At 46.0% G+C, this 114,521-nt stretch overlaps 2 protein-coding genes, 1 long non-coding RNA gene and 1 pseudogene across 8 annotated transcripts in view; 2 read left to right on the top strand and 2 right to left on the bottom strand.

The window, feature by feature from the left end:
* The window catches only part of LOC146178132 (ABC transporter G family member 23-like), a 16,706-nt gene extending 7,185 nt beyond the window's left edge, over positions 1 to 9,521 (top strand). The window contains exons 2-4 of the mRNA XM_084579637.1: positions 6,814 to 6,991; positions 7,602 to 7,705; positions 9,516 to 9,521. Coding sequence (XP_084435763.1) covers positions 6,814 to 6,991; positions 7,602 to 7,705; positions 9,516 to 9,521 — 288 coding nt within the window. The remainder of the gene's footprint in view (positions 1 to 6,813; positions 6,992 to 7,601; positions 7,706 to 9,515) is intronic.
* Positions 9,522 to 19,507: 9,986 nt separating this feature from the next.
* On the top strand, positions 19,508 to 29,513 carry LOC146178131 (uncharacterized; annotated as a pseudogene).
* Positions 29,514 to 32,087: 2,574 nt separating this feature from the next.
* Positions 32,088 to 105,472, bottom strand: Asx (transcriptional regulator additional sex combs). 5 transcript variants are annotated; one of them, XM_084577955.1, is made up of 15 exons: positions 105,244 to 105,472; positions 104,601 to 104,683; positions 104,069 to 104,174; positions 99,962 to 100,070; positions 91,659 to 91,813; positions 86,472 to 86,562; positions 82,908 to 83,020; positions 81,667 to 81,700; positions 63,954 to 64,033; positions 63,198 to 63,481; positions 59,995 to 60,124; positions 57,803 to 57,923; positions 52,242 to 52,489; positions 50,284 to 50,910; positions 32,088 to 34,108 (listed from the first exon to the last, which is right to left on the bottom strand). In XM_084577955.1, exons 1-15 carry the CDS (start codon positions 105,316 to 105,318, stop codon positions 33,560 to 33,562), a joined length of 2,805 nt encoding a protein of 934 aa, XP_084434081.1. In that variant the 5' UTR covers positions 105,319 to 105,472; the 3' UTR covers positions 32,088 to 33,559. The 5 variants fall into 5 exon arrangements, with proteins under 5 accessions (XP_084434081.1, XP_084434079.1, XP_084434082.1 ...); XM_084577953.1 differs by having other exon boundaries at positions 104,069 to 104,177; positions 105,244 to 105,471; XM_084577956.1 differs by lacking the exon at positions 104,601 to 104,683 and having other exon boundaries at positions 104,069 to 104,177; positions 105,244 to 105,456.
* Positions 105,473 to 106,720: 1,248 nt separating this feature from the next.
* LOC146178129 (uncharacterized) lies at positions 106,721 to 113,859 on the bottom strand. Of its 2 annotated transcripts, none has more exons than XR_014700564.1 (3): positions 113,671 to 113,855; positions 112,147 to 112,272; positions 106,721 to 107,161 (listed from the first exon to the last, which is right to left on the bottom strand). It is a non-coding gene; the product is annotated as an uncharacterized LOC146178129 (long non-coding RNA). The 2 variants fall into 2 exon arrangements; XR_014700565.1 differs by lacking the exon at positions 106,721 to 107,161 and adding an exon at positions 107,533 to 111,657 and having other exon boundaries at positions 113,671 to 113,859.
* Positions 113,860 to 114,521: the final 662 nt, after the last annotated feature.

Genomic DNA, 114,521 nt, shown 5'->3' with positions numbered 1-114,521 from the left:
AAGCTATTCAACGATATACGACGTGTAGCTATAGCATAAAGTTTATTTTTATTCATAATTAGCTAATTAGCAGTAATTAATTAAGACCTACAATTTGCCTAGTGCAATTATGCTCGAAATAAGCTAGCTAACGACATATGACTCGGCGATATCGCATAAGGTCCTAAGTATAATATCGGGAAATTAATTCACTATGTTTAATTAAGATGAAATTAATCCAGTGCTATTCACTCGACATAAGCTACGCCACTATGCAATACTAGCGTTGCTACTGCTTGACTCAATAATAATAATTGGTTCATAGGAAGGTAAAGGCGCAGTATCTCTCACACTTGTTTATGTGGACACCTAAACCGCACCGTAAGGGAAGGGAGGAAGGTGGGAGTGAAAGTGAGGTTTGGTTGGATTGTGGGGTTTAACGTCCCAAAGCGACTCAGGCTATGAGAGACGCCGTAGTGGAGGACTCCGGAAATTTCGACCACCTGGGGTTCTTTAACGTGCACTGACATCGCACAGCACACGGGCGCCGTGCTTTTCGCCTCCAACGAATAGCGGCCGCCGAGGCCGGGATTCGATCCCGCATCCTTGGGAGCAGTAGTCGAGCGCCGTAACCATTGCGTCACCCCGGCGGGGGAAGGTTTGACATTGAGGTTAAGCTGCGACTTATGCGCTGAGTTGTGCTAGAAACGCCCCCTGACTCGGATATCGTCGAGATCTTTAAATATACAGGTGAGTGGAATCGATCGAGGAAGTTCCAGTATGTGGAGTGGAAGTCGCCTATACCGGCCAATGGGATAGAGTTACAGGGGCTATTCTAGCAACTGTACTAGAGTGAAGCCTGCGGCGGCCATCTTGAGGAGGCAAGAAGCGGTCCGCGAAGTGCTTGGTAGCGCTGTTCGCCGGTGTTGCCGGTGTGTTTGAAGTGCTTAAAGGAAAGGATTTTGAAGTTCTTGCAACGTTGTGGGCTATCAGGTGAGCCCAAGACTCACACTTGCCGGAGAAACTGCGACAGATACTGCGCCTTTCCTTTCCTCTATAACAATTATATATATATATATATATATATATATATATATATAGCACTGCAACGAACTCCGATAAGAGGCAGACGATGAGAGGTAAGTAATAGGAAAGGCAGGCTTTCGCCATTTTCCAGACAACTCAGAGACCTTTTAATTTCTGGTTATTTTTTTACGGCAGCAACTGCAGAACATATGCCTCTATTCGAAAACTTCATGCACGCATATCAAACTCGCGATGCGTGTGCCGAAGTGAACTTTCACGAGAATTCTCAAGGGCTGTCTGTGATGTCACTGACTATGAGCCATGACTATTTGTAATGACTCAACATGATACATTACGTTACTTTGTATTGCGATCAGTCATGCTACGTTGCACAACGGCTATAGCATAAGTCATGTTATTGGCTTATTAGTCATGACTGTTCGCAATGCTAGTACAAATTCTACACATTATACTGTGATACCTGTTCGTTGCATAATTACTGAGTCATAACCCGCTGGAGTGATGCAGTGGTTACGGCGCTCGATCGAGCTGTTCCCAAGGAAGCGAGATGGAATCCCGGCCTCGGTGGCCGCTTTTCGATGGAGCGAAAAGCAAGACGCCCGTGTGCTGCGCGTTGTCAATTCACGTTAAAGAACATTAGGTGGTAGAAATTTCCGGAGTCCTCCACTACGACATCTCTCATAGCCTGCGTCGCTTTGGGACGTTAAACCCCACGAACCAAACCAAACCAATTGACTGAGTCATGACTACCTGAGGTCAGTGTGCGCTAACTTTTTATCATTCATGACCATATACATGTCCCCTTTATGCATCACGAGATCAGACACCATCGTGGTCGCATCGTGGAAATTTTGAGCCAAGGACTCTCGCCGGCGGACGGCATTTTAAGGCGAAAGCTTTTAATGGCTAATACTCGCGGTCATGACCCTGTTCGTCCGACCACGACCATGTCACACTTTAACTAGTACTAGTGATAGTTATGGCTAATGACCTTAACTGACTGCGCCACGTCAGAGATCGTGAAACGCACATCATAATTCGCATTGTCTGTAGTGAGGAAGATAGTTAAAATTGATAAATAAATCCTGTCTTCACTGGGAATTGAACCTCCATCCCTTAAATCCCCAGCCGAGCGCTTTAACCAACAGAGCCAGCCACACCCGGAATCGTGAAACGCACGTCATAATTCTCCTTGTCTACCGTTAGGATGACAGTAGCCATGAAAATGACGCTGACGCTGCAATTAGTGATAATGACAATGATGCGATTAGCAATGATATTGTAACGGTTGAAATGATGGTGCATTTAGTTGATTATGATAATGAGCGCGAACGAGATGCACCGTGTGCACCAGCAACACCTAGGCTTTCGCATTCCTGCAGTGTAGATTCCACCGTTATCTCAGAATCTTTTTTTACTAATGCGACATGAAATTCTTTCGCAGTTAAGCACGAACTCAACTCCAAAATTCACTTAAATCTTCAGACACAAGCTCCGAACCACCACTACTGCGCCATATATACTTCACACTGAAGCACAATCACCACCCCAAATGTTTAACTTCACTGTAAATTTCTCGCACAACACCAAACCGCCGCCATAACCTTACGAATACCAACACCTTTCCACATTTCTTCTGCCGTGCACTCCAGGTGCTTTCATTCTTTGCCTCGGTACAGTTTGTGTCGATTTGATCAGTACGTGCATTGTGTATTTTGCCTTTACGTCGGGCTTTCTTGACGTCTTTTAAGTTTGACGCCTAACACTGCAAATACAACTTTGAAATGTATACAACAAACGGCATGAGCACTCAGACCGCGTTTCGAAAAACGTGCTTTACGCAGTCGTGTTTATAAGGATGTCCAGGTTAGTATTTCGCGGGTTAGCACGATTCTGTATGTGACACGAATCAGTATATTTTATTATGTAACGGGAGAATCCAATTTTTGGATGATCTGTCTGTTTTTTTTTTTAAGGTCAGCAGGTGTGCTGGTCTTTTTCACCAAGGTCTTGTAAGCCATTGTTAAATTTTTCATCAAGCCATTCGAAGTTCATTAAGAACGGCATTGCTTCTATTGCATTGAGTTCGGCCCTTACCAAGCCATGTCCCCATCAAACTAACAAAGCTTTCGCGGATCAGGTGACCAGGCTACAGTGGCTAGAATGATAAAGTGCGATTACCGCCAAGCGGCGCCTATGGGGAGCATTGAAGCCGCCTGGTGATGCTTCCGCTAGACGGCGCACCTTCTCGCTTACACGTCAGGTCGGCGCATGAAACGCGTGCTTGAACCCTGGAGTGCGCACGGGATGTGGGCACTTTGCGTTGTTTTTTGGTGCAAATTCTGCCTCACGGTGTATGATGAGCCGGCGACAAAGCCATTGTTTTGTACCTCGTTACAAAACCGAGTACAAATCGTACTAGATATAGTTGTTCGGTGTGCGAAATTATTGAAAGGCGCAACGCTGCTGTTTTGCGAGCTGCTTTTGAAAATAATTACTGTCACGTCAGCTTTGGCACGTTATTTATGGCACAACTGCTATGTTAATTGATAGAACGAGCGTGGGTGGCCCCTTTGTACGGCGTATTTCGGACCATTGTTCTGATTGTGCCTTGATATGCATGTGTCAAAAACCGTTTCAAGGAAAATTTCAACAGCACTTAGGAAGCCAGGTGCACAGACTACATCATTCGAAGGCTTATTCCAGTCCAGAATTGTTTTAGGGAAAAACGAAAACTTAAATACATTAATGCGGCATTGATAACTCAATCTTTTTCATGTTGTCTCGAATTCCGGTACAATCATTACAATCATTGTAAATGCTGTACAAGAACTTCAGTCAGCAGATTTTTCTACGGGTTGCTAAAGTCTTCCACCCAATACGGTCGCGAAGTTCAGAGCTCTTGATACAAAAGTGATAACTGCCAGTTATTTAAATAACGCCACTGAAGAACTGAAAAGAAAAAAATGGCGGTAATTAAGAAATTTTCCCATTGCTTCAGCGCCTGCTAATCAATTATAAAATGAAATTTGTTGTGCAGCAGAGGTGTTTTTTCTTGTCTCACAGAAGAAAAACAGCCAAATTAAGCAGCCCAGGCAAAATGAGTAGCGAAGCAAGACAGTAACTGCAAAAACAAAATTACTACTATCCCCAAGTGATTCTTCAGCTGCTCACCTATCTATTCGAAAAACAAAAAATTCACGGCAAAAAAAAAATTCAGGGGTGGTTTACTAGCATGGATATACATGCAATGTTTACAGCTCATGTTTAGAAAAGTATTGCTTCCTTTAGCTTTTGTTATGCCATGCCTTGCCACGTTTAGCTAAGTACTTAATTAGGTCTCCTTAATCCTAATGAAAACCCAAGGAACTATTTAACGTCTTTAGTGCCACTGTGTCCTATAGGATGAAGTCAACGACCGTCGATCAAAGCGCAGCTTGAATGACTGGCAGCTTAATACGTGAAAAAAAAAAAAAAAGAAAGAAAAACTGGGTACCGAAATTGCGGAGTGGTCTATCTAGCACTGTGGCCGGCAAAGTTAATCTTTTTACCTCGGCCAGTGTCTGGTGGCAGTTACTGGCGGCAAGTGTTTCTTGGAGTGATTGCTCAAAGGAGGTTTTAAAGCCACCCCGGCGAAGTCCCGCTTAGAATGCTGGTTGTAATTCTTCCGCTTAAAAATGGCCGCTGCATAGAATAATAAAATTACATCGGCATGACTTAGATAGTTGACAAATAAATAAAAATGCCGTGTAAAAGTGGAGGTCGCAGTAAGAGCAGAAAGTATGCATCGGATCTTGAAGGGACGTCTCAAACGTGGCTGATTAACCGCGCGGCGAGCAGACGACACGCAGTGAGCGGACGTGTAAGCGTTTGTCAACGCCCCCTGGATCTCCCGCTCCGTAGCATCACGGAAGGGCTTCAGAGTCGGTAGCGCGGTCTGCACACTTCCCCTATTCTAGCCACTGTAACCAGGCTGAGAAACGCAGGGTTTCGAGACTCAGTGTTGGCAGCGGCAGCGCAGAGAATCCTGAAGCGACTGAAACTAAGCCTAATGACCGTAAGGATACAAAAAGAAAGAGGCCAGGAGAAGGAAAAGTTCGCCGTCATCCCGTACTTTCACGGTGTTTCCCACGGCCTTAAGAAGGTGGCTCGACGTTACGACATGAACATGGTGTTTTCGTCTAGAAATAAACTAGGTCGATTATGTGCTGCTATCGAGCGGAGAGACACTCCGCGGGTGAAGATGATTAATGGGTGTGGTGTTAAGCACTCTGATCCGTGGGTGGAGTGTGTCTGCGAGGTGGTTTACACCATTCAGTTTTCCTGCGGCCTGACGGGGCAGACGGGGCGCTGTATTAATGTGCGCCTACGTGAGCATGCCAGGTCACTCGAAGGCGGGTCGGGGACACACTTCTTCAAGCATGTCAAGGGTCATGATTGCACACCGCTGTTCCATTAATCACGCGTTATCTGGAAACATAATGACAAGACAGCCCGAGAAATTGTGGAGGCGTTTAAAATAAAAGAGACACCCGACAAATGTGTAAGCGAGGCGTCGTTATTGCTGCTTGATGCTGAATTTGACTATCTCGAACATTTGATACGGTGATACGGTTGACACCAGGTCGGTTTTGATATGAGCCTTGTAACCATGGACCGGAGTGCGCATGTGTTGCCTATTGTTTCTTTGTGTATTTTTTTGGGTTTTTTCGTATATATTACATGTCCCAATAAATTTTGACAGTTGATAGTGAGCACTTGGTCTGTCTTTCTCCGTATCTGTCCTCGTCCCTGTGGCGCCACTACAAGATGAGTTTTATTATGTAGTTCGGGGACAAAGCAGGCCATCAAAACTGCACACGCTACTTGCGACGAACTTGCGTAAAATTTGTTTTTGTTTTTTTTTTGCTTTTTGCTGGACAAAGGCCTCCAACTATCTCGGTTTGCAGCGGTTTCAATGCCATTTAGTTTGATTCATTTTAGAGCGTAATACCTACTTCTCCTATGCCAAACCTCAAGGTCATCTGGCTCAGAACATTTCACTATAGAGTGCACTCTAGTTTCACCTTGAACTCTGTGATGTGCAGCAAATATTGTCGGCTTCATTATCCAAGGTGATTAATCTGCGCATGTTAGGTACTGTGCATGCGCCAGCTCTGGGTTTCGAGCCCACGCCAGAACTAACAGATCAGCTTCTGTAGACCAGAAACGAGAGCACTATACTATCTCCGCAGCCGATCACGCCTCGTATAAAACAGCAGCACACTCTCACGCTGTGCAGCGAACATTGTCTTCTTCATGGCGCTTCATCTGCGCCACTCCTTCATTTAACTTAAGTACGCCATACACTACATCATATTAGCGAGTGCGGGCGAAATCCGCGAACCTAGTTTCGTGCTTATCCACCAGGCGGCATGACAAAAAAAAAGTAGCGTGGCGTAAAGCAAGCCACTTTCGCTAAAGACAGATACCGCAGCCATTCAAGAGAGGTTGCCGAGACAATCGAGCAATGAGCTACGGCTGCGACCGATGGCGTACGCTTGTGAACGTTCGATCATGGATAGTTTCTCTGCACTTTTTGTCTCTCTGCCAGATCGCACGCTTGTGCATCTGTGCGGGTGTGTTCGTGTGCATGTTTATACGTGTGTGCGTATGCTGGCGCCCTAGAATCCAAGATGCGTTCTTTTAAGAGCAATCGAGCTAAAAGCACTACGTTTTCGCTACCGTTCTCACGGTTCGTCCTAAATGCAGAAGTTCCCTAATTGCTCAGCGTCACCTTGTATGCAGATTAGCTATGGCACACTCGACGAGGCCATCGACTCGGTCATGTCGGGTCTGACGTACGCCGTTGTCCACGCAAAGCACAACCTCACTAGCAGCCTGATCGCCCGCTTCAACCCCACGGTGCCGCTCACGGAGTCTCTGCTGGACTTTGCTTCACTGCATGCCTGCCTTGACATGTCGAGTGAGCACTCACCCTCTTTTCCTACCCCCGTGCGCTAATTTCGTGTGTCGCAATTATATCCAGCTGGTTCTATGCTCCCTGTCGAAATCACCGCAGGCCATGGCAACAAGGGGGCTTCCTTTGAAGCGCATTGGTAAGGTCGTGCTCCAAAGGTCTTCAGAAGGAGAGATATTGTAGAGCACTGCCGTCTAATCACATCGCGCACCCTAATTAACCGTTCGCAGTTTCGATCGACGCATGCTTTTAACCTGATGGGGGAAGTGGGGAGGGGGGGGGGGGGCGATTATTTGACTGCCCTACAAAAGCGCCCTCAACAAGCACCCTCAGAACGAAATGGCAATTAAGTATACCTTGTGCAGCTGAGTACAGAGGAACTCCAGCCTAGTGAAAAATGTTCTGTGATGCAATAACTTCATACAGGCTTTATCGTTCAAAGTTATTCAAATTTACGATGTCATGTACTATCATAAAATATCTTCCATACTTTATTGTAATGTTATGGCATCGTATGATACATCCTTCAACTGTTTTCAGTGGGCGTGTTTAGGTGCCTCAGAACTACCTCGGCACCAGTCGAGTATCAGCTGCGAATGCATATCTTTCATCGCAGACCAGCAGGTGTTCAAGACAATCGAGTACTACATGGCTAAAGCACTCGAAGAAGCGTTGCCCTCGACGTCCGTAAACGTCCTCCACTTCCAGAGCGTTCTAATGGTGAGAGCGCACATCAGCTGCGTTACCATTCCTCTCTTTGGCAGATTTAAAGGCGCAAGTAGAGAACACATTTCCGCGGTTTTCTTCTGTCATAAGGCGCTGCTAAATTAAACAAGTACAGCTGCCGAATTTTGGTGCCTATTTTCTCTGTTAGGATGTGTCAGAAATTGTCATAGCCTCGTAGTACTGACCTACGGTCGGTAAATAATTTCCATTTTTCTTTCTTCTCTTTTTAAGCTTTCTATTTCAACAGGCGACCGGTGGCTGTGACGTTATATGTCGCGTGTACGTGGCACGCATTATAGAATGCGCAAAATAATCACTGACGTGCAAAGGGTGCCGACAGCCACTGACACCAGGGAACGCATATATGTGTGTGTGTGTGTGTGTGTGTGTGTGTGTGTGTGTGTGTGTGTGTGTGTGTGTGTGTGTGTGTGTGTGCGTGCGTGCGTGCGTGCGTGCGTGTGTGTGTGTGCGTGTGTGCGTGTGTGTGTGTGTGTGTGTGTGTGTGTGTGTGTGTGTGTGTGTGTGTGTGTGTGTGTGTGTGTGTGTGTGTGTGTGTGTGTGTGTGTGTGTGTGTGTGTGTGTGTGTGTGTGTGTGTGTGTGTGTGTGTGTGTGTGTGTGTGTGTGTGTGTGTGTGTGTGTGTGTGTGTGTGTGTGTGTGTGTGTGTGTGTGTGTGTGTGTGTGTGTGTGTGTGTGTGTGTGTGTGTGTGTGTGTGTGTGTGTGTGTGTGTGTGTGTGTGCGCGCAGGGGGCAGAGGGCAGGGGGTTGTGGGTTCCCAGAACTCTAGTTGACTGTAAGTAGAACTGAAATTCAGAGGTTGTGGGGGTTCGGATCCCACTAGCGATATGTTATTTTTTCTTCTACTTCCGGATTCCTTATGTCCACGACTACATTACTATTTCACATTTATCAACACCCATTAGAGGCCCTAGGCGTTTCTTGGCGGCAGTTGGGTATCTCACAAAACGCCCCCTGTTTTCCCTCCATTTGTTTCTTTCTTCATTCCAGCTCTTGAAAAGGGCTGGTTTAAGCGTTGCAATGAAACATTGAACGAAAATTGAGCCATCATTTGTGATAACCCAGATAAAGCTGGTACGCTGCTAGTCTGGAGTTACAAAGTATTTACATAAACGATTCCATACGTTCATTAATCTGAAAACAGAGAGAAGATCCTGTCATTGGCAGCAAGGAACCGACGTTCAGTGAATTCGTCGCTCCCGGAATGATTTTGACGTAAGTGTCGCTTGTTGATGTCCCTATTACTCAGGGCTGGGCAAGATACTTCAAAAAAGTATCTTCGATACGATACTCGATACCTTGAAAAACTGTATTTCCGATACCAATACAAGATACCGAAGCGAAATCGGTTTCAGTACAGATACTCGATACTGTATCTTCGATACATCTCTGAAATCCCAATATGGCAAAGGCGGTAATATTATTGGCGAAGCTGGGAAATTATACCATGCTTTCTAGAACTTTCAGTGGTACCTATATTGCCGTTTCTGTTTCTCTGAAAGGGCTTAAACGAATCCGACAGCACGGATTTATTGAAGCTCCGCTCTCTGGCCTTGTCACAACTTCCCATCGAATTGAAGCCATGATTACAAAGCTTCCACAAGCAGCCTAGCGAACAATTTCTTTAGGTTAGTGTTCTTTTCACGAACCAAACTGTGAGCACTTGGCTACATCCGATTAAATCTGGAACTTTCCATTCCATATATTACACGTTACTTACGCGTGGCCCGCCCCTCCGTTTTTTCTTTGCTATAAGGCTCAGTGCTGCGTGCGCTTGGGTGGTGCAGCGGTAAGACGCCCGACTACTGTGCCAGAGTACCTGGGTTCGAACCCGACCTCGGCGGCTGCGTTTCCATGGAGGCGAAACGAAGGGGCGTCCGTGTGCTGTGCGATGTCAGCGCACGTGAAAGATCCCCAGGTGGTCGAAATTACTCCGTAGCCCTCCACTACGACTCCTCTTTCTCTCTTTCCACTTTCACTCCCACCTCCCTCCCTTCCCTTACGGTACGGTTAAGTGTCCACAGAAACCAAGTGAGGCAGTTACCGCGCCTTTCCCTTCCTATAAATCAATCACTTTTTTTTTTTTTTTTTTCTTGGGGAACTCCAAAACAGCCATCCGAAATTTGGCGAGGGGCAGAATATCTGTCACAGCGGCGCGATTGTTGAATCGGGCCACGGGGCGAGGGACTACGGAGGCGGAAATTGTCTGGGTACCAGCACACTCTGGGCATCCTGGGAACGAGACGGCTCACATGAATGATCGAGGTTTCGTCAGCCGAGTAGGTGAGCCGGACGTTCCGGGAAGGTCCACGAGAGATGGGCTGGTATCCTTTCATGACATTACTAATCATTTCAAACTTGAGCGGAGGATTTACCCACCCCCGGACAAGCAATTGGTGAAGGCGCAGGAATGCGTCTGATGACGATTGCAGACTAGATGTTTCTTCAATCCATACGTGTTGAGCAAAATCTACCCGGACATTCAGCCGGAGTGCAAATGGTGTCAGGAATTGGCAACCTATGACCACATATTATGGAGCTGTAGCATAGCACCGCCACCGGCGGATATTATGCGTGATCCTTCCCTCGAGCAGTGGGAGACCGTGTTGGCCAGCTCAGACCCGGTCGTCCAGACCAGGGCCGTGGAGTGGGCCACCCAGGTCGCCGTCAGCCATGGATTGATGGCTATCTAACACGGATACGTCCACACATGCTCTCTAACGAAAATAAAGTTTTTTGCATCCATCCATCCATGATATTAGTGCGATAGCAGAAATTTGAACCTCGCATTCTGTGTTAAAAGCTAGATGATAACAAAAAAAAATTTAGAGGGTCTCAGATGTCTCTTAAGAGGAGAATGGCGAAAGCCTACCCTTCTTATCTTATAATTTGCCTCCCATCGTTATCCTCTTGTCGGCATTCGTTGCAGTGCTACATATATTTGTACTTGGTTTACAGCAAAGAAAAGGCGCAGTGTCTATCACACTTCCTCTGGCAAGTGTGAGTTTGGACGGTACACCATCGCTCCTGTCGCGTGGCGTTCCTTGGCGCGCGTTCAACTATTTGTTGTTATTGTTGTGGCTGCAGGAAGAAGGAAAGGAAAATGCACGGGCCTGCTACTGGCTCTGTAACTGAGCCACCTCCGCTGCCTCTTGCAGACAGAAGAGAAAATAAAGAAAGAAAAGGAAGAGGAAAAGAAAGACGCGCGTCGCCATAACAGCCGTCGTCCACCACCGAAGCGGTGGCAGGTGCAATGACGGCCTACAACTGATAAAAATTCGGTGGCAGTCCCCGCCGTAAGCGGCGGTGACCTACCTGTCCCAGCCCCATAAGGGGAGCACTACAGTGGCTAGCCACTGTAGGAGGACTGCTTAACTGTGGCATTGCAGATGGCAGAGACGCATCCCGCCTCGGCCAATCAGAACGCCGCAAAAGCGGGACAAACTTTGTACACGACAGCATGATCCGTTAAAGGCGTTCGCCTTAATAAAACAGCTGAACGTTTTTATCAGTTACAAAACAGTACCGCAATGTGGGCGTTCTGTAAGCGAGGCAAATAAGAAAAGTATCTCTATATAATTAGACGAGCACGCCGCACTGTCATATTTGATGAAGGGGCCCTTTACCGGAAGAGCGAAGCATAGCCGCGTCGACTCGAGGATCTTGAATATAGTTAACAAAGCCAAGATACACTAGCGTCTCTCTTGGGAACCTAGTCTGGTTTAGATAAAAGAAAAAAAGAAGTGTTCTTTTTAAGAGAGAGTAGCTAATAATAGAGCGACGACCGTAAGATCCAAAGCGTGTTTTTTGCGCTTGAAGACTCCGCTAGGACGTGGTGCGAGAACCATGAGAAAAATTTGTCCACCTGAGAGACATTTCGCCGAAATCTCCTAGCTACATTCCCCAACGTAGACCGCCGGGAGAAAGCGGAAGCTGCGCTCCACTCCCGCAACCAGCGGACTAACGAAAGCGTCCGCATGTATGTGGAGGACACGACCCCTCCATGGCGGAGAAGCTTCGCCACCTCATGCGTGGGGTCAAGCAGGAGTTTTTTGCCGGTCTTGTGCGCAGTCCACCGCGTACGGTTGCCGAATTCCTCACTGAGGCGATCCGACCATGGAAGCAACGCTTTTACAACGAGCCCGGCAATACAATCGGCATGAGAGCATGCTTGGCCCCGCTGTTTGTTGTTGTTGTTGTTGTGGCTGCAGGAAGAAGGAAAAGAAAATGCACGGGCCTGCTACTGGCTCTGTAGCTGAGCCACCTCCGCTGCCTCGTGCAGACAGAAGAGAAAATAGAGAAGAGTCCATCAATCCAAATGACGTCAGTCAATTCGCACATTTCAAAAACATTTTAACAGTTTATTGCTTTATGAAACAAGGGTATCTTCACAAGATTTATTCACGTTTCGTTGAAATGTTTTTGGCATAAAATTTTGTCGACCATGGATTTGTTATTCAAACTGATGGGCTTGAAAAGTGCAGTTACATTGCTTTTACGTCGTGTATTTCTTAATATTTTAGACGTGATAGTTTTTATATAAAAAGCCTAGTAGAAGCCTCTTCCCGGCGCAGTTACAAAGAAAGGTGTTTTTTTCGAATCAAACGCTGTAAACTGCAAGAACGGTGGTTAGCCGACTGCATCGTGGCCGACTGAGGCCTTAGACGCTCATGTTCTTGCCGCCAAGCAAAGCCGACAAGGGTCTGGAGAGCTAGGGTGGAGCATAAGTGACTGCGTTCGTCAGCACACTGAGCATGCTGCTTGACAACAATCGCATGCCTCAGAGACGGACAAGGAGGCGGATTGCAAAGGGAGGGAGAGCAGCTAGGGATGAAGTGCGCGTGGTCTCTAATCCCTGTTTGTATTCTCTGGTGTTTCTTTGTCGATTTTGTTCTTTGTTTCTGCGTGTCTGTTAACGGTTTCGGCTTCGTGGTACACACTCAGTGCTCACAAGTAAACAACTTCATGAGCACCTACTTGCCATTGTCTCCTTTAGTTTTAAAGAAAGAGAATATGGATAGATAGGGCGTCTGAAGGAAGCTTCGAGCAGGAGGGAAATCAGGATCACTGCAAGCAAATATGCCTCCTGGTTTGTACTAGCGCCTGAGCGAGCGCCGTCAACCAAATGTCTGACAAACAGTGGCTTCAATATTTTGCAGAGTATTGAGTATAGTTAAAATACACGATACACCAAAAATGCATTTTCGATACCGATACTCCGATACTTTCATTTTCAGCACCTGATACCAATACACAAAATGTATTTAAAGATAGTATCGAAGATACATGTATCTTCGATACTGCCCATGACTGCTATTACTGTGGTCGGTATACTAGAAAGTGGAATGTTGAGTCCGTCCTGTTTTCGATGAAGGCTTTCAATGTGATTGCCACTACAACGCAAGCTCAGTTATTCGCGGTTTCGGCTTTGTTCCCGGCTCCCATTTAAAGCGCCCATTTTTATTTTTTGAGTTGCTCAAACTGTCCTCGCCTTTTCTGCATAAACTTACACTGCAGACTTTTCAGTAACGAGAATGTGTGTGCGTGCTTGCCTGTTTGTGTTATAAATGTCATGGTTTTTACCCCCACTCATTTTAACCAATTGTAAAGACATATCGGTCTGACTCATGGGTCTGCGGTTAACTCTGTATCAATCCACAAGAACTTAATCATTTTCTTTAGAACTGCTAATTTGGTGTTAATCTAGCGACCTCAGTGCCATAACCACAATTACTTCGAGAACTTTGAGTTATTGCGCGCGTATTTTGACATAACAGTGAAAAAGGACGTAAAGTACATGCACATAACGCTGCGGCTTTTTTTCCAAGTCCGCAAGACATTTGGCGTGCATACATTTGGTGCCGACTGCTCTCCTCTGCGCAGGTTCATCTATTTCATATCGGCAGCTTTATGCGTAAACACGCTTCTCGGCGAGAAGAGCGACGGCCTCCTCGAAAGATGCATCGTCGCCGGTGGGTGCGATAGCGTACGCCTGTGGAACAATCTTGCAGCCGAGACGACTATACTGGCGGCTACTCTGGCTACAGTGCATCCACTACTATTAGCATCATTATCATTGCCATCACGATTAACATTACCTGATAACCATGGTAGTAACAATAACAACAAGGCCCACCCTTGATTAAGACAATGACGCAATGCCGTTTTTAACATCTCTTGAAGCTTTCGGAAAGTATTGAAAAACAAGGTAGGATAGCAACGTTCGCTTTACTTTTGAACCTTCGACCAGCAGGTCATTAAGGCCAAAGCCTAACTGAACTCATCAGTGGGTGGACAGGAAAGGTCCGCAGCAATCGGCAAAAAAAATCCCGTCGTGCATCCCTCGCAACACATTTGCCAATTGTGGTTCGACAACTGCTGGCGTCACAGTTGCTGTGGCAGCTGTGAGGCACTATGAATGTTGGGCGAGCAGTGAGGCACGACATGATTCCTCTGCCGTTTGCTGCGAACACTTCCTTTCCACGCCACTCATAAACCAAGCAAGGCTTTCTCATTAGAAAAATATTTAGAGTGTGAGCGCCGAGAGCATTCTTTTAGTGCTTTTAGCAAACAAAAAGGCTCCGAAATCACATTTTTTTGCGGTGTTCTTGCACCTTTGCCTCCACAAAAAACGATCTAAACACTTTTGTTAGAATTGTTCATTCGTCAAAGCAAAACTACAACTGCGAAAGTTCGCTACAGTGGGGGGACATCACAAGTTGACACCGCATGCATCATCTCAGCATTATGCTCACGGGTCCCCCGGCCTTGGAAGACGGAGACCCTCACATACTATATACGGACATAGGGGCCTACCTCGAACCCAACAGGTTCGCAGTGGCAGTTGTGAACTAACAGCTCAAGGCGGTCATACAAGCCTCAATTTGTGCGAATCACCCACAGGAGGCAGAAACCACAGCAATGGCCCTAACTACCAGATATAGCAAGAAAGAGATCTCACACACTAGTCACGCCGAATACAAACAAGCTCATTATGTCATGTGGATCCCTGGGCAGAAGGGCTAGAGGGAAATGAGGTGATTCATGGCCTAGCCCAAGGATTTAGTTAACCAGGTAGACCACCAGCCCCACTCATGCCCCCTTCCTATGCCCGGCCTATATGGAGACCGTCTGGAACATCTGAGGCTGGACAGACGTAAATACATCCCTCCACATAAGAAACTGACAAAAGCAGAGGCAAATTACTGGTCTCTTCCGAACTAATACACTTCCTCACTTACATGTCGGGAGTAAAATACATTCCACCCACGACAGCTCTGTTTGCCCCTGGTATGGGGCCTGCCCCACTCCATTCTACACATCCTGAGGGTGTACAACAAAACGGCGCCTCAGACAGAACACACATACGAGCAGTGGGAGGCGGCGCTGTCCAGCGAGTCCTTGGACGTCCAGCTAAGGATCGTCCACCTTGTCCGTGAAGAAGCAAAAGCAAGTGGAGCCCTAGACCAAGGGAGCCGACTTTCTTGTCACTTCCACATTTCCCATCCCCTTTTTCTTTCATAAGATTGGCCTCACCTCACCCGAGTCTGGTAATTTGCAATTCTGGAGTGAAACGCTTGAGAAGAGGGCATTTGGCCAACGCCACTGCTTCCACAGTTCGGAAATTCGACCCGCCGTCAAGTTTAAACCTACTTATGGAAGTAAAGTTCACTTGTGACCTTGCGTATACTTTGTCACACTATACCGTCGGTTCTTTTTCCGTTGCGTTTTAGCCCGATAAAGCTATACATGCGACGCGCTCTTTTTAAATATCAGCTGTGTCACCTAATGAGTGACTAGATGGCCTGAGTCCCTCGTCTGAAAGAGGCGGTGGCGAATAAGGATCAAGCTCGTGTATATTAATGCCTTATTCTACAAATCTTTGTCTCCAGGCGTGCAACCCTACGAAGTGGTGCTGGCGCACGTCTGCTCGCTGTCGTTCGTGGTGGTCGCCCAGGACCTGTTGCTGCTTTTTGTGGGCTTCGTCATTTTCGAATTGCCTACCAGAGGTCCCATCTACGCCATCGTCATCATCGCGATCATGCAGGGCATGTGCGGCATGTCGCTAGGTATCGCGTCTTTCCTTTTTACAGCGACAGCTGCATCTCTTGCTGTTTATAAGGGGTATCGAGCGACAAACCTGTCCGCCGGGCATGGCAACTGGCATGACGTCACGGTACCGCCTCACCATCAGAGGGACCAGATGTGATGGGCGTGGGGCACTGTGTGTGTCAATAGGTGTGACTTCACAGGGTGGAGAAGCGAGAGCGCAGCTGGTGGCAAGCAGCTGCGTGGGCGCCTAGGTGACGTCAAATCAGTTTTACTATAAAGGCCGGTCAGGAGTTCACTCGCAAATGTGATGCCATCGTCATTTTAGCAAGAATGATCGTTAGCAGCAGCAGAAGGAGGGAGAAAAGCTGTACCACATAAGAAAGTAAGCATCTACACATACAAGCTGGTATTTAACAGAGAGATAAACCAAAGCTTATCTTGCGCAGTATTTTTTTCCTCCACATACAAACCACATATTTCAGCCTTCGTGATCTGGTGCGCAGAGTACGCTTCGATGCTTTTAAACGGTTGGAGTATGTCAATGTTGCCTAGCCATGCAGCCAGCCTCCTTTTCTTCTTGGTGCTTAGCGTCTCATTCAGAGGCGCTGACCTCCTCCTGACCGTCTCACTGCATAAACGAGGTTTTTACAAAACTAGGAAAGCAACTGAGTCACCGCTCAGCGATGAAGCGGAGCCATTATCTGGGCGCTCACAGCAAGTAGCGCATAGCTCCCGGAAACCAACTATTGCTTTCAAGAAATTCGCGATATTTAGAAGCATCAGAACCTCGAGAGCAGGCAAGCTTTTAAAATTGCATGCTAGGCCTGGCCGCTATATTTAAGCTATAACCACTGCCCACTTAGTTATCTCCTATTTTTTCAAGCTCAAATATACATCCAACATTGTTATATCATGAAAGAAAACGAAACGCAACTTCTGACGAATATGACTACTTTACGCAGGGCTCCTGTGCTCTGCAGCCCTAGACAGTACGACAACCGCTGCCCTGGTCATCGATGGTGTAAACTACCCGATTATGATGATAAGTGGTGAGTCATCGACTGAGGGGAGAGGAGGGTTAAAGTAGCTACGACTGTTTCACTCAATCTGGCTGCCTGTGCTACGGCGTGGGCAAGGGAGTGAAATTATTCAAGAGAGATGATAGTGCAGGTTGCATAGCTGGGCACCAAGTCACTTGCTCTCAAGACCGTAATGTAGGCACGTATCTTGCCTGAAAGGCAAATAACATAGAGATACAATTAGCCGATGATCGGTTTGGCCCGTAATTAGAGAAAAGGCCTTTTAAGACAGGAAACCGCATTTTGCAGTGAGGGAATTTCAGAACCCCTAAGCCAACAAGACCTTGGGGTTTTTCTCTTTCTGACGTTATAGCTCTTGCGGGTGCTTGGGAAAACCATGCGTAGAAATGCAGCAAAACATTGAACCCCGCTTCGGTCACGCTTTCAGAGGTCCGTCTGTGTTAAACCATATTTCTTATTTCATGTCTTCATAGACACGAAACAGGGGAAATTACAGAACGGACGCTTGTTCAAAGACCATTGCAGGTTCAAGGGGAGGCTTGCGAAAGGCACATCGTCGGAGTGCTTAAATTGTGCTGACTTGCAAGCTAATGTCAGCGGTATAAAGCCGGTCGCGGTCAGAGGAAGGGGATAACTCAAGTGCATAGTGAGTTGCCTCATCCGTCAGCCATTGTGCGACAGAGACTCCCGTATACTCCTTCAAAAGTCGGAATCCGTATATGCGGCCGTCCCGCCGTCGATCTGTGCGTGTGTCCGCCCACTTTAAAGTTGGCACTTGTCACCTTTCTTCCTCCCGGACCTCTCATGCATCATTCGGGACGAATTCATAGACTCAGGAACCTCTGCGATCCTCTTGATCATCACGCATCATTCGGGACGAATTTATACAATCAGTATCCTCTGCGATCCTCTTGATCGTCCTCGCGCTGCCCGCATACTCTACCCTTATACGAGTGCGTCCTATGGTTAATTGCAACGTTCATTCATACTGAATGACATTTTGGACTTCTTTAAATTTAATTCTGTTGGAGATTCCTAAGTCCACGAGTTTGCAGTTGCAGGTGTGAGATGGTAGACTGAGTTTCTTTTGTGTTTATCGTCGGATGGTCTCCCCTTGATCTAGTTCTTTCTTGTTGACGTATTGATACGGTAATGTTAGGTAGCCGTATCTTTAACTTGCCTTCGTTAAAGAGACGCTGAAATGATAACTGCGGTAATATTTGAATACTAGAAGTTCAAGGGGTGGTTCTTCCGAGTATTCGATCGAAATCTGAAACGTCTGTGTGGAGTTTCTAATATATAAATAGTTTAGAACTACATCTCCCTGTGTATCCGCTTCTTATTAATGCCAACTAGGCTTTCTGTGGGCGCGCACTCACTGGGCGCGCCGGAAGGTGGGACGGGGCGCGGTGGGATGCCGTCCGAATTGTTTTTTTTTTTTTTTTTTTTTTTTCTAGCGCACCGGACTACGTTCAGTTGATAAGGGAGAGAAGCGTCATTAGTGACGCTAGCTTAAAGATTCTTTCGTCGCAAAGACGACTGATGGAATACCTGTTGCTCGTGTCCGTTTCCTAGTTTTAGTAAATACGTAGCTTTCCATGGTACTTCAAGTGCTCTAAGAGGTTCGTGACCCGGCAGGTCATCCGGACCACTTGTGCCGCACAAACGTTTAAGGCTGCATTTTGCTCGCCCACTGAACACAAAACCACACCGCAGCAGCTGTGGAACTTGCATTCCTGATACGGTTTTAACGCGATGGTGATGCAGACAATCGGCTCTAACTATTTTAGCCTGTGTTCCGAAAGGACTGCCACCAGACTCGATTTACAACCAAAATAAACTCAAAGGCTTTATACCCAGATGGTACCCAGATGGTACACGTTATTTTTGGAAATGAATAGAGACATTCACTGCTTAATCGGCGTGAACTTTCGATGGTACATCATTCTGCCTTCAAGAGCAAGGTACCGGCCAACATGCTCTCGCCTTCATTTTTTTTTTTTTAATTGGTTCAGAGGAAGGGAAAGGCGCAGTATCTGTCCAACACCTTCTCGACTTTTACAAGGCCTGCTCACATCCTCCTCTCCCAGCCGTCTACGTCACGCTAGTTGTCCTGTTCTCCCAACAGCATTGGCGTTTAGACGCAACATCGCTCCTGTCGTGTGGCGTTCCTTGGCGAGCGTTCCAGTGTGTGATTGCAGATGGCAGGAACGCTCCTGTCGCGTGGTGTTCTTTGGCGCGCGTTCAAGAGTGGGATTGCAGATGGCTGGAACGCTAGAGAAGATGAGACTTATGGTTGGTCGCGAATTTAGTGGCTGGTGACGTCACTTCTTTGTCGACCAAGTCGACCAATCAAGTACGCCGCTCACCCGGGCAGCTTTTTCCGACGGCAGTATGAGCCAATAAAAGCTTTCTCCGAACGTTCCCGGAAACAGGTTAGAGCGAAAATGTTTGAGCAACTCAATACGAGCTTTTTAGTCGTCGCTGCCTACTCTTTTGGTTAGGTTTGGTGCTGCACTGCTCCGCCTTGACGTTATTTTTGGGTTGCGTTTCCGCGCTCAAGTGTGCTTTCAATCGTGTGCATGCATTTTTGCATGTGTGTGAAAAATATTGGTGTGACCAGCATCACCGGTGCTTGAAACGAGAATGTGGCATTGAGCAGAAGACTACGCTTGACGTGGCGTAACATGGGGCGGTGTTATGTTCCTGGATGTCGCGGGAACTATAACAGTGGTCCCAAGGTGCGTGTTTTCGCGTTTCCAAAGGATTCCAGTAGGAGGGAATCGTGGATTAGAGCCATCCCGCGGAAAGATTTCACACCCAGCGTGCATTCAAAGGTGAGCAATTGAAGTTTATGCCGTCCCCCTAATGTTCCGCGGGCTCAACCAGAAGGTCAGGAAGCCTTAAATAATTTTTGACGTGAAAAGACTGGCAGTCTTCGTGAACGTTGACCAGGGCAGGGCAGAGATGATGAACAGAAGTATGCAGTACTGTGCTGGACTGCCTAATAACGCAAATTATGTGTGTCCATATACGGGAAATAAGTGACTAAATTATTTTTATACATTGCGCAGGTTTGTGAACTTCACTTTCAAGAAAATGACCTAATCAAGAAGCTATCACACTTCGATGCAGCAACAGGAAAGACTTTGACAGTTGGCAGTGAGAGAATTCATCTAGTGTCCAATGCCGTACCATCTATTTTCCCGAACTGCCCAGCTTACTTGAGCACGAAGCGCACTCGACGTGAATCCCCAGCCTCAAAACGAGCTCGAATAGAAGACGAGGCCTTGAGCAGAGCCATCAGGAGCTCTATGGACACACACAAAAACGAAGAGCAAAGAAATGCGATAGCATCATTTCAAGACCTCAAGCACAAACTTTGTGGAATTTGCAACCGTGACTTCTGGACCATCAGTGTCAACAGTCGCTGTGTGATGTTTCTACGCATCGAAGATAATCATTCGCCACATGTTAGGTTTTCCGTCACAGTATTTGCTGATCTCTCCCTTTCAGTGTCAGCAGCAATGACCAAATTAAATTTCTTACCCTGTGGAGGGGCAATTCCAGAAGACGTGCGTGACACTTGTACATTGTCTCTTCTGCTAGAGCAGTTAGAAAAGCACATGACTGAAACATCAGAAGAAACAACAACGACATTGTTGCAGCACATCGGCTCCTTGCTGAATGACCTATCAGAAGAGGGTGACACAACAAAAGAACAAAGTGCCTTGATTCGACTGCTAAAGGAGCAAATCACTCTTTGGTCCCATTCGTCGCTATAGTGCTAATAGTTTAGTTTTTTGCAGCATTCTGCACTCAATTTCTCCCCACGCTTATAACTTCGCGAGATCAGCGTCTATGTTAACATTGCCTCATCCTTCCACTTTGCACCGCGTTTGCTCGAAATATGGGGGTGACCCGTTGAAAGAACAAAGTGAAGCCCACTTTTTATGCTACATCCGCGAAAGGGTGAAGTTCATGGAGTCCCACGAAAAGACGGTGACTTTAATGATTGATGAAATTCACATTAAGCCGTACTATGACTATAAAGGAGGAATCATAGTAGGATCTTCGGCGAATTCACCAGAAGCAGCCACAACTGCCCACGTTTTCATGATACAGTCGCTTCTCTCAGCAAACAAAGACGTTATTCATATTCAGCCAGTGGCTAAAATGAACTCTGAAATCCTGCATTGTTACTGCAAAAGGATCATTTTGGAAATGGAATCACTCGGCCTTAAGGTAATTGCTGTAATCACTGACAACAACTCACTAAATCGAAAAATGATGTCGTTTTTCTCTAAAAAACGAGAAGTGAGCATTGTATAACCCCACCCAGCCGATAAAAGCCGTCCCCTCTTTTATGTCGTTGACCCTGTGCATATACTTAAATGCGTGCGTAACAATTGGCTGAATCAGAAGAACCAAGGAACATGTTTTTACTTCCCTGAAATGAGTCTCTCTGGAGTACTTCCCGATGGGCCTCCCAGAATGAAAGCTGCATCATTTGATGGCGTTCGCCAGCTGTATGAATTGGAAAAAACGTCGCTTCTAAAGCTCGGCTACAGGTTAAATTCCAAAGCTGTTTATCCAACTCCCACGGAGAGACAAAATGTAAAGTTGGCATTAGACGTCATGAACCAATTTGTCTCAAACGCACTTGAAATGCGGGGCGAAGCGCTTGAAATTGCGAATTCCAGCTTAACAGCTCTCTTCATTAACATCATAGCAACATGGTGGAAGATAGCGAACCCCTTCCAAAGGTCGTCGTCTGAATGACCCCCTTCAGCATCCAATCAGTTCAGTCCATGATCAACAGATGATATTTCTGAATGGTATCGTAGACTGGCTGGACGCCTGGCGCAGTGTTAATATGACCAGTGGCTGCTTGACGAAAGAAACCCCCTGTGCTTTGAGACTGACGTGCTACTCCCTTATTGAGCTGTCGCGGTACTGCCTACAGGAACTCAAACTGAAGTATGTTCTGCTAGGAATGTTCCAGACGGACACTCTTGAAGACCGTTTCGGTCGCTACCGGCAGCTTTCTGGGTCGCAGTACCATGTTTCTGTGAGGCAGCTTTTGGAGTCTGAAAAAAAAAAATCTGTTACAAAAGCTACTGATGCTTCCAGAGCCAGACCACAACAGCGAGAGCGACGAAGAAATGCCACCGCACAACTTTTCAGTGCTCATATCAGAGGAAGAAATCTCAAGCCCAGAGCATGACATGGAAGTCGTTGCCTATATAGCTGGCTACTGTGCCGCCCTAAAGAAACTGCCCTGTGAATTTTGCCGCAGCGCACTCATTCTGGAAAATAAGGACATAGAAATTGAATCTTACAGAATGATTGCCAACCTATCGAGAGGTGGGTTAAAGTTTCCACAACCATGCACTGTGCACATGGTTCTGCTTACGAAGCTTGTTGTTGAAAAACTCACAACGGGTGAAAATGGAAAAGTATTCCTTGCATCCAGCAACCAACAAGCAATTGTCACCTCCACTGCCATTTCATTTCTGCGAGATGTCGCCTTGGAAACCTGCAAAAATGGTCACACACCAGAAACTCTAGTGCGGCATGTAGTGCGTGCTGCAACAAACGTTGTTTTGAACAACTTTTGTAAAATGAGAAACGATAAAATTCAAAGTGCAGCGCAAAGAAAACCTGCGGACAGAAAAATTAAGACATTAAGCAAAAAATGAAATACCCTTCCTGTCAATAAAATCATTTGTACAAAAGCATTTGCGACTCTATTTCAGAACGTACAAGTCTAAAATCTGCCGTAGATATTGGGGGTGATGCCTCGGTGGTGCAAAAAAAAAATAAACTAGAGTGTTAGTAAAGCTCCCATAATAACTACCGAACGCACAAAGCCTGCAACAGACGCAACCTGGGTGTCATAACAAGCAGCCGCGACAAATTCAACGCGAACGCCAGGCGGCCGAAAGCAGCGTTCGGGGTGCCGAGGGCAACTGGCGTGACGTCGCGGCCTCCGTGGAAGGGCCTTAGTCAAGAGGGTTTTGGACATAGTGGAGGGCTACGGAGTAATTTCGACCACCTGGGGATCTTTAACGTGCACTGACATCGCGCAGCACACGGTCGCCTCTTCGTTTCGCCTCCATCGAAACGCAGCCGCCGAGGTCAGGTTCGAACCCGAGTACTCGGCACAGTGGTCGGGCGTTACCACTGCACCACCCCGGCAGGGCGGACATAAGAGAAAATAGAGAAGAAAAAAGAAGAGGGAGAGAACGACGCGCGCCGCAACAACGGCCGTCGTCCACCACCACCGAAGTGGTGGCGGGTGCAATGACGGCCTACAACAGATAAAAATTCGGTGGCAGGCAAGCCCCCGCCGCAAGCGGCGGTGGCCTACCTGTCCTAGCCCTATCAGGGGAGTGCCTCGCTGGAGGCGAAAAGCGTCCGTGTGCTGTGCGATGTCAGTGCGCGTTAAATATCCCCGGGTGGTCGAAATACCCTTTAGCCCTCCATTATGGCACCACGTTCTCTCTTTCCGCTTTCACTCCCACCTTCCTCCCTTCCGGGCGCGGGTCAGGGGTCCACAGAACATGTGTGACAGATACTGCGCCTTTCTTTACCTGTGAACAAATATTATAGTTTAAGAAATTTCATAAAAACAGACCAGGTGTTTTTTAAACATTTTGTAGAAAGGAGTAGCCGGAACCGCTATGCGGCACCAACCTCTCTTTTATTGTTCATGTAAATAAAAAACATCTACTCTTCCCAAAAAAACAAAATTATCTGAATACAAACACAAGCATGCATATTTTTAGTGAGACCATTTTCAGCTACCTACCTTTATTATACTTTCTGTATAAAGCTGTCAAAAACAACAGAGAACATAAGCGCGGCACTCCACTCTTTCGTTACTATTAATTTCCTATGCCCCCCAAAAAACATCGGCAGCAAAACCAATTGCAGACATCTTTTTTCCAGTCATCCGACAACAATATTTCAAATCTTAAAACCAATTTATAGGGTCGGCCGACCATCCTTTGTTTGATCTTACATGGAATCGCCCTACAGCATCCTACCTTCAAATTGTGCTGTAATGCATGACACCCACGTGTACTAATAAAAAGAAATGCGAGCAAACGCGCGCCTACGGGTTCTGCTGTTTAAATTTTTTGCGTCATGATTGCAGTTGGGTTGCAGCAAACGCCTTCTACAATTGTCCATAATTTAATAAAACAGGACATTAACGTGTTTGTGTTATCAACCGGGAAACATAACGGCGAGAAGAAATTCAAACAGCGGAGTGCGCGAACGTAACTGTGCTCGTTTTTTTTTTCTTTTTTTTTTTTTTTTTAGCGCGACAGTACCTGAAGCATTGCACATGTTAGCAGCTGTGAAAACTATCATAGTCATCTTGCACTCCTTTGGATGCTTATTACGCGCCGCTCACAAGAGTGCTTTCAGGAAATATTGTATTATTCGTGTTTGTCGTAAACCGCAAAGCTGCGTAACAGTTAAGAAATCATTCATACGGCCCCGAGTCGAAATGTAGCCCTGAAAATGGACAGAAATATAAAGGTACATACCTCCAACCAAAAAAAAAAAATGTTTCAAGTAGGCGGGCGCCCCTATGTGCCAAAATCAAGCGTCTGTCCCAAGCGCGCCCATAGAAACGCCAGCGAAACGAGCGACGAGACAGGCTGGATGGATGGATGAAATATAGGAGCGTCCCCTTTGAAACGGGGAGGTAGCAGTAGCTATCATGCTCATTTTTCTCCCTATGTCTTAATTATTGATATAGAATGGTTAACTAAACCACCATTCCATTTATTAAATTTTTGTTCCTACATTACTAACATTATGTCACTTCTCTGCCACAAATCTTCCAATCGTTTTTTTCCTACCTTCCACCACCGGTTTATTCACCCGGCCACTGGTATCTCTAAACCCCAGAGCTTCAGGAACAGTGACTGCGCCTTCATCAACTTCCGGATGGATACCACTACATTCAAGTATAATATGGTCAATTGTTTCACTGGAGTTGCCACATACAGCACATGCGTCATCTTCACTGTTAAATTTCTTTTTGTAGCTGCGTGTTCTAAGGCACCCTGATCTAGCTTCAAAAACTAGGGCACTGCCTCTTGAGTTATCAAAGAAAGCTTCCTTCTTAATCTACATTTTCCACTTTCGGTATAATTCCACACTCTGTTTCTTTTCCATCGAATTTATCCAATTTTTACCTAGTGTGTTTTTCACCTGTTGCTTAATGCTCATTATTTCTCCGTCCTTGTGACTAGCATACTTACTAGTTATTTTCCTAGTTCTTTTCCTCCATTGTGAGTCAACGCTTTTTAAGTACAGGTATTTAAATACTTTAGCTGCCCATCTATTACTGTCCAATTTCCTCAGTCGTTCTTCATATAATATTTTACTCTGAGCTTCCCGTACTTCGAAAGATGCCCAACCCATATCTCCCTGTACCGCTTCATTTGTAGTTTTGCCGTGGGCACCTAGCGTACGGGGGCGCTAGGTGCCCACGGGTACCCCCAGTACGGGTACTGCCCCTGGCGGCCGCGTCATGCGTAAAAGTCACACTAAGCGGCCGCTCCTCGCGGCGCCATCGGAGCACCTCTTTCTTCCACCGTGGTCAGCATAGAAAGAGTGTTCTAGATCTGGAATTTGTTCTAATTTGCGTGCAAGTTTGATTAAAGTGATATTAAAGAGAAATGGGGACAGTACTGAAGGGGGGGGGGGGGGAGCCTAGCGGTGTGCCCCTGTCTCCTAGAGGGAATTTGTTAAAATGAATAGATCCTAATTGAATTCTGCTATCCTACCTGTTGAAGGCCTTGATGTAATTATACATCCTGGCGCCCACCTGCAGCTCGGATAGGGCACCTATGATAACTTTGTGGTTCACGTTATCGAAAGCTTTTGTGAGGTCATGAGCTAATATGGCTCTTAGCCTGTTATTCATCTCGGGTGCCAAGTTTTCATGCTTTAATCCTTGCCATTGTGTCCTGTGTAGACAAAAGGAGTCTGAATCCCAACTTGAGGGTACAGATTACACTTGTCCATGTATGACTGAAGCCTTGCCAAGGCTACGTTTTTCAGTAATTACCAAGGCACGAGGTGGAGGGGGGGGGGGGGGATCGGTATCAGGTTTTCTATTGAAAGTTTCTTCCCTGGTTTCGGAATAAAAGTTACCTTGACGTGCTTCAACGTTTCCGGTAATGATCCTTAATTTATTCCAACATTCGTTGGCGAAGTTGGTAAGTTGGGAGATGAAGTTTTGATCTAGGTTTCTTATATACTATTTGTGATCCTATCCGCGCCGGGTGCCAAGGGCGTGCGGATTTTATGAATTGCTGCTCGGAGTTCCGCCTCCGTAGTGTCGGAGTCGATGTGAGGGTTCGGATTGCCTTTAAATTCCGGTAGGGGTTCTTTGCGATGAGAGATGTTGAAATAATGAGTCTTAAGAGCATTAATGATTTCTTCGTTCGTGAAGTCATTAACGTGAAGTATTCTTTAGATTTCCTGCTTCTTAACTCCTTAATTCCAAGATGATGTCGCAGTAAATCCCACGCATCTCGCGTACCCATATGTTGCCATTAAAGTCGTCGCATACCTGATGCCACTGTTGCTGAGCCAATTGGCAGGCGTGACGAATTTTCTTGTTTAGGTTGGCTATTTTGACCCTAAGTCTTTTTTTACCCACAGTAAAATATTCGATTAAGTCTTTGTTGTGTTTTTGGAGTCATTGTACCAGATTTATTTTGAATTAGCCGTGCGAGGTCACGTGGTTGTGACCTCACGAAACTGTTAAGCCAATCAGAGCGACAGCACAAACAAAAGATTCTTTGTCGGCGGTGGTGAGTGCATGGATGCTTTCTCCCTAATAGCTCTTTACCTGAAATATAATTCATCATCATCATCATCAGCCTGACTATACCCACTGCAGGGCGAAGACCTCTCCCATATTTCTCCAATTAACCCGGTTCTGTGCTAGCTGCATCCACTTGACCTCTGCGAACTTCTTAACCTCATCCGCCCACCTAATTTTCTGCACCCCCCCCCCCCCTGCTATGCTTTCCTTCCCTTGGAATCCAGGTTTTTATCCTAAGCGACCATCGCGGTTATCCTCTTTTCGCACTACATATGTCCTGCCCATGCCCATTTCTTCTTCTCGATTTCCACTAGAATGTCAGTAACTTGAGTTATTTCTCTTACCCACTCTGCACGCTTCCTATCTCTTAATGTTACCACTACCATTTTTTGTTCCATAGCCCTCTGCGTTGTCCTCAACTTAAGTAGAACACTCTTGGTCAGCCTCCACGTTTCAGCCCCATAGGTGAGTACAGGTAAGACGCAACTGTTGTACACTTTCCTCTTGATCGATACCGGTAAGCTGCTAGTCATAATCTGCGAGTGCTTGCCAAATGCACTCCATCCCAATCTTACTCTTATTTCCTTTTCATGGTCCGGATCTGCGGTTACTACTTGTCCTAAGCAGACATATTCGCCTACTACTTCCATGCTTCACTACCTAACATAAACTGCTGTTCCTTCCCAAGGCTGTTGAACATTACCTTAGTCTTCTGCATATTGATTTTCAAGCCTACCTTTCTACTTTTCCTGTCTAGGTCACCAATCATTCTTTGCAGTTCATCTCCCGAGTTACTTAGCAAGGCAATGTCATTAGCAAATCGCAGATTACTGAGGTATTCTCCATCTACTCTTATCCCTAACTGCTCCCATTCAAAGTCTCTGAATACTTCGCTAAGGAAGCTGTGAATAGTACTGGTGGAGATCGTGTCACCTTGCCTAACACCTTTCTTTATGGGAATTTTGTTACTTTCTTTATGCAGAACTATGGTTGCTGTGCAGCCAGCATATATATTTTCCAGGACTTTCACGATGGCTCGTCTACCCCATGATTTCGCAATGCCTGCATCACCGCCGAGGTTTCTACTGAGTCAAATGCTTTTTCGTAATCAATGAATGCTATGTATAAGGGCTGGTTATATTCCGAGCATTTTTCTATCACCTGGTTGATGGTATGGATATGATCGATAGTAGAGTACCATTTCCGAAAAACCTGCTTGATCCTTTGCTTAATTGCAGTCTGAGGTTGTCCCGATTCTATTAGCGATTACCTTAGTAAATACCTTATACGTAATTAACAGACAGTAAGCTGATTGGTCTGCAATATTTAAGGTCTTTAGCGTCCCCTTTTTAATGAATGAGGATAATGTTTGCGCTCTTCCATGGTTCCGGTACCGTCGATGACACCAGGCACTGCGTATACAGGGTTGCGAATTTTTCTAGCACGATATCCCCCTGTCCTTCAACAAATCTATCTATAGTTGATCCTCTTCAGCTGCGTTCCCTCTTTTCATAGCTTCTATTGCTTTCTTAACCACGTCCTTCGTCGCTGGTGGAACTCCCTACCACCAATCTCATTACAGTCCTGACTACTTTGGCTACTGTATAGATCAGTATAGAACTCCTCAGCTACTTTGACTATCATGTCCATATTCGTGATGACGTTGCCCGCCTTGTCCCTTAGCGCGTACATCTGATTTCTGCCTATGCCTAATTTCTTCTTCACCGCTTTAAGACTTCCCCCGTTATTTACAGCATGCTCAATTTTCTCCATGTTATACTTTCTTATATCGGCCACTTTACGCTTAGCTTTGATGTCTCTGCCAATTCTATCTGGTCTGTTCAATTGGAAGCTGTCATACCCTGGCATTTCTTAATCAAATATTTCGTCTCCTTAGACAGCTTACCGGTATCCTAACTATCCGACCGCCTTCTTCTACAGCGCACTCAGTAATGATATCTCTGAAATTACTGTATATTTCTTCTAGGGTTTCGCTATCGTCAGTTAGAGCTGAATATCTATTATGTAGCGCGATCCTGAACTCTTCTTTCCTCCCCCTCACCGCTAATTCGTTGATGGACTTCTTTCTTACTTATCTGTTGCATTCCTTCCTCAGATTTAGACCTCACCATCCTGTGGTCACTGCATCGCACTTTCCCGATTACCTCTACATCTTGCATAATGGCGGGGGTTGAACACAGTATGAAGTCAATTTCATTTTTAGTCTCCCCGTTAGGACTTTTCCATGTCCATTTCCGGTTCCTTCTTTTGCTGAAGAAGGTATTCATCATTGCGCTCTGCAAACTCAACTAGTAACTTCCCCCTGCTATTCCTAGAACCAATGCCATAGTCACCTACTACCTGGTCTTCTGCTTGCTTTTTCCCTACCTTGGCACTGAAGTCGCCCATTAGTACCGTATACTGAGTCTTTACTTTTTGCATTGCAATAGAAGCTTGAAAAGAAAGCCATACGCCGTCGGTCAGGTCTGCACTCACAACCTAACCTAAATATTATACCTAGCCTGCCTCCTCTATCAAGCGCATACGTTCCGTGAATCCTGTAACGGTTTATTTGTAAAGACCGCACGCCGCTAGTGACGTCACATTTGTTTTTTCCTTGTCACGCAGGCATCCTTTGGCCCCTGGAAGGCATCCCCAAGGTCATCCGATACTTCAGCTACACGATGCCGCTCACGCTGCCTGCGGACGCGCTGCGCAGCGTCATGTCCAAAGGATGGGGACTCGGTCACCCCAACGTGTTCATGGGCCTGTTCGTAAACACCGGCTGGGCGACCTTCTTCCTCGTTGCCTGCATGCTCCTCTTCCGCCAGTAGACGCATTGTGAACATCACGGCCTTTCACCCACTGGTGTCACTTCTCAACTACAGAGCGAAAAAAATGCTGCTAAAGTCAGCATCATCTCCATTAACATTTCTTGGGGCACTGCGTAACGCAAAACTTAAAGAGAATAGCGGGAAAGTTTGATGTAAACATTTTCACGGCACCTCGAAAAAACTCTCTAGTCTTTGCACTCTGACGAGCCAAAGCCACAAGAAACCGGCATGTAGTGTAAAGCATGTAACTAAGTTCGTTGCCTGCAAAGTAGGTGTTGTGTATGAAGTCCCTCTAAGCTGTGGCCACGTCTATATAGGCCAGACTGGCCGATGTCTTAATGAGCGCTTAAGGGAACATGCTGCATCGTTTAAATCGCCCAACCTAACAACCTGCCTAGACACTGTTCAAGCTGCAAATGCCATCCACTCTTCAGGCAAACAAAAGTTCTTGGTCGGTCTAAGGTGCAATTAGCAAGAGAGCTTCTTGAGGTGTCATTTACCCATAGATTGGGAACCAATAAGTGCGTAGGTGAAACGTCGGTTGTTCTGTTGAAAAAAGAAGCTTCGTTTTTAAATGCTGTGCAAGTTCTTTTGCACATTTCCGGTATTTCTTCTTTATTTCTTCTGTTTTACCTGCCTTTGGGTGGCCCTAGATTATCTTCGTTCAGTTTGGATTATCCTTCCAGTCATGCAAATTCAGCGCTTTATAGAGCATGCGCATATTTTTCCTCGAGTTCGTACATTATCATCCCCTTCCAATTTCAGTTGTAAGTTAGCGCTTGTCCGGTGTGCCTCTCTTGTCCTTGTCTGTTCCGCGCTAATCCCAGTAATAAACATTTGAGTGAACCCCACGAAATCGTGGACACCCACACTTAATTATATCAAGATTACTTGAAGAGAAAATTTAGTGTCACGTGAAACCTGCTATTATACCTAGCGTAGTGAAGCTTTCGCTTCCATTGAAAATTCGTTTATAAGAAAGGCGCATATCTGTCAAAGTCACTTGAAGGTGAAGGCCTTCGTGACGCTGACGGCTTGAAAAGCTGCGTAATGAAGCTTTCGCTTCAATTCTTTTTTTTTTTTTTTGCAAGATGGGGTATGTTGCACGGAAAGCACCTATGCCGCCGGCCCGACCGCCTGCGGCTATGTTTTGATGGAAGCGAAACGAAGAGGCGTCCATGTGCTGTGCGATGACAATGCACGTTAAAGATTCCCATGTGGTCGAAACAACTTCGCAACCCTTCATTACGGCTCCTTTCTCCCTTTCCGCTTTCAGTCCCACCTTCCTCCCTTTACTAAAGGCGCGATCCAGGTGACTACATAAGCAAGTGCGACATATACTGCACCTTTTCTTTCCTGTAAACCAATTATTATTATAGCTGATTTCAAGACACAGCCGCTAGCGTGCAAGAAATTGAATGCGAAGTGTATCAACGAATTAGAATGCTTGTATTTCGCACTCCAGCCAAAAAGAGCCTACTAAAGAACGACTAGAAGGAAAAACAAAGAAGAGGTAAACTTAGGGCCGCGGCAACAGCGGATTTGCTGATAAACCGAAATAACAGCTTGGATTGACTAAAACGCACCACGTAACCTTCGAACATTGTGTTCACACCACTGGCAGCCTGGCTAACCAAGCGGTTGACAAGCTGGAATTGGAATAGAGAGCCTAGATGAAGAGGCACACCCAGGAAGCAACCAAAAAAGCAATTCACAAGTGCAGACAAGGGCGCTGGACAGCTATAAAGCAGAAAAGGAGAGGAAACTCGAAGCAATTGCCATAGAACAGTCATGTTAAAAAGGACGACCTAGCATATGCACCAGGCCAGTTAGATTTAATTTAGTCTATCAATTTTAACAGCATGTTCTGAAACCCTCTCATTTTTCTCAGTTTGCACTTTTTGCAAGATCACAACCATCGGGAAAACTACTATTTTAAAACTCTTTTGCCAAAAGCTGCTTTCAAGGTCGTTTCTGGACCAAAATTTTGTAAAGAACAAGATAAGGTACTTTTTGGATTCCTAATTATTCTTCGAGATAGAAAGTATAATGACGAAAAAAATGTTTACTTCATTAAAATGCTGATTTTTACAAAATACTACAAATAACATGCAATTGGTTTTATCCTACACAGTAACCTACCTAAGAATTATCCAAGTACAGACGATTAGAACATCTTAATTAGTTTTGAAATGATAGTTTTCCTAAGCCGACCCACTTAATCTATGCCTTTTTTTCTATTTGTGCTAAAGTGATGAAACTTCAATTATGTTCTAAGAGAAGGATAAGCCAACCCTGAAAATTTTATCGAAATTAGTGCAATAGCTCAAAACTTGACCCTTTAGCCCACATTCCCCCTTAAAGTTAACCACAAGAGCTGACAAAGGTTCGAGCCATTTTAAGAACGATCAGCCGCATTTGATCGAAGATCCAAAGTTAGAGAAAATGTCAAATGTCTCCAGATTTACTATACGCCATAGGTTGGGCAACTGTCTGTAGAACTTTACACTGTCAAAAAAGTAAATATGATTGTGTTCAAAAAATGTTTTCATCTCTCAAAAAATAATCTTTACCTCCTTACGAAATAACATAAAAAAAAAAAAGTCTTTAGAATTTTATTATACAAAAACACATGGCAAAACTCTGCCTTACTTCCAGAAGCCCGATCTGCTGTTTCATCCACATAATGCAAACGAGGATATAGCAAAGGAATGGTGTGTGACAGTCATGTTCGTTATGAGCTAGCTGGGTGGTATTTGCAAAACAGCACACACAGCTGTACATGTAACAACTACTCAGAAGGTCACAAACTGACCTAAAAGGTACAAAACACCCTGGAAACAGTGTCGTTTAGCATACTAAATGGTATAAAAAAACAGCATTAAAAATAATGGTGTCGCTGTGAAGAAACAAAAAAATATCAATGAGCAACTGTCATACAAACCCAATGGCTCCTATATCCACAGCAGGAGGGATGCACCTGTGTTAAGTACTATACGCCCCTTTTGATGAAGATCTGTCGCTACTTTTATGCACACAGACAGAAAGGCTGCTCTATCAAACTGGAAATATTTATTTACAATGAAGAAAAGAGCCTGTATATTGGAAGTAGCCAAACTGAAACCCCAGCAGAGCTGGCCTATGTGTGTATGTATATATATATATATATATTTATATATTTATATACTAGAAGTAACCTCATGCGACATGTCACAATTTTTGAACATGCACGCCTGAGGAACTTCCTCTTAGCAAACAGCATACAGTTGAGTCTCCACTTGGAACCCCTTAGCCCAAGTGACACTTCAGGAACCCATTTCAATAAATAGTCTTTCATACCTCAAACATGCCATCTACTTTCAACCATGTACACATGAGCCATGTTAGGAAAGAAAAATTAAGCCATGGGCTATTCATTCATCACACCATTTCGTCTCGCTGCTGAATGTGCACACCCAATGACTGTTCTACAAAAAAATGCCGACCATCCCAAACTATGTGGACATCCGGCACAATTGTGACATCCTACACATAGTGAATGTATACCGACATGGCAGAGATGCAGAAATACAGTTCTAGACTTTGGCAACCATGGTGAAACCTGCTATTCTCATCCAATCAGCACAACAACAAAAAAACAAAAAAAGCAGCGCCTCTTAAAACTGCTTGCACCACAATTGGAGTGTTTTGCGTTTCTTGCATCCGTATGACCAGCTTGACAGTGGCAGCAACAGCAGTGCTGACACGTGAAGCTGTGACAGTTGTCCTCTGTTCCCCTAGGACAGAGCCAACAAAGCTTGGCTCAAATAAATATTACGCATCAGGCAGCCCACACCAAAATGCCGCAAGTTACAAAACCAAACAGGCCATCCATGGCAAAGTAAAATTACAGAGGCGCCATTGTTTGCAGTCACTTCATTGTGCCTTCGGCAGGGCGCCCTCAGCAACACCGCCGTGCTGGGTGTCACATGCACCACTATCACGTAGCTAAACTGCTTGGTTAACACCACAAATGGCGGCAGGCAACATGGTCACAGTTCACTCTGTCACCGTATCAGACAGGTGACACACAGGTGGGAAGGCCCTATGCATCCGTCGTGACAAAATGCTCCACACTTGCGACACACTGCCATCGGCCGTAAGCTGCACGCACACACACCAGTTTCATCGCGGCCACACCCGGCACCGCCTTCACCGTGGCTGCGCCGGCGACCGTTGCCAGACACTACAATTGGCACAAGCGCCACACCACCCCCTTGGTTAATGGAGACGCACACTTGCTGAGCTGCACTGCCAGTACCGTGCGAGACCGTCGACTGCTGGAGAGCAAGGAGGTCACGACAGCTCAGAGACTTGCGGGCTGCTGTCCTCAGCAACACCGTCTCTGGTCCGGTCACAGGGGCACTGGACGGGCGCGAGACAACCATTAGTGGCTGCGTGCTGTGGATGAGCATTGCGGGCTCCGGCGTTGCACTCCGGGAGCTTGGCCTGACCAGAGCCTGAAATACCAGTGGTGGTGAAGGCTCCGCCATGTCAAAGTCGAGCGGGACTTCTTCGACTTCGACCACTTCGGCTACAGCCTCCAAAGCAGGTTCCTGAAGTGAGCAGAGTCAAGGTTTTTAACATACATTCTTTAACAGGCGCAGGGAAAAAGTGAGGGGGGGGGGGGGGAGGGATAGGGGGGTACTGAGTGCACAGTGACATTTGCACTGACTGCAGAAATTCCCATTTCACAAATAATCTAGTACCTCCGCACAAACTTTTACTTGCTACAGTTGAACCTGCATATACTGAACACGGATGTTTCATATTGCTGGCTATACAGCTACACAGATTGTCCCCTTAAAAAAAATCCTGCGTAAAACAATAAGAAATTTGTACAGTATACTTAACCCCAATTTCTCGGTCTTTCTATGTATCAAATGACCATATACCACTAATAAGTGGCCTTGCTCCCAATTGCCCTGTTCTGTGGAATTGCCCTCTAATTGTCCTTTTCGCTGCTGAAGGCATTGCAGAAGCGTCTCTGATGTTCCTCCCTCTCGGCAAGTGCTCGCAAGGTGACCTCGTGTGAGTCACAGGTAGCTCTATTCACCAAAACAATTGTGCTGACTAAACTCTCAAGTGAACCCAGCTGTACCTTAAGTGCAGTGGGCTAATCACGGTGCACTGGCAACAGAATTGGACATCGTATGAAGGACTTCAGTAGCGCCTAGCAAGTGATCTACTACCACCACGCCATGCGGCATATCACTCGAAGAACCACATTACTAACATGGGTGCAATGTATTCTTGCATTAAGGTTAGTAATAACCTCACCTCTAAACATTTTTCTTTTACATTACTAACATGGGTGCAATGTATTCTTGCATTAAGGTTAGTGATAACCTCACCTCTCACCATTTTTTTTTTACCAATATATCGAACTACTACGTAATTCCCTCCTAGTACGATACACCCGGATGTGACGGTATTCAAATACTAGTCCTGTGTACAAAATTACTGAAAATGAAGAGAACCTGTCACTCTGGCTGATAAATAGCATGATAACAACATATAGGCCTTATGCGAAATTGCTGCCATCTATCAGCCGCCACACGCGTTTCCGCCATGTTCAAGGGTAGCTGCATTGAAGAGCGGCAAGCGGCATAGGGGGTTGCGCAGCCGATAATATCGACATACTGTCGTGCCCCTTGTTGTACGCAAAATTAAAATAAGGGTGTAGAAGAAAAGAAGCAGCAAGTTATATCTCTTGAGGTTTTTTTTTTTTCTTTTTTTTTTTTCGTTTTTTCTTGAGGCTTGTGTTAATCTGCTCTCGCGTGGTTGTCACGCTAGGCGCACTTTCGATCAACGGCGAGCCTGAATTGTAAAATATCTTATTTAGCGCGCATTGGAAGATTGCAAATCAGTACCCGGTGCTGAGGCAGACGAAATATATCGCCCACAGTGCGTTAAATTTGCCTGTAGGCGGACTGCACATCACCTTTTCGCATAAAATATGTGCAAGTGTTGTTCCTGATTTCCTCGTTGAGCCAAATTATCTCAGCTTTTAAGGTTTCATGCATACAAGCTGTCAATAGATTTTGCCCGCATGTATAGTCCAGGTATCCAGATAGAACAGGTTTCGGCACTTCAAAGGCGCCAGACTGCTCTCTTAAATTTCAGCGCAATATTTAATGTCTTTAAGCATTCGATTCATCGATGAATTGAATATAGTCGACTAGTTCAGGCTTCAGTTGCTGAGATGCGTCTCCAGAACACGACTGGCAAAAGAAATGACTCAAGAGTATATACGTGGCAGCCATTGCCCCTACCGTTTAGCTGCTCTCGTCTACCGCGAGTTCGCATGATTGTTGTTGCTATAGTGATGGCGATCACCGCGTTGTTTTTTTATTTATTTATTATAGCGAGATTTTTTTTCTGCGAGTTTTGTGACGTGCATCAAAAAGGAGTTGCACCTTAATTTGGACCACGCAAGTTTTTTTTTCTCCTATCCATATCACTGAATAATGCCGTTTCTTCGTTTAACCTTCATGGCACGCCATGTACAGTGTAATGAGGTAGGAATTGAAACTGCCAACCATTTGACACTACCCAAAGAGCAATATCGTTTGCAGCGAGCCTTATCGCGCTTAGCAGTGAGGTTTGCTACTGCGGCTATCACAGTAGAAGCAAGAATGAGCGCACACGCCTTCCAACTTTATTATGTCTAAAAATACTCAGCCCTATGTATGCATCATGTTTTCTGTATGCCCATTGCTTGGTACAATCTACTATTTCCCTGAATTGCTGCTGGCAAATAATGTTTGTTGTTTTGCAATATGGCAAAAAAAAAATCCCATGCATCACAGCTCCACACTGAAAACATTTGTGTTCTTTCAGGTGTAAACTGACTGGACGCCCCATAAATTCGGACTTTGCAAAACACGTTCGGCAGCTATAGAAAGAATACCGCCATTTAACATTAGACAGCCCGTATACGTTCACTACTTTTTCACAAAACGATTTCGTGAAGAATGTAGCTAGTGCCGCATATTGCATGAGAACGCAGTACGATTAGTTTTTTCATTCAATATCTTCGCAAGCAAAGAAAGCCATTAAACCTAGTTTGACCCCCTCCCCTCCCCCCCTCTTCCCCGTCTCACTACTGAGCACATCCTTGACATGGACAACGAAAAACAATTGAAATATTTCAATTCCGTCAAGAATTACGGAAAGAAAAAAAAAATGAGGTATTGGAGAGGAGAAAGACTTTGCTGCATGAACTGCGCATTGCACAAAGCACTGCTCGAATTTGCGTCCACGAAGGAGCGTAACATTGCGTCTGGGTATAAGGCAGACCTCTGCTATGTGACTTTGCAGGCAGCAGTATCTGCTATATATTGATTTTCACGAAACAGAATCACGATGTGACGGCAACGGGAGCTGCATATCTGTGGAGGATCAGCGTGCACGGAATCACGTCGTTGACCTGTCGAGTTTCGCCGGCAAATTCACCTGGTTGGGGGTTTTAGCCAGTAACATATAGAATATGGGATCTGCTATATGGTTGATTACATGCTAACGAGATACATCAGCTGCTAAATGTTCAGACAGAGGATGGGAACAGTAGTGCGCGTGCATCACTGGGAACTGTGAAGGTCCATCAGAGCGCAGTGTTTATTAGGCATAAGTCGTATATTAAAAAAAAAAAAAAAAAAAAAGCAACATTAGGCTCCTTCGTGTACACATATTGACATCGCAGACATGTTTTACACCCGGAAGCAATATCAACATGTTTTGCACTTTCATGGACGAGTATTTGAGTATCCTATCAAGGAATGTCCCGGAGCAACAACGAAGGTTTTGCCATTTGTAGCTACGCTGTTACCACCGTTCACAAGAAGTTTTGGCAGCGCAGTATCGCTTCACTATGTACAACTGGAACGAAGGCAAGTCAATCGTCTATTATTCCGTATATTTTGCTTTGAATGCGAACAAATACACAGAAATCACAGCACAAAGTAGATGCAGCTAACGCAATGGCAGCAGCCGTAAGCGCAGCCGACGCACTCAACCCTTGAACATGGCGTCGCACAGCGCGGTTCGCTGATGGTCTCACAGATGGCAGCAATTTTGCATAAGGTCTATTGATGGGAAATTTTGAAAGTTTGAATATGAATCAAACGTGTTTGTTATTAGATTCGTATTCGAAAAATTAGTTGTGGTTATCTCTGGTTAACCATAGCTGAATTGCAAAAGCAACAGCGGAAGCTTCTTTTGCCTGCTACATTATTCCCCTAGTGTAAGGTACTGCCACGGCCGCTCGATGGAAGCGCGCTAGGTGCGGCCTGCTACATCGCCCGAAACCGGCGGGAGGCGCTATACTTCCAGACGCCACCGCCGCGGCGCCACCGTTCGGGGACAGCCGCGTGCGGAGAGCTTCGCCTGGCTGCACTTTGAGGGAGGCGTCGGCGTGGTAGAAGCCTTTTATTTTAAGGATATAAGAGCTCCGCTTCACACAATTTGGCAACACGAATTAGTATATACTGTCATGTCTAGTGTGACCATGTCAGCACTTAGCGCTTGCTCGGCAAGGATGTATACTGGAGTGTACCCCGAAAAACTTCTAGTGACGGTGGTTCAAGGCCACTCGATTGGAGAGTTCGCATTACCGTGATGTTGCATTCGAATCAAGTTGTTTGTCACATGAAAATGTGACCCGGCAGTGAACAATTCGAAGCTTTTCAGCTGCCATGGTAGGGTAATGATAACCACTTAATTAACTATGTCGCGAATTCCGTGTGTCATTTTCATACCATTTACTCATTCCTGCATACAGCTTTTATACACAAATTGATGTCAACCTGTTCTAAGCTGCCAGCGCTATCCAATGAAAAAATGTCCTACTATGAGCAACCTCTGTGAAAATGCGACATGTAACCAACCTTTCTATCTCATTCTGACAAATGTTACAGTGGGAATATGAAGATGTTTATTAGGTTAAATCTAGATGATAACCTGGGATCTTCGACTCAGTTGGAGACCTTAAACTTTGTACGCCAGAACGCTATCCGTCGTGGCTTCCCGCATTTTGCATGACCGGACAAAGTAAGCGCGCTTGATAGAGGCTGTCTGCTTCAACGTGCTACGTATATGCGCCGAAAGCTTTTATTACTATGTTTATTGGCTGCTCTCAAACCCATACAATTTTGCTGATTCGTAATGTTCAATGGAAGAAAGCGCATCGAGTGTTCTTGTTGTGAAACTCTTAACTGCGATCACAAAAATGTTCACGCTTCAGAGCGCAACTACAGCCGATATCCAGCGAACAGCCGAGTACGCTTATTTAATGGCCACACAAAAAAAGAAAGAAAATCACCAATCGCAGACGGAAAACCTTTCTTGAGAGAGGTTTATGCCATATCCATAAACGTCGCTCCACTGTTGAGTTGACATTTCCAGCCCAGCTCGCTATCAGTGGGGGCAGCAACTTAACGATATCTTGCATAGCGCCTTAGCATGGGCACGATCATTGTTTTTATAGATTAGCTGCAGGTACTGTGTACAGTGAGAAAACAATGATGAAATAAAAAGTTTACACAGCTTGCTACTTCGCCGGACCTCTTGAGACTTCATCATCCTGTCAATGAAGGTGCTCGTAAGCTGACAAAGCTTGATTACTTCCTTTGCGGGATACATCAAGCCTCCATTGTCCTTGGTTTTCATTAACCTGTAACTGGTCCAGTTGACTCATATTTCCTGCAACAGGCGCTTGCACGACTGACATGTCGCCTCAAAACCATTACCAAATATCGCATAAATTAAGCAACAACCTGGTAGTGATAAACAAAACTTGGGGTTCTTAAGTCTCCTTGAGGAGCCTCGTTAGAGTGCCCGCACTTTGCTACCTGCTTATTTACCGTATCCCGTAATTGCTGCCTCTGTCGCATATCATTAGAATGCAGCCTTAAGACACCGCATTATATGAAATAGCACCCTACACATATCTATATAAAGTCCCTCTTTTCCGAAGCTGTACGAACGTGCCCTATAGGAGTATAGTGTGCCTGACTTGGGATCTAAGGGTCCCGCTTTCAATAATTCCCATTTCACCCTTACACCTTATTGGCTTTCTCTGGTTTGGCAGCTCCTGCCACATTGAGCATGTCATGTGTTCTCATTGCGCCAAAGGTGTATGGCCATATCACCAACGAAACCTCTTACCAGAGAGGTTTCTTTCGATTTTCCACCGACATAGCGGGCGCCGGATTTTCTGTGGAACGTGGCTTTTCATTTTATCGCATCGGCTCAAACAGTCTCAAAAGTATAAGCAAATGTTGCATGCACAGGCTCTTTTACTTGCAAGGCCACTCAGATTAGCGCGGCAAAATTTAGAACAAATTGCATGCTTAAATAAAAAATACCCTTCGTAGCTTTTTCTGATGTGTCCTCGCAACATAACCTGCGAGAAAAGCTTCTTGGTGCTACCTCATCGTGTTCACCTGCTTCACAACACATCGTAAAAAATCCTAGTTCACTGGCCAGCTCCCTGGTAACTAAATAGGTTAAACAACGTGACGGGAACACAGGAAAAGAGGCCGACACAACTAGCGCGGTTATGCCGTCTTCTCCTGTGTTCCCGTCACGTTGTTTGCACGGTTAGCCTATAATTAATCACCAACAAGTCCAATCTGCTGTCCTTTGTAGCAAATTTAATGGCAGCTGATAAGGTATTATGTTTCAGCATCTGGACTTTTTAACCTCACAGGAAGCGAGTGCATTTCCACTCCTCGCTGCTGTCTTTGCCTGAAGCGAGCTCAGCAGATAAAATTAGAGTATCTCTTAGATGTCTCAAAAGCGGACGACGGCTATCATTTGCCTCATTGTTTGCCACAGTTTGTCATTTCAAGTCGTTTGATATACTGATCGTTTCCCAGTCATGATGAGTCTGCCTGCGTAGTCATTGTAGCCCTTATCACTCATAACTAAGCAGGTCACTCATTAGAATCGGCAGTGGTCATTACATGTCGTCGTTTCACATATTGGTCATTTCGTAGTCATTAACAGTAAGGATTAGTCATGTCTAGCTATTATAGTCATTATCACACATCGCTAAGCACTTTTACTCATTTTTGATCAACTGCGGTCATTGCATGTTGCAGTTAGATATACTGGTCATTACAAATCATTTTAGTCATTATTAACCATTATTAGTCATTAGCATTAGTCATTACCTCTATCAATGTCTATTTATAACTTTTATTGATTACCTATCATCAATGTCTATTTATAACTTTTATTGATTACCTATCACCACCAATCATTTTCTTTCTTAATTTTCCTCCTTGCATGTCCGCTTTTTGCGACTGACACACCAGTGCACAGATGCGACGCACAGATTACAGGCACAGCTTTTGCGCACAGATTTTTGCTCCATGAGCCTAGAATGGCTTTCGAAAAACAAACGCATCCCATCTCAACGTTAACGTGCTTGCACACGCGCACACAAAACAATTTGCGCTAACCACGCAGACGTGAGGCGAACGCGCCCAGAAAAGAAGCAAACCGCGCGCTCTGAGCCGGCGACCCCGGCGGCTACGTGTCCCTGAACAGTGGCGCCCTCAGCAGAAATAGCGGGCGCAACTGTAAACTCCCCAAGGACGCGCTTTCCCATTGACGGCGGCGCGACGCAGCAGGCCGCACCCAGTGCGCTTCCATCGAGCGGCCGTGGTACTGCATTATTGGGGACACTTAAGCTCATCCTTTAAGGGTATGACGCGAGAGCATAAGCTACCAGCCCACGTATAAAGTCCCGCTTCAACCAAGCCGTATGGACATGCCTGCATGTCGTAGGGGTAACGAGAATGCAAACGGTTCTGGCAGGCTGATTCTGATATGGCCCTTCCATATGAAAGGAGCGACCCGAGCTGGCAGCTCCTGCCCATGGCATAGGGGTAACGTGAATTCAAATGTCATGGTAGGCTGAAAGTAGAACGACTTCTTCTAGCTGCATCTTCGTTACGACACTTCTCGAGTCGTGCAGCGCATTCTTCTGTCCCTTGAGCGTGTCGTCTCTTTCTAGCTTCGTTCTGTTGTTGTTGCCATTCTTTAGCACCCTCCATGACGACTAGGTTCCACCGAGGCGAAGCGCGCTTATATCTGCGAAGCGTCACCTCCTCTCCTCTGCCTGCAGAGCACAAATCTGGCGTGAGCGGAGCGGCGCCACTTGGCTAAGCAGTTGCTAGGCGCGGCTGTTCAAGGTTGTCGGAGCTAAGACAAGGAATAACCAGCTCCGACAGCGTTCGAGTTCGAACTGCTTTTTTTTTATTGCGCTGCTCGGGCTGAGGCGCCTAGTGCCAACCTCTTCTTCTTTGTCCAGCACCCTGCCGTGGCTTGCGATAATAGCGTGGCGCGAGGGGCACTACAGGGCTCCCCCCTGTAGAGCGGAAGCAACGGCATCTGCCCATGCAGCGGACGAGTTTGGTGGCAGAGTCGAAGTGAGAGTGAGTGGAGGGGTCCCGGTTGGAGGAGTGGCAATATAGGCAGGTTTCAGCCTGTCAACAGACTCATTTTCATGACCTTTAATGTCTAGGATGAATGTCTTCGTCACACGCTGGAGCACACGGAATGGTCCGTCGTAGGCCGGTGTTAGGGGGGGGGACAGACGTGGTCACGGCGAACGAAAACGTAGCTGCAGGAATCCAGATCCTCAGAGCAGGGATGACCGGAGTGATGTGTCGAAATGTGTTCCGCAGGTAGGGTGAAGCTTCATGGATGAGTGAAGGGGACGAAGGAGAGAAGATTTCCCCAGGAAGTCGCAGGAGAACGCCATAGACCAGCTCAGCAGAAGAGCAGCCAAGGTCAGCCTTTAGTGCTGAGTGGATGCCCATTAGGATGAGGGGAAGATGGCTGGACCAGCGTTCCCTCGGTTGATAAGTGCTAAGGGCAGCCTTGAGTTGGCGACGAAGACGTTGCACCATGCCATTTGCCGAAGGATTTTAGGCGGTCGTAGGAATGAGGAGGACACCCAGTATGTTGGAAAGGGTGGTAAACAGGGCAGACAAACTGGCGGCCGCGGTCGGTGGTGACAACAGACAGGCAGCTGAAACGAGACACCCAGCCGGCCATGAAATTCGTAGCAACTGTCCCTGCCGTAGTGTCAGAAATGGGTATAACCTCGGGCCAGCAGGTAAATCGATCCACACATGTGAGCAGGTACGAGGCCCCACGTGACAATGGAGAGGTCCAACAATGTTATATGTGGACGTGGGAGAACCTCGCATGGGGAGGCCGAAAAGAAAAGGCAAGCGTGAAGGTATGCCGTTGAACTTTCACACGCTGATATTGAAGGCAGGTTCGCGCCCAGTGACCAAGGAGGTTATATATAGAAGTTCTATATATAATCTCCTTGCCAGCGACGGACATCGGCATTCATGCTCGGCCAAAGGAAGCGCGATGTAACCAGCTTTTGTGTGCACGAATACCAGGGTGGCTGATGTGGTGCAATTTGTCAAAGATCACAATCATCATCATCATCAGCCTGACTATACCCACTGCAGGGCGAAGGCCTCTCCCATATTTCTCCAATTAACCCGGTTCTGTGCTAGCTGCATCCACTTGATCCCTGCGAACTTCTTAACCTCATCCGCCCACCTAACTTTCTGCCACCCCCTGCTATGCTTTCCTTCCCCTGGAATCCAGTTTGTTAACCTGAACGACCATCGGTTATCCTCTCTTCACACTACTGCCAATGCCCATTTCTTCTCCTTAATTTCCACTAGAATGTCAGTAACTTGAGTTATTTCTCTGACCCACTCTTGTCAAAGATGGCGCGACGGAAAGCCAAAGGTACGTAGGGGCACGTAACACCAGTGGATGTCTAGCACATAATCAATGTGGAGAAAAACGGCAGCAGACATTCAGCGAAGGACAGGGACATGGATGAGGAAAGAAGGCGATGCAGCTGTGGGTCATAGCACTGTGCGGCTGCTAACTCCTCCATGTCTAACTGGCGAGTCTGATGTTACGGCACCGAGACGGGAAAGTGCATCAGCAGCAGCATTTTCTGGTCCTTGGAGATGACAGAAATCCACTGTAAACTCTGAGATAAAGGACAGAGGACAGTTGGCGAATCTAGCATTCAGTGTAGGTGCCATGATTCCGTTGGAAGGGAGACGTCAAGGGCTTATGGTCTGTGACGACGTGAAAGTCCCGACCCTCCAGGAAGTGGCAAAAATGCTTAATGGCAAGGTACACCGCGAGGAGTTCTCGACTGAAGGTGCTGTGTTAAGCCTCTGGTGGCTTTAGCTTTTGTGAGAAAAAACCGAGAGGCTGCCAGCTAGAGACGTGCTGCTAAAGTACTGCGCAGACTGCAATGCTAGATGCATCAGTGACAAGACGCAGGGGAGCGTCAGGAACGGGATGTATTATCAAAGTTGTGCCTGCGAGCTCCTTCTTTGCAGCAGCGAATGCAGCTGCAGTGTCGTCAGTCCACTCAAGTGGCGCAGCTGGATCCTTTTTGGTAGCCAAAAGGTTGGTTAGAGGCTTCAGGAATTTGGCACACTTGGGGAGGAAGCGGCGATGACGATGAAAGTTCAGAAGGCCCAAGAATTCTCTGAGCTTCTTAACACTTTCCTGTCCGTGCCTATTCCTATCAATAGCCCACTATCGATGGTTTCATGATTCAAATTTTCCTGCTTTCAAAGCGCTCCTTGACAAGTGGCGTCATCCAATGAAAAATAGAGGAACCCTTATTACAGTTTTGCTTTTGATGTAATTTTTCCGCTGTGCCGCGCCCGTCCAGATGGCATGCCAGATGGTCTCCGGAGTCAATTATCGGCGCTTTTGTTTACATCATGGCATCGAAGTCGCGCGCTCCTGCTGTCCAGAAACGGGCATTTCCGTGGAAGCTGACAGATCGGAAAGCTCGTTTTTGGATGCGAACAGCAGCCGTGATGACTCGGAAGACGAATTCAGCTCTTCAGTCTTTAGCACTGACAGCGAAACTACGTCAAACCGACCCGGAATGTCAATAAGTGTCACCCGCTATCGATGGTCGAATTTTCCCGCTTTCGAAGCGCTTCTTGATGAGTGGCATCATTCAGTGGTAAATAGAAGAACCCTTCTTTCAGTTTTGCTTTTGGTTTTATTTTTTCCGCCGTGACGCGCTCGTCCAGATGGTCTCTGGAGTCGAGTGATCGGCACTCCTTGTTTACATCATGACGTCGAAGTCACGCGCTCCTGCTTCCGCGCAGTTCCGCGGAAGTTGAAGCATCGGAGACCTCGTTTTTGGATGCGAACAGCAGCAATGATGACTCGGAAGACGAATTCAGCTCTTCAGACTTTAGCAACGACAGCGAAACTACGTCAAACTGATCCGGAACAGAGACAGCCATGCCTCGATAAGTTTCGCGTTCGCTCTCCCGAAAATTTCCGCTTTTGCTTCGCGCTGATCGAGAGAAATCACTGTTCTGAAGGTCGCAACTGTTATCTGCAGGATGACAACATCTTTTGGGTAGTATTACTTGCCGCCAGCAGCGCAGGGAGTCATGTTTTCCGCTAGAGGACGGCCAGGGGTCGACCTCAGCTACTGTTTTCGTTCCTAACTCAGCGAATACTGTACACAGAAAGCTAGAATTTACTGCAATGTTGCATTGGTCCCTGTTGTAAAAAAATGTATATAAAAAATTGTTTTATTTGTATCAAAAAAAAATTCGATACTTTTTTTTTTTAACCCAATTTTTTGTGGAGTTTTTTTTTCATCACTTACAAAATAAATATATGGATTGTCACTAATACCATTGTGAAGAGGAATTCCTTCTCTACAATTTGATACTAGACACTCCTGTACCAAACAAGTTTTCTTAAAGAAAAAAATATATTATTGACACCACCCAAAAAGCACCCCTTTTCCCGCGGACAGGAAAGTGTTAAGTGATGTAGGGGGTGGAAAATCTTAAACAGCCTTTACTTTGCTATCAAGAGGCCGGTTACCTTGTGGAGTGATAAGATGGCCTAGAAACTCAATTGTAGCGATGCCGAAAAGGCACTTGTCCGGATTGATAACGAGGCCGTATTCATCAAGGCATTGGAAAAGGGCGCGCAGGTGAGCTGCGTGCTCATCCTCGAAGGAGCTTGCGACGAGATCATCGATGTAGGCAACAATGAAGTCGAGGCCTCGCATAACCTCGTTTATAGTTCACTGAAAGGTCTGTGCAAAGGCATCTTCACATACTCGAAGAGCCCGAATGGTGTGGTAATGGCCATATTCGGAATATCAGTGGGCTCCACAGGGATTTGATGGTAAGCCTTCACTAAGTCAATCTTAGAGAAGATCGTGTAACCAGCCAAATTTGATAAGAAATCCTGTATGTGAGGAAGTGGATAGCAGTCTAGTAAGGTGTGACCACTGAGGGCGCAGTAATCTCCACATAGCCTCCAGGCGCCCGGATCTTCCTTTGGCATCATGTGGAGTGGCTATGCCCAGTTGCTGAAGGAAGGGCGCACAATGCCGAGTTCCAGCGCGTGTTGAAACTCTCGGCGAGCAATAGCGAGGCGTTCTCCATACAGGCGGCGAGGGCGAGCAAACACAGGTGGTCCAGAGATCACGATGTGGTGGGTGATCGAGTGTTTCACCAGTGACTCTCTAATGTGCGGCTTCCTGATGTTCGGAAAATCGGCAAGGACTTTCCCGTACGGCGAAGCAGGGACGACAGCTCTAAGACCTGTCGCCGAAGAGGTGGAGAGTACGCCATTGACAGTGAGAGCACCGAGAACAGCTTGCGAGACATCGGCGATGGTGAAAATGCAGCGGTATGTCCGGCGCAATTCGAGTTCAAGTGTGTAGGGCTCGTGGCGCGCCACGCATTCAAAGGCCGCGCCACTATCCCAATGCCCCCTGCGCGGTGCCTGTTTCCCTCTCCCCGCTCGTTCGGAGATAACCGGTCCCGCGCGAGGGGGCTATAAAGGAAGCCTCGCGCCGCCGTCGCTCTCTTCTTGGTCCCTGGCTCGTCGCTCCTGCTTCGCTCCCGGCTCTCTCCACGGAAACGACCCGCAGCCACCCGGACGACGACCCCGGACAGCCTCGACGACGCCCGCGCTTAACGTGAGATAAAGGATGTTTGCTATACGGCCCATTGTGTGTTTGTCGTGCGCATGCCTCGGGCAGAGGAATCGCCTACAAGTGTAAGAGACCGGTGGCCGTATGTGTGGATGGGGGAGTTGTTTATGGCTTGGAGCGGGGAGGTCAGTTCATTGCGACGACGATCCGCTTAAGCTGCTTTTATTACACTGACCTGTGCTCCTGTGTCAACGAGGAAGCGAATGCCAGTTGTCTTGTCCAAAACATAAAATAGGCAGCATGTCCGTCCACCAGTACCACTTGCCGCAGTCAGTGACCAGTCACAGCGTTTCCCAACCAGGAGCACAGGTGGGTGCACTTGCGGGCAGAGCTGCTGAAAATATGGTGGTACCAGTACACAGCCGAGGAGGAGGAGTCTTGCCGCGCTTTGGATGGTTGGAGTTCTGGAGAGGGCGGTGCCTGGAACCTCGGCAGAGAGCGGCGTGGCAGGGGCACGAGGACATCAAGCCCCCTAGCTAAGGCATCCAGTCGCTCTTCTATGCTCCCAAGCTGGGAGGCTAGTAGTGGAAGGCGGAGCGGTCACGGTACTGAGGCTGGCGTGCCTTGAGTAATACGCAACAAAGTCCGCGAGTTCGGCGAGCTTGTCCAGAGTGACATCACCCGCAGCTGCGAGAACGAAGACCATGGTCTAGGGAAGTCGCTGCAGAAACAACTCAGTTAGTAAACTATACGACCCCTGCAGCTGTCACATGCGACGGAGGAGCTGCAAAGGACGACTATCACCTAGTTCTGTAGTGATGAGGAGCTGCTGAAGTCGGCTGCGCTCGGACGCTGATTTGCGGCCAACAAGAGCCGCCTTCGTGTCAAAAGGTCGAGCCATGTCCAGCGAGGCGATAACGTCCCCCGATTCCTCAGCGACGTCAGGAGGCAGGGAGGACATGAGATGGAGGACCTTGGTCTTCTGGCAGGTGATACGCCGCAAGTGGAAATGCGCCTCAACCTGGAGTAGCCAGGCACGAGGGCTGTTGGGCCAAAATGGTGGCAGGTTGACTGGTTGAAACGCGGCAAACAAGGCGCTGTTATGCCGAGCGTCCTGGGCAGGTCGCCGGCTGTAGGAGGGGTGAAAGAGCCAGCGGAATCCATGTAGGAGGGCGGGATTGCGTGGTCGATGCCAGGTCACCAAATATGTTGGAGCTCAGACGAGGAACAACCAGCTCCGACTGTGGCTTGCGATAAGGGCGGGGCATGAGGGGTGCTACAAGGTAATTCGTGGCCGCAACCAAAGCATACGCTACGAGCTGAAACCTGGCATAATGTTGCTTTCACAACAAAAACTGACTCAGAATTTTCGAATATTCGAAAATTACCGAATACACCGAAAATGTTCGAATTCACTGCAGTTTCACTGCAATACTCGCTTAACTGCAATTCTTGACCGCGTGCACTTGCAGTGCAGGGAAAGCCCCGCGACGAGGCTGTTTTGTGAAAAGGGCTTTCCCGACAGTGCACAAAAGCAAAGCACTTGACGAGACCGAGTAAAAAATGCCATTCTCACTTGGATTTCATCTCAGACGCAGGCAACCATCGTGCAGGTGTTCATCAGATAAGAATACTGTGATGCAGATGTTTTTTCTAGGCCCATTTGATGGACATATTTTCTGGCCCCTGAAGGCTGAATTTATTTAAAATTTCGCCAAGTCAGGAAAAATGGCACGATACATTCTGCAGTGCATTTTCATTTTAAGCTGACGCACAGCAAGTATGTAATTCATGCAGTTTTTTTTTTTGTTTTGTTGTTTGTTTTTTTTGCCGAGCGGGATGGGCCCGCTCAGCAGCCCTTTTGCTCGGGGTCGGGCCAGGCCCGGGCCAAGTTATCTTTCTCTCGGGCGGGCCGGGCTGAGTACCCCGATCACGAACACATGCAAGTAGCCTCCCCCCTTAAGGGGGGAGGCTACCTTTGAATACCAACTTTGTTGTTTCTTGAGATAATTGAATGAAATTTTCAGGGTAGACTCATGGCACAGCCATTTGAATAACTGCGAAGTTTCATGGAGCTGTGCACATTGGTACTCAAGTTAGAGAAGTATATCAGAATGGTTCACATGGGTTCCTTGTTCCATGCCTGGTGAACTTGCAAAATGTGTTGGCACTATGAAATTCATTATGAAGGTTCCTGAATAGGTACCACAGGGCAAAACAGAGCCCTATTTTTTAATTTCCCTGCTGAAAAATTTTACCAGTGCATTGAGGTTAATGCCACTAATTGGACTTGCATTAGCTTAATTTTGATTGTTTATTATAAATTCCAGACTCAATAATTTGAAAAAATGAGCTTGTCTTGCCCTCGCAAATTTATTCAGGCACACAATAAAAAAAAACCAGGTGGGAATCCGATTAGGGGTTCCAGAAATACTGCGGGAATAAGCAACCATACCATGAAAAAAATTAATTCTGAGAAAATGGCCCTTGAATTTTAAAACAGCATTTTCAAGTCTAATGTTTGTTTTTCAGTGCAGCACGTTGTGCCTCCACCTCCCCGATTCCCTCGGAAATTGAATTTTCATGCGAACAGCGAACAGCGGACGACGCTGACGACGCGTTATCGCTTGCGATCACAGACGCGATACAGGAGGCCGAGATCGCAGAGGTTGATATGGTCGGTAGAGCAGGCACGCTTCAAACGCCGGCTCCTTACGTTGACGCGAAAGATACAGTTGGAAGTGGCAGCGCAGTCGGTCTAATAGTGGTGTAACAGAGGCAGCACTAACAGAAGCGTCTCCGGGACCGTTGGCAACGCGCTTCGCTAACTTCGCGATTCGGACGGCATTCACAGAATGACGACGTATGCAGTGTTTTGAATTTCTTAGCGCGCATCATGGCCGACCGTGCGACAATCCACAAAGTGCAGAAAACCGTACAAAACACGCCATCAGAATCTGTAACGAGCGATGATCACGGCGATCTCAATAATGATGTAACGTGAAGCGATTCAGCGAGCACACAAAGAACGCCAGCTCAGAAGGGAGGCAGAGCAGACGACGTGCTGGGGAGGGGCCACCGCGTCAGCGCGCGCAGCAGCCAATAGCAGTCGCGCGATCCCCCGCGTTCTCACGGAGCGCGCGCTTTGTCCAATCACAGCCCGAATTCGAGACGCGGGAAGCTCAACAATCCCTGTGAGGCCCCCAATCACAAGCGAGCCATGCTTCTGGTACGCCGCAGGCGAAGGCCACATGGAAAAGGGCAAGCATTCACAAACAAAACAAGACCAAGATGGCGGCGCTCGGTTCAGCGGCAGAGAAATGGCGCGCGCGCGAAGTTTGGGTACTTTTGCCGTTCGCTCGCGACTCTGAGGCTGCCGCGCCCAGTTGTATATTTAATTTAAAGCAGTTCCACGATGAATTAGGCGTTTATAATTATAGGAAAGGTAGTTTATAACATATACAGCCGAGATATGTACTTTTTGAAAAGCCGACTTTTTCGCGATTTTTCGACTTTCAAAGCCCGCGTCCCCCCTTAAATTTCACCCCACAATTAACAGCACCATCTCCCATTGTGCGGGTCCCCTTTTAAATTTGATTTTGAAATAACCTTTAGCCAAACTTGGCATTTAGAACACTTAGAAAGCGAGACAGCAGGCATAACTGGAACCAAATTTGTTGAACTTAAAAAAAAAGTTAAGCACGCACTGTTCCACGCACTGGTCCTCACCTCTTGTGCGACCACTTCCTCCAGGGCGACCTGGTCAGGCACACTGTCGTGCTCCACCATGACGTCGACCGTGCACTTGTCTCTCCTTTCTTCCTGCAACAGGAGCATGTTATTGGCTGCCACAAGGTCTCTGGACATGTGCCCTTCCTCCTCCACCTCCTCTTCGTGGGCCTCAATTAGAGGATGGTGCTCCACGGGCGAGGATAGGTACACCACCTCCTCTTCGGCCCCCACTGCAGGCGGCACGTCAGTTGCCAAAATCACCTCAGTGGCTACCTCGGGTGCCACCGTGAGGGCGTCCATCGGCTGAGGCACAGCATCTTCCTGCAAAAGGTCCTCAACACTGGCTTCGGCTGCAGCATGATCCTCTCCCACCACCAATACATCGTCGGCCTCTTGAACGACAGCTACGTAGCCCTCCGACGGAGGCGCCGGTGATGCCTCTTCGGACTTGTCGTCGTAGACCCTCAGAAGAAGCTGCTCTGCCGATAGGGGCTCACCATCTTCGTCCTCACAGTGGGCAACCAGATCTTCAGGCCCAGGAATAATAACGCACTCCGGAGCGTTGGGCATTGGCACCGTGGTGCTGGAGATGTTCTCGCAGCCAGCAAGCTCCTTGGGGATTCGCTGCGAAATTGCATAAGGAAAGCAATGCGTGGAATCAGCACTTAGTGTCGGCCCGTTGCTATATGCCACACATACAATCCATGCACAGCTGAACCTCAATATGATGAAGTTCCCAATGCAACAAACTTTTTTTTTTGTTTCAGTTTCTTGCTTCCATTGAAATATGTGTATTTGTCTCTCCTCAATTCAACAAAATAGTTTCGGGCTGCAGTTTCCATGCAACCAAGTTTATGAAGCACATAGAGTGAATTTCGACATACTCAACCACCCACCGCGGCGGCTCAGTGGTTAAGAAGGTTGGATACTTACTAACTACAAGTAAAAAAATTGCTTGTTGCAAAAACCTGAAGGCTGTTTGTAAGGCAACACATGTTAAAATAATGTTAAAATAAAATAAAGGGATCAAATGGATGCAGCAGGCACAGGACTGGGTTTAATGGAGGAATATGAGAAAGGTCTTTGCCCTGCAGTGGGTGTAATCATGCTGGTGTTGATGATGACGATGAGTCACATTTACAACTCGCATCCCCCAACAATAGCCCAAAACCACTCCCAACTTGCATCCACTCAACCATTCACACTCAGAGCCTCTCACTCACACTCACCAGCCTTTGTCCTGTGTTATTCTTCCTTGTGTGTGCGTCTTGTTTGGCTGGCAAAATAATCCTTCAGCATGCCACATCAACTGACCCCCATACATCATTGCATACACGCATGTCCACTCACTCACATAAATGTACACTCATATTCACAACCACTCATACTGGCGTTCACATTCACCCACACTCACGACCCCCCACCCACAAATGTGAGCGTGAGTGGGTGGACTATGGGTTCACTCATGAGTGACTGTGCTGACTCTATGCATATAACCCAGTAGCCATAACTGTCTCCAAGCATACCACAGGCCTGTGACTACAGAGTTTTGAATATTTGGACAATACAGCTGGCGAGACAGAAAGGCAGAACATGAACAGAATTCAAACCAACCAGATGCTGGATTATGAAATTTGTGAAAAGGGGCATAGATTTTCGCTTCAAAGTCAAGCCGGCATCTGCCACAAATGCGAGTGAGGTTGCGGCATCGTTTTCTTTATTGCGACAAAAGAGCGGTTGCAATACAAATTGGCTGCTGCCAGTGAAAGGATTCACTTCTTTGTTGGAGCATGAAAATCTAGCGGGAGTTACAATCAAAGGCAGTGCTTTTGTTTTTTCTCACCATGAAATACCACAGCATGTTACAGTCAAGGGCATAGAATCAAGTGGACACGGTTATTTCGCATTTAGTGTCCCTTCAGGTTGGGAATAAAGTGAGAGGAGAAATGACATACCTCGGGTGGTTCCTCAGAATGCGAGTCCGTGAAAGAAGGCGCATCTTCCTGCGCCATTTCCACCTCCTCTTCGTCTTCTTCTTCCAGGGTTGGCAAAACGAGGCGGCAAGCGTTCCTGATGCTTGCCACCAGCTGTGCTGGCTTATTGGCTCCTCCTTTGACATCTGCCTGCTGTAACATATGCTGGAACTGGCTGGCGTCAGCTGCTTCGACTTCTAACCTCCTTTCCTGATGCGCTGCGTTGAGAGCTGCGTGCGAAACACACAAAAGTTAAGCATTCTTGAGCAGCAACATTTCAGGCTGTTAAAGGCAGATGGATACATTTAATTCATGCTCTAAAATTCTTCATGTGTCCAGACTACGGCAGGATTCTTTACAGGTCACTAAAACAGGTGAAAAATCCCATTATTTATCATCCAAATGATGAAAATCAGATGGACAGCCAGTTACAAGTTACTATAACCACAAGTGCTTGCTTCTGCAAGGTCACCAAGCTGACCACATTCCGTGTTTACCCGCGTAATGAACGCATTTTCTTTCCGAAAAACCAAAGCAGAATTAGAAGGTGTGCTTATTATGTGGAGTAAATTTCACAAAAACTTTTTCGGGATGAGCAAAAAAATTTGACAGTGCAAAAAGTATGCATTGACAGCTTACCCTTCACAGTTAATTAGTCGACGACTGATTTTTCGGACACCCAATTTTTCGGACATGCTTGATTACTTGGACTTTTTCCCGGACCCAGGAGATACCTTATAAAGTTATACCATATGTAGGGTAATTATGCGGATCAAAATTTCGGACACTCTAGGGAGGGCTATTCGATTTTTCGGACATTCCAAGCGTCAGCGCCACACATTTTGAGCGGTGTCACCGCCATCTTGTTTGTTTACTTTTTCTTTCGATAGCCTCTAAACCGGTGCCGGCCTTGCGTGCCGCTCCTCAGCTAAACTGACGCTGGACTGAGGCTATATTATTTGCCTAGCAGCTTCCGCTTCTGGAACAACGTCGCTGCTTGCTGGGAGAATGTTTTTGCAGGTCCTCGGTGCGCAATCACGTGACACATGGGTGACGTAGCCTACATGTCACGTACGCATATTTTGCGGAGTTTTTTTTTTTTTTCCATTGTGAGAGAAAGCGCTTGCGGCAATTGTTTTGTACCGGCCATGGCTCCTCCTCCAACATAGTCTCCTCCCTTCCCCATGGCTCCAAGCAGTGCTGACATGACTATGGGCAGCAGAAATCGAGCCTTTATACTCCTAAAGTAACAGAACAGAATTTTCCTCCCCCGGGGGAATGAGTGAGCGCAGATCCTAAGCATTTGCAGTCTTTTGCTTTCTTTCTTTTTCTTCCGGAGGTCTGGCGAACGCAGGGACTTAGAGTCACGAGTCTGCTTCTTCGCAACGCGCTGCAGGGATTGTGAGTTTGCTTCCTCACTACAATGAAAACGTGCAAGAGTACTGACCTTATGCGGCGCCACAAATATATTGAGTACCTGCACATGAGTTATTTGCACACATGTACGTGCGCCCACAAACATGCAGTTTTGTAGTGGCAAAAAAGAATAACTTTAACTGCATGAGAGCATCTTCTAAGGGCGCCTAAGTTGATATTTAGACACCAGCCCATACCTCGCAGCTAGGGGAAAAAAAATAAGAAAGAAAGCAGCGTGCATACTGCTTTGCCAAGGCCAGCTCCAAGCGATCACTCGTTTGAAACCATGTTGGACAGCCTGCCCGCCCCTCCTTTCAACCTTTCCGCACTAATAGGGGAAAAAAATACAGAAGAAAGCGTGCGTGCCGCGCGAGTGCAGACGGCTAGATGCTCTCCCTCCTCCAGCTCGAAGCCGCGCTCCAATGGCCAAGCGCTTTTCTCACTACCCCTAGTAGAATTGGTCGCTGCGACTGGCACCATTTTCTTTTTTGCTCAGCTAACCACCGTGCACATTTCTTCCCTCTCTTGCAATTGCATCAATCGCTCTCGTAGTTGACACTGATCTTTTCGACATATGCGTGTCAAGAGTGTATAAAAAATCGAAAGCGTGCGGGGGACGTGCCACTGAAGAACGAGGAAGACGGCGCACCACCAGAGTCTCAAGTTGCGTCTGATGTGGCGTATTCTCAGCCTAGCTGCAGCACGTCTGGCAGCATAGATTTGTCACCGAGCGCTTCCAGAAGCATCCAAGACAGCATGAATACATGTACCGTTCAGTTGATACTGATCAACTCCACCCACGCCCCCATTCGCAGCTTTTTCATCACACAACTCCTGACAGCAATACTGATTGTCCGCGATCCTCAGCCGCGAGTTCCGTGGACGATTTCATTTTTTTCTCTTTGCAGAGTGCAAAACAAGCGCAGCAAACGGGAAGTTTCGCACCTCAATGCGCAACGGAGTACGAATAGAAGTTTTTGCTTCAGCGAAAGACCCTGCGTGAAGCTCTGCATCAGCTGTACAGCAAAGTTTCATTATGGGACAGTGACCCTTTTGTTACGTCAATTTGAGAAATATATGCCACTGTGTTTTAGCCCTAATCCTTGTAAAGGTTTATTAATATGGTGACACCATGTTATTGCAAATCTTTAAGTATCCCTTTACCTTGTAGGGCACTTGGAACAGGCATGTGGAGGGATAAATGTAGTTTCTCATGCTGATTCTAGGGGTAGTACATGGCTTTATGACAAGCTTTTGCAATTTTGGGGGTGTGCTACATCACATATTTAGTTTAGACTTTCTCTTGAAGAACAGAGCTACACATTGATGTCAATCATATTGCTGTAGCTGTACTCAAGAAAATGTTACAATTGTTTGAATCTTCAAATGCGTTTTTCTCATTTCGATTTTCTTGGGCACCGCACTCAGTCTTACTGGGCTTTTTTCTAAGTTGCTTTTAAGTAACACTGACAAATTAGGTATCACTGTAACCGTACTAAAAGGATCTAGACAGTGATGCTATTCATAATGCTGTAGTGCAATTGTGCTAATTGCAAATTACTATAGTAATGAGAGGTAATTTAACAAATGTGTATGCAATAAGAGTTGTTGGTCCGTTTCCTTGCCTATGAATTGCTTTCGAATGAATAAAACTAGCATCACCCCCTACAGCACACTTTTCGCATTGAGTCTATGTACTTACTTTTTGTGTTCGGCGAATCGAAATCACGAAAAAGCCCCGTAAGACGTACCCTTTAATAATTTGTCTAAACTTTTGCAGTCCCTGAACCAGTGTAGCTATAAAAAAAATCCAAGTACAGATTTGAAATGCTTGTTAATTCGTGCCGTTCTTTATTGTCTGACAAATTTTCTAATGACTCGAGATAGTCCACAGTGATTGCTTCGATCTCACTTCTCTCACCACCGACGATTCAAAAGGGGCTATGTCAAGTGCACAGAACATTTTTTTCACAATTATTTTCCTCCTATTGCTCGTGGCTTGTTTTAAATTTCCTTGCAAATTTATTACGCTCCATGCTTTTCTATTTTATGAAAATTTTATGCGCATTAGGCTCCAGCACAAGGTGCATTATAACTTTGCCACCGAAGTGCCGCTATCGTTTCATCTAAGGCAAACCCTATAAAGTGTACATGCAACTCACAGCATGCCACTGCTCTGCTGTGCCTCTCATGGCCACTTAATCGAATTGCATCGGATCGCAGCCTTTCTTAGTCCATATCAGTAATGGCCCACTCTGTAGCAAAAATCTTTGTTCTGCTAAATTTGATAGGAGACCATCGAGGCAGCTGGTTTGGAGCAATATTGCGTTTTGGAGCAGCATGAAGCAAGGAAAGCAGCTGGGAGCAGAATAGAGCAAATGAAGAAACCCTTCCACCTCTTGTTCCAAACTTGTTCCATTAGAAATTTCTCTGGCGTGTCCATATAGCATGTTACATGAAAACAATGAATAACCTAGTCATCCAAAGGGAGGATAATTGCAAATGAAGCATTCATTGCAGTATGCGTGAAGTGAACCAAGAGCATGATGCAAGCTCATGTTATCCTACTTACCAATGGCACTGGTGCAGTCCACTTATTAACCATCTTTTTCATCTCGCTTTATCCCAAAGGAGCTACTATTGGTTTGCGCTAAACAGTTTGCCTTAAGCAGCTGGTTTTCTCTTCTTTCCTTCTTTTTTTTTTCTTCTTTTTTTTGCACAGTTTTATAAAGAGGGAACCAACCAAATGGTCTCATACCGTCCCACTTGTCTAAAAATTCATCTTAACCTGGCTTGCATAGATGGAAATCTACTATATATAATCCACCAGCACCCCCAACAATGACTCCTTTGCGCAAGGAGCAAAAAGCCTGTGAGCTATACACACTTTCAGCGTGGTGGAAGAACAGCTTAGGGAAGCGAGTGAGGGTAATGCATACACAGGTCGGAACGGCAGGGTTGCTCAAAAAGCTCACAAAAAGGAAAAAAGCTGTCAGCAAAGCAGCGCACAGCCAGGTTCAGACGACCCGTGGCGAAGCCGAAGCAATGCAGCCAAACCATCTTTTGGCCTCCTGAAAGGAGCCTCTCTAACTCCGTTATGTGCCCGTTCACATGAGCTGTGATGCACCACGCAATGGGCAGGATTATTACATGATACCATATTAACGCGTATAAGGGCCGCACTTTTTTTTCCAGATTCGAGGGCCGATTTTCAAAATGCGGCCCATACACGCGACATACGAAAAAAAAATTCTTTTTCCAAGTAAAAACAGACGAATTAGTGAATGTGCGGTGTTTACCATTCAACTGTCATTCGCGGAGTCCTCTTACTCCGAGCTGGTGCTGTGCTCCGGTTCACATTCACCCCACAAGTTGTTGTCTTTAGTCTCGTCTAAACTGTTTGAAATCCCGGTCACCTTGAGACTACGGGATACAATGTCCACAAACACTGAGTTCTACGCGAACAAAATCCAGCCAAGCACAGCCGCGATCAGTGCTCTCTTAATCCACTCGGACAGCATCTCGTCGTATGCTGTTTGCCATCCGTCTGCTTTATTGCCATTTACAACGAAAAATAAAGCAGAGAGCACACAAGAGCTGCAACTACGGTGTGCAACCTAGCCAACCACGCTACCACTACTCATGTGCCTTTGAGATCACAAAACAAAGCCAGAGCGCCGGGGTGGCTGGGGCTGGCGATACCGATGCTAATACGGATTGCAGAAGCTCACGGCAGATGGAAAATATGATAATGATGATGATCCGCGACTTTGGGCGCCATCCGTGGGCGGCATCTGGAAGCTCCTACGCGCATGTATTTTGAAGACTGTTCCCACATGGAAAGTTTGGGTGCGGCCCTTACACAGACTTTTTTGTTTAACATTTGCTTCGGGAAATAGGGGGTGTGGCTGATACACGGGTTTATACGGTATGTTATCTTGCCGGCAACATCTAAACGCCTCATGGGAAAGTAAGCTTTCATCCATGCAATAGGCGACCAATCAGAGATTGCAGAGCTAACGCTACAAGTGACAAGACAAGCGCCGTGGGCCATAGTGTGGGCACTGAGCAGCGATGACACAAAAAGAAACAAAAGACAGAAAACTGAAGAAGAGCCGCCACGTTACCAGAGTTTGCCGGCCCCTCTTTGAACCGCTTGGCCAGAGACTCGTCCTTCACTCGTGCCGCAGGGGTAGCTCGCTTGAGAGAACCACTTCGCACTGGGTGACTGCAACGACTCCTTGCAACCTGAGGAAGCACACGATACACATTGACCGAACGACCAGCATACTGAACAGTTGGCATCGTCAGTAACTGGGCTGGCCAGCACAGATCAGTGCACCCACAGCAAAGCCTATACAATAGCAAACTCATTGAAAAGAAAAATCTACCCAATAAAAGAAAGATCTTTGGGTCCCACAAAACATGGCAACATGTTGGCCAGTGCTGCAGAAGCAAGGATCAACAGGGCACCTTGAAACATACTGCTGTCAATCCACAGAAACAATACACAAAAGTTTACACACAAGACTAGAACACATCAATTTCAGTCAACGCCCAGCAACCAACTCATTTAACCGAAAATGATGGAGAAAAAGAATTAAGTAGCATTATGTAGTTGGTTTCATGCGCTGCAGTAAAGTTTTTCGGTGTAGTAAAACTCTGCTACCTTGCACCGCCTAGCTCAAGGCACAAAGATAAACATTTGTAATCTACTCGGGTGTATTTTCACTACCGCAAATGCCAAAGACAGTCTCACAACTATGTACGAAGAATTCTTCACAGCCAACACTATACTTGCGACAAATCAATCCAGTAGTCATCCATAAGCCTCCCGACATTTTTCCCTGCCGCTATTGCCCTGCGTTAAGGCTACGTGCAGTCAGCATTTTGGTGTGATGGAGAGTCGAGAAACCGCCACGCAATGTGCTCTCACTTGAACAAAGATTGCCCGTTCTGCAGGAGTTTGGGCGAAGCAGCCTGTCTTACACCTATGCTTACACAAAGCAAATGCGAAATGCCTACGGTTTATATTCCTTGAAGTAGTCCACTTCCAAACGCATAGGAAATTCGCAGGTTTACTCTGCCTGCATGTGCTGAGGAGCTAACCCACAAAAGCAGCCACAAAAACATCAAACGTGAACGCCCTCTTCCCGCTCTGGAGCTCTGAGCTTGAACCCAAGACAGTGCCTTGCAACCACTGACACGAAAAGAATGGTGGCTAACATCCCTCTCATGCCGAGGAAGTGATGCTACTTTGTTTAAACTAGGAGCAATGGTCACCTTGCCTGTTTTTCCACAAAGCTGTCAAAGAACTACACTGAAACTTCATTTGAATGAACTGCAAAGGACCTTGGCAAAAAGTTTATTAAAGTGTTAAAGTTCGCTAAACTGAAATAAGTGTGTGGCAGTTTGTTTCCATTAGCTCCAAGAAACATCAGGTGTCCAAATCATGTCTCAACCGGTTTATTTGTCACAGTGCTCAAGCAAAGAATGCAGTAACATTTAGCAGCACATCTGATCTTAGAACCGCAGTGACCTTAAATTCAATCACTTAGACCAAGCTGTCTGTTGGGCAGCACAGGCCTTCACTTTCTAAAAGCGGATCATTGCTTTAGCAGAGCATGCATGCATGCATGCACACACGTGTGTGTGTGTGTGTGTGTGTGTGTGTGTGTGTGTGTGTGTGTGTGTGTGTGTGTGTGTGTGTGTGTGTGTGTGTGTGTGTGTGTGTGTGTGTGTGTGTGTGTGTGTGTGTGTGTGTGTGTGTGTGTGTGTGTGTGTGTGTGTGTGCGCGCGCGCGCGCGCGCGTGCGCGTGCGTGCGTGCGTGTGTGTGTGCGTGCGTGTGTGTGTGTGTGTGTGTGTGTGTGTGCGCCTAGTAGGGCTGAAGCTCTGGTTATGGCTGTGGAGCCCATTGAGCTTGCAAAGCCAGCTATGGGTTCGGTTGGCTACAAGCTCGTTTAGATAGCCCGCTCAATTTAAAGCTTAATGACAGTCACTTTTTCTTGCATGACCATGAAACAACATAAAAATATGCAACAAAAAGTGTGGATTGCACTTGCTGAAGAGCTCAGCAATGACATGGGCAAAGCAGGATGCCGCCACAGAAAATGTTTGTAGAACTGACATGAGCAATAACTGAATTCAGTTAAAAAGAAGGGCGTTTGCATAGCATTCAATGGAGCTTTGGTGGGGGATTTAAAGAAAATTCATACAACTGGATACTTGGTTTAAATGACATCCATTCAAGTGGTATTCTACTGTATGTTTGCGCACAAGTTAACCAAGCACAGTAGTCTGGCCAGAACAGGCACTCACGGGGCTGGTGCTGTTCCCAGGCCTATGCGGCCTCCGTAGCGGCCGCCCTGTTCTGCGGTTGGCCAGGGGTGCAGCCAGGGGAACACCAGCTGCCAAGTTCAGGGAGGCGACACGCTCTTCAGAGGGCAACCTATTATGCGACGAGAGAGTTAACGCCCGTCACATCGCCGCGTGTTGTGCACCAAGATTCCCTGTGAAGGCACATCAGATGCATGTAGGCATGTTTAACTAATTAACAGGGGGCACTACTACTCACTGCTGGTCAGAGGAAAATTTCAAATTTGTCAAAAGTACAAAGAGGCCAGCAAGCAAAACTTACCCACTAGGCACTGGCCCAACAACCCGTCTAGATGAGAGTGTACAAGGCAACTGACGAAACCTTTCCGAGGTATCACCATCTTTATCCAACGGCTGAAAAAGTCCCCCACCAAGCTTTTACGATAGTCATTGACTTCAAGCATCACCAGCTTCTCATGCCAAAAAAAAGCACTAAACATTTCTGTCAAGTACCTTTTTTCCAGAGATAATCAAATGTGTGATTATCTTGAAAGAAAGTACTTGGCAGAGATGCTTAGCGCTTTTTTTGCAGGAAATGTTGACGATGTTCGAAATCAATGACCCATTTTTAGTTGTGAATTCCACACAGGTTATTGAATGGTTACATAGTAACAAGAATAGGAAGGTGTCTGCCTTCTCAATTGACATCAAGGACTTGTTTTATCCTTTATCACAAGATGCTTTATTACTGTGTGTAGAACAAGCCACTGACATGTTTGGTACTGTTTCTTTTCCAAGAGAGAGCAACAAACCAGAGCTCTCTGACCCTGAACTTTCCATGAAGCCTACAAAATGAAATCTGGCAACAATGCAACACATGAGAGGTTGTCATGACTCCAAAGAGTGATAATCGCACTCCCGCCTGCCAGCAAAAACCACGAAACAGATTTCACACCCCTGAATTTTCGCGGATATGCCTGACTATTTGCACTTTTTTTTTTTTTTTTGTGGCACTGTAATATACCCCACAGGTCCAATGCATAAGAATGCCTAAAATTTCAGACACACTGCAACTGATTGCATGATTTTTCAATACCTCATTCTCAAATTCCCCCACTCCATAATGCTTGTAGTGGAACCTCGTTGATTCGCTCTTCAAGGGGGATCAAAATCTTGACCAAAAATGAAACGGATGGCGACAACGAATTTGAGGTTTGCTATTCCTCTGCTTCAAACCTTTGTTATACCGCTGTCAGACGGGCATTTCAAAGGCCCTCGAACCGATTGTCTATTGACTCGAACGCCTTCGAGCGCTGCCACATGGTCATTTTCAATGGCCATTGAGACGATAGTCTATCGATTCAATGGAACAGCTCGGAACTCTATCGAGTTCTCAAAGGCCTTCGAAAGTCGCGCAAGGTTGCTAGCGTTGATCCGAGAAGCACCATGCACACTCTCGTGCACAGCACGTTTAAGATACAAAAACATGAACAATGTTACTATTTATATCTTTAATTTATGCGGTAAAATATTAGTGTGCATAATCATTTAAAGATAGCATCGCTTTTTTAAGACGCATTATTTTTGTACTCTTTATCACTGTAATGTGCGCCGCCAATACTGTACCGCCGAGGAAAGCAAACACAATGAAAAGCACGGCCGTATGAACGTCAACACGCTTCAAAAAAAAAAAAAAAAAAAAAAAACGTCTTTTAATAACAACTAAAAAAAAGGTAACAGTAATATTTTATTTTGCAGTTATAGAAAGCAACGATAATGGCACCACAAAAGTTTGGCACCAAACATCAGAACTACAGTCGAACCCAGATATATCGAACTCGAAGGGGATCGCGAAATAGTTCGATATATCGATACAGTTGAACCCCTTTATAAGAGACACGTACGGGAGAGCAGTTTTTGTCTCTTATATGAGAGGTCTCTTATAAGCAGGGTACCATGTTTTTATTTTCTGATCAGCCCTTATTTCAAAGTAGGTACTTTTAGTAGGGACAGGACACCTGTGATTTTTGATTGGAAGCTGTGCGAACGAGAGTACCCACCTCATGCTCCCGGTATTGCTGCCTCGGGCAGACGCCCGCACGGGCAGTCGCACTCGTACCCTTGGCGGTAAGTTTGAAGTGCTTTCCTATGTTGCATTCCCATTGCAGGGGCTTCTTGTCAGTATTTTATAGCTGACCGACCCAATCTGGCTTTGCTGAAGTTACAATAAATAGTGACTGCGCACTTCTATCGTCCCCCTTTGCTTCCACAATGGGCGCAACTGCGATTAGCGACCGATGGCACTGCATCGAAGGTTAAAGTGCCTGCTGCAAGCGAGATTGTTGACCAGAATGCAAGGATAACTTGTCCTTTATAACCAATTCTCTTCTATGTCTGATGTCTGTTACAAAAGAGGTCAAATTAATGGGAGAGATAGGGCAACCAACCAAGTGGGTGAAGAGTGTCTCCTATACCCGATTGTCTCTTACATCCGTGTCTCTTATAACGGGGTTCAACTGTAATTCGATATAAAAAATCGGCTTGTGACGGCACTTATGATGCCAAAAAACGATACCGTATTTGTCGCGTAATCAACCCACTCACATAATGAACCCACCCTGCACTTTTGCACGGAGAATTTGAAAAAGAAAAAAAGCGTTAAGGTCAGCTCGCTCACATGCAAGCGATTGAGCGATCTCAGCGACGAGCGGCAGCGACAAAGCGAAAAATTTCAAACTTGTTGGAACTGCGTCCCTCTCGCTGCTCGAGCCACCGCGGGAGCTCTAAACAAGGTTTCTGCATTGCCGCGGCAGGCTCACACAACTGCAGGCTCCAATCATATTTTGCTATTACACCATGCTCCATACAAGTTTGGTATAGCACTGATAAGTAGAACTGACACTGATAAGTTGAATTGATATCAGAATAGCTTGTATTTATCCATCACACTTCAGATTAAGTATATGCGGAATTTTGTTTGTTTATCTACAACAAAAATAAAAAAAGCTGCCTTCAATCTCATCTTCCTGCCTGTAGAGTTGAAACAAGCACCAGATCAGAGTTGAAGTTAATGGCGACAGTTTTTATTTGCTGCTCCTAGCTGGCGCCTTCCATGAAGTGGTGACTGTAGTGACCAGCCAGGCTTTGAAGCTTTGTTTCACAACCGGTATGAACAAGCAGCTCTCGCCAAGCGACCTTGCACGCACCTGAGGCCCCAGACGTGCTCAAAGTGGCGCCCTTTCCAGGGGTCCAGGGTGGCCCGGTCCTGTTCCGCCCGCATGCGCACCTGGCTTTCGTGGGTGAGCTCCCCGTCGGCGAGCCGCTCGCGCCACTCCTGGCAGGCCCGCGCAAAGAACTCATTGCTCAGGGCACTGCTGCTGAGCCGCACGGTGCCCGCATCCTGCCAGCAGTCTACCGCCGGCAGCAGGCTGGCAAGCCGACACTGGTACGACCAGGGCAGCGAGGCCATTGTGTGCCGCGTCAGCAGGTCCTGCCAAGATGAAACCCCAAATCTTCAACAAGTCCAAGCTGCACTGTGGGCTACACACTGCAGCGGAAACTCTCAGGGTGGGCTTTGCAGGAACCGAGTGGTCGGTCCAATAAACCTGCCACGACCAAGGATTCCTCCAAGTGTAGCTCGAAACCAACACTGCCTCACCTCAAATTACATTAGACTGCACCATACGTGCATTTTTTTTCCTAGCACTTTCTTTTCATATTATCTGATGGTATGGGCATTCACCACATGTACTATCCAGAACACGAAGGTCAGGCAGCAGCACTCGTAGGCAGGTTGCACCGAGGGATCTCTCATTGTGACATAGTTAAAAGAAAACATCACAAACCCCATGCCAGGCAGAAATAGTAGCAGGCAAGTTAACTGTAACTAACTCGGTCACAAGACATGTTCGGTTAGCTAGGGATGAATTCCAGCAATGTTATTCATGGTTGCATTCACTCACCTTGATGTTAGTGTTCACCAAGATGGAGTCTGGTGTCTCTAAGTCCACCAGGCCTCTGCGGGTTTCAGCAATTTGGGCGGCTGCAAGAGCAGGGCAATTTAGGTAAATATGTACCGGGCAAAGATCGACCACATATTGCTAAAAAGTCAAAAGAACTTCTCTTATCTAAACGATCCGAACTGAAGGTTAGTGGCACAAGCATGAAAAAAGATTTTTCTGCATCAACTTGCTACGCTCGTAAAAAGTTGATGGAATTCGGCCTTAGCTTAAACACAACCTTCAAACTACGGTACAAAAGGCTGTATGCAAATAATAATTGCTACATGTTCAATGCTTCCGGGAATTCTGTTTACCACACTTCCTTGCACAACCCCCAACTGTTTCACCAAATGCCGGTGCTGCTTCCTCGAGGGAGACCAGATCAGGCCGCATCTACCCTTCCACGAGCTAGGATCACGCGAGGGGTGGCGGCATACCGTCAGAACTATCTATTCTGTTCACCAACATTCGCAGTCTCGTTCCAAAAAGAGACAGTCTGAGCGCTTTAATTAATGACACAGATGCTGATATAATCTTATTAACTGAAACTTGGTTTTCTAATAAAATTACAAACAGTGAACTTTTTCAGTGCCAGAAACAATTCAATGTGTATCATTGTGACCGAAATGAGAGCAGGTGGTGGTGTCCTCATTGCCATGAATGAATGCATTGATTGTGCTTTTTTGAATATATCAACCAATTCTGAAATGGTGTGGTGCTGCTTAACCATTAGTTTTAGGAAGATCGTTTTTAGAATTTGTTACCGTCCGCCTGACTCAAACAGCTGTTTTTGCAAGGATCTTCACGACAGCCTAAACCAAGTACTGGTACAATTACCTGGTACACCAGTTTTCCTTCTGGGCGATTTCAACTTCCCTTCAATTCAATGGACTCATTCTTGTCCACTTGCAAAGCCGGCTTCCGCTGAAACTACTAGCTTTCTTAACACTTGCTTAGATTTCAATCCATCTCAACTAGTTCATCATCCTACACGTTTCTTCTACCACATCTTGCTCCAAAAGCCGGCTTCCGCTGAAACTACTAGCTTTCTTAACACTTGCTTAGATTTCAATCTATCTCAACTAGTTCATCATCCTACACATGTTTCTTCTACCACATCTTCTTTACTTGATTTGATACTAACGTCATCACCTGATATTACATCACCAGTAATCCACTTGCCTGGACTCGATGATCATGACGTGTTACATTTTTCTGTTTTCGTACCAGCCTCTAAAAGGTACAAGCACCTGAAACTTATCAGAGATTATAATAGAGCTGACTTTGCCGCTATCAATGCCAATCTTTCTTCTTTTCTCGACAGCATCTTATTAAACCCTAATGCATCAGTCCATGACCTATGGGCATCTTTTAAAGGTAAAGCGTTACACCTAATAAAAGCATACATTCCCTTAAGGAAAGTCTATCAATCATCTAACGCGCCATGGTACACAAGACACCTTAACCGTTTATCAAACACCAAAGATAGGCGTTTCCGAGCAGCAAAAAAATCGCCGACTGCTGACAAATGGTCCGCTTACGCCATTGCAGCAAAAGAATACACCAGAGCTTTGAAGGAAGCAAAATTTAATTTCCTTAACACCACCCTCCCATCGTTACTTAAAACAAACCCAAAGAGCTTTTGGGATGTCGTGAAAAGCCACGATAATCTATTACCCTCACTAACGAATCAGGTGATGTAATACCAAGCAGTCATTGTGCTTCTGTACTTAACCTTGCTTTCACCCATTCATTTAGCTCCGAATCCTCTAGCAGCTTTCCCCCATTCAGTTCCCCTAATTTATTTCCAATGGACCCGTTCGTATTTGATTAATCAGGTATACACTCATTATTAACAATCTAAAAAGATCTTCGTGCGGCATCGATGGCATTACGTCCAAACTCTTGCAGGGGACTGCAGAATATAGTTCCATTATCCTATACATAATTTTCACAAACTCCCTTAACTATAGCTCCTTACCGAAGGACTGGAAAACAGGCAAGGTGGTTCTTCTTCACAAGTCCGGTGAGAAACGTAACCCCTACAACTATAGATCTATTTCACTGACATCAGTTCCATGTAAAATCTTTGAACAAGTCATTTTCTTACATCTTGCTACAGCAGAATCTCGATGATACGATTACGGCTGGTACGAATATCGGGATGATACGAATTTTAAGAATGCTTTAAACGGACTACATTGTATAGAATACGTTAAGATTCGGGGTGATACGAAGAGTTCTGAACCCGTTGCGGTTGATACGAACGTGCAAACCAGTCGCGCATGCGAGCGGGCCGGCGCGGCTGGCTTCAAGAGGGTAACATAACCGACGCGACCGCCGCTAACTCCTTTCCACCCCCCGCCGCGAATGATACGAACGAACGTTGTACAAACGCACAAAGCCACCGAGCAGCTCAGCGCAAGAACTCACAGGGGGAGAGGGTACTCACCGCGGCCGCTGCCTCTCCTTTCGACCCCCCTCACCCCACTAGCCACCCTACCCCCCCCCTCCCTTTTTGTAGCAAACCGACGAGCACGTGCCCAGTCGTGTACGTCACTCATTCGCTGGCAGCTCATTGGTCTATCGAAAAGTTGTCTCGCCGGCTGTTCCCACAAGGCCTGTGACACTGGCTGCCGCTGCAGTTCTCCACTCGCCGCTTCTTTCTGTCGTTCGCTGTGACGTGAACTGTCCAAATGTTAGAAAGAGGCAAGCGTTCGCTGAGATGTCATCTTAAAGAATGTGCAGCACTTCGGTGCGAACGTGAAGCAGGCTAAAACAGCGACCCATGTCAAGCTGGAAGAGGTTCTGCTGACTTGGTTCCGCGAAGTGACAGCGGCCGGCATCAACGTGGACGGCAAGGTGCTACGTGAAAACGCCGACACCGTCGCGCTTTCGCTTGGAATTGAAAATTTCCAAGGCCTGGGGGATGGCTGCACCGGTTTAAGGAGCGGCACGGACTTGTCTATCGGGTCGTCTCAGGTGAAGGCAAGAAAGTGGACCAGTCAGCTGTAGATGAGTGGCTAAACACGCTGCCGGCGCTGATTTCGGAGTACACGCCACGCGACATATTTAATGCCGACGAGGCGGGCCTCTTTTTCAACCTTCAACCGGAAAGAAGTTTGTGCGTAAAAGGCCAGGCATGCCAGGGCGGCCAGAAAAGCAAGGCGAGAGTAACAGCACTCTTTTGCTGCAACTCTGATGGATCCGAAAAACTCCAGCTTACAGTCATCGGTAAGTCGGAGAAACCGAGGTGTTTCCGATCGGCGGAGCGTTTGCCTGTCTTTTACAAAGGTAACCGAAAGGCGTGGATGACTGGAAATTTTTTCCGCGAGTTCTTGACAAGCCTTGATTGGAAAATGGCGTCCAGGAACCGGAAAATTTTGCTTTTCGAGAACCAGTGCTCTGCCCACCCAAAGGAAATGACATTCAATAACGTGAAAGTCAGGTTCCTGCCGGCGAACACTACCAGCCATCTTCAGCCACTGGACGCTGGGATAATTAGAAATGTGAAACATCATTTCAAAGGACTTCTAGTGAAGCGTCTGCTGGCGAAAATTGACCGTAAAGAAGCAAACTTGCGGATCAGTCAGATGCTTTGCACTTTCTAGCCATGTCGTGGGATAGTGTAACTTCACACACAATATCGAACTGTTTTAGAAAGTGCGGATTTGCCACCAGACTTGATGCGGCTTCGGCAGGAGATTGTCAACAGCCAGATGAAGACCTCACAATTGATGGCTGAGACAATCTGGAAACTGAAGCTTCGGCTCGGGACTTCGTTACCGCGGACGACAACGTCGCGACCTGTGGGCTGAGGTCTATTGAAGACTTGGTCAATGAAGCGAATGATTGCGAAAATGAGCCTGACAGCGATGGTGATGCTGACGACGAGTGTGATCAGCCACCGTCAACGGCAGATACTCTTCACGCTTTGGACGTTCTGCGCCACACCATAAGTGCCGGCAGCGTGAGCGACGAAACCGCGGCATGGTTTTATGCCTTTCAGGAGGAGCTTGTTCGCGACATCAACAGCAAAAAAGTGCAGACAAGCATTACAGACTTTTTCGGCCGCAAATAGTTCGCCATAATAAAGTTTGGTTCATTTTCAATTCATTCCCATGTGGAAGTTGACTTGTTTTGGATCATACAAATTAGGGATGATACGAATATTTTGCGTGCTCCCTTGGAATTCGTATCATCGAGATTCTACTGTAACTTCTTGGAATCAAATAATTTTTTTCATAGCAGTCAGCATGGGTTCCGAAAGTCCTTTTGTTGCGAAACTCAATTATTAACATTCTGTAATGATCTTAATACATTTCTGGACACTGGCTTTATTACCGACTGTATATTTCTGGATTTTTCGAAAGCATTTGACAGAATTAACCTCCACCTACTCTTATTAAAACTCGGCGGACTAAACATTGATCCTTTGGTTTTAAACTGGATTCGAGAGTTGTACCAGTCGGTTCAGGGGTACCTCAAGGATCCGTTTTAACACCGTTGCTTTTCTTAATTTACATCAATGACCTTCCTAATGAAATCTCAAGTTCCATCTGTTTATTTGCTGACGACTGTGTCATATACCGCAAGATCAAAAGCAGTTAACGATACAATAACGCTCCAGCATGATCTGAATAACATTTTAAACTGGTGCGCGATTTAGCTAATGGAACTAAACACTTCAAAATGTAAAACAATGAGAATCTCTCGAAATCAGTCAACTTGCTCCACTTATGTACTTAATAATACTCCACTTGACCAAATTATTTCATGCAAATATCTTGGCGTGCATATTACTAACTATCTCACATGGAATCAACACATTGAATACATTACATCGAAAGCTAACCGCGTTCTTGGCTATCTCAAACGCAACTTTTCCCTAGCCCCAGCACCTCTAAAAAAACAACTCTACATCACAAATGTCACGCCTATCCTCGAATATGCATGTTTAATATGGGACCTAGGATATGTCACTCTAATAAAAATCCTTGAAAGCGTACAAAATCGTTCTGTCCGTTTTATTCTTAACAATTATAATCGTACTGCTAGCGTTACTAATATGAAGATTACACTTAACCTTCCCCTTCTTTCTTCCTGTAGAAAACTATCACGTCTTTCCCTTTTTCACAAAATCTACTATCATAACCAGATACTTAAGTCACGTTTCATTACACCAGCGTCTCATATCTCCCCACGTGTGGATCATCGTTTCAAAGTTCATGTACCATCGCAACGCACAGTCACATACTCATATTCATTTCTACCAAGGACCTGTCACCAGTGGAACAACCTGCCTGCGTCTTTAGTTGCTATCACCGACACCGGTCATTTTCGCAAAGCACTAACAAATATTTCAGAAAGTAAGTTTATTCCTATATGAAAATGTTTTTTTTTGGTTAGGTTTTGTTCTTTACTTCCTTTTCTTTCGCGTACTGTAAGCTATTTGTTTTTATTTATTTATTTTGTTCAGCTGCCGTATTACTCATTTGTCTCTATTTTGCCAATGCAATTATGTTTTTCACCTTGTTTGTATTTCATATATATAATGATGTGTAAAAGCCCCTACCCTCTACAGTGCAGTCCACTTATAACAATACCAGATATAGCGATATATCGCTTATAACGATCAAATTCTTGAGATTTATCATTTTTTCCATTGCCCCCACGTAAAAATAAACCAGATATAACGATCGATTATCGGCGGTACATGGGATACAACGATAGCTTTATCGCCGCCCGATATGTGTTTACCACGAAAATTTGAATGAATATTCAATAAAAGATAAAATATTAAGAAGACAATGCCGTGAAAACTCGTCATATGCAGTGAAAACAGAAGAAAATGAGCACTATCATCATCGCAATCGCAGCCATCCAAAGGGTGCTGCTGTGGCCGTATCGTCATCGCCATCACCGATTCTGCATCTGTGGAAGATGGCGGCGACCACATTGACGGACGGCGCGATAGCTCACGGAGACGAAACGGCAGATTAATCGGAATTTTTGGCAGGATTTCAAGGTTGGAAGCCTCATGAAAAAATACAGACATTCGCACTCTATGATTTTAACAATCAATCAAGGCTGGGGATGTCCTTCAGTTCATCCAGCCGCTAATCGGTTTCATGCAAGCAAAAAGGACTGCCGCCAGCGTACACGCTACTGGAAGCGATGCTCACAGCGATTGTCAAGCTTCAGCTGCTGCTCAAGCGAGCGCAAATTTCCGACTTCTTTAAGTATGCGTAAGTTATTTCATGGCATTGATGTATACTGTAATAAAGTGTTTAGTGCTCAGTACGATGATTAGCGTTGTTCAACCCGATTTACTCATTGCTAGTAGTAGGCAAGCCTACATGCATTGGGAAATATATGGGTGAGCTTTTCTTTTTTTCTTTTTTTTTCCCGCCGGTCCAGATATAACGATAATCGGTTATAACGATCGGATTTTCAGGTTTTTTTCAATATCGTTATAAGTGGACTGCACTGTATAACGCTTCTTGTAAGCCCTGAGGGTACAAATAAATAAATAAATGGAAGCTTGAAAGGACTATAATTTCTGGCACGCGTTTCCTTTAGAATGGCGCACTTGCATTTTGAGCTCCCTAGGTGCTGCTATAGACAAGCGTCATGTTTGTAAACAGAGGTGGCGCTGCAATCGGCAGCGACATGGGGTGCAGGCAAACACAAAGCATGCCTGCACTGCGCCAAACGACGATGCCTTCGAAACCAGTTCGCACGTGCGAATATTCTGAAGCGCAAGCTTCGCTTGTGCATAGAAATAGTCTGGAGATTAGTTCAGCACGTTAGCCGATTACTGCTGGAATTACCTGGCGAAGAGCACTGCATTCTCCGTGGCCTCAAAAGCACACGGCTATAGCGGGTGACTGTAGCGACTGATTAAGTTAAATGAAAACGAGAAAGCGCAATGTATAAGAATAACTAATAGTCAACACTGTTCAGCTTCCGGTACTATTGCCAACGCATGCAAGGACGAAGGCGATATGAATGACTAGAAGTGTGCTTTTCATATGACAACTCTTTTGAAGGGCTTTCTGCTGCTTCAAGCACCTTCACTCTAACGAACAATATTTCCGGCAACTTTAGTGAACTAGAAATCATATTTCTAGCTCACTGTACCGGCAACTTAAGTCATAGAATTTCACTCAATACAAACTCAATCTTTTAGTTCTTTGTAACATTTGCCTAGTGCGCTGCCAACTTGTTTTACCCCGCTTGATAAAAAAGACGTTTGAGGTCCATTTCATCGTACAGACGTAGCCAAGGTCATTCACAGGTTGACATATATATGAAGGCCCGTAAGAATGCTCTCATTTTATTCTCTTTTCTCTATAGGAGAGGTTCATGAGCGCAAATGCAACATTCTCCACGATCGCTTGCAACGAAATTTGCACGATCTGCTGAGCTTTCTTAATATACAAAATTTTTTATTCAAATGCACGTCATCTTATTCTGCTTACTTTGTACCCCTAACAGCCGATTCCACTTTAGGACATTAAACTCCATGTACTGTATATACTTACATGCTTAAATATTGTTACAGGACGGCATGCCGATGGAGAAAGGAGACGGAACATGACCAATGACGATGGTAGATGATGCTTAATGAAAAATGGCCGACCTAGAGCGAGCGCGCCAGTGCCTGCTTTTTCTTCATTGCCCGTACTCAGGGCCACCAAACGGTGGACGAAGAGGTCGAAGTCCATCACATTTATGACATGACGATGATGTATGGATCGGCGAAGACAGAAGAGAAAGAAGGTAACGGCTTGCTGCCATTATGACCGATGAAGCCTGGCCCAGGAAGTTTTTGCTGCAATGGTCGTTGTGATTTGATGGCTGGTTCCCAGGTGCGCATCAAACGGCACAGGCGGGGGTGATTTCTTCACATATAATGTTGTACTGGGTCAGTGGGTTTGTCACCTGGTTGGCGTATCAGGTCGGCCGGGTCCTTTGGTCAGGCCTGTCGTGCGCTGTGTTTTTTTATGTTTTCTCGAGTGTTTGTGGTGTCTTGGGTTGGTGGGGTCTTAACGTCGGGCTACTTGTCATTCTTCGTGTCTTGTGGTGAGGGCGGGGGACTGGGCAGGGGGTGGAGAACGGCGATGTCAGGTTTGGCTGGCTAGGGAACCGCCAGGCGATGCGTCGTCACAGGAACCCGCTGCCGACGACGCAAGAACACATAGGGCACCGAAGCTCCGGGCCCCTGGTGATGATGATGTACCCCGTGCCTCCAGACGGAACATGACCGATGGCGATGGTAGATGACGTTGAATGAAAGATGGCTGACCTAGCGCGAGCAGCCTGCCCACGCCAGTCCGCTTCTTCTTCCATCGCCCGTAATAATATCCTGCTCGATCAAAGCTAGGATGTACGTGGCTATTCAATTTGTTAGTCAGGATCTTAATGACCTTCTAAAAGGAAATTTAATGATCTGCGAAATAACCCTGCGGGACTTTGCTCGGATCCTAACAAAGTTTACTCGCTTTCTAGGACCGGTAATGAAGAATCACTTGTTGAAACTCACGAAAGTGACAAAAGAGAGAAAAGCTAGTTCACAAGCCACCAGGTGGCACTGGAACCTTAGAGCGATGTTACATTTTCGTTTCAGTCAAAATTTTGATCTTGTTCATGTCCTTTTTTTCTAATGTTTTTGCAATGTTAAATGTAAAGATTAGTCTAATGCTTTTTTAAACACTTAAACAACACAAATCGAACATGTATGCAATATAAATGTAATGTTCATGGAAATATATAGAGCAACCTTGCACGACCATGTAGGCCCACCACTTGTGATGGCACACAACTTGCACACTTTGCAAAGATTGGCAGGTGTCATCTCAAAGTTTTTGTTGCAAAGAAGTGTTACTGGAAAAAACATTATTACTGCAAGAAAAAGGGCAAAAATGCTGGGACTTATTGTCCGAAATATACGAGGTCTGTTAGAAAAGTGGGACTCCCAACACTTCTCCCAGCGCTGCTGCCATTGTTAGAAGCATTATGAGAAGGCCTCCTTCAGAAAAAAGATTAGCTCATCTGTCGTTGCAGCCATAATGTCCTCTCTGGTCTTAAATCGCACTCCTTTCAATGGCCTCTTGATTTTGGGAAATAGCCAGAAGTCGCATGAGGCCATATCAGGAGAGTGAGGAGCCTGTTGTACAGGAGTCTGGCTTTTCACCAAAAAAGTCTGAATCAAGTGCGAGGAATGTGCAGGAGCATTGTCATGATGGATGCGCCAATTCCTGTTGACCACAACTCCGGTCTCTTGCTCTGGACAGCATCACGTAGGCGACAAAGGATATCCCTGTACAGTGAAACCTCGTTAATACCTACCCACTTACCAAGTAGTTGCGGTTAAAACGCAGTTGTGAAGATTCCCCGGCTGAGCCGCTATTGAAACCCGTGTTTGGTTGACCACTTAAGCCGTAGTGGCTCGTGAAGTGCCTACCTGTTAATACGCACTTTTCGTTGCAGTTCGGTTGACGTCGTGCTGCGATGTAAAACGTTTTCACCTTTCCAAAAAGTGTTATGAACGTGCGGACTGCCGGTTATACAACTATAGTGTACTAGAAAGTAATTTAGAGAAAGTATGCGGTTATTTTGACCATTTTCCTACGAACGCTGTTCGCCACGGTGATGTCCATGTCAATAGGCAGCCCGGGAATTGTTGGCCGTTTTGATATCGTTGGCAGCCCTATTGCAGTAACCATAACAGTCACCCCAATCATTCCCCAACCCGCCCATGTGACTTCGCGCTACGCGTGCAGGCGTGCAGTTGGGAAGTAGCGGACGTAGCCTATCTTCCTTTCTTTGCTTTGTGGATGTGGTGTGCAACCGATGATTGCATTGTTTGTATTGAGCTGTGGTGCTTTGCGAAGCGGTTGTTGGCGAGTGTGTGTGTAACGGGCGGCACTATGCCCCTCCCCAAAGCGATGAGGATATCGAGAATGAGGACAGCGGCAATGTCAGAAAGAGCCGATTCAGGCCCAACTGTGACAAAAGCCGCTCAGGCATTAACTGTTATGTGAGCGTTCGCTAAGAAGATGGGCCATGGAGAAGCTTGCTCGTGGTCTCGCTGATTTTGAGACGGCTGTTGTCGCCGCGCAACCGCCAAGGCGGCAACTAAAAATGACCGACGTCTGGTCGGCAGGACGGGCATGCGTGTATTCACGAGAAATTTACAGTGGCTGGTTTTTCTTCACTTTTGGAGGGTGAGTAATGGCAAATTTGTTGTAATCGGTTAAGGTGTACTACCGGATAGTACGTACTCTTCACTTTTGGAGGGTGAGTAATGGCAAATTTGTTGTAATCGGTTAAGGTGTACTACCTGATAGTACGTACTTTTATATCGGCAACAAGGATAGCTTCGTCGACAGTTGCTTGGACGTCTTTCGCAGTACACGAAGACCGGTGACTACTACATGGAGATAGATGGCACCCGCTTTACCATGGTTTCATGCTGTTCTGGAGAAATTATTTTAATGGACAATGCCTTCATACCCCTCGTGGTTGGAAGAAACAGTGCCTACGACTGCTTCTCGCAAGGAAGTAGTGCAGGATTGGCTGACATCGAAAGGGGTTATTTGACAACAGAAAATGCTGAAAAAGGAGCTCCTGAAACTTGCGGCCTCTGTAAAGCTGCAATATATGAAGTATTGTGTTCACAGCGCAGCCAAAAGGGTAGGGTGCATTGTGCTGCGGCTTCCACCCTACCACTGCGAGTTCAATCCAATCGAGCTCATATGGGCTCAGATAAAGCATGGTGTGGCAGCCAGGAATGCCACATTTAAGCTGACAGATGTAGAGGTTCTCCTTAGAGAAGAAGCCTGCAAGGTAACAGCAGAACACTGGGCAAATGCTGTCAGGCATGTCATCGATATTGAAAAAAAGTTTACGAAAGACAGAAGCGGCAGTGCACATGTCCAGCCCATCATCATCCATCTCACTGAAGATGACTCCGAAAGTGATGTGTGTTGAGTACCGCCCCTTGAAGACTTGTAGAGCTAGCACCTACTCACCAATGTCCTACAAGTATTGGAACTCCATTGTCCCACTGCCGACTTTGCTACTGTTCAAAAAACATTGCTGTAATTTGTTGTGATTAATTCAGTGGTGTGTGCTGTCTAGCCAGTTTGGCAAGAATGCCTTCAGATATAGCAGTGACCACGGAAAAGGCTGCTTCAGTGTTTCATTCCTGATCCCATTTGCTGCAATCAACTCAGTGGTGCGTGTGTCATATACATGGCTCGGTGCCAACTGCCATTCAGTCACAGCAGTCAGCACTACAAAAACTGCTTCAGTCTTCCCTTCTTTATCTAATCTGCTGGGATTAACTCCGTGGCATATGTGTGTTGGTGCTCACTGTCATTCAGATATAGCAGTGGGTATGAGAAAAGCTGTTTGAGTGTTTCATTCCTGACCTTACTTGCTGTGATTAAAAGTGCATACCGTGTAGCTTGCTCAGCTAAGATTGCCTTCTGATGTAACAGCGAGCATGAGAAAAGCTACCCCAGTGTTTCATTCCCGATTTCATTTGCTGTGATCATTACGGGGTAAAATGGGCAAATTTAATGTCATGAGTTTAGTTCCCTTCAAGAAGTGCCACAATGATTGCGTGGCGCAATATAGAGAAGAAAAGTGTCATCCAGATTGAGTCATTTTCTGGAAATACACTGTATACATGAAAGCAAGAACTGATGGGCGAGTTGCCTTTGCATGATAGACGTGAAACAGCGCAAAAGCTGCTGCACCCGTCCATCCATGACACATTTCTTTTGGCAATGGCATATGACAAACTCTGGGCCAACATATTGGATACAGGGTTAATGTTTTCTGAACCCATAAGATGCACACATATTCCCCACTCTGACCTGCCCAAAAAGAAGCAATTGGAGGGATGAACGATGCAAATATCACAATAAACAGCAGCGGTCTCCCGATGGCATGTCTGAAGTCAAGAGTTTGACGGAAGCCTGTCTGGTCAGGATGGGACATGACGAAAAATAAACGACACCGACCAAAAGAAGAAAGATGGAATGACGTTTCAGCTCCCACACGGGAGCCTTGTTCACAATGAGGCGAAACGGGGAACCGTTGCCTTAAATACGGCGCATCACAGAACCCAGACATCTTGCGTATACAGGGGGCAGATTACCATGATTACGGTTTAGCGTATTTGCTGTAGTCTGAATGATCAGCGACTCAAGATAAAGCCGTGATGCTCTGTTCCTTTCTTTCGCTGTCACACGTGCCTGTGCCCAGTCAATATTGTGCTTGGCAGATACCGAATGTTCGGCCAGCGCATTCGAAGCCACCCGCTGTTTCCTCACGTCGTTTTGATGACCGCGCAATCTTATTTCAAAATCCCCTGACTCGCCAATGTACACAGCTGCACAGTCGGCACATGGGATTGCGTATACGACGCCTGGGAACTTTTCCTTTCTGAGTGGGTCCTTCACTTGCACCAATTCTCCCCTGAGCTTGTGGGCTGGCACATGTGCAGTCTACACGTCGTAGCGATGCAGTATGCGTGCCAGTGTTCCACTAACGCCTGGGACATATGGAATCGATGCCCGCTTTCGGGTGCCTGGGGTCCGATGCAGCGCAAGGCGTGCAAGCTGTCGTTCCACTGTGTCAATAAAATGTCCAGGGTAGCCGCAAGCAGACAAATCATGGCGTATGCGCAAGGTGTCAGCACACCTATCTTCTCTTTTTGTGCATATTCTTTCGTTTCGACGGAGGAGCGAGGCAACCACGGAACGCTTTTGGGAAACAGGGTGAACAGAAGTGAAATGAAGGTAGTGGCCGGTGTGCGTTTTTTTCTTTTTTTCCTTTTCTCGTGTGTGCCGCGATGTCACACATTTGGAGCGATGCCACTGGCTGGAGGGAGGTCTTTTGAGGGTTGTTTGCCGCTTTTTTCTTTACTTGTATCTGACTATAGTTATGATTCAAGCATTGTTCAGAAGACCATATTCAAACAATTTTCTTTTGTAACATTAAAATGATGTTTGTAATGAGACAAAACATTATTTGACATTATAATAACATTCAAAAGTCAGTATTAGTAAAACGTTTCTTTCGAATGTACTACTAATATTATTTTTATGTCACAAAATGTTAGGAAATATTCAAGCAACTTGAATAACATTATTCTAATGTTCGGTGCTGCCTGGGTCCGCATCTGTTTCGGCAATATCATGCTGGAGTGACCGCTCAAAGTAACAGCAGTTACCTTTGCAGCAGCTTTTGTGTTCTGGCTTTTTGTACGAGCATATGCATAGACAGTACTGTAGATGAATGGAAATCACAGCTCGGCTTCCTATGACTTGATAGTATATACAGCAAAACGTGCATGAGCTGCAGGCGTTTGCTATTGCGCTATTCGTCGTGCAGCCGGAAAGCAATCACGACAATTAAAACTAACTGATTGAGTTTCAGTGCAGAAGCACAAAGCAAGTTAGCCGTGAAGGCAATCCGTCACCGAAGGGTCTACTCGTCGTGCTCAACGCCGCTGCCCTTCGCTCATAATTATCCGACCCCAAGAAACATGTTAAAGCAAGTGCCATTTTCTTTTTTGTGCCTTGTTGCAGAGCCAACCACACCATAGCTTGCAGGAATATGAGGAATTATGCCCAAAAACACAGCAAGCGCTGCACATCCAATGCAGACGGCCCAGGCTTTGCCTACACCGCGAAAGTGACTGCTGTCACCTGCGCCACTGCATCTCCACTGATGTTACGGGCTGGCGCTTGTCCATACTGTTCACTGGACTGTTGTGTGCACCCCGCACAAGTCAGCCCGTGACGTCAAGCATCGTGGAAACTGCTGCAAAACCGGTTTCCGACTGTCCAGAGAGGCGGAATTTCAACAATTGCCTAGTCCAATGCAAAGGTTTATACAGTGATCCCTTTGTCATATTTTTGCCTATGGCCAAAAAATAATTTACAATTGAATTTTTCCTTAATGCACCGAACAATGTCCGTGATGTGTAACTTGTAATTGAGCCATGCAAGGCGTTAACAAAAATATAGAAAGAACACCAACATAATTGCTAGGTTTCTTTTATGTCAATCCAGAACTTGAAGACTGGCTTAACTGTTGCAGTGAATTAAAGACGTGTCAATGACTATATTGCAGTTATTCCTGTGTACCACGTGACCTAAACACCAACTAGACATCACAGCCATCATTCTGTTGATAAACCAAAATCAAAAAAGCATCAAGGAAGAAAATCAATTACAAATTATTATACAGCAGCCATAGGTGAATACCATGCAGTAATGAATACGCTCACCGCCTAATTAAAAGAAGAAAACACATAACTAAAGCTAGGTTTCTAAGGTCACACTCCCTTTGTCTTTGCCAACGACAAAAAGCAGAGCCCTAGCAGGATCCACCTCCAGAAGCTACAGATTAAATTATTCATGACAACAGACCTACTGAACCCATTAAGTATGTCACTATTGTTGAAAACAAGATTTCTTTATCTCCAAAATGCGAATTTTCGTTTTTGATATCACAACTATCTTTTGATATTGAGACAGGGTTCGTACAGGTGGCAAAGAAAAAAATTCAAGGATATTCAAGGAATTTCAAGGCCCCATAGGAGGATTTTAAAGGCCCCCTTCGAGGGCTTAATTTTTTTTTCCATGTCAAAGATCTTCAAACAGTGCTCTCAAAACGTCTGAAATATTTATTCCACAAAGAAAAAAAACCTCACTACGCAGATTTGCTTCTATAGCACAGAAAAAAATTAAATATAGCTTCATAAAATATCACAGTGAAAGCTTGGTCATATCCCGCAGAAAAGTAAAAAATTAGTTTTATAAAATTGTTGATTATTTCCTATACCCTCACAAAATATTGTCCACTGCTTCAACTGCACAAAACAAAAAAATCCTTAGGAAGCAGCTCCTCAGGCCTACTTCAGGGGAGCTCCAGCAGCTTTTGTTGAATTTGGAGCTTGATGGCGTGTAGCTCCTCACTCTTGTCTTTGGCCGTCTTTCTGAGACTATTGGACTTTACAATGTGTGTCACATTGTTTTCTGCCTCTGCTTTATAAGCATAGGCATTTGCAGATGCCATGAGATCATCAATTGTCAATTCCAGCTTCTTTTTCTTTCTTTTCATTGCATCAAGCTCTTCCTCAATGCAGTGCTTTTTTCTCTGCTTTGAAGCTTCAAGGTCCTGCTTTTTCTGGGCTTCCAAGTATGCTCCATACTTTTGCCTTGCAGCTGACACAGCGATCCTCAGTTCCTTGGTGATTGGAATGTTTAGAACACCACCTGCTTTCTCAACCGCATCGCACACGATCCGTTGTGAAACATATGAAAGGTCCTTCAGATTCTCAACGCACACCTGTCAGTTTACACTGAATCCACGCTCGACAGTTGCCTGGCCATGACTGAGGACAAGCAGAAGTTTCACAATGCTCCACAACTTTGAGTAGGTTGAACTGAACTTCAAGAGCGCTGAAATAGCTCCCCTGCTTGGGATGACGACCGGTACGAAAAGTGGGATGTCACAACTTTCAGAGTCCAAAGAATTTCAGCGTCAGTGACAAGCTCGTGCGCTTTGCAAGCATCGTTTAGGCTTAGCGACTGCGAGGAACACGCGCTAGTAGACTGCTCTACCGCGACCGGCGTCAGGTACCTTTTCAACGCGCTCCCTTGCGCTACCTTCATTGCACCAATATACTTGCCGCTTTTCATGTGACTTTTTAAAGCGGATTCACCCATGGCAGTCACATCCACAGTTTTACCGCAAAGCTTGCACTTAGCCCGATGCGGACTCGTATCAGGCGCAATCCACTGCTTGTATTCGTCATGGTGGAGCCACGTAGCCTGAAACTTGCTCTTTCCGGGCATTGCGTCACATATGAAAATATCACGTGCGCTGACAGGCAGAAGCCACGCTCATTCCAAAAATGCAAGCACTAGGGCAACGCCAGCGTAGACACGGCCGCACGGCTCGGTAAACCTATCTAAAAACGTTGGGCTCGGTGAGTGATGGCGATGCGATAGCGATGGGACGACGCAGCCGCGCGCCCACTGCAGTGTTGCCAGCCGCCTAACGAGAATGCGCTAAATAGGCTAAAAATCGATATGTTTCCTTCCCCGCAGTTCATTCAGAACTCAGTCAAGAATAAAAGTTTAGCAACAAAAACGTTTTCATGACGAAAAACACCAGTTCAAATTTAGTATTCAAGGAATTCAAGAATCTTCAAGGACCAGTCATAAATTCAAGGTTCTTAAGGGCCTTGAAAACAGACTTCCGTAATTCAATGGTATCCAAGGTTTTCAAGCACCTGTGCTTGAAATATTTTTCAGAAAGATTTTATGCTCCGCGTTCAAAATTATAGCTTTTTTTTTCCAACCACCTTTAGTGCAGCTCCACTGGTGAAACTCTATACACAACCTGTGCCTGCTCGGTTCTAAAACTTGGAGTAAGTTTAAACAAGCGATAGCACTGGGTACAAGACGCATATGAACAGGAGAGGCCTTCCCAATGACATTCACAGCAAAGTGAAGCCACTGTGTGTTGACTAGGGGTGTGCGAATACTCGAAATGTTGAATACTAATCGAATCTGTTATCGTATTCGTATTCGAAAAACTGATATTCAGAATTTCATGACATTCAAAATTTACCGAATGTACACTGAAATTTTTCGAATTCGCGACGGCAGTTGCCCCGCACTGCACATTTAACTGCAATGTCTGACCGCATAGGCGGTGCAGCAAAGCGGCCTTGAAACACGACAGGAGTGTTTTGTGAGGAGGGCCTTCCTGACAGTATGCACAAAGCGAAAAAAAAAAAAAAAAAAAAAAAAAACGTTGTTCTTACTTTGGTTTTATCTCAAGTGCAAACATCCATTGTACAGGTGTTAATCAGATAAAATTACTGTAATGTAAGTGGTTTCTCGTAGTTTTTTCAATGTACAGGTGTTAATCAGATAAAATTATTGTGATGCAAATGGTTTCTGGCAGTTTTTTCAGTGTACAGGTGTTCATCAGATAAAATTACTGTGGAGAAAATGGTTTCTGGCAGTTTTTTCATTGTAGACGTGTTCATCAGATAAAATTACTGTGATGCAAATGGTTTCTGGCAGTTTTTTCAATGTACAGGTGTTCATCAGATAAAATTACTGTGATGAAAACGGTTTCTGGCAGTTTTTTCAATGTACAGGTGTTTATCAGATAAATTTACTGTGATGCAAATGGTTTCTGGTAGCTATTTTCAGTGTACAGGTGTTCTTTCTGGCGGCTTTTTCAGTGTACAAGTGTTCATCAGATAAAATTACTGTGATGCAAAATGGTTTCTGGCAGTTTTTTCGTGTAGACGTGTTCACCAGATAAAATTACTGTGATGCAAATAGTTTCTGAAAGTTTTTTCAGAGTACAGGTATTCATCAGATAAAATTACTGTGAGGCAAAATGGTTTTTGGCAGGTTTTTCAGTGTACAAGACAAAATTACTGTGATGCAAATGGTTTCTGGCACTTTTTTCAGCATACAAGTGTTCATCAGAAAAAAATTACTGTGATTCAAATGGTTTCTGGCAGTTTTTCAGTGTACAGAAGTTCATATAAAATGACTGTTATTACTGAGATAAAGAAAGGCAGAAAGTGAATGAGATCTGATCAGGCGATACTCACTCATACTCAGCTTCCGAGACGATCGCTTGTGCGGCTGTACACAGGATGAAGACAGAAGGGGAAAAAAAAAAGGAAACAGATCATACTGCAATACACATACATGTAGTAGACAGCGATGAAAATGTACGCAAGGACAGGATAAACCTGGGAATGTGGGCAGGTTACAAGGTACACTTTTGCAGTAAGAGTGAAAAAGTGTGATAAAATGCGTCGCTTTTTGAGTACAACTTTCACAGAACAGGACACCCTGGACTCTCAAGCTAGAATGGGCTGCCTAGGTCTTCCTTCAAGCCTTGCCTTCCCTTTTTCTTTTTTTTTGTCACGTGTCTGGTGCAGTTTCTTTGCAGCACTGCTTCACAGAGAGAGAGAGGAAAGCACTACCAGCATGCAGGACTCCAGTTTATGTCCTTGTCACATAGGCATTTCAAAGTTCCTCAAACCGCTTGTCTTTCGACTCAAGGCTTCTGAGTCCATAGCCATTGAGTCAGCAGAAGCAGAAGTCTATAGAGATATTGAAGGCCTTCGAACAGTAGCAGCCTGCACTTTTGGACGAGGGGTGCTGGTAGCATTGCGGTAGGAAATGAAATCAGAGCAGTATGAACACTAAAGAATTATGAAGCTTCAGAATATGGAACACATTTTCCAGAAAAAAGAAAGGCCTGTACTAGGTTGGAAGTGCTGCAACAGCAAGTGCTAAATCACTGCTACCAGCGACACAAAACCAGCCAACACCAGCTTCCTGAAAAGTGTCTCCAAAACAACGAAGTTCATTTCAAGACTGAATACTATTAAAAACAACTGTTATTAGGGAACAAATAACTTTTACTTCTAATATTTTTGAGGACTAAATTCTAGGCCCAGTGCCTGTATGCCTGCAAAATTATCGAAGGCGAGGTGACAGTGCCATAAGGCCGCTGTGCAGGATTTTCGATCGATTTTCCGTGAAAAAATGTGTGAGCATTATGCGAGTAAATATGGTAATCCTAGCATAAGCTTTTGGCATAATGAGCTCAATATGCTACCGCATAAAAGGAAGAAAAAAAAAATCAAATTTTTTTGTGCGCCTGGCACTAAGGCTGTCGGCAGATGAAGCAGTCAAATTCTAGAGTGGAATCTGTGCCAACGCAGGGACTTATGCCTCAGTGCTAAGTATCTGCTGCACTGCCTGCTTCTAGCCCTGCTAAAGGTGAAAAAGCAGGTGCAAAAAAACAACGAAAAGTAAAGACCAAAGAGCTCCTCACCTTGACGCCCAGGCCGGGCAGGGAGGCCAATATTTCCCGGGTTGTCTGGGGTCGGTCGCTGGACGTCTGCTGGGCCACACACTTGGCCGCAACACGGGCCGAGCTACGGTGCGCTGAAGTAAAAAAAATTAAAAAAAAAAAGACTTCCTTAACGGTTTAACCTCTTGTGGTTGATATAGAAAATGTTTGCAAACACTTCCAGGAATCTTTATATACAATTGTTGGCTTCTGATCTACTGCACCACAAGTGGCTGCCCCAAATAAATCCCTCTGAACGGATATCAAAACTGAGTAACTCATCAAAATAACACAAAATGGCCAACAGGGCCCTTTAAGAAACATTACCGCACCAGACATTTCTATTTATGAATTTCTAGCCAGAATGGCCTTCTTTCAGCCATACTGCCATCTGATCTCTGAACAAATACAGTCGCACCCAGATATATCGAACCCGGATATTTCGAATTTTGGTTATATCGAACTCTCGGAATATCCCCTTGAAAATCCCATGTAAAAGTATAGGAAAGCTGTGTCGTATATCGAACTCAATTTCACCGGTTGTTCGATATATCGAACTCCACACCACGCATTGGACGGTGCACCTCCCCCAAAGACGATTGCATCACCTCGGCCGTTTGCCGCGCGACGTTTTCAAGCCACGCGTGGAAGGAATGAGAGGACACAGCTCGGCGACGGCTGGTCTAGGGCAGCGCCGCGCCCTTCCCCCAAAGGCACGCGCATCTGCGGTGATCGCTGCCGCGCTTCCCCGCCGAGGTGGTGCAGTGGTAAGACGCCCGACTACTGTGCCATAGTACCCGGGTTCGAACCCGACCTCGGCGACTGCGTTTTGATGGAGGCAAAACGAAGAGGCGACCGTGTGCTGTGCGATGTCAGCACACGTTAAAGATCCCCAGGTGGTTGAAATTACTCCGTAGCCCTCCACTACGGCTCCTCTTTCTCTCCACATTCACTCCCACCTTCCTCCCTTCCCTTACGGCACGGCTGAGGTGTCCACAAAAAACAAGTGAGACAGTTACCGCACCTTTCCCTTACTATAAATCAATCAATCGCTGCCGCGCTAGCGCACATGACGTTATCAAGTCGTGTGTGAAGGAACGAGAGGGAACCAATGCAGCCGTGGCGTTCGGGAGAGGGGAAAAACGCGATAGAGCGAAGCGCAAGGGTGTGCCCACTCTTCTGCTGAGCTTTATCTCTCCCCTTCCTCTCTCTTTCCCGGTCTCGTTTGCAGCAGCACGCACTATGCATGCGCAGACAAGCCAGCTCAGCCCGTGGCAGATGCTTCTCCAGTGTGTGTTGTGAACGCTCTGCGCGCCGCGGCTGGCGTGCGATGAGTGTCTCGTGTAGTTGTGCTGAATGCGCGTAAGCTACGGCGGCCACGGACGCTAAAAAACGCCAATCGTGTTTTGTTTTTTTTTTTTTTGTTTTTGTTTTTTTTTGCCGAGAGTCGTTTATTCTTGCCGTCGGGCTGAACGTATGCTATGGCGGCTGCGGAGGTTAAGAAGCGGCAATTTTTTTTTTTCCTTTGCGAGAGTTGTTCTTGACAGGCTGAACGTGCGGCGCAGCGTAAGCTATGGCGGCTGCGAACGTTAAAAAGCAACAGTTTTTTTTTTTTTTTTTGCGAGTCGTTTATACTTGCATCTATGAATCAACGAAATCATGCGGTCGACTGCGGTCATGCCACCGGCTTTTAGCATTGTTCGCTCCAAACGGCATTTGCAGCTGTCACGCTTGGAAATGATTTTGTAGCAGTGGACTACGCCCGCCCCACCCCAAGCGCGGTACAATAAATCGAATCATGGCTTGTGCAATCAAGCCATCACGCGGGCACCCTGCCAATTAAGTTCGCTTCCCTGCCACCACAGGATCTACGAAAAGTGTAGTTAAAAGATAGACACGTCATGGTGTTATCGCTGCGCAGCATCTGGCACGCTGCCAATAAATGAGCTGTGGATGCGACGGTCGAAATGGAGGAACGCGGCGCCGAACGCTTTTTTGTTGTTGTTTTTTTTTTTTCAAATTCTCGGGGGCAAAAATGGGGAGTGGGTTCATTATGCGAGTGCGTTGACTACGCGACAAATACCGTATCATTTTTCACGATCGCAAGTGGCTTCTCAAGCCGATTTCTGTATATCGAATTATCGATATATCGAACTATTTCACGATCCCCTTTGAGTTCGATATATCCGGGTTTGACTGTATTGGTTTTGGAAGAGCATTACTCGCTGCAAACCGTAAACAGAGCAACAAAAAAACACAACCAGCAGAACTCGGCAGAAGCCAGAAATGATGGTCTGCTTGGGATGAGCCATCTCGCTCGTCCAAGTTGCTAGGGTGTTAAGGAATGAGTGAGTGCATGTTTCAAATCTAGACCAACGCTTTAAGGGTGCTGTTGCAAGTGTCTCCAGTATAACTTTTATTACTTGGTGGTCAATAATGTGCCTCAAAACCTGACTACGTTGAAGTGTACCCACCATACCCTCTTACAAATGGAGCCACCCTCCAGCGGCTATACAGTGCAAAATGAAGGACAAAAATCCTTGGTGACATCACCCGCTATGCCAGGCTAGTTCTGCACGGTAAGCCACTGATAAAAGCCAGGATAACAACTGCTGCCACCTTGAGTTTAATCCCTCACCGTTAAACTCGACCAAGCCGCACCAACGTGCCTGTGTGGCCTAGAGGAGGAGGAGGAAAAACTTTATTTAAATAAAAAAAAAATGTAAACACTCCCAAGAAAACCTCTTAGTCCAGGAGCCCTCTGGCTGTTCCTTCTAGCTTAACCCGCTCGACCAGCCGCAACTGATCTGCAGGTTGCGTGGCTAGAAGGGCAGCCTCCCAGGAGGAGGGGGTGTGGTGTTTGACGGGAGGAACGCGGATGGGATGTGGGCATTCCCATAAGTAATGGTAGAGGGTGGGTGGGGTGGCGTTGCATGTGGTGCAGTATGATTGAAAGTCCGTGGGGTGAAAAATGTGGGCAAATTGAGATGATGGGAACGAATGTGTCTGGAGTTGTCGGCAGTATGTGCTGTCGTTATGAGAAAGCGTGTGATGTGGTGGCGGGTACGTGGCACGGCAATGACGATAGTAGTGGCCTAGAAATAACATTGCCTGACTAGGGATCCAAGGATCACGGAGGGATCAAGTTCAATCTTGAAAAAAAAAAGAGACTCGAATTGGCAACGTCTACCAACTTGGACACGTCAAGCAACACTGTAACGTCACACAAACTGTAGCCCAATCAATATCAGTCACATCAGCTGCCAGCTACCCCCTGCCAAAGACACACTCTTCATTTTTCACTCACACTGCTGAAAATGCCAGATTTTCTTGAAAATCAAAGAGGGCTGTCAATGCTATGGCATTAAAATTCAGAGGGGGTCTTTGCCCACTCCCTTGCAAACAACTCTCCTGTTGCCGTCCGTTTGTGGACAACACTGTGGCACTCCTGTTTGTATGAAATCTTTGCTCCACTCTGCCCATAGCGTCTGAGAGGGGCGAGTGATGGAGCCCCTCTTTTGCTGAAGTTCGTGGGACGGGGCTCACCCTGCACAGCATGTGGTAACGTGCGACGCTCCGTTGGCTCATCCGTGTAGCAAACGGGGCGCCTCTGTTGCCGGATGGAGTGGCGCAGCGGCTGCAAAGGAAGGGGGGGATTTTGCACACTACAGCAAGAGGGGCCAGCAGAGTGTTTCTTCACCTTCATTGAACATGCCCTCACCAAGAGACAGCCAACTCAGAGGAGACTGCAGCAAAATGTGACAGTGCAAAACACCACTAGGTATACTTATCTGCAACCCATATTGCATCCCCCCCCCCCCCCCCCTGTTATAGTGATGCTCAGATGCACGCATCGTACATATGGGAAACAAGTCCAAGGTGCAAAAAAACAAAACAAGAAACGGTCGGCTAAAGAGGTTGGCTACAGATAACCACACCGCTGGTGGACTGCCCAAACGTCTAGAGTGGCAAAGTTTCTCAAACGCCAGTACAGTAAAATCTCATTGCTTCGAAACTTTAAATAACTTGAACTAGGAGCGCAGTCTCGGTTGATGCCCATGTAAGCCTATGACGTCGGACCTTCGCTAATTCAGGCATAGGCAGGCTCACACAGGTTAATTCAGACAGAGGGGAATGTCAAGGGATGGCAACTAAAGCCAGCATCATCCAAACTGACCTCCCTGAAGGATGGTATGCAAAACACACAGCCAGGACTCATACAGGCACCAGAGAAAAAATTCATACTTGGACCTTCAAAGCCCTCCTAGAGGACTTTTCAAGGACATACTACGAAGCTGTATTTCATACCTTTGAGAAAAAACAAGGTATTTTCAACAAAACATAAGGGTTAATTTTATTAATTACTAGGGTGTGTTTTCACCAAACGTGACTGCAAAAAGTGGAAGCAAAATGTAACATGTGATATGAGGTTATCAGACGGTGGAAATAGTAGTCATGTCTGAATGTGTATAACATGTGGCGCATAAACGGTATGTCATGTCATTATCATGAGTCATTGTAGTTTAAGTGATGAGTAATAGTGATGATATAGGAATCATGGTTAAGGTTCTATGCTGAGTCGTAAAAAGTCATGAGTCATAGTCATGACTTGTGGGTCACAACATTTGCAGTCATGCGTCATGGGCAGCAAAATGTGCAGTCATGGGCCACAAATGTCACATTAATATGAGAGTTCACCATGACAAGGTCATATGACAGTCAAGTTGCATGAGGATGTTACATGGTTATGAGAACGCCACGTGACAGGAGCAAACTACTGTAATTCTCCTTGAGATCATACGTCACAACTACAGAGATGCACAGGCCGCTAGAGGCTGCTATTTGCTGCAGCCACGACGGCCACGACGTCATGGACAAACTTCCAGTAGCTGCGAAAGTCGTCTGTTCGAGTGCTGCATGCGTGAACCCTGATTAGCGCTTCAGTTTACGTCGTTAACCGATATTGTGGTGGCGTGTCTAGACTGAAACTGCACATTGGCGCTTGAGTGCGAACTGTGCACGAGCTAGCGTGATTCAACATAACACCGATCGTACACTTCTGTTACAGATCATGTTCCAGGAGCAACACATAAAATAGGCAGCGTCAACCTTCGGGTACTGACCGACGGCGCAGCAAGTGTCCCGTCTCGTCTTTGCAACATTGATGGTTTGTGCGATGTGTTGTTATTTAGTTGAACATGCATCAAAAAAAGTTCTGCCCTCAGCTGCATGTACACAAATTTGCACCAGCTACGTGCAGCACCGGACGACAAGAGGTTAACGCAGAGGTGCCATCCGCAAGCGCTGCGCGGACGATGTACGCCACTCCGGCCGTGCACTGCTCCCAGGTCGTCGCTAGGCCTTGCTTGTATGGCATCAAAGCCACGGCAGACAGCGTTTTGGATTCGGCCAGCGCAATAGCAGATAGCTTATGCATGACACTGCCTTATTGTCAACAACATTTTTATAAAACATATAAAGAGATGATTAAGTTTAGCGATGCCTCAGCACCGGAGCTAGCTTACAAGCTGACAGTGTGAGCCAACCCGCATCGGCATCAGCTCATATGCCACTGCATGTGTGTAGAAACTTGCTTGTTGCAGCTCAATGCAGCTTAAACTTCTATGTCGATGATCACATCACTGCGAAAACAGCTGGTCAGCTCTGTCCATCGGCACCGTGTCACATAGTTTTGACGACCCTATCACACCGCATCGACATGAACTCTTCGGAAACACTTCTCTTTCGTCCGGCATTTTGTGTCGCAAACAGTTGGCGAACTCCTTGCTACACCAGAAAAGCATTTTGGCAAAGCTCCTCTGCTGCTTCTCTAGCGTATGTAGACATCGAGAGTGAGATCACTGCTGGTACGAACATGCGCGATGACAGCGACGATAGCGACGACGACACCGACGAGCCTCCCCGAGCACCTGCTCTTGGTGAAGTTATCGGATCGCTGAACGTTATCCGCAGTTTTGCTGAGTGCCGCGGTGGAAGTTCAGAGATGTTTCGTCTATTTGACCAACTCGAGAGCATGACCTTAGGAGCCGCAAACTACCGGACGCGGCAAACCAGCATCTCTGATTACTTTCAGCAGTAATTCAAAATATGCCGAATAAAGGTAACACGTTCCTGCAACGAATTTTTTTGCCTAAGTCTTATTTCTTGGTGTGTTCGATTAATTCGAAAACCCGCTTAAGGGGGGACACGGGTCGGACCAAAAAATCGCGAAAAAATCACTTTTAGAAAATGTGATTTGCGAAATCAGTAGCTCTTTATCTACCTATCTGCTAAGTTTTTCATCTCTAGGGTCGGTATTTTAGTCACAATGCCAATTTATATCATCGATGTCGCCCAAAATTGAGCCGAAAACGACCCCCGAAACAACCATTTTCCGCGAGGCGTAGCTCCCATTTTGTGCGCGGCACCGTAGCCATCTTGGTCTCATTCGAAAGAGCCGCCTTTCGTCTTCAAATTGCCGCCTCTGCTGTTTACATTCGCCCATTGGTCGCATAAAAAATAGCAAAAAAGAAAACGTGGCATTTGCAATCCCATTGGCTTTCGGGGTGCACGTGACGATAAGGCGTCCCCGCATTGGTGGAGCTGGCTGACGGCGTCTGCTCGGCGCGCCCGAGCCGCGAGGAGACGGCGGAGACGTGACGCCGGCCGCGCTTGGTTCCGAACCGCGAGGTGCGTTCATGGCAAGAATTTGTGAAAAAAGTGAAAAAAATAGTTGAATAATCATCTCAAGTGATGCCCTGCCCCGGTTGTGCGCGCTCAGGCCGACGGAAATTGTGCGCCGAACGATCGTGTGTACGAGCCTGAAGTAGGCCTAGCGTGTTCCCCAACACGGGGGACTGCTACTGCCAGCGGTCGCACCCGCCGCGACAGTGATAACGCAGGCCGCAGATGAGCAGAAAGATAAGCTCAAAACAGGAAAAGCTTGAACTCGCGCCAACTCCAGCAACGAAGCGGTAGACGGATTGTGTTCGTAACGATGACGCCAGCGCGGCGGACAGTCCGCTTGGCGATGCGGAGTTCACGATCGTCAGATCTAAACAGTTTGCCGAGATTGGCGAAGCGTAAAACATACGGCGGCGATATTGGCATTTAAAAAAGTGAACGGGAATAAGGAATCGCCGTCAAACTTATCCTCCAATGCGTAAACTGCGGGACACGTCGTCTTCGTAGAGCTCGCCGCGCGTTTGCGCCGATCGGACCTCGTTCATAGTCCTTAGGGAATTCACTTGCTTCCAGTGCAATGCAGAGCCCTGGGAAGCAGCAAACAGCTCCAAATTACATTTCTTTTCCGCAATAAACGTTCCTCACCGCGGTCTTGATGCGAGGACGTAGCAAAACGACATACGTAAAAAAAAAAACGAAAAAGTGACAACTGAATGTGCTTCAACTGCAAATCAAAATGAAAGAGGCGACACTTGGACGTTGGAAAGCAAAGAGACTACATTCCTGGAGGTTTATAGCCATTTTAAATTGTAAACGTGTGCATTGCACCAGTCAATGTCTGAGAGCAGAGAGGAAGCGGGCTTCCTCTGCAGCTTTTCAGACTGCAGCAAAACGAAAGCAGAGGGGCAAACCCAATGCAGATTACTGTCCAGGAGCCTTCTAGGCCACAGTGGCCTGCACTTCTACAGTTTTTGTTTGATTAAATTAGTGTTTGACATTGCAATTCGTTTTTTCCATTTTTCTCAAAATGAAAATTTTGCCTACCCTTCTATTTTGCGGGTGGCATTGTGGCTCCCCTACTCGTTAGATTGTAATGATCTTTTTTTTACTGGCTCGTGAGTGTTAAAGGAACACAATAAAGCTATTATACAGGGTCTCAACTGCATGAAAAATTTTTAAACATAAGAAGATGTAGAAAGGGGGTGGTTGCACTTGTGAAGCTGAAACTTAAAACTTCCATAACTTTGGCTTGTAATAAGGCAGGAGCACAAAACTTGTTTTATTGTGTTCCTTAGACATTCAGGAACAGATCCATGTGCATTTTAGCAATTTCCCTTCAGTAGATATTTTTACAAGCTTCCCGCAAGTCTGGAACAGCAAAGTTGCTGTAACTACTCAGCAAATTTATGTAGAAGAAAACTAACAACATATTTGAAACCAGCACAAGAATTTACATAAACCCTGCAAATTTCATACTGACAGGACAAATATTAAGAAAATGTTGCTCAAGACCCATGTCCCCCCTTAATTCGAAGATTTCTCGCGGTCCCGATGACTTCGAATTAACGAGGTTGTACTGTATGATCTGAGACTACTGGTCGCATCGAAAGTTATGCTTTCTAGTTGCAGTTTGCGTGGTCCCTGATAGTATATTCCATTCATTATGCACAACAGATGCCTCTCACCAACCATCGTGAAAGCACTCGATCATTCCGGCTAAAAACGACTTCGACATGTTTGCACACGTGCAACTCGCACGCTGGCAAAGAGTTGTTGCTGGCTATTGCACCAACTCCGTGAGGAGACCGGCCGCCATTGGTCAAAACACAGAAGACAGTACCAAAGCTACATACTCGGGAGACTGAAGGGCAATAGGAGAGAAAAAAGAGGTCTCTTGAAAAGCAGTGCTTGGCAGGAGTGCACGCTAACTTGCGCTCAATGGGGCAGGGATATTCTTAAGCAGGGAATTCTTAGCTCAAATATATGAAATGAATCTCAACTCTACAAGAAACAAAAAGTAATTGCTGGCCAGGCTGAGCCTCTCCTCACCTCTTTGTCAAGTGGCACAGAGGAACAGATGCCGTTGGGAATGGGCTGCTGCTGCTGCTGTTGCAGGGTGATGGACATGGTCTCGCCATTGGCGACCACTTCCATGCTCGGGCCTTTGGGCACGCGATAGCCAGTGGGCAGCTTCACGTACAGAACTGCACAAACAGGAGAAGAGAGGTACGCCCAAGTTAAAAGTCGTGCAAATGATGTTTTGCCCAGCCGGCAACATGCCATACAAAGCCAAATTGACAGAGTAGTTATTTAACGAAGCAATTCGACAGATTCACTATTCCAAGGTAAATAAATTAAAAATCAACCTAACAAAGGGAACCCCAAATGCAGAATGGTTGACACGTGTCTACGACATGTGTGCTGTCCATTCCAGAAGCTGGCGACACCCATGAGAATGATGATAAAAAAAAGAAAAAGGAAAACAAACACATGGCATATCGCACTACAAGCCAAAGCAACCCACCAGCACAAGGACGAGGCAAGAACAGAGGAGACACAGCACTGCTTCATAGAACTCAAGGTTCATTAGGAATGCCACCACACGAGAAAACTCACCCCCCATTTTTTGTCGTACCACTGTTATTTCGTATATTGTTAATTCGAATAAGGTCAAACCTGGATATATCAAACCAGGATAATTCAAATTTCGGTTATATCAAACTCACGGAATATACCCTTGAAAATTTCATGTAAAAGCATAGAAAAGCTGCGTCGTATATCGAACTCCAATTTCACTGGTCGTTCGATATATCGAACTTAGCACCACGCACTGAAAGGTGCGCCTTTCCCAAAGACGATAGCATCACCCTCAGCCGTTTGCCGCGTGATACTTTCAAGCCACGCGCGGTAGGAATGAGAGAGAACAGTTCGGCGATGGCTGGCCTAGAACAGTGTCGCGCCCTTTCCCCAAAAGTGTGCGCATATGTGGCGATTGTTTGCCGTGCGCCAGCAAGTAACATTTGCAAGCCATGTGCTTGATGGGACGAGAGGGAACGGTTTGGCAACGGCCGGTAGGAAGCCGACGAAGCTAATGCAGCCGTGGTGCTCGGGAGAGGGGAAGCAACGCAATAGAGCGAAGCGCAAAGGTGTTCCCACTCTTCTGCTGAGCTTTCTCTCTCTCCATCTCCTCTCTATTCCGGTTTTCGTTCGCAGTAGCACGCACTATGCATACGTCGACAAGCCAGCTCTGCCTGTGGCGTTGCAGACAGAACATCGGACAATTTGTCCAGTGCGTGTTGTGAACCCTCTGTGCGCGGCGGGTGACATGTCGTGCTGAACGTGTGCCGTAGCGTTAGCTAGCTATGGCGGCTGTGGACGTTGAGAAGCGGCAGATTTTTCTTTTTTTTTTTTTTGCAAGAGTCGACTATCCTTGTCGATTTGCTGAACATGCAGCGCTACCGTAAGCAATGGCGGCTGCAGACATAAAGAAGAGGCAAATCTGTTTTTGTTTTTTTTCCCCCCTTTTTTGAGTCTTCCATTCTTGTCGTCATGCTGAATGTGCGGCGGGCGCAACGTAAGCTATATAGGCTGCGGACGTAAGAAGCGGCAATTTTTTTTTCTTTTGCGAGAGTCGTCCATTCTTGTCATGCTGAACGTGCAGCGTAGCGTAAGCTATGGCGGCTGCAAGTTAAGAAGCGGCAAATATTTTTTTTTTCTTTTTGCAAGAGTCATCCATCCTGGCATCAATGAATCAACGAAAGCATGAGGTCAGCTGCGATCATGACATCGGCTTTTAGCATTGATCGCTTCAAACGGCATTTGCAGCTATCATGCTGTCACATCGATAAAAGCTGCCACGTGTGACACCAACACCAAAAGTACCCAAAGCAATTTCTCTGTGGATGCTATTCGCATGCAGAAAATACTTAGAAATATTGAATATTCACAATTTGGTTCAAATCAATTTAGAATGATATATAATTGAATCAAGTGACAAAAGTTTTCCAATGTCGGCACAGCTCTACTGTAAAGGGCTCTGCGATTGCCGCTTTGAAATGGATGGTAGTAGAGCGTAGCCTCAGTAATATCCACCAAAAGAATTGCTCTGACCGACACATACAAGGCCTACTTTTATAATCGGCCAGTGGTAATGACAACCATGGTTATTAAGCACTAATGTACTGGACTCGTTTGGTCGAAAAGCCGTAGCCGTACAGCAGAAACTAGAGGTGTGCGAATACCAAATAGTAACTCTTGAATCAAATATTAAATAGAATCAAGAAAAAACCCGAGTATAGAATCGAATAATAAAGAGTATGATTACAAAACTTTCGTTCCGCAGAGCCAAACATATGCAGTGCCTTCAAAGGAACTTCATTCGGCTTTCGAGAGACCAGGAAAAATGTTCAAATTATTGAATGTCTTTAAAAGCTGCGGGGAGCCATATGCACTGCAGTAATTTTACCTAATTAGCACTTCAAGTATCAATGTCTATGCATTTGAGGTTAAAACTAAGAAGCAACAACAATATTTTGCAATTTTTGTCGAGTTCTTTGCTTTGCGCACCCTGTCAGGAATGTCAAAATCGCCAGTGCCTCCTTTTCGCAGTGCGACGCAGTAGCAGCGGTCTCTCTTCACAGACAACCCCGCCACATTTTGAGGATGCTTCACCACATGGACTGTGAGGACTACGAGGTGAAGCATCCTCAAAATGCAATGGTCAGTATACCTGAAGCGCAAAAGAAGCAAGTGGATGTAGGACAGCGAAATGTGCATAGGTGTTAGAAAGGCATGACGCCATCCCAAAATGGAACTAAAAGTGCAGTGACTTGCAAAGCAGAGTCCGAAAAGGCACAACTGGCCTACGCGTGCCTAACGGCAATGGTGCGATAGTGTGAAGAGAGTGTAACCCATGCTGTTGGCCTATATTTTCGGTCAGAGGACTCCAGACAGTTGTCTCACCTGCTATAGAGCGCACAACTGAGGCACACGGGCACAATTGTTACAAGCAGTTCATGCTCAGGGAGGTCTATTTGGACAACCAGCAGCTTTGCAGTTTGAGCGCCGACAAGACCCTACACCTGAATTAATTAACGAGCATCCGACGTCACAGATCGACATGGGCGTCAGCCGGGACCACGTTTCTTGTTCCAAGTTATTTGAGTCTCCAAATTAGCAGGGGTCGAATTAAAAATGTTTTACTGTATCTCGTCTTCCCTGCACCAGCGCTGAGTATGTCGCCAAATATATTGAATATTCAGTCATTCAAATATTTGGATAACTTGTTATTCGTGTCCAGTTTTCCGAGTATTTGCACACCGCTACCAAAAATTTGTCCGAAAATATAAACACATTTTTTGTATGGAAATCGTGATGCAACTGTTCCTTGTTCAGCATTCTGGGTGGATTGGTTTGGATTATGGGGTTGAATATCCCAAAGCGACTCGGGCTTTTTTAACATCCGTGTGCTAGTCAAGTTGGAGGCAAGTTTGCGATAGTTATTCAAACAGATGCCGTATGTACTTCCAATGGTATGCCGTTGATTTTATGTGTAGATGTCCACCAAAAAAGTGAGACAGATACTGCACCTTCCTTTCCACAAAAAAACAAATTAAAGATTATTAAAATAAATTCGGGGAGTGAGAAGGCAGTGTTATAAGGGATCTCGCGTATACCCTCAAGTCGAAGCTTGAGCGTACCCCATATTTTACCTGGCTTTTCCTGCTTATGAAAGCTCCCTTTTCAGAAACAGCAGTGTCTGCGTTGCCAGAATTCAGCAGTCTGCAGACGCACGTTAACTTCAACTTATCCACAGCATCCTGTTAAGGGGAGACACGGGTCTTAGAACGGTCGAAAATGGTAAAAAAATCGATTTTGAGAAAAACTCATTTTCCGAAGGTTTAACCTTTCTAGCACCTGCATTCAAATTATTAACGCTGAATTCGGTCAGGAAATGCGATAAAATCAGTTTTCGAAACATGATGACAGCCGCGAAATGCCCCCCGAGAAGAGAAAATTTGTTAGAAATTTCCGCGCACGCCGCAGGCGCTCCAGCCGGCCGATCGCCGCCATCTTGGGCTTGGTTTGAAGCTGTTTTCTTTGTGCGCAATTTGCGCTATCTCAAAATGGCGTCGCTCAAGCGGTATGGTTGCGAGCGCCGGCTTTCCGAAGGTCATTTACGGTCTCTGATTGGCTGTCCCGCGAAAATATTTGAAAAACAGAAAGAAGAAAAAAGTGACACGCTGGTCACGCCAGCCAATGGGAGACGTGGAACGGCGCGCGCCGTTCCACGTCTCCCATTGGCTGGCGTGACCAGCGTGTCACTTTTTTTTTCTTTCTGTTTTGCATTCGTCGCCGTGGCTGCCTTTTCGCGCGCGTCTGTGTTTGCGCTCGCGTTTCTCGACGCACCGTTTTGTGCAGAGTTTCCTTTTTTCCCCTTTTTCCCCCCCTTGCGATCGAGATGCCGGAAAACGGTAGATTGTAACCATGCACGCAACGAGCCTTCGGAAGCCGTAAGAAACAAGCGTGGAACAAAAGCCAGAAGGCGCCGGCCGCAAGCGTGCCGTCAGGACTTGCGCTCGCTATGACTCCGCGGGTTCAAATTACAGTGCGAACTGCATCCCGGATCACGATACACCTTGTGTTGATGCCACTGCCACGTACAGTAGAACCCCGCTGATACGTTTTTCATGGGACCGTAAAAAAAAAACGTAAGAGCCGGGAAACGTAAGAACCGGGAAGTAGGACAAATTGAAAAATGACAGTAGTGGGCAACTGAATGCATTTATTGCCATGTTATCACTTGAAGAAGTCATGCAGCGTTGCCTGTCGCATCTTTTCGCGTCCAGTGAGCACAACTCGCTTCTCCAAAAGTTGCAGTGCCATGTGGCTCTCGTGATCGTCGCGAACGTACCTTCTGAGAAGGTCCAATGCCGCCACAGCCAATGTAAATGTCGGTTCCGGCTGCGGCGCATCCTCCTCCTCCTCTTCCTCTTCGTCGCCACTGTTGTGCGCGTCTACACACTCGGCCACGATCTGGTCGATAGTCATCATCTCGGAGGTGGCAACGGCATCATCCACAGACACGTAATCATTGTACACGATCCCGTTCGCGCCAACCGCTTCCAAGGCCGTGTCCAGTTCGCAGTCCTCGGGGGTTCCGGGTTTGTCCACGGTTCCTGGTTCTGCTGCGCTATCTGCGTCGCCGCAGCACTTCGCAAAGCAATTCCTGACCGTTGTGGCGGTGACAGCACTCCATGCCGTGGCCAGATAGTGCATGGCATCCAGGATCGTAATGCCAGTTGGCTGTTGCCCGCGGTCCACAGAGGCCAGGGATCGCTTCACGATGCATTTCCTGTAAAAATGCTTCACGTTTTTGATGATGCCAGCATCTAAGGGTTGAAGGTGGCTGGTCGTGTTGGCCAGAAGGTAAACCACCTTGATGTTCTGCAGCGACGTAGTGTCCTTAGGATGCGCGGAGCAGTTATCTAAAAAAAGGACGACTTTTCTGTCCTGACAGCCCATATTCGAGTCCATGTACGCGAGGAACTCGTCAAAAATTGCGCACGTCATCCAAGCCTTGCTGTTGTTCTTGTAGTGGCAGGGCAGGTAACGTATATTCTTTAGGCAACGTGGGTTTCGAAATTTGCCGATGACCCACGGGCTTCATCATCTCGGAGCCATCCGAGTTGCAACACAACAAAACGGTGAGACGGTCTTTGCTGCATTTTCCGCCGTGGCAAGCCTCGCCTTTCAAGCTAAGCGTCTTCGAGGGCTGTACTTTGAAAAAGAGGCCCGCTTCATCGGCATTGAAAATGTCCCTAGGTTGGTAGCCGTCAATAATGCGCACCACGGTCTCTTTCCAGCTGCCTACAGTAGCCACGTCCACGCTTGTGGCCTCCCCATTCACAGTTCGGTAGCAAATTCCGTGCCTTCGTTTAAATCGGTCGATCCAGCCGTTTGACGCACTGAAATCGACGATCCCGAGCTTGTCTGCTATCTCCAGTGCTTTTTCGCGCAAAATCGTGCCATCAAAATTAACACCTGCAGCTCTGGCTTGCTTGAACCATTTGTACACCGCCTCGTCAAGCTGCACGAGCTCCGCACCGCGGGCTTGCTTGCTTTTGATGTCAAAGGACCGGGCATTTGCTTCGATCTCGTTTCTTTTCGAAACAATAGAGTTGAGGGTGGATGGCGTAAGTCCCAGTTCCTTAGCGATGCACACCCGCTTCCGCGTTGGGTTTGCATCCACAGTGCGGAGAATATTCAGTTTATCCTCCAAGGATAGCGCTTTGCGCTTTCTTGATGCCATCTTGCTGTATTTACGTGCTGAACGGTTGGCACGCGCCAGGTGGGCGATTGAGTGCGCTGGACGCGTGTGCACACGACCGCGGAACGAATTCACAGCCGGAAAATACACGCGGAAAGAGTCCTAAGCTCGGCAATCGTGAAGTCAGTCGCACACACACCACTTGGCTTTTGGCCTGAACGTGGCTACCGGATTGGATTCGTGAGGCTTCATGAGGCCGTTCGACCGACGGTGCCTTTAAAGTGCAATAGTGTAACGAAAGACATATTTCAGTGCACAGTGACGCAATGTGTGATGTACTGCTCTTTTCCTTTAACTATCCATTTCCCCTGTGGCGTTGACAAACGCCTGCCCCGAGTCAAAAGGGATCAGGACTTCTCACTTACTTACTTACTTACTTACGCTAGGCCAAGCCAGGCCAAGTCAATTCGCCGAAAAAGTAAACATGGCCGTCGCTGCTTGTTTTTCGGGTTGGCTTGGGGTGCGAGTTCACAACGTATCATGCGGGAACGTGTCCCAAGCTACGACGTAACAGCGGGGTTTCTAATACATGGAAGTCTATGAGAGCCATGCTGGGACTCGACCACAAGGACGTAGCAGCCGGGAAAAAGCAGCACCCGGGAAAGCAACAGCGGGGTTCTACTGTACTACTCTACGGCAGAGCCGTCGCACTGTGTTGAGCGGTCGGCGCAAAGTCCGTTCTGCCGGGAAAGTCAGCGACCCAACACGAGTATCACCGCGGCCTCAGTGCGGAATGCGATGCCAGTACCGAGTTCGCGATTGTGGACATGAAAGCGTTAGCTTTATTGCGCACATGAAGCGCGGAACCTGCGGCGAGATTGCGAAGATGCGAGCATCACAACGGAGCTTTTCAGGGCCACCCAACTGTTAGCCACTGGTCTCCTTGGCACCGGACTGCTAGTTCCCTCAAGAAACCGTTTGCAGGGCTCTAAATACTGTCCTTAGAGCTGGACATCCTAGCCCCGCGCTCTCGTCAGCAAAAAAAATAAAGTCAACCCATATCTTTATGATTGTTTTTTTCTTTTTACAATTTCGTTATGTACACATCTTCAAAATTTTTAGGAAATGTTTCTTTGGATGGAATAAGACACTTTTTGTTTTGTTTTGCAGGGGGACAGATAGGGAACACTGAAATAATATCTGCAGTTGAACATTCCTCCCAAAATTTTCTGCAGTCAGAGTCAAAACTTCAAATGCGATTTTCTCAACTTCATATTTTTTTGCCATCATGACTAGCCTTACGGAACTTTTCATTATGTTCTTGTGGTACAATTTTAATAAGTCTTACACCGTTGCATTCAGGAAGAACTGAACTGTGGAGCTATGCTATTTTTATGTTGCTAGGTTGAACACATCAAATTTGGGGGAGAGTAATGTCAGCTAATTATATTTTAAAATTATGGGGCGTCGGCATAATTGGACATTTTTATATGGTAACGCACCTCAGTGACAATATAAACAGCATAGCTCTACATGGCAGGTCGTTAGCTACAGCTACATTTTAATCAGAGCCAAATAATATTGAGGGAAAGTGTCTTATTCACCCGTAAGAAATTACCTAATTAGGCATCAGTTATGTTTCCATAGTATGAGAACTGAGATATAGTGAAACAAAATATATTTTTGAAAACAACAGGAAGAAATACATCTACACACCAAATTCCCCCCCCCCCCCCCCATTGTGATATCTCTAATAATAAAAAATGTTTTAAGACCAATGTCTCCCCTTAAGGAAGGTTGTCTTACTGTAGCATACTCCCACAAATGCACCATGGCATACAGTGGAGCAAAATGAGAACAGAGCTTTCAAACAACTCGCAAAAGCAAGAACTCATACCGCTTAAGTGATCAGATAGTTATAAGCAAACTGCAGGCACAGACCAACAAGCTTTGCAAAAAAATAAAAGATGGGGGAGGGGAGAATGCACTGTACTTGACACGATGGAGCTGCATTTGCACCCCAACGAGGTGCAAAAAGCAAAGAAGGCACAAGTACACTAAATCACCACCACCGCACACGTACCTTTGGCCTTCTTTCGGTCACGCACAAAGTTGACTGTGCCTGGTTCCTCCACCTCCGTCCCCGAATCCTCATCCACCTCCAAGCTGACGGCGCTTCCGGGAATGTCACTCTGTCAGCACAGCCACAAAGGAAAAGAAAGAAGCAAGGGCACCGCACAGCGGCGGTCAAAGCTCATCACCTGCGTGCAGAGAGTCGAGGAAAAAAGGAGGGATACGTACACATCACAGCTGCAGACAACAGAAACTTTCTCAGCACGTGCGTGAGAATGAAAGAAAAATGAAAGAATTGGGACAAAGCAAGAAAAGGGAGTTGTGAGGCAAACAATTACCAAAACACGAACAATTTTATGTTGTTGTGCCATCACAGCATGGTAGAAACAGGAAGCATGTAGCTGCCATAGCAGACTGCTGCCATCTCCATTACCCATTTGTCCCACCAAGGCATGCTGCCATGTAGCGAGTACAGCACCCTCATCACCACGACAGGTGTAACAAGTTGCAGATGCAAGTGGTCTAGTTTAAGCCCTCGGCTGGTTTATCGGCAAGTGCAAGTGCAGTAAAACTTCGTTGATACTTTCTTTTTTTAATACGGGCGAAAAAAACGTAGGATTCAACCTGTCCCATTTTGAAAAATCTAACTGTGGAATGAGCTACAAAGGCATTTGAGATTTTGACTGCATAAAAGTGCAGATTAGCATACAGACATTAAATATAAACAGCTCTTTTTTTTTAGCTCTTACGTATCTGCACAGTTAGGAGGAGATTTATTAACAAATCCGTTTTGTAGAAGGCAATGAGCTAGGATCGCTTCCTTGGTTGCTTCTAGATTTGCTGCCCCCTTACACCGCTTCCTTGGTTGCTTCTAGATTTGCTGCCCCTTACACCAGTGGCATGTAGAGAAGCCACTGGGATGGCGTACAGTCGCCGCGCTTTCTCTCATGCTGCATACCCCCGACCTGGCCCGAATGGTTGTAGTTCTCAAATGCTTCACCCCTATGCCCTTTAGGCACCGCAAAGAAGCCAGCACATTTCTCCTCTCGTCATGTTTAATCGCTGGCTTTCTTTGATGCACCCTTTGCACCTTGGCACTGCAGGAAAGCAACTGTGGCATTCGAGCACCACTGATCAGTTTTTCATGTTGCGAGCGTTCGTTAGGATGTGTCCGATTAACTGCAAAACATATTATACAACCACAATTTGTCGAACTTTCGAATGTAGTAACTGGGAAAGTGTGTTACCTGGGAACATAGGAAAATAATTGTATAACTCTAGGAGAGATTTTTCTTACTGCCCGCGGTTTCAAGCACATGAAACCAGAAATCGTATGAAGCGGGAATGTATCAACAAGGTTGTACTGTACAACCAGGCTGGAAAAGAATTATACGAGGTGGCACAAAGGAGCATAGCCTTGGCCCCTCCCTCCTAAAAAGTGTTATAAATATGTGGGAAACTTTGTACCAAAGGCTGATCGCTGATCTTGTGCTTGAATGATCATCATAAAGCACAATCCATAGCACTGCTCAAAATGGCATCATATCAGGCTTAATTGCATACAGTGGTAACAACTTCCACATCAAACGTATCTCTATTGCAGGCCGAAATAATAACTGAATTGCTCCTAACACTATTACAGCTGCTAACTGGTTGCTAAAAGACTTCCGGTATCGTAACAAGCAAGTGATGTATTACTCTGAGTGAAGCGCCAGACCATCACACTGCCGAATATACTAGCAAGCTTGAGACACCAGGTGGGGAGCAGTCCACAGGAATATTCCGAACATATCATAAAAATTCAAGAGATCCAAGCATGTCACCTTCCTCTGTGCCAAAACATTTTAGCTGATAGAGTTAACTTGACCATATACAATGTATGAGCGCAATGCATTTCGTTCCACATTTTAATTCAAGAATAGGATTTCAAGGTCACACTTCGGGCAAACATCCCCAAAATAAATTATTGGGGACCTCAACAGTAGCACACCATAAAATTTTGGGGCTGCTTCATGCACATTAGAAGGGCAATGCGAAAGCAGTGCATATGGATCCATTGCACACGGACGGCTATCAGTGAAGATGGCGGCATGCAATGCACGGGGTTATCAGCTACTGGGGTGATCAGCTGCAGCAATAGCACAGTGTTTTACAGAAAGAAGCACTATTGTTACTTTCGCTAATGAACATCCACACTGACATCCTCAGAGCAGAAACATTTCTACGGTCACTACATTGCCTTCTTGAAACCTCCATGTTACCTGAGAGCCATTCTCAATGTTACATAGCCTGAGCATATAGTACCATGGTTTAAATTACCTAAATTAAGTGTCAACAATGTGATTGTAATTGTTATTCATGGAAAAAACTATATAAATGCATGACAGGTGATTTACTACAGAGCATCCACCGCTACATTCTAAGCAGGTATATTTTTGTTTTTATTTTTCAAGCATTCAGCTGACTTTTAACACCATGTATTTAGTAATGCAGCTTCCATTTTTATTTCAAGAAAATATTGTGTTCTACAGATGAATAACTGGTTGCTGTTGTTTTCTGGGTTCCTCTTTATCTAAATAAAGAGCATTCATTTGCATTCGGAACTTCCGGTACTTCAGTCTCAAAGCTTAGGGTCCTGCAGCAACTCTTTCCTGGACTCCTGCACATACATAATAGATCCGATGAACCGCATGCTCAGCAACAGCAAACTTTAAGATTGCGTTAACAAATGGTAATGTACAAAGCTCCCCCTGTCCTTTCTTCCTATCGCTCCCCTCTCTACTTCCCCTCGCTATCCTCTCCCTACCCCCTTTTCCTTCCCGCCGGCCGCAGCTCAAGTGCTTCAGTTTTTTAGATAGCAGTTGCCGCGGCCGGCAATACTCTTTTCCTTCTTTTTGATTATTAAAAAAAAAAAAAAATTAACCACTACCACCACCACAAATGCCACGCAAAACAATTCAATGCGTATTGATGTGCACACGAGCCAACATTTTTACCGTTCCTTGCCTTTGTCATACAACTCATTTTTTGAGCTGCACAGGTGATGTTCTGTTTCGTTGAGTCTTAACTACTACAAATATTTTCAAGGTGCCCTTTGTATTATAATGTGGCCAACCACACCACACGTTGACTCCACACGGTCCAGTGTGTGTGGTATTTATCGCTTGTTTTACAAGAAGCAAAGAGTTGGTAGTCAGCATTCGTCTTATGTTGTTTATTTGTCCACGTTCTTCCAAATTTTTTTTTTCTTCGTTAATTACAAGATTTACCGCAGGCATCCAAGACAAGTCACTCATTTAACATTGTGAGAATTTTCTGTGCCGAAGTAGCACGTGGCACCCCAAGCGACCCAGGTAATATGTTGGCCTAAATAAAAAGTTATGTGTAATTTAGCCTGGTTGGGATAAACAAAAATTAGATGCACAAGCCCTTTGGATTTTTAGGTTGCACGAACTCATTAGCAGACAGTCTTAATCAATCATATGATGCTAAAGACCATCAAAAAATGTACCGCATGGCCTAGGAGTAGTATGACTCGGGGTTCCAAGGGTCCCAGTCAGTGGGTTCAATTCCCATTTCAGATGCCCAAGTTGGTAGCTGCTGCCAATTAGGGTGCAATGTGTGGTCTCATGACATCGCTGACACAGACACGAGAGTCTGCTGCGCGAGCCTCGAGGCTTCCCACAACAGCTAAATGACCATGTGAAAGCTCTATTGGTAGCGCATTAAAAATTAATACTGGCGTTTAAACACACAAGCTGACCGAGTGAAAGTGCATGGTGGTACTTTTGCTGCACAGGAGATAGCACTGCCCATCAATTTAAGTTCCAGAGATGGGTGCAAGCTCTAATGGACCTTCAATGAATATGCTGAATACAGGCTACATACATCCAAGTTGACTCCACAAATACTAAATAGTAAGTGCTTCTCAGCCCCACTTTCGACAAGATATCGTGGCTACAGTTCATCCAATTAGTTTTTTGCTATTCTTGTTGTTTTCCCTAACTAATCTGTGACAATTCGGTGAAATATGGATAATTTCGCTACGACACTGCATGCGAGGGCCGCGTGTGCCTAAGCAGAAAGATGCCGTCGCAATGTGCATTGGAGAACCAACCTTGAGACCAAAAACACTAGAAGCTCCAAACACACGGTAGAAGATGGCCTCTGGTCCCCTTGAGTGAGCATGCAGCATGGCATTCAAGCAGGCCAAGGAGGCAGGACTGCTGCATTTGTAACGAAATGCGCATCAAAATCCAAGACAGAATTCGCATGAAGGTCGCTTCGTGCACCTAACAATGGCTCACCAGCGTCAAAGAAGGCTGAAATCAAAGGTTTCAAACAGTGATCTATATATATATATATATATATATATTTTTTTTTTTTTTTATTTACTCTTGGGCAAGCTTTGTAGCTAAATCATGTATTAAACCTTTGCGAAGTCCAGAATTGCGTGGAAAGAAAAGCCTGCGATATCGATTTGTTGGTGCGTGTTGAAGCCACGCTCATCACGTGTGCGAGTGACAACATGCAGCACTGAAGAAAGCCATGTGCATTTCTCCGTCCTTGGAACTGAAGCTTTTGATCGACATCCAGTGTCGAAACTGTCGAACAGTAAATGCGCTTATCACAACCAACAAAAAGCTCACCTCGCATCCTTTAGACCGCGGGTGCAGATCTCAGAAAAGATCTCCTTGTGAGACATGGGAGTCTGCGGATGTAGCTCCAGCACCTATGAAGAGGCCAGCCGAGATTGCAAACTTAGTAGCGTTACTTTCGTAACTGTTACCTGCCGGCCCCATCGGCAGACTTCGGCATGCGGCGGCATGTCAAAATATTCATCACTCGATTTAAAACTTCCAGCAGAATCTCGTGTGTCACGCTGGTTTGCGTGCATCCCGGAGGATTGCCCCGTAGCCCGGATTTGACAGACGGAGTCTCTTTAAATCGCCCTTTAAATGCTTTCAAAATTGGCAGTGAAAGCCAAAAGGCACACGCCATCAGTGCACCCGGAACAGATCTCAGCTGTCGTGCAATTCTGCGGAAGCCCCAAACTGGCTTTATAAGGTTATCAGCCTCTGTGGCCGTCCGGACGTGCCCAACCGTTCTGAGCAGTGGCATTGACCGCGCTGGCACTACTGTCTTTCCGGTGAACTTTGATGCTCTTTAGATACGGAGAAAACCGAACTACGGGGGCATACCGAGAATGGTTGACGTATATGAACTCGAGCAGCGGTTAACGAGCCCCGACGATTTTGAGCAGCCGCCTAGGCCTAACGACAAAACACTCACAATTCGTGCCGCTTCGGTCCATGCCCGGATTTTTTTCTTTTTGACTGGTCTGTCTCTGATGGGCTCCTGCTGCATAGTTTTCCAGGACTACGAAATGCAGGCGAAAAACGGACGCTACTCCACCGCACGGCTTGATTAGTGCGATAACGTAAACATCGCCATGTTCAGAGGTGGACAACAAAGTCACGTGACATCCGCTTTGCGGAGACCCCCTCCCACCCAAGAGCACAACAACCACCACAACCCAAGAGGACGCGACGGACGCCGTCCGCTCGAGCGATATGCAACACGCAACCTTACGATTGTAAAAGCCCATGAGTAAACTCACGCTGTGCGACGTTTGATACAATATGCTATCAAGAAAAGAGTGCCTTCATCGTTTGACTGCTGAGCTGTTCGCAAATTATCCCTGTTACGCGAAACTGTCGATGCCAAAAGCTAGTACGTAGGCCGACTATAATAAACAAAACAGAATGAGCCGAAAGCACTGCTTTGCTGGCACTCAATTTATGCACGCGTATCGCCACATTAAAAGCGCAATTCGTTCGGCACAGCTGTTTTCTAGCCCGACTCAAACAAAAGTTTGGAGACTTGTGTCGCCACCTGCTGGCTAAAAACAAAACCTATCTAGCCAGCAAAAGAGCGGGCTGATGTCCCTACTTTGTTAGTCTTTTCCCGACTCGGTAGATAGCAGCACCTCTCTAAGTCATCTAAAAAGAAAAGTTTTCACTTTTCGGCGCATACCTGGACCGCATACGCACGTGTTGCGCCTCCATCGAATAACCGCTTCTTGCAACACCCTTGATTCTAGCCTAACCTGGTTTCTCTGTTTAATGACAGCTGTCACAAGTACCGTATTTGCGATACAGGCCACAAATTCAACCACTGCGCCAAAAATCTAATGTGTTTAATTTAAGGCAAATTTTTTGTACAGTGAACTTAGTGTGGAAATGCGGTAAATTTCAACGGACGCAAAGCGTGGGTGTTTGTATATACAGTGCTCTAAAACTTTATCGGGCACCGTTTTGAAAAATTCGGCCGCCTCAACAGCCCAGACGGCCATAGACGTCCGACGGTCGACCGACGGACGTCCTTTTTCGGACCTTCGGACATCCGACGGAAGTCCGGTTATGTTCGATATACGTACAGCGGACGTCCGTCGGACTATCGTTCGTGGATCCGGATCGCGTCCCACGGACGTCCGACGGGCAGCCGGAGGTGGACATTCGGACGTTTCCCGGAACATGCTTGCAGGGCCCGCTATTGGTGTAAAAACTTGCCAATAACATTCGTGTAAAGCTCAGCAAGCATGTGCCATGGAAATTTCAGTCACATACTAGTGCTCAATGCCTTTGTCGTGAGAGTAAAGCAGACAATAGAATATGCAACAGGTTCAAGTTTCCTGTTGTCTGCTTTACTTTCACACACAAAGCACTGAACAGTAGTGTGCAATGAAAACTTCCATCAAAGAGGCACATATGCTAGCTGAGCTTTACACAAATGCACCATTCCTGAAAACATGCTAAGTGCATAGGCATACCAGCATGCGTGGTTGTAAAAACAGCATTTTTTTTTTGCTTTATTGCAAAAACTGCATGCATAAATAGTCTACACTAAAAAAATATCAATGTTAAGGAATGGCATGGTAAAATGCAGGCCAACTGGAGTATTAAGAATCTGCTTGAATAATTTTTTTTTAATTATCCTTGGCCGTGACAGCTCTTCCCTTGGGGAGGTGGTGGAGGAAAAGGTATTTATTGAAACCTAATATTTCGGAATTAGCGAGGAGATGATCGAGTTCTCTGTGGGCGGCCTCCGCTGGCCGGAATTCCAGGAGCAGTTACTATCCTGTGCATTTGCTCGATCAGCTGTTGCTGGTCTTTCAGGCCTAAGATGGAATGAGCAGGCTGGGCTCCTCCTGCAATAGAAGGGAAAATGAAATTCAAGTTATCTGTGCTGAACTTTGATTACACATCTCCAAGGGCAACTGCCAGTTTCTCTCAATTGCTTTTTCCAGGTGGCACTGTACGCATGCATCTCCATTCAGAACTGTCACATACTATATAGAAAGGTCATATAACTGCAGCAAAACCCATGCAGAATAACAAAAGATACAAACGTAGTTTGACCAGAACCTGGCATTCAGTATTTTAATGTTTTTATGTCGTCTTTTTGAACATGCCACTCTGACCAAACATGGCATGTTATGCTTGCTGCTATGCGCCCTCAGCAATGCCCAAGACATGGAGTGCACATGCAGAGAAACTAAGCATAAAGGATACTGTATATGAACATAAAGCACAGCCAGAGCTTTGCAGTATTACACAGGTACGCATTGGCGGCAGAAACCTGCATTTTGAGCGGTTTAACAGGCAGATTTCTAAAGTCATTGTTCCTGCTCTGAAAAGAAGTGATCAATAATAACATCATTTAAAATTGTTACCTTTTTGTTCTGTAAACTGCACATTTCGCTGGTTTCCATGTGCCCTCTACCGAAGACATTCCCTGGGCGTGTCGGGGGTATATCGACATCAACATCTAGGCTACAAGCGTCTAGAAAGCGTCTCCTTAGAGCAGCTGCGACGAAGTAACTTATCTGATAACATGCAAGCTGCTGCAGCAGAATAAAGATAGACATTTGACATGTGGCTAAAGCCCAATGTGGATGCATAGCCCGCGGCAGTGATTGCGCAGTGTTCATGCTTCTACAAGAGTTAAAAGTAAAGTTATTTGTTTACCCACAGCGCTATATGTGACATTAAAATAGCAAGGCTTATAGTCACACAAAACACAAAAAGCTGACAACCACAAGCTCCTGATGTATTACCGGCAGCATGCAGCATGGATGTTAGTTACTGAAATATGGCTGCACAATTCTGGCAACCAGCTGTGCATGTATGTCATGGATTTCTCAACTACGCACAACAAATTACAAAAAAAATAATGGTATTTATAAATGGAGCCAGCTGTTCACAAGAAATACTGTAGCTTATTTATGGGGAAGGTAGTGGGCGCCAAAGAAACTGCCCCTGTAAAGGCGCCTAATTTGCCCCTATGTAATATCGGGGACAAGTGTGTGGACTACACAAACTGCAATCAAAGCACATAACTTTCACATCGACCAGGAAACTCGGATCATACTTGTCGATGTGAAAGTTGAACGTTAGTTCTTTCATGTGTGCAAGAGAAATAAGGTCACAATTCGGTTACATCGCGATTCTAGTCCAAAATCTACACATACTGTCCAGAGACTTTCACCCCCGCAGTATAAGCCACCACTTGGGTAAGAGATTAGTAAAAGAAGTGTATAAAAGACATTAGTGCTGTTGGACAGCCATAGCTATAAAAATGGTATTGACATTGGAGTACTGCCTTAAGGCGGGGCCTAGGGCATTACAAAAGCAAGAGTTAGTGTCCGCTGGTCCTCATTTGAACGAACAAAAAGAGGGGGAGGGGGGGAAGAAATCTACCTCAACTACATGTTGTGAGTGACACCAAGCCGCAGTTAGTATTAAAGATATCACACAGTTTTGTGGAAGATTTGGGAGCGCTTTGCTGCTTTCTTACAGGATTGGACAAAAGAGCTCACCATCTTCAGAAAGGCACGTTATATAGAAATGAAAATAGTGAATTTACTGCATCTGGCCACAACAACTTGCACACGGAGAGGAAGATGAACTGAAAATTTTATACATGAATGTACGTATTTACAACAGGTGAAACAATGACCATGATCTATGCCGAAGAGGAAAGAGATCAAAATTTAGCTCAGAACGAGTTCTCCAGGCCGCGGGGCCGTTTCATTAACTTCGGGACTCCGCCCACATTTCTCATCCCCAATGACAACGAACTCACACATGACTGGCTAACAAACATTTTGGCATGTCTTTCCACTTTCATAAGTTCTTCACCCTCTCCCTAATACAAGCAATGCAAAAGGGACAACAAATTCGTTTCACAACAAACAGAATTTAGTGAATGGACCTCGAAATGATTGGCTCACTAGGTCACATGCCAAACTCTCTCCCCTAGGTAAAAAAAAAATTAGAACCCATCAAAACGGCGTCCCACGTGCGCAACCATTGCCCAAAGCTTGCATCCTTGGCGGCTCCTTTTACAGGGCAATTATTGCAATTATTGGCGTCTGAGTCAGCACCATTGCGGACCAAATCAGAAGAGCCAACCCACATCCTCCCGCTCCGCATCATACTGTCACTGTTACACACTTGCCCTTTTTCAACGCCGCCATCTCCCACCATTGTTGACATCCAGGGTTGGAATCCTCAACGAGACCCCACTCAGCGCGCCTGCACTGAATAATTGTCACTTTTATGGGCTCCCCAATAAGGAAGCGGGCCTTACACCCTTCAACCTGACAGTGTTTTTTCTTTGAACGATAAGCAGTTCTTCCAAAAGAGGTGCTCGTTTCAAAGCTGTGCTGCCTCCGGGTGATGGGTCCAGTCAGCGTACTAAGGACCCCTTAGTACGCTTAGTACTAAGGACCCCTTAGTTGTATACTGTTCGTCAGTTCAGTTCAGGCGTTCAGTCGTGTCCAACTCTTCGTGACCCTGTGGACCATGTCACGCCACGCTTTCCGGTCTCTCACTATCTTCTTAACATCACATAGCTTCATCTGCAATGCCTCGAGAATGCCATCTAACCATCGCGTTCGCTGCCTACCCCTTCTCCGGCGACCCTCAACCTTTCCCAACATCAAATCTTTCTCCAGCGACTCCTCTCTTCTCATCAGATGACCAAAGTAGCTGAGCTTTAACTTTAGAATTTGACCCTCCAATGAGCAGTCAGGGTTTATGGTCGACAATATCGACTGATTTGATCTTCTGGCAGTCCAAGGAACTCTTAAGAGTCTTCGCCAGCACCACAATTCAAACGCGTCAATTCTTCGGCGGTCAGCCTTTTTCACAGTCCAACTAAAGCTCCTTAAATAAAAATGAGCCCCCTACATGACACAGCAACGAGAACAAACTGCCTGTCCCCGCGTCTTCGAGTGCGACAGCAAAGTCCTCGGAAGAGGGGACTTCTTTCCCTCTCTGCCTACCTTTCCGTTAAGCACTGTAGCTGCCTCTCTGTGCGCGTCTCTCCGCCTCCTGTCCGAGGGCAAGTGGGAGACGGCCGCAGCTCGGCGTTGAACAGGTGACTCAAAAAGAGCAGACTAATAATGGTGCCTAGCATACCCACCGATACCTTACAGAAATCATTAAAGAAATGAAAGCAACACATCAGATAACGCTACAATGTTTCTAAGTGCAAAGTCGACAACTCCAAGTAATATAAATATATGTACATCTCCGCACATTAACTAGACAGAAACAGTGCAGAGTAAACTAATAATTCAGTGTCTAGCAACACTATTAAAAGGGGATAAAGGCCACGGGGGGCTGCGATTATTAGTACCGTTTTGCCTTTAAACTACAATAACATACTTGTTGCAAGCTTAAAATCAAAGATTCACACCTGTCCTACCCACAGCAATGGAACACACATCTGACTCAAGTCTGCAGAGAAAGAGCAAGCTAGACTATTGCAGATGCACCCTTGGTTATTTTTCTGGCATTTCTGAGGGTGAAGAATCTGACTTGTCAGTAGCATGTATATGAATAAGAATCCTATGACAGTAAATGCATCAGATTTTCTGGAGTGGCTTTTTTTTGCTGACCACATATGAGGTGAGCTATAATTTATCCAACTTGGCCTAGGTTTATTCTAACAAAGCTATAGCAGGTACACAGTCGTCCACTCAGGCTGAACATGCGAGTGCGTGGCATGCACTTTTTGAGATGCCACTGCATCCATCGCAGCTGCACACCGTAGCGAAGAGGCAGACAGCGTGAAGTACCAGCCTCTAGTCCCTCTACCACCACTGGGGTCCCAAACTAGGGACCCCTTGTTTTTGTCAGGACAGGCCCCCTCAGGGTCAGCTAGTGAGTAACCTCCTGTATTTGTATCTGATGGCAATGTTTTCCACCACCACCCACAATACGCAGCTGCGCATCATAGCAGATGTGAAGCAACAGTTCCTGGTCCTTCTATGCATAAGCTACTTTGCCTTGATGCATGCCTGCGCACGATAGTAAAGAGGCAGACGACATGACGCAGCAGCTCATGGTACCTTTACACATGAGCCCCCCCCACTGTACTTCAATATGCACCATAGCAAATATACAGACTACGCCACACAGCAGCTCCTGGTCCCTCTATGCATAAGCCATTTTGCCTCAATACGCACCTGCATACCTGAGCGAAGAGGCAGACGTGAAGCTGCAGCTCCTGGGCCCTCCATGCACAAGCCACTTAGCATCAATGCACGGCTGTGCACTGTAGTAAAGAGGCGAAGAACGTTAAGCAGCAGCTCCTGGTCCCTCTACACATCAGCCATTTTGCCTCGATGTGCATCTGCACACCGTAACAAACAGCCAGATGTGACAAAGAAGCTCCTGGTTTCTCTACACATAAACCACTTTGCCTCAATGCACGTCTGCACACCGGAGCAAAGAGGCAGATGACGTGAAGCTGGAGCGGCTAGTCCTTCTACGCACAAGCCACTTAGCCTTGATGCATGGCTGCGACGGATGCATTGCTATTTTGCAAACTGCATGCCACACATTCCCATTCAAGCTAAGAGTGGACGACTGTGTAAACGTAAAATACTGGTTATTTACTTCTCCCTCCTCCAGTCACCGAACGGACAATGACAAAAAGTAACATGGTGGACAATGTAAAAAGAATTTGCTGCATAAAGTTTGTTGAAACCTACATGTAAACAAGCTAAAACCTTAATGTCGAAGGGATGTCCTGTGTGTTTAAAATCATCACGCTCAAACAACTTCAACACTGACAATCATGATTCAATATTAATAATATAGATAATAATACTATACTCACTTTTAGCCATACCAAAGAAATGAGAATGCAAAGGGATGTTGCTGTTTTTTCCCCGTGGATGACAGTTTTCCATGTTCAAAGTGCTGCTTCCTGTTGGCTTACGAAATCGGCTACAGCAAATGGCATCTGAAAAATTTTTGGAAGCCTCATGCTAGTCTTCAACGAGAAAAACATTGCCATACAGAAGCAGAACACAAATACTTTTACAACACACTAAAAGCACCAACTGCGGTGCTGTTTTTAGGATGACCAGGTAGAGGTTTTGCTGTAGCAAGCCAAATGTTAGCCTTCAATAAGGAAAGCATTCCCATACAGAAACAGAACACAAAAACTTTTACAACACATTAAAAGCATCAATTGCACAAATGCTTGTAAGATGACCAGGTACAGGTTTCTGCTATAGCCCACATCATGTGACCAGCGGTTATCAGAAGCCTTGTATGTGAGCATGATGCCCTAGATTCAATTTATGGCTATCACTGTATTAACAAGCATGGGTTTAAAGCTACTTTAATATGATAATCTAAGAACATGGTAAGAGCTTTCAGTGCGAGACATAAGCTCAGTATCATGCACTATAAGGTGCTGCATGGCTCTAGTGTAGCTTTGGCATTATCTTGCTGTCAATAATGCAATGAAGTTCTGAGGAGCCTTTGAATATCTGTAAGGACAAAGCAACAACAATTTTGTTTTCATCTCACTTTTGCTCAACTCGTTTGTTTTTTTGTTTTTTTTCTTTTGAGCCCGCGGCTTGCATGGCCTCCCAGTATGCCTGTTTTGCATAAAAGAAGGCGTTGCAGGCACCAGAGCTCACAGCCCAACTGTGTCGCGGCGGCGGTATGTCAAATTCCTGCCAGAACCGCGCAGAACAACGGGTCAAGAAAAAGACAAGTGCTGACTTTTTTTTTTTCTCTCATCTCCTTGTCCGGTTGTTCTGCGCGGTTCGGTCCCACATGCATAACCAACATGCGCAAGGTGCTGTCCTGGTTTGTCAAAGCTGAAGAAGAGTACTAAACCTTTAGTTATTTAGTAGCTACAGCCGTTCCTTCTAGAAACTGTAGTTGCCGTAAAGCTCGAGAGAAAGATGAGCGGCTGTCCATAAAAAAAAAAAAAAAAAAAAAAAAAAGAAAAAAAAAAAAAAAAAAACGCGCGACGTTTTCACAAGTGTAGGCATGTCGCACGATAGGCTCGCGGAGTGCAAAAGTTTTCTCGTATAGTTTTTACAACTCAGCACGTTGCGCATGGTTAACAAATTAACTCCTTTAAAGCTCGGGCAGGCACTCCTTTATCAGAGACAGAGAAGTTGCGCGGCTTACTGGCGCAGCGTCCAGTAATGCCGAGAAAGATGGCCCTCAGACTTGAGGCTGCAATTTAGTTAGTCGGCGCGGAGCCATCCTGTCAGTCTCGCCTAAAACACTCGACCGTTCGGCTGCTGTACAGAGCTGTTTCCTTATCCAAAAGCTCAGCACCATCGGTGCATCGAAAAGTTCCACTAAAGAAACAAAAGTTCGGTGAAATACTTACTTTGGAATCGGCGGGTGAACAAAGTGTGCCAGCCGCACCAAGCCACAGCAAAAACAATGCTAGCAGTGCATTACAGCCGTAGGTATTTGTAACTGCGCAGAAAATGCAGAACACGGAAACGTGAAGCCATCTTCCATGACTAAACTTCAACTTGTCAGGTGGATTGGATTGGCTCATTTCAGATTTTTTTGAGGATAGGTTCGGTTTCGTTCTTTTTGAGCTTGCTGCTTGCTGCGTCTATTCAGCCACTGATTAAAATTTCACTGAAGCATCATGATAGAAAAATGTTTAATGGTCATTTAACTTTTCATCAAAAATTTTTGATGGAAGAATTCAACGATGAAACATGCGGAAAATAAAAAAAAAGCTGTTTAATGGAAACGCTTTCTATCGCATCGATTCGCTCTGGCATCATATAATGGACTTGACGGCATTACTGATTTATACGCAGTTCAGATGAGCACGACGACTACAAACTATATCATAGCTGTGTAAAAGCAAATCCAGTGGCGGACGTACGGCGGCTGTCCGCTGGGCGAACGGATTCGACCATCCGCTTTCGTACGTACGCCGGAATTCCGGCGGACGTCCGAAATCGGCCGCCGAGTTGAGGCCGAGTTCGGTTGTCCGTCGGACGTCAGTGGCCGTCTGGGAGGAGGCTTATTTACGGTGAAACCACGCACAAAACTTGCGTGTAGTTGACCCTTTAGATGCGTATTAAGTTGAACTATGGTGCTTACTTGGTTTGGCTGCACATGATGAAAAACCAGATCCCTCTACGTAGAGTTCGAGGTGGCGAAAGACGCCAGCACCGACTTTTCGGCGAAGCTAACTGCTGGCGCCATCTGTCT

Source organism: Amblyomma maculatum, chromosome 9 (genome assembly GCF_055883805.1).
Source record: "Amblyomma maculatum isolate TAMU_Amacu chromosome 9, ASM5588380v1, whole genome shotgun sequence".
In the NCBI taxonomy this organism is placed as follows: Eukaryota; Metazoa; Arthropoda; class Arachnida; order Ixodida; family Ixodidae; genus Amblyomma; species Amblyomma maculatum.
Note: the sequence above shows the minus strand (reverse complement) of the source record. Positions and strands in the feature narration are given on the sequence as shown.

Coding starts and splice junctions, on each gene's coding strand:
- Asx (XM_084577953.1), bottom strand. CDS start 105,318: ATGCAGCAGGAGCCCATCAGAGACAGACCAGTCAAAAAGAAAAAAATC. Junction 91,814..99,961: donor TGACCGAAAGAAGGCCAAAG/GTACGTGTGCGG, acceptor CTGTTTGTGCAG/TTCTGTACGTGAAGCTGCCC. Junction 86,563..91,658: donor CTGTGCCACTTGACAAAGAG/GTGAGGAGAGGC, acceptor CTTCCTTTGCAG/CCGCTGCGCCACTCCATCCG.